General features: G+C 40.2%; 3 protein-coding genes across 3 annotated transcripts; 1 reads left to right on the top strand and 2 right to left on the bottom strand.

The window, feature by feature from the left end:
• Window positions 1-4,404: 4,404 nt before the first annotated feature.
• Window positions 4,405-5,100, bottom strand: LOC122655181. The gene is made up of 2 exons (XM_043849398.1): window positions 4,611-5,100; window positions 4,405-4,496 (listed from the first exon to the last, which is right to left on the bottom strand). Exons 1-2 carry the CDS (start codon window positions 5,098-5,100, stop codon window positions 4,405-4,407), a joined length of 582 nt encoding a protein of 193 aa, XP_043705333.1.
• An 11,559-nt stretch (window positions 5,101-16,659) lies between these two features.
• Window positions 16,660-75,990, top strand: LOC122653715 (mitochondrial import inner membrane translocase subunit TIM22-4-like). Its single transcript, XM_043847649.1, has 4 exons — window positions 16,660-16,911; window positions 25,454-25,644; window positions 25,770-25,842; window positions 75,721-75,990. Exons 1-4 carry the CDS (start codon window positions 16,746-16,748, stop codon window positions 75,804-75,806), a joined length of 516 nt encoding a protein of 171 aa, XP_043703584.1. The 5' UTR covers window positions 16,660-16,745; the 3' UTR covers window positions 75,807-75,990.
• Window positions 75,991-119,606: 43,616 nt separating this feature from the next.
• On the bottom strand, window positions 119,607-120,206 carry LOC122655180. The gene has a single exon (XM_043849397.1). It carries the CDS (start codon window positions 120,204-120,206, stop codon window positions 119,607-119,609), a length of 600 nt encoding a protein of 199 aa, XP_043705332.1.
• Window positions 120,207-129,869: the final 9,663 nt, after the last annotated feature.

Raw genomic sequence — 129,869 nt, 5'->3', positions numbered from 1 at the left:
CCCAATAACATTTATAGCATTGCCACATCACTGTATTAGTACACTGTGTCATGCCCCCATTCCAATAGGAATAAATACAATCAATAAGGGTGACTAGGATAACACGCGTCACCCTTTAAAGCTACCAGGATCACTGACACAGTGTGCCAATCCACAATCCTATACTAACATCAATATCACATTAATATCAAAGTGCAAAAGAAGGTAAATATTACATTACGATAAGTAAACAATTATGCGGAAGTGTTTAAGAGAATAGTTACATCAATCACTGCATGATACAGTAGGTTAAAACCATGTTTGAACTGACCATAACATAACTATACAAAATATACGTATAACAAGAATTTTATACATGGCCCAAGGCCCAAAAGTAAACAAAAAGGTAGGAACAATCTCAAGTGCCAATACGGTCCATAAGAATAGTCGTAACAAGGACAACCCTCGCTGTGTTCCTCAAACACAGCCTCAGTTCTTCGGTGCCTATCTCATCATACTCAAAAGGCTGGGCTTCAAGTCCAGCAAGATAACCCCCAACTGCATCAAAATCTAAAAAGAGGTGTACATAAGGGGTTTGCTCCACTGAGCCAGTGAGGGGATGGGGAATGCACAAACAAACAGCTCACAAATATTCCATGATGTATGCAATGTTAATAGATTTTACACCTAACAAACAGACTAAGTCAAAGGTAGATGCAATTGTGATAACTTGCGTAGAAAACATGGGTCACTCAACTTATCGCCACAGTTAAACCTCTACTATCACAAGGGAGCCTACGCTGATCGAAGCATCGATACCACCCAGTGGCAGACCCCGATAACCATTACTACCCTTGGACTAGCCTCTCCCACCTCCACAGGCAGTAGGTGCTCTGGTTATCCAACACCTAAACCCCTGTTGATAAGGGTTGTAGTATGAGGGTACAGAGATCCTAGCCACAGTTATACTACATGCAGGATCCTATCGTCCTGAGAGGTATTCCAAGTGCATCAACGTCTCATACCATCTAGCACCTGGGTACCAGCATGGCACGGTGCATATAGACCAATATGGCAAGCAAGTAAAAGATCATAATCATTTCTAAGGTTCCGGCACTGGTATATCCCCGGCACCGCAACCCGATACAAGATAAGCCAACATCTCATCGCAATTACATCAATCATATCTAATAAATAATATGCAACATGCTTGATAATGATACATTAACACGTATAACATGCTTAATAAATATACAAACCCCAAAACCCACTCATAAGGATTCACATAAAGTTTGGGTGTCGAATGAGATTGCCAGACACACGCCTCCGAATAAGTTAGCCTGCCTAGGGATGCGTGAGACAAGAGTTAGAAGAGTATAGGTGGGCCCCTTGATGAGTCCCAAGAGTAAAAGTCAAGTTTAATAAGAGACAGCACGGACGGACTCAGGGACAGAGGCAGCTGTGTGAGTCCATTCTTGGCTTCGTCCAGGCTAAGGAGTCAAAAGACAAGGGACGGATCCACGGATGAAACCTACCTGTGGATCCGTTCGTGCATCCGTCCGATGTCTGAGACATTCCTGAGGGGGAAAGGATCCACGGACGGAGGCACAAGGTGAATCTATCCCTGGCACCGTTCGAGGCAGACACCAGAATTCACTGGACAAAACTACGGACAGAAGCACGATGCTGGATCCGTTCATGGATCCGTCTGAGTTCTTATCCGAGTTTTTGAATTTAAACGCTTGCATCTTCAATCCTTGATATCCCATGGTTCCAAGAGCTAGGGAGGGGTGATCTAATCCTTCCTAGGGTCACAAAACACATAGCATTTATGGTATTGGGGATTCAAAGACTTAAAATCACATTAGGGTTTTCTTACCTTGGTTAAGATCATATGTTCCTTAGAACAGCAACTTAGGTTGCAAGAGGGAATTCCTAAGGCTGTAGAAGGGAAAGGTAGGTCTATTGGTGAGTCCTTATGCTCCCATAGTTAGTCCTTGGGCCCAAGTAGAGCCCTAAACTCCAACCGATCCAAAGAGGGTCCTTAATTGGCTTAGGAAGAGAAGTGGGTGGAGAGAGAATGGTTTACTTATTAGGTTCAAGGCCTTCCAATGGATGAGCTCCACCTCAAGCCTTCCACTTCTTCCTTCTCCTCCTCTTCTTCTCTCACTCCCTTCAATGCCCAAAGACTGGTAGTTATGAAGAGTAATGGCAATTGAAGGCCTAGGTTCCCTTATCTAATAAGTTTATGGCCTTAAGGCCTGTTTGGCTTGGCCTTTAAGTCATGAAGTCCTTTTAAATGAGTTACGAGGCTTATGGGCCCAACTACAAAGCACACACAATATAAGGTAGTCAAGAGTGGGGACCACCATACTCAGGGCATAGTCACGATGTCTAGGACACGGGGACATGGGCCCCACATAAGAAAACATACAAAGCACGAAATCCAATACGAACGGAACATCGGACAAATTCAGTCTTGTGAATTCGTTCATGGTTCCGTCCCTACTATCAAGGCAGGAAACACTATAAAATTCATCGGGTCTTGGGCCACACTTCAAGGCCATAGAGGGAAGGATAAACAAGTACACTTGAGGTCAGTAACTTGCCCCTCATCGTCACGGCATGTCCCCTATGATTCTGAAAAGCTTCACCACAACGATGCTGAGTTCATCTCCGAGCGAAGTGTCCAAATGGGGCGACACTGGGTGCATCCTCCGATTCTCCTAGCGTTTAGGGTTGGTACTAGCAGGGTAGTCGACGAAGTCGCCATCGATGAATTTTCCCCACTGTCGATTGAGGAACCTTTCTTCAATGGGTAAGCCTGTGTGGTGGTCAATGATCTTATGGTTGGGCTTGACCACCAAGGAGAATAGCTCACCGGCATACGTGACAGTACCATCTACATGTCACAAGGATAATAATAAAATATTAAGGCTTGGGGTGCGGGTATAATAGTCCCCCCACCTTACAATAAATTTTTGATCGTGTCATTAAGAGATAAAAAATAAACCCTAATTAAACTAATTAGAACAGTGGTAAATACAGTGGGGAACTAAGAGGTTAAATTTACTAAAATGATGTGAAAATGGTTTTGAAAAGCAATTTGCAAAATTTAAAACTAAATTAACGACTAATTAACAAAAGTGAAAAGTCATGAGAAAAACAGCCTTTAAGTTTCAAATCCCCTTTGACATGACTACTTAACTCTAGCACATATTTCGGTTCATTATAGCTACAAGCCTAATGCAACCACACAATGATAATTTGAGTTCATCCTAGTTATAACCTATCTTGCTGATCACTATCGTCTTTCGCATATGCTTAGCACGCTTAGTTCGATCAGTTATAAGCTATCATCGGTGCAACCAAAATTTCGATAAAAACTATTGTTTGAATAGAAAATATGAATCACAAAAGCACATTCTCTAAACTAAATAATTCAATTAAAATCACCCATAAAGGGATGGATTCTCAACATCAAACAATCAAGTATGTTTAAACCAGAAATTAAATAACAATTATTAAAGGTTCTTCTTCACCTAAAGGCAAAGGACACTTAGCCACTCATGGTGCTAATTGATAGGGGGCAACAACAGTTACCTTTCATGGAACACAATACGCAGGTGAAGAGTTTGAGCAATGTTGATGGAAGAAGCGGCTGTAGAGATGATAGTGTGGCAACTAACGATGGTGTTGATCTCTGCACGATGCTATCCAAAAAAACCTGTAGAGAAGAAAGAGATTGGAAAAAGAAAAGGAAAACGAGAGAGGAAAGGAGAGACGGAGGAAAGAAATAAATAAAATCCCCAAAAGAGAAATCCTGGAGAGCCTTTTGGAGAGAAAAATAAATAAATCAATATTAGCGAAGAGAGAGAATAGTGAGAATTTGGGAAGAGAGGGATTTTAGGAAAGATGCGATTTAGGAGAATTGGGAGACGGTGGGCAGCATGTGATTGAGAGAAAACGTGAGAGAGAGGAATTTAGGTGAAGATGCAAGAGAGAATTCGTGTAAGAGTTTTTGGGGAGAGAGGAGGAGAGAGAGACTATAGGGAGATGGGAAACCGTAGTGGGATGAGAGATTTGGGAAAAAGGGAGAGAAAATAGGAAAAGATTTTGGAAAAAGGGAAGAGAGAAGAAAGAGAAGAAAAAAGAAAGGAAAGAGAGGGAGAAGGAAACGTGAGGGAGAGAAGAGAAGGGGGGAGAGTTTAACCTAAATTCTAAATTTGATCAATATCCTCTTTTTGAAAATATCTCTCCATTCTGGTTCCGGATGGATCCAATCCAAGAATTAAAGTTGCTCCAATTAATGTTCCGGACGATGTGAGCCCAATATCGGATATCTTCTAAAAATTTTCCAATTTTTTGAAATTATGGTTATGCCCTTTGGGTCTTCAGTGAAACTTCTTCCCATCTCGTCCTTGATCACATGTGAGTCGATCTATGGGTAAACTGGTGCCTAGATTGCATTAAATCCTTCCATTCAGCTTCTTTTATGCGCATGACCCTGTAACACCCTGCAATCATAATTAAATAGCAAAATGAAATTAGTTAAATTAAAACCAACAATTAAATAGAAATTCAATGCATAATTACAGCCCGATCAATTTTGTCCCCGAAATTTGTCGTACCTTGTAAGTAACCCAGAGAAGGGTACTTCACCCGCATCTCCACTTTCGCTTTCCAAAATGCTTCTTCCTCCGGATGATTGCACCACTTCACCTTTACATAGTGGATAGGTCGGTTGCGAAGGTGAACAATCTTACTATCCAGAATCTTCTCGGGCTGTTCCTTGTAGGACATATCAGCTGCGAGCTCCGACGGCTCCTGAGATAAAACATGGCTCAAGTTGTGAACGTACTTCCGCAATATGGAAACATAGAAGACGTCATGCACACAGTCCAAGGATGGTTGGTGTGCCAACCGATAAACCACCGACCCAATCTTTGCAAGGATCTTGTATTGTCCAATGAATCTCAGACTCAACTTGCCCTTCTTACTGAACCTCATCACTCCTTTAGTAGGTGACACCTTAAGAAACACCTTGTCCCCGATAGCAAATTCCAGATCCCTTCGACGCTTATCCGCATAACCCTTTTGTCTAGATTGGGCTGCCTTCATTCGCACACGAATCAAATCCACCTTTTTACTTATTGCCTGGATCAACTCGGAACCAAGGATATGATGATTACCCACCTCATCCCAGTATAGAGGTGTTCGGCACTTCTTACCATACTAGGCTTCGAACGGTATCATTCCGATGGTAGCTTGGTAATTGTTGTCGTAAGCGAACTCAATGAGTGAGACATGCTCATCCCAGCTGCCTTGCATATCAATAGCCCAAGCTCGGAGCATATCCTCCAATGTCTGGATGGTCCTCTCTGACTGTCCGTCTATCTGAGGATGAAAAATAGTACTAAAACTCAGTAATGTACCCATTTCCTTTTGAAATCCACCCTAGAACTTAGATGTAAACCTGGAGTCACGGTCAGTTATGATGCTAACAGGGACTCCATGCAAGCGAACCACATTATCAATATACAAGCGAGCCAACCTGTCATCGAGTAGGTGACCTTCATCTGGATGAAGTGAGCTGTCTTCGTCAATCTGTCCACGAAAACCCATATGGCATCGACACCTCTAGGTGTATGGGGTAACCCAGCGACGAAGTCCATAGTAACATGCTCCCACTTTCACTCCGGGATGGGCAACGACTACAAAAGGCAATGAGGTTGCTGCCTACCTGCTTTCACCTGCTGACAAGTGAGATATCTTGCCACAAACTCAGCTACATCCCTCTTCATTCCACTCCACCAGTAGTGACCCTTCAAGTCTCTGTACATTTTTGGGCTACCTGGATGGATTGAATACGAAGAGTCATGAGCTTCGGATAACACTTACTTCCTCAACTATGTATCACTAGGAATGCATAGCCGGTCTCTAAACGTGAGGACTTCACCCTCAGATAAGGTAAAGTCTAGTTCTCGCTGCGTGTCCTCTTTGATTGCTTCAATGATTCCTTGACACTCTTCATCGGAGGCTTGGGCTGACTTGATCTTTTCCACCAAGGTTGACTATACTGATAAGACTGCCATAGATAAGGTAACACCCTCTACCAGTAGCTCTAGGTCCATCCTCGTAGCTTCTTCAATAAGCTCTTCACTGACCGCGAAAAACGCTAAAGAAAAGGTCTGTGATTTTTGGCTTAGCGCATCAGCTACTACATTTGTCTTACCGGGGTGGTAATGGATGGTATAGTCATAGTCTTTCATCAACTCCAACCACTGTTGTTGCCTGATATTGAGTTCCTTCTGTGTGAAGAAGTACTTGAGACTCTTATGGTCACAGTAAATCTCGCTTTTCTCGTCGTACAAATAATGTCTCTAGATTTTCAGAGAAAAAACCACAACTGCAAGCTCTAGATCATGGATAGGGTAGTTCTTCTCATAATCCTTCAACTGTCGAGAAGCATAGGCCACTATCTTCCCATCTTGCATCAGAACACAACCCAAACCCATTTTGGATGCGTCACTGTAGACTATCATCCCTCCAATACCATTTGGAATAGTAAGTACCGGAGCAGTAATCAGCTTCTGCTTTAGCTCCTGAAAGCTATTCTCACAGTTCTCAGACCACTCAAACTTCATTCCCTTTCGGGTCAGTCGAGTCATAGGAGTGGAAATCTTTGAGAAGTTCTCTATGAATCTTCTGTAATAGCCCGCCAGACCCAAGAAACTGTGAATGTCTGTCACCTTCTTAGGTGTCTCCTAGTCGACTACTGACTTCACCTTGCCAGGGTCAACTTCAATACCCATGATGGAAATAAGATGTCCCAGAAATACCACTTGTTGTAGCCAAAACTCACACTTACTGAATTTGGTGTACAACTGTTTCTCTCTCAAGCGCTGCAGTACCAGGAGGAGGTGATCTGCATGCTCTTCTTTGCTCTTGGAATAGATCAAGATGTCATCTATAAAAATGATAACATACTTATCCAGGACATCATGGAACACCCGGTTCATTAACTCCATGAAGGCGGCTGGGGCATTGGATAGTCCGAAGGACATGTTCAAGAACTCATAATGGCCATAGCGAGATCTAAATATTGTCTTGCTGATGTCACCTTCCCTAATCTTCAGCTGATGGTACCCCGATCGAAGATCAATATTTGAGAAAACCTTGGCACTCTGTAATTGGTCGAATAAGTCATCGATCCTGGGCAAAGGATACCGATTCTTGAGCGTCAATTTGTTGAGCTCACGGTAGTCGATGCACATCCGCATGCTACTATCCTTCTTTTTCATAAATAGCACAGGCGCTCCCCAAGGAGACACACTAGGTCTAATAAAACCATTCTTTAACAAGTCATTTAGTTGCTCCTGTAACTCCTTTAACTCGGATGGGGCCATTCTATAGGGAGCCTTGGACACTGGAGCTGCACCAGGTACCAGGTCGATCATGAACTCTGTCTCACGGATTGGTGGTAACCGTGTTAGATCTTCTAGGAAAACATCCAGAAAGTCTCTTGCCACCCTTATCTCTTCTAGAGGCTCGACTTTCATCTCTGTGTCTACCACAGATGCCAGGTAACACTGACATCCCTCGTCCAATAGTTTCTGAACTTGGAGAGCCGAATTTATAGCTTTCTTGGGTTTCTCCCGCCTAATACCCTTGAACATAAACTCTACACCGCTCTCTGGTTTGAGCAAGACTTTCCTTTCGGTACAGATTAGGCTAGTTCCATTAGTGGATAGCCAATCTATTCCTAAGATGACGTCAAAGTCCTTCATATCAAGGCCTATCAAACTTGCCACAAATCCGTGATCACAAACATATACGGGACAAGGATTATAATTCATGTCGAGTTCAACCTTGCTGCCCGTTGGTGTGCTAACCACTAGGTTTTAAGCCATCTTCTTTGGTTTGATAAGTAACTTTTTCGTAAAAGAAGGGGATACGAAGGAGTGTGACGCACCCGAGTCAAACAAGGTATAAGCAGGTAGGGAGAAAACATAAACTATACTTGACAGATAACAAACAATCCATCATAGAAACAAAACCTACATGAATGCACATCTCAAGGGTTGGAGTGCATTACCTGTGATAACACTGGGGTCAGCCCAGGCCTCTTCGTTGGTGAGAGAGTACACTCTTCCTTGAGTTCTACTGGCTGGGGCAAGGAGAAGAGAGCGAACAACCACCTTAGTTTGAGGTGCCTTTGGGGACACAGTAGGCCATGAACTTCCCTAGCGGGGCTTCGGTCAATCTCTACTCATGTGCCCGGCTTCTTTGTAGTTATAGCATGTGATAGTCTGAGTCCCATAGTGAGGGTTTGATGGGGGCTTGGGCGCACTGGGCTTGCGAGACTGGATCAGGGGCGCAGCAGTGTAGGGTCCCCTTCTCTGAAACTTGCTGGATCCTCTGGAATCATAAGAGGTCATAGGCCTCTCGCCGGCTTGGATGGCCCTATAATTCTGTCTTTACTCATCCTCAATAATCTTAGCTGCCTGCACTACCTCAGCGTAGGTGGAGTAGTTGTCCAGCACTACAAATGTGCTGATGCTAGCTCTTAGTCCTTTTTCACACTTTCTTGCCTTGACACCGTCAGGCTTCTGATGGGCAGGGGCAAAGTGGAACAAATCCTCGAACTACTGTTGATAGTCGAGGACTGACTTAGAGCCTTGGTACAAGTTCATGAGCTCTAGCTCCCTTCTGTCTTAAAAGTTTCGAGGAAAGAAGTTCTGTAGGAAGACCTTTATGAACTGAGCCACATAGCATTAGGGTGTGTGGCCCTGAAGTTTTCCTTAGTGGAAAGCCACCAAGAATCGGCATCGCCCCAGAATTGGTATACTGCACACCTAATCTTCTCAGCATCAGTGCACTGAAGCACTTCGAAAATCCTCTCAAGGTTTCAAATCCAATGGGCTGGTAGCAAAGAGTCACCAGCCGGCTTCTCGAACATAGGAGGCCAGTATTTATAAAATTTCTTCGAAAGCTTGGAGGGATCCGCATAAGCTGGTGTCACCGTTGTAACCTGTTGAGTCTCAGGATTAGGAGGGAGAGGTGGTACTGGCACTGCTTATGCCAAGGGAGTCCCAGTAGCAATGGGTGCCGGAGGGGTGTTAGGCCCAGCAGCAGTTGTAGGAATTGGAGGGGGAGGAACTGCATGTACTGGAGGGGGTGCCTGTCGCCGTTCCCTATCGATCTCTCGGAGTTGATTAGTCATGTTCTACATGAAAGTGCACTGCTCTTGTTTCGCCTCTCGATGCTCACGTTGCATGGCTTGCAACATGTTGCTCATCAATGCGGCCACATCCGCACTATTGTTGATAGGTGGAGGTACCGATAAGGCCGTGTTAGAGGCATCGTCAGCCTCGTCCCTAGGAGGGGAACGGTTCCGATTTTGAGTATTAACCATGTCTTAACACCTGTTCATGTTTTAAGATGCTTGACAGGGTTAGTACACGGAGACCAAAAAGGAACAACAAGTTATGGCACTTCAAAGGCAAAGCATAAAGGAGAGCGTACAAGATAAGAAGTAACACACAAGGGCCAACAAGGAACATGGGAGAAATGTCGGTCCAAAAAACCAGGTCAAAAGCCCTTTAAAACATGGACTGATTCACGGATGGAACCAGTCATGTGAGTCTGTTCATGACTCCGTCCCAAAATAAGCAGGACGGATTAACGGACGGATTTTACATCGTGAGTCTGTTCGTTGATCCGTCCTCAGGTTCTTAAGTTTTGAACAAGCACAGAGTCCAATGAAACTACGGACGGATTTAGTACTGGGGTTCCGTCCTTAGAGTTGGGTTAAAAATCAAAATAAAAAATCATACAGAATATCGGACGGATCCTTGGTCGTGGTTCCATTCGATGTTCCGTGCAATTAAAAACACGAAAAGTCACAATTTTACGCTGGATGGATTTACAGACGGAACCACGATAGTGGATTCGTTTGTGCGTCCATCCGAGGAATTTTCATAAAAAATAGGACTGTGAGTTTCAAACTCATTCAGCCTTTTAAGAAGACGAAGCTACAGAGCATGGGAGCTCCAGGCAGCGTCCGTTCGAGGACCCATTGCCATCTTCTCTTGGCTTTGAAGATAAAACACTCCAAAACCAATCTCCTAGCACTCCAAGGTAAAACCCTTCTCTTCTCCATTCCCAGTTTCCCGAATTTCTTCCTTGTTTCCTAGGGTTTTTATTCATTTTCCTTCCTTGCTGTACAATAAGCATGAACTTATAATTTAGGTTGTAGTTCCATGATACCATTGATGTCTTGGAGTATGTAGCACCCTCATCGTTGACACCACCCCAGATTTTTGCAATAGTTGGGAAAAACCTTGCAAAATCGAAAATGGTTCCCTGTTTTGGGCATAACCTTCTCATAGTTTGAATGTGCTTAAGATTTCTTTCTAAGCTTCACATCTACATGCCAATTGAATGTGGTTAGGCTTAGTTGGACCATTTGATTACTTCCTTGGTGAGGCTTGGGAGGAAATTCCCCAAATTTTGCTGTTTTAGGGAATATTTTCAAGGTATAAGTGCCTTCATTGCTTCCTTCCCAAATATATAAGTTTAGTTTGTTAAGTTACCTTTCAAACATGTATAAGGTCATCTATCTAGCTATAAACTAGAGTTTGAAAATAATTTCCTTATACTTGCATTGATTCTTTTCTAACTCCATTCTAGTTGAATGTAGGAACTTCACAACATACTTTTGCATTTAATGTTCTCTTATCCCTTTGTACATTGTTATATTTGCATTTGAGTTAATCAGTGCATTCCTTGTATTTCATTGTTTGTGTGTAGGTAAGCAATCACAATGGCTCCTAGGCAAAGAGGGAATAGGGCTCTCGTAATGGCACCATTTAATGCCAGCCTATTTGTGTCCGCTGAGGCAGAGGGATTGTTTAACGAGCACTTCCATAACCAGAAGATCCTCGTGGGAAGAGATGCTATTGTCGAGGAATTGGTTGCCTTCAAGGTGGGGCAAAGATTCGATAGATTGGGATTGGTTCAACATGCTGACGCTCCCCAAGTTCTATTACCCCAAGCTGATTAGACATTTCTACTCAAATCTAATCATTGTTTATGAGGATGCGGTGAGGCACCTGGTCACCTCCTTTGTGAAGGGGGTACCCATCTCCTTCGATGAGGTGGAGTTGGGGGCGATCCTAGGGGTGTCTTCTGGAGGGGATTGTATCTATCACCTGCCTAGGAGGGATCTGCATTCTTGCCTCCAAAAGGAAGAGTACAAACACTTGTATGCGATGCTCATAGATGACAAGTTCCAACATCGGGTAAACTTGACTGAGTTTGGTAGTTCTCAAAGGATCTTGACCTACTTGGCTAAGACCAATCTAGTCTCAGTCAAGGGCGCCAGTACTGAGCCTTCTCTGATGGCCGCCTCCCTAGGTTACTCTCTTTGAGGGGATACAAGTGTGTCTACCCTCGCTATCATTTGACATATAGGGCACGCCATGTCCAAGACCCGACGCAAGAACACCTTGCCTTATGGGAGGCTTCTCACCTGTGTCTTTCTACACTTCGGGGTGAACCTTGATAGTGAGGTTGCAGTAGAGAGCTTTGAGGAGCCACTTGGGCACAATGCCCTAGCCCGAATGCACATTCAGTACAATACCTTCAGTGATGGCGAGCCTGTCAACCCAGATGAGGATGAGGGAGATGGAGAGAGTGAAGAGGACAAGGAAAATGAGGCACCAATGCAGCATTCTACAAGAGCCTCCAGTTCAGGGACTACTAATATGGGTGTTGTCCTGGCTGCCATTGGACAGCTAAACTCCAACATGGCCAAGCTCAAAACGGACATAGTATAGGCATACAAGGACAATTTACCGCATATGATCGCCGATTCGAGAGGATGGAGAAGGACATCCATGACATCAACACCTACTTGTACTATGAAGGTAATGATGAGGAGGATGAGGATAATGATGATGAGATGGAGGACTAGGATCCATAGCTGTAGCAGTTTTTTTTTTTGCACTATTTTATTTAATGTTTTATATCCATGTAAGGACTTTGTGTATCCAGTTGTAATTTTGGTGGTTTCTTTTTGGGTTGTCAGTACTATACTCACCTCCAAAGGAGGTTAAGGATGTAAGAAACAGCTGGAATCGAATGTGTGTGTATATATATATCTGCTCTTTAATTCTACTATTGTCTCTATTATCTTGGTATTGTTCTCGAATTTAACCCTAGCTAGTCCTCTTCTTAAGCCTCACACACATTCCACTTATTCTTGTTGGAAGCTTTTAACTTAGACCCTATTGTGTAGAGTAGATCAGGAGTCTTTGCTAGATTGTGGTTGGTGCAGAGCATCGCGCTCTGATACCATGCCGACACGCCCCCATTCCAAGATGAATAAATACAATAAATAGGGGTGACTAGGATGACACATGTCACCCTATAAAGCTACCAGGATCACTGACACAGTGTGTCAATCCACAGTCCTGTACTAACATCAATATCACATTAATATCAGAGTGTAAAAGAAGGTAAATATTACATTACCATAAGTAAACATTACATCAATCATTACGTGATACAATAGGTTAACACCATGTTCGGAGTGACCATAACATAACTATACTAAATATACGTATAGTAAGAATGTTTATACATGGCCCAAGGCCCAAAAGTAAATAAAAAGGTAGGAACAATCCCAAGTGTCAGTACGGTCCATAAGAATAGTCATCACAAGGACAACCCTCGCCGTGTTCCTCAAACACAGCCTCAAGTTCCTTGACGCTTATCTCATCGTACTCAGAAGGCTGGGCTTCAAGTCCAGCAAGATAACCAACATTTGCATCAAAATCTAAAAAGAGATGTATACAGGGGGTTAGCTCCACTGAGCCAGTGAGGGGATGGGGAATGCACAAACACACATCTCACAAATAGTCCATAATGTATGCAATGCTAATAGATTTTACACCTAATAAACAAACTAAGTCAAAGGTAGATGTTACTGTGATAACTTGGGTAGACACCGTGGGTCACTTAACTTATCGCCATAGTGAAACCTTCGCTATCACAAGGGAGCCTACATCGGTCGAAGCCTCGATACCACCCAGTGGTAGACCCCGATAACCATTACTACCCCTGGCCTAGCCTCTCCCACCTCCACAGGTAGCAGGTGCTCTGGTTATCCAACACCTAAACCCCTGTTGGTAAGGGTCGTACCATAAGGGTACAGAGATCCTAGCCATAGTTATACTACATGTAGGAGCCTGTCGTCCTGAGAGGTATTACAGGTGCATCAATGCCCCATACCATTTAGCACCAGGATACCAACATGGCACGGTTCATACAGACCAATATGGCAAGCAAGTAAAAGATCATAATCATTTCTAGGGTTCCGGCACTGGTATATCCCTGGCACCGCAACCTGATACAAGATAAGCCAACATCTCATCGCACTTACATCAATCATATCAAATAAATAATATGCAATATGTAACATGCTTGATAATGATGCATTAACACATATAACATGCGTAATAGGTATACAAACTCAAACAAAGCCCAAAACCCACTCACAATGATTCGCGTAAAGTACGATTATCGAAAAAGATTGTCAGACACACGCCTTCGAAGAAGTTAGACTGCCTAGGGATGCGCGAGACAAGAGTTAGAAGAGTGTAGGTGGGCCCCTTGATGAGTCCCAAGAGTCAAAGTCAAGTTTAACAAGAGACAACACGGACCGACTCAGGGATGGAGGCAGCTATGTGAGTCCATTCCTGACTCCGTCTAGGCTAAGGAGTCAAAACACAAGGAACGGATGCACAGACCGAAACTACCCGTGGATCCTTTTGTGCATCGGTCCGATGTCTGAGACATTCCTGAGGGGGAAAGGATCCACGGAAGGAGGCACATGGTGAATTTGTCCCTGGCTCCATTCAAGGCAGACACCAGAATATACTGGATGGAAGCACGATGCTGGATCCATTCGTGGATCCGTCCGAGTTCCTGTCTAAGTTTTTGAATTTAAACACTGCCATCTTTAATCCTTGAGATCCCATGGTTCCAAGAGCTAGGGAGGGGTGATCTAAACCTTCCTAGGGTCACAAAACACATAGCATTTATGGTCTTGGGGATTCAAAGACTTAAATCATATTAGGGTTTCCCTACCTAGGTTAAGATCATATGTTCCTTAGAATAACAACTTAGGTTGCAAGAAGGAATTCCTAAGGCCGTAGAAGGGAAAGGTAGGTCCATTGGTGAGTCCTTATGCTCCCATGGTTAGTGCTTGGGCTCAAGTAGAGCCCTAAACTCCAACCGATCCAAAGAGGGTCCTTAATTGGCTTAGGAAGAGAAGTAGGTGGAGGGAGAATGGTTTACTTATTAGGTTAAAGGCCTTCCAATGAATAAGCTCCACCTCAAACCTTCCACTTCTTCCTTCTCCTCCTGCTTCTCTTCTTCTCTCACTCCCTTCAATGCCCAAAGACTGGTAGTTGTGAAGAGTAATGGCGATTGAAGGCCTAGGTTCCCTTATCTAATAAATTTATGGCCTTAGGGCTTGTTTGGCTTGGCCTTTAAGTCATGAAGTCCTTTTAAATGAGTTACAAGGCTTGTGGGCCCAACTACAAGGCACACACAATACAAGGTAGTCAAGAGTGAGGACCACCATGCCCGGGGCATAGTCACGATATTCGAGACACGGGGACATAGGCCCCACACAAGAAAACATACAAAGCACGAAAGCCAGTACGAATGGAACATCGAACGGATTCAGTCCTTTTAATCCGTTCTTGGTTCCGTCCCTACTGTCAAGAAAGGAAACACTATAAAAGTCATTAGGCCTTGGCCCACACTTCAAGGGGGGGGGAGGATAAACAAGTACACTTGAGGTTAGTAACTTACCCCTCATCGTCACGGTGTGTCCCCCATGATTCCGAGAAGCTTCCCCACAGCGATGCTGAGTTCATCTCCGAGCGAAGTGTTCAAATGGGGCGACATTGGGTGCATCCTCCAATATGCTTTTAGGGCTGGTACTAGGAGGGTAGTCGATGAAGTCGCCATCGATGAATTTTCCCCACTGCCGGTTGAGAAACCTTTCTTTAACGGGCAAACCTGTGTAGTGAATGATCTTATGATTGGGCTTGACCACCAAGGAGAACAACTCACTGGCATACGTGACAGCACCATCTACACCTCACTAGGATAACAATAAAATATTAGGGCCTCAGGTGCGGGTTTAACACACTATCCTCTCACATTGCCACTGCCATTGCTACTGTATTGCCAATGCACACATCTGTACAAATGCCATTGCACCAATCATCTCACTATGCCTCTTAGTCAATCCACTGACACTGTATCCTCACTAACATTGACGTATCATCTGTTATGACATATGCCATGCCCATATTACTGTGTGAGTGTGTTGCTCAACTGACTGTGTTGACAACAACGACAACGACACTAGTCATAGTCCCAACATGCAGATTCTATAACATTGGGATCTCTCTCTTCTTTGATTGCTTTTCATAATTAGCTTTGTTTCATCGAGATTTGCAGCCCCTTTTAGATTTCTTCTTACTAGTTTAATCATTCAACCATGGCCACCACTTTGGATTCAAAATCCTCAACGTATTCTTCTTCGAGTGCAAAAGAAGTACAAAAGCCCTTGATTACTTAAGGCTGCCAACGGTCAATGGGATCTTTATCCCCTATGATTCTCTACCCGGTACAGTTCCTACAATTCCTCTCATAGGGGGCGGAAGTGATCACCCTACCCCCTGCCCGGGTGGGATCCACCCACCCTCTTATTAAAGGCATTAAGGAACTGTACCGAGCAGAGAATCGCATGAGTTATTTTTTCCGATCGAAGAGATCTGTGGCCAAGACATCACATCTCATTGGTGTGCTCCTTTATGTCGTTTGCTTATAGAAACCCCCTCTTTTTAAAATTATATTTTGGGTAAATGACACCTAAGGTACCTGATGTTTTAAGAAATTGGAGAAATGTTCTTTGTGTGGGGCAGGGGCCACGTCTAAACACATGGGGATGGAAATGACTGGTGCGCCCCCATGAATGGCAGAAATTCCACCCCCAATGTATGGATGCGTGGACTCTCATTGGCCGCTGTGTACAATGTGGCCCTTACATCCAATGCAAAGAACACTCCCCCTAAGAAATTATAGCTAAGATTCCTAATATTTCATATATTATGTTTGGGATACCTTAACCAAGATACACTGACTTTGTTAAATAAATTTTTTTTTATTTTCATTTTTACCCTTATATATCAAATCAAACCTATCTTCTCTTTTAACCTCTCATAGCTAAGATTCCTAACGTTGCATGGGACTAAAAGTCAATTCATGTAGAAAATGCATTGAAGCTAAGGTTCTCTTGAAAGAGAAGGGAGGTTTAATTTGATATATAAAGATAAAAATGGAAATTAAAAAAAACTTGATTAAACCAAGACTAGCTTGGTTTAGGTATCCCAAATATAATATTCGAAACGTTAGGAACCTTAACTGTAATTTCTTAAAATGTCATTTACCCTTTTTGGCAACCAAGTTTGCCGGTTAAATTGGACTAGCAAGAACCGGACCCGTTTAGATTCGATTCCCGGTTGGGTTTAAAAAAGAATCTTTAGGAGTTGCAGAACATCTCTTACTCTGTGAGAAAGAAGGATTTCTTTCTCCGACTGCTGTTCTTAGTTAGCTTCTTTTCATCGAGATTTGCAGCCCCCTTTCAGGCTTAGTATTTGCAGTTGAACCATTCAATCATGGCCACCACTTCGGATTCAGAATCCTCAACTTCTTCTTCTTCGAGCTCAAACGAAGCACAGAAGCCCCAGATAGAGCCGTTAAGGCTGCCAACGATCGAGGAGATCCGTGGCCAAGACATATGGAACAACTGCGCTGTTCGAAGTGTTGTTAGCGGAGTAATGGGTAATTAATTGAAACGAATAAAAATCTTTCTTTGATAGGACTCCTGGGTTTTGACAATGCTTGGAATTATATGCTTCTTATTTCTCTTTGCTTGTATCATACTTGTTTATTTGCTCATGAACGATATATATATATATATATTTTTGTCTTTTCGATCACAAATTGGAAATTTGGGTCTCTTAGGGTCAGGGTTTGACTTTATTTAATATTGGTTTTGCTATTTAATGGAAATTGTACTAGGTGATGGGCTTGGGTGTTTCATGTGTTTGCTTCTCGGGTTTTATTTGCTTATGAAAGATTGTTTCTTGTCCTTTCATTGGAAGTTTGAGAATTGGTCTCTTAGTTCAGGATTGGAATTCCTTTAAAATGGGTTTGGTGCTTAATGGAATTTTTTACTGGTGGTGTGCTTGGGGTTTTCATGGGTTTGTATGATGTATATATTTTTTTGATAGTTTAATTTAGAAACTTTTTTACTCATAAAGACAAAGAATTACAATCTATAATTAATGAAGTGATCAGCATATTTTTATCATTACATAAAATAACCAGCTCCTCCCTTCCGGATGGAACAGAGTCAATAGACGCAATGTAATCCACAGGCTGATTCGATTATCTCCAAACATGCTCAAGCGTAGTAATTTCCAAAGCATCTTGCACCTGAAAGATTGTACTTCTCAAATGCAACACAGTCCATGGACAATTGACACTACCTTGTAAGATATCTTCCGCAGACTTTGAGTCAGAACAGACTGAAATCCTTGTAAAATTCCGCTCTACACACTATATCAGACCCCAATGAATAGCGCTAAGCTCCATGGCAAAGACAAATCTGTCCCCTCCTTTACCCATATAGGCAAAGATAGGTAAACCGTCATTACTTCTCACAAGGCCACCGTAGGAAGCTATATCTTGACCAAAAGAGCCATCACAGTGTAGAGCTACTCTATCCTACTCCGGATTCTCCCACAATCAAGTACGTGGCACTTGCATAATCCATTTGACTTGAATTCCCCACTTCTCCACCAAAAACTTATTTCTTCTATTCTCCATTCCTGAGATAAAATTAGAAAATGGCAGCGATCCAAGACTTTTTTTTTGCTAGAGATTAGCAAAATATATATTATAAAAAAATATCTGATATACAATAAAAAAGTCTAGGCATACCCAGACCATAAGTACAAGAAAGACCATGATTTGAGCTACCACCTACAACTTGGCCATCAGCAGCTTACTCAAATCCACAATTGACTTCTTACCTCACCTTTGGCATTTCCATAGCAAGGAAAAAGACAATTTACAATTAAATAAATCGATACCTAGGTCTTTCTTGACTATCCCATTCAACATCTGCAAGGATAAAGTGAGGACATTCCTCCTAATATTTATTCCATGTTGACGAGGCAGCTTTCTTTGCCAAGATATCAGCAACACAGTTTGCTTCTCTGTAAGTGTGCGTTATTTTCCAAGATGTAGATATCAAATAACACTTCATTGATCTCCATTGTTGTTCAACAATCAGCAGGATTGTTTGATGGGAAACACACTGAATCACTGCTTCTGAATTGCATTCAATCCAGAGTAGTCCCATCTCTTTACTGCTTGTAAGGTGAAGGCCAATACACAGCTGAAAAGTCTGCATACAAATTTGTTCTATTCCCCAAAAATTGCGAATAGCATCCTTGGTGAGTGGTGACGACCTTCATGATCTCTAAAAATACCACCTGCACCTGCTTCCATGTCTTTCTTGTTCAGTAGCTAGGACCCCTGGATTTTCAGAAGGATAACCATCAATTTAGTCTATCAAAGATCCGGGAGTTTCCAAACTATTTCAAAAGAACTGGAGGACGAAAGGGAGGGAAGATGATCTCAAGCTTCTTTGAAATATCAAGATCACCTGCTGATTTAATATTACATGATAAGGTCACTGAAATCTCTTTGACATCCTTTTTGATTTTTTCAATGATCAGTGCAACTGGAGTACTGGACTTCTAATGCACTCAAAACACCTCTGGTTTCGTTCTCTCCATATATGGCCCAGTATAATCACAAAAAAACGCATTCCAAATCCGATGAAGAGGTACCACATTAGCTTTGTTATGCCACCAATTGAATAACTCCATCACCGAATTACATGATTGCCATCTCACAGAAATTATATTCATAAAAAAGTGCCAAATCTCCATAGAAAACGGACAATGCAAGAAGAGGTGCTGAAAGCCTTCACTTGCATTCAAACGTAGCTCACATCTGAACACCATCGGGATCATCTTCTTTGTCATCATTTCATCTACCGGTATCTTCATATTGATCCATCTCCAGGCAAAAATCGATTGCCTTGGGAGCAGCCCTTTATTCCACACCATAACTGCCCAAGGGACTTTCGGGTAGTGATCTCTAATATCATCCCAAGCCGATTTGACATCAAACTCACCCGATTTGGATAAGTTCCACTTGCAAGAATCACGTTCCACTTGACTTGGCAGCTTTATGGAACTCACCACCTGAAATATATGCTGCAAAACAGAAGATTGCACATTAGGTGAAACCCATCTCCGTTGCGAGATAAAATCCGATACCTTGGCTATTAAAGGAAGAAAAATCTCTATGTCAAGACCAGATAATTCCGCAATGGAGACGTCTCCGAACCATTTATCATTCCAGAAATTTATGTCTCCCATCGCCAATAATCCATTTTTCCTTATTTGATACATAATGCCAAACTTTTCTGATTCCTTGCCAAATCGACGAAGCTTGAACCTCCAATTTTAGAGATCCATCAACATTGAGATATTTCTCTCTCATGTAGTTGCTCATACATGATGACCCATGTAATAGACCAACATAACTACATAACAACACCCTTATTCACATCCCTCAACCGACGAACACCAATGCCTCCTTCCTTCTTTGGCATGCACAAAGAGCTCCATTTTACAGTCATCGCTTTTGATTTCATCGAATCCCTTGTCTAGATGAACTTCCTCATCCTCCTTTCCATTAGACTAACAAGATAGGACGGTCACCAATAAATGGAGAAATTGTGGATTGGGATACTTGACAAAACCGGTTTAACCAATTGCGCTCTACCCACCATTGATAGCAGCTTGCCTTTCCAACCCACCATCCTGGCTTTACATTTGTCTACCATAAGCATCATGACTTCCTTTTTCACACGACCCCTAAATATTTCAACACCCAAATAGTGAGTGGGTAGATTGCATTCCGAAAACCCAAGAATTTGTTTAATTCTTATCTTCCAAACAGCAGACAACTACCCAAAAAATAATTTACTTTTTGGGGGTGAATCTTTTGACCTGAAAAGCTCTGATATTGGTCCAAAAAAATCTTGATATTCTTCACAAATCTTAGATATGCATTCATAAACAAAAAGATATCATCCCTAGACATCAGATACTTTGCAATGTTGACATTTCTTGGCCCCTGAATGGCTTTAATCTTGCCTTTCTGGCAAAGGTCCGTTATCCCCTTACAAAGAACTTCCCTGGCTAAAATGAATAATAAAGGTGACAACGGGTCCACCTGACGTAGACCTCTTTGGACCCCAATTAACCAACTGGCCTTCCATTAACCAGCACAGAAATTTTAGTGGACGAGAGAATTTGATGAAATCCATCTAATCCAACCCTCCGAGAAGCCAATTCTCTCCAGAACATCAAATATAAAATCCCACTCAAGGGTGTCATATACAACAACGACAACAACTCAGCCTTATCCCAACTGAATGGGATCGGCTATATGAATCCTTATGAAGGCAAGATATAAAAATTAAAAGTAAAGAAAATGAACACAACAATATCAACTACAGATCAGTCTTATACAAACTAATTGGGGTCAGCTACACAAATCCTTGCCATCCAGTTAGCTCTATTCGACGTCATACTGGAAAAAAGACCTAAACTATGCATGTCTTTCCTCACCACTTTTCCAAGGGTCATTTTAGGCCTGCCTCTAGCTCTTATAGAGCCTTCAATCTGAATCAAGTCACTCCTCCGAACTGGTGCATCAGAAGGACTCCTTTGAACAAGGCCATTCCACTTCAGACGACTTTCTGTAGCTTATCTTGGATCCGGGCTACTCCCAAACCAGCTCTAATACAATCATTCCTTATTTTATCCTTTCCGGTTTTGCTACTCATCCATCTCAACATCATATCTCCGCTACTCTTAGCTTATCTATATGACGCTTCTTAACTGCCCAACACTCTGCGCCATATATCATAGCCGGTCTTATGGCTGTCCTGTAAAATTTTGCATCAAGTTTTAAAGGGATCCGTTGATCACATAGCACTCCAAATGCACCTCTCCACTTCAACCACCCTACTTTAATCCTTTGTGAGACATCATCTTCTATATCACCTTCCTTACTGATGATTGATCCTAGATACCAATGGTCACTTTTGCGGAATCTCCACCTCATCAACTTTCACCCCCTCATTATCCATCCCAGAGTTGCTAAAGTTACATAACATATACTCTGTCTTCGTGCTACTTATCGTAAAACATTTTGATTCCAAGGTTGATCTCCATAACTCTAGTTTGGCATTATTTCCAGCCTTTGTCTCATCTACCAGAATAATGTCATCAGTAAAAGCATGAACCAAGAACCTCTCCTTCGATGTCTCTGGTTAACTCATCCATAATAAGCGCAAACAAATAAGGGCTTAAAGCTGATCCTTGATGTAACTCAATAGTAATTGGGAATTCACTACCTTGACCCTCCACGGGTCTTACACTAGTCACCACCATGGTTCTAAATCACGAAACCAATACGAGATAAGGTGCAACTTTAAAAAATCCCTTTACTCAACAAGTTTCGATCGAGATGTTGGTAATTTCGTAAGTTTTGACACTTATGCCCATCGAAACTTGAGGAAACCTAGCTCGAAACCAGGACAAACACTTTTTTATGCCAGAAACCAATACACTTATTTATGCCAAATATCATTTAAGTAATACATTTACTTAAGATATTGTTCATTAATAAGCTAATGCCCCCTATTTGAATCCAATAAAAATAGTTAAAAAAATAAAATTCCAAAAGGATAAAAAGTCAACACCTCAGTTCAAGAAAAAAAATTGGATTTTCGGCTGCAGATGCAATTTTCAACTTTTAAATATTGGGGTGTTTCTCAAATCTATAAATTTCATAAATCTTAATATGATAAAACATTGCTAAAAACCAAAAGTGCGGTAAATTATTCATTTGTTTTGATGTCTAAAAAAATATATATTCATTCAGAGCGATTTTGACAACTCTATGTTAGAACACGGGGCTTAGTCAAGTCAAGTCGGAGTGTGCTAGCGAGTTGGGGCGGAGCAACAAAAGTGAAGCGAGCTACGCTAGTAGCGCGCGCCTTTTTCCCCTGGCTTCTATGTTAGTTGTAGCGCTAAGGAAGCTTTCCAACAAATCCAAGATTGCTTAAATCTGATTTATATTGAGGGAGATATGTTTCGGTCAAACTTAATTTGGTGTGTGCGAATACTGTCAAAATCGCTCTGAATGAAAATATTTTTTTAGACACCAAAACAAATGAATATTTTCCGCACTTTTGGTTTTTAGCAATGTTTTACCATATTAAGATTTATGGAATTTATAGATTTGAGAAAAACCCCCAACATTTAAAAGTTGAAAATTGCATTTGCATATTTATGAATAATATCTTAAGTAAATGAAATAACAAATATAAAACATGTACTTAACTTATGTTTAGCATGAATAAGTGCCAAAACTATGATTCTTAGTACACTGTGCGTACACTCGAAAACTTGGGTAAAAAACCACAAGTACCTTTTTGAATTTTTTTTGGCTGAAAATAGAACGTAAAAAATAGGCTGTATGCAAAAAATCAGATAAAAAAATCCATTCTTGGGCCTCAAAACCACCACCTCGAGTTGGCTGGGAAAAATCCTTGGTTTTGACCATATCTCGGTTTCTGGCTTGTCAAAACTGAGTTTTAGAACCTTGGTCACCACACACAAGGTACTAAAACTCGGGTCTCGGTACCAACTCGGCCCTTGGAAAAACCGAGTCGAGTTGAAATCTCGCTGAGATCTTGTCGAGTTGGTGCATTTTTTTTCCGACTTGAAGCCTCAAATTGGTGGGTTTTAAACCTAGTTTGGGTCTGAAACTCGGTATTCAGCCTATTTTAGGCCATTTAAACAGAATGGAACTATCAAATTTTGCAAAAACCAAGTCAACATATGAGTTTCAATTCGGACCATAGGTTAGTAGGCGATGACGTACTAAAATACCCTACTCTACACAGAATTTAGTAATAGAAAGCAAGCAAAACATTCAATTAATAGCTAAAAAAACTTAAATAAGAATTAGAAATGTTAAAGTGATACATCAAACTGTTTAACAGTGTTACAACTATCATCACATAAAATGACTTTGAATCAAGTATTCAGTCTCCGCTAGTGTCACATAGTCTTCCCATGACATAGTGTTGCTGTAATGTTGCATATAGTGCTCCACAGTAAGCATATAAGAGTTCTGTCGAGTTAGGTAAGTAAATACATAGTAGATGGGTCATTTCCATGGGTTAATTCGAGATCTCGCCGAGATATGTCGAGTTAGGTAAGTAAATACATAGTAGATGGGTCATATCCATTGGTCAACCTGAGATCTCAACTCGAGATCCGAGATCTTGCCGAGATATTGCACTTTTATGTACTATATGCCATCTTGTCTCGGTTTCTCAGAAAACCAAGACGAGAGCCGAGATCTCACCGAGTCGAGATGAGTTTTAGAACTATTACCACACCGTCATACATGTCTTTAATTATGTCCACATATTTACTTGAAACATTTCTCCTTCGTAGCACATGCCAAATTAAATCTCTAGGAACTCTGTCATAAGCTTTCTCTAGGTCAATAAAGACCATATGGAGATCTTTCTTGCCCTTTCTAAATCTTTCCACGAGTCTCCTAAGTAGGTAGATAGCTTCTGTTGTGGGTCTTCCTAGCATAAAACCAAATTGGTTCTCCGAAATAGTGGTCTCTTTTCTCAGGTGGGTTTCAATAACTGTCTCCCATTATTTCATAGCATGATTCATTAGTTTTATGCCTTTATAGTTGTTGCAACTTTGGATATCGGCCTTATTTTTGTAAATCGGGACCACAATTCTTCTCCTCCATTCATCTGGCATTCTCTCAGTGCACATAATCTTATTAAACAACTTAATTATCCAAGATAGGCCATAGATTCCTAAGCTCTTCCAGAGTTAAAATTAAAATCTAATTTAATCCAATACTTCCTCCAAAGGATTTTTCTGCATAATATTACCAAGCTCTGAAGCCATGCTAAACAGCGATCCAAGACATTCACCTTTATAAAAAGGGCATACCCAGTGCATGAGGCTCCCGCCAGTGTGGGGTTTGGGGAGGATCATAATGTACGATTGTACGCAGCCTTACCCGTGCTTTCACAGAGAGGTTGTTTGTTTTCAGACTCGAACCCGTGACCTCATGGTCACAATGGAGCAAACCTTTACCGTTGCACCAAGGCTGCCCTCTAAGCCGTTCACCTTTATGTCTTGGACAATTAATGGCCATGTTCTTATGCTATTGCAGAATAGCTTGAAATTCATTTATTTTCATAAGAGAAAAATAGTTGCTCAGAATGCAAGCTTACCAATCAATCCATTAGAGAGTCCATTCCACCAAACTCTTGCACTGCCCTTGTAGCTTCCCTTGTAAGATTATGTCCTTGGTGCCATGAACTTGAGCATATTTGTAAGACATCCCCCCAGACTTGAGAAGTAATACTGTAGCCAAAGAAGAGGTGGCCTTTGTTTTCCATTCCTGCCCAACAAAAACTGCAAAAGGGGGGGGGGGTGGGGGAACTTGGATATTTCTCCTTCTTAATTGGTCTGTAATGGGTAGTGCCACCAAGTTGTAAAAGACTGTCTAGGAATATTATTTACAAATCAAACTGCATCTGCCCTAAAGAGTTTAATCGCTGTTGATCTAATCATCTCCCAAGCTGACTTGTTTGTGGAGAGTCCTGAAGGTGTAGCCTTCCATATAACCAAATCAGATTCTGATGCATGCAATTCTTGATATCTGGTAGCTGTTTCCACACTTCCATAAGTTCGAGGGAGACAGGAGGGCCTCGAGACCATTTACCTTCTCAAAGAGTAGATTGCATAAATGCTGTCGTGGAGGAGCCTGCATCATAATGGATTCTATAACCAAATCTGTTAAGCAAGACATCCTTTGGATGCCATCAATCAAGCCAAAGCCGAGTATGTTGCCCATTAACCACCAGATGCTGCACCATCAGTTGAACTTGCGTTCTGTACTTCGGAATTTTCCGCCAAACCCATGATTACCTCTGCAAAGGCTTCACATATGGATTCGTTCTTTAAGTATTTATGTTGGACCATGATACTTGTTTATTTTCTTTTGGAAGATTGTTTCTAGTCTTTTCAATCGAAAATTTGACAATTGGGTCTCTCAGGTCAGGGATGAAATTTTTTTAAACTGGGTTATGCTCTTCAATGGAAATTTTATGTAGGTGGTGGGCTTGGGTTTTTCATGGGTATGTTTCTTGGGGCATTGGATAATCCTCTAATGCAAGAGGAAATGACTGCAAGGCAACAATTCGTTTATACTGCAAAGCAGATGGGAAGGAGGAGTTTAAATTCGGCCAAGACATTTGCAGTGATGGGATTTGTTTTCTCAGCTGCAGAATGCGTTGTTGAGAAGGTGAGATTAAGCTAACTTGTTAGAAAGGAAGCTAAAAGTTTTTTTGCTATTAGATAGGGCTTCGCTGGATATATATTTGCTTTTATTTTTTGTGAGTAAACTGATTAAGGACTATTTGTGTCCAGGCACGGGCTAAGCATGACATGACGAATACTGTTGTTGCTGGATGTGTAACTGGAGGAGCGATATCTGCTAGGGGTAACCCTTCTCCCTCTATCATACTGTGTAGAAGATTTTGATTGAATAAATTAAAATGCACCAGGATTGTAGTTAATATTAATCGAGGGTGAGTGTTTTTCATATTTACACCCACATCTCCAACAACAAAAAGTATTCTCTGGAAAAGCTTTAGCAAATGGACTGCTAATCCGTAGTTTGAAAACTCCTAACATCTGCTATTTTCTTTATGCATATTAGCAATTGGATAGACTGTTTCTTTATGCTTTGCAGTACAGAGGGAATTTTTGTAGCCCTTCTAATATTAGTATATTACAGTCTTGTACGTTGCAAATGCATTCTAAATCTTCTAATTACATTAAGGTAGTGTTTGACATGTATCCTGACTCCTGAGAATGTATTCGAGATCTGGCCATGCATTTGAAAAACAGGCAATCATTCAGCATTGCTACTAGAAATAAGTTCAGTCACTTTGCTGGTTTGTGTAATAAACTTTTGATAACTTTAATAATTAGGTAAAATAAAATCAGGAGTTAGTAAAAAAAATACTTTATCTCTAGTGTTGCCTTTCCGTAAGACCGTAAACAAAGAATCCATTTGGAAAATGTTAATAAGGTGTACCACAGATTGTTGAGTCATCATTGTACCCCTATGCGTGACTCGATTTGTAAAAGACTCCAGCTCTGGAAGGGCAAGCTCCTCTCCTATGCGGGCCGTCTTGAACTGATCAGCTCAATCCTCCAATCGCCCTATATTTACTGGTGTGGTGTCTTTGGTCTTCTCAAATCTACCATCAAGGCTTTAGAATCTATCATGTGTGCTTTCCTCTGGGAAAGGAACAGACACCTCCAGATTCCTCCACCCCCTCAGATGGGCTTCCATTTGCCTTCCAAAAAATGAGGCTGGCCGTGGTTTGAGGTGAATCAAAGATTCCAACTCTGTGGGATTATTAAGCTTATCTGGAAAATCGTTTCTAAGCAAGACAGTATTTGGGTCAAGTGGATCTACTCATGTTCCCTTAAGCATGACTCCCTTTGGTCCGTCTCCCCGACCTCTGATGCTTCTTGGGTGTTTGGTTTTGCAAAATCCTCTCCCTCACTGCTCCAAAATTGGAGGTGGGGTTTCCACCTCTCTTTGGCTTGATAATTGGCCCCCAATGGGTGTTATCCTTTCTTTTGTGGGTGCGAGGACTATCTACTCCTCCGGCATCCCAAAATGCTCCTCTCTGCCCTCCATCATTTCTCATGGTGCCTGGTCCCAGCCTCCCCAGCCCCGCCCTCTCCCCTATTTGGTCTGCCCTCCCCCCCTCTCCCAGTCGGGTCCCTCTATCCTTCCGACTCAGTTTTCTAGCTCCCTTCCCCTAACGGCCTGTTCAATGCCTACTCTGCTTGGAACTTCCTGAGACCTAGAGCCCCAACCGTCCCTTGGTGCAAGCTTGTTTGGTTCGAAGGCCACATTCCCCACCACAGTTTTACAGTTTGGAGAACCCTCTCCCTTTGCCTCCCAATCCATGCCTTCCTCATCCATAGACATATCCCGACGACCCCCTCTTGTGTCCTCTGCTGGAACGGCCTTGAAGACTTAGACCACCTATTTTTTTCCTGCCCCTTCTCGACCTCTATTTTGGAAAAGGTTTTAGGCAATTGCTGGCCCTGCCGTAGAAGAATCCTCCCCTTTTCTAGGGAATGGCTTTGGGTTGACATGACCTTCTTAGGATCGTCGATTTGTGACACTGCAGGAAAGCTTGCTTTCGGTGCCACTATATCTCACATTTGGATGGAGCGCAATCTTCATAGATGGACTTCCAACTCATTCCTTTGACAAGATTTGGAAAACCATCTACTTTGGCATTAGCTCCAAGCTTTCTGTTTTACCTCATTGTAATGTTCTTGATACCCCAAGGAACAGGCTCATTGTTGTCTCCTGGGGTTTACCTGAGTCCTTGATTCAGCCTCTCCCCTTTCCTATGGGAGGCTCTTTCTCTTCTCCGACCCTTGTATATTCCCCCACCCCGCTTTGGGGCTTTTGGTAATGAATTATTGATTCAACCAAAAAAAAAAAGGTGTACCACAGGCTAAGGGGTGTTTTTGTCACATATTTCTTATTGGTAGGCTTATGTGTAATTTATACATGCATAATTCTGTCCTTATTCTGTCCTTAATTGTAATAGCATGCATAAGATCTTATCAGTAAGAAGTGGGGGGGGGGGGGTGTCATGGTTTGGGTATTCTGATTCCAACCTTGTGTTCCTTTGTTCTCTCTTCACTTCCCTTCTCATCTTCTTCTCCTTCTCCACACTTGCACAGATACTGATTTCTTATTCTTGATATTGCTACATGGTCACTAGAACAATAAGTAACCAGTACTGTGATCCTTCTTCTCTATTTTGGAGACTCTTCTAGGGTTTCCTCCTTGTGGTTCGCAGAAACCAATGCTGCCTGGTTTGCAATGAAACTGTAGTAAACCTAGGACCTGTAACCAGTAACTTTAGAGAGGAGAAAAGAGAGAAGAGAAGATGGAAGAAGAACAGATTGTAATGCTTGAGTGATCTCTATAGATCAGACAAGACCTCTATTTATAATGAAGGGAAATATTACAATAGGACAGAATTGCCCCTAACCTAGTCTAGCCGACTCTATTAGAAGAGTAGGCAGTACATAATGAAATAATAAGTAAACAACCTAAAGCACCGGAATACCCCCACGGCATTCTGGTGTACATTATTCAACAGTCCCCCTCAAGCTGGAGTATACATATATCAAAAGGAAGCTCCAGCTTGGACTAATAAGAAAAAAAATAAATGCTACACCAGTCTTGAATAGTAGTTGTAGACTTCAGTGAACCAATAGAAATATCAGCCCAAGCACAGCAACATCAGCAGCATCAGTAGATAAAACGCTGTGTCGAACCATCAGCAATGAACAAAAGTGGATGATAGATAACATCAACAACAATCCAAATATAGCAGATAGGTGACGATGACAGATGTTCTCCAATAATTGTGGAAACTCGATCTTCAAACAAAGGAAGAATCAATTCAATCGCACAAAGTGAAATTTTCTTGTCGATCTTCAAAAACACCATGCTTAAAAGACGGAGGGCAGCGAACTTCGAACGTTACTAAAGACACGAACTGATAATAAATCTTCACCGAAATAATCTTGAGAAAGGTAAGACTCTCCAATTGATGACTTTTGCAGAGCAGATATGCAAATAGTAATATCCAATTCCAATCTCCCCCTCACGTGTAGCACTACACGTGAACAAATAACGGCCAATAACCAACATCTCAAAGCATGAGCATCATAATAAATCACATAAACAAGAGCATTGCAAATAATAGCCGGAGATAAAAGAATCCCAATATCAGTATCTCACCTCTCCTCGCTGGAGCCAACAACCACCATGCAAGGTCCAACCTTCAAAGAAGTACAAATCCCACATGTGTTCGGGGCCCACCTGGGCAACTATACTTCAAGAATTTTGAAGAAATGTCGTAATTAAAAGGGCAATGGCTTTGGTATATAACCAGCATCAAAGGACCAGCATCTCAATATTTTCCAATCTCCCCCTCAAAGAACAAACTACAACCTCAATGTCTGGGCCCCACCAAAGCAGTAATCAACAATAGCAAACCGAAGAAGGATGGATCTTTCTTTCTTGTTCGAATCAGTAGCAAAATCAGTGGCCAGCGATGACATTAGCAGAGGCAAAAAGAAGCTTGCGACACTTAACCAAGAGAGTGCATAACAGGTGCAATTGACACTCAGATTAGCAGTAGTAATATTTGTCGAAGAACCCCAACCATAGAAGTGGAGCTTCTTCAACCATTGACGGTAGCAGGGGTATCGTAGTAGCGACAGAGTATCACGTACCCAGCAAGGAATAAACTCCTCGAATAAAAGCAGCGGCAAACAAGAACCAGATCTGAAACTGGCCAGAAAAAAAGAGCTGTTCCCAATAGTAACCTTGATCGATCTCCAAGGAATCTTCAAACAGAACAGCAATCGATTCTGAAAAACACACTGCAGAAAATAGATCTCCAAAAAATCAGATCAGAACCTGAGCAAATCAAATCACCAACTCAATGTACGAAACCCTACTTCTTCTTCTTCTTCTTCTTCGATGAACTAGTGTTTCTTCAAGTAGAAAACCTAAACGACTCTCAAAACTGCAATCTTGGAGAGAATCAGTCACTGGTTGCCTAGCTTTGATACCATGTAGTAAACCTGGGACCTGTAACCAGTAACTTTAGAGTGGAGAAAAGAGAGAAGAGAAGATGGAAGAAGAATAGATTGTAATGCTTGAGTGATCTCTATAGATCAGACAAGATCTCTATTTATAATGAAGGGAAATATTACAATAGGACAGAATTGCCCCTAACCTAGTCTAGCCGACTCTATCAGAAGAGTAAACAACCTAAAGGACCAGAATACCCCCACAGTATTCTGGTGTACATTATTCAACAGAAACCCTAGTTTCTAGAATATGAAACTAGGGTTTCGTATGATAATGCTGATTAATATATACATGCTATGCAGTGGATTGAAGTTTGGGGTTTATTCAACCAGAATTTTCTACCTGCAAAAGCTTTTTCCTGGTTTATCTGTGCAACCAGAATTCTCTCCTGCGGTACAAGCTATTGATGATGATGTGATCTGCTTCTCTGCCCTATGTATGGTGCTGTAATCCTATATGGAAGACTGTTTTGTAGTTCCTTGATTCTTACATCCAGTTTTCTGCAGTTTCTTGAGAAACTTAGTTCTAGAGGGAGTTTTTCAAGAAGCTACCTTTCCCTTGTGCTGACATATTCTCTCTATAGTGCCGAAGAAGTGCTTCAAATTTCAGATCTATCAGACTCCTGCTCCCTATGATTTCAAGGGAGATTCTTCACTGTGCATTGAGTGGTTTTCACACACTGCAGATTGCATTTTTCTAGCTCTTTATATTCTGATTTGATTCTCAAGTAGATTTAATTTTTTTTTTGGTATTGTTTGACTACTGTGACCTTTGGTTCTATCTTTCATCTACTTTGTAGATTGTAGTTGGGTTTTTATCGTATTATTTTTTTGTTGCTTGAATTTTATCTCTTGTGTTCTAATGGGTGACTCAAAGCCTTCTGTGGACTCATTCAATTTCCAAATCACTGCATTTAAGCTCAATGGAGCATCTAATTATGTTTTGTGGGCACAAGCTATTAAAGTATATCTCAATGCAAAAGGGAAATTGAGTATCTTTTTTCAGAACCTCCCTCTGCAGATTCTAAAGACTATGAGGAGAAGATGTGTGAGAATGACATTCTGTTTGTGTGGCTGTGAAACAACATGGATTCTTCTATTGCAGATTTGCAGCTAATGTTATGTATCACTTTAGGCTAAAGGTGTTTGGGGTGACCTGAAAGAGTTTTTCCCAAGACAAATATATTTCTTGACTACATGATCTATATAAGAAAATCGTCTCCTTTAATCAAGGTGATAAATTTGTCGGTGAATACTACAGTGCTCTCAAAAACTTACTGTATATTGGCCCCACACTTGTGATTTAGAATTATTGAAGACTCAACGTACAAAATTTCAGGTGGCTAAATTTCTATTTGGTTTGAATGCTGATCTGCAGTCCGTTAAAAGCCAACTGCTTGCTATTGATAGGGTCCCTTTCATGAATGAGGCCTTTTGTCACATCCAGAGTATCGTGTCACCCTCTCTCGCTAAAACTGATATATTGTGTCCTCTAAGGAAAAGTCTGCCTTTATTGCTGGAAGTGGTGATCATGGCCATGGTGTTGCACTTAACAGAAGAAGTTGTGACTCAAGGGGACGATGAGGATGTGGTAATTATGGTGGTCGTGGACAACAACCTAATGAACAACAAACTGACCATGCCTTACGACAGTGTTTGCACTGTGGCAAGGTTAATCAGACTGTTGATAAATGCTAGATTAAGTATGGAAAACCTCAATGGGCACAATTTACTAATACTTCAGTGACCGAAGGGAATTCTGACAGAGTGTCACCTATTGACACTAATCTTCTTCTTCATCTGGAGGTAATCACTCAGTTTCTTCGACTCACGATGAACTAGTTAATCAATTATTGCAACATGTCCAACAACTTGAATCATCCACTGCCTCTTCATCCATTGCAACATTCTCCTATTCAAGAATTGCTGCGCTTCTTGCTTCCTCCTCACCTAACTCTTAGGTTATTGATTCCGGTACCTTATCTTATATGATCAAATGTATTCTTTTCTTTCTAGAAAACTTATCGTCCATCTCGAGTCATTCTCGCGGATGGCTCTTCTATAGGTTTTTGGTCATGGTGTTGTTTCACTTGCTTCTTCCTTACCTTTAACTTTTGTACTTCATGTACCCCGATTATCTCAAGTCTTCTTTCAGTTAGTTTGACTAACTAAAACACTAAACTGTTTTGTCACTTTCTATTTTTCCTGTTGCATCTTTTAGGATCTCAAGGCCAGGGAGATGATTGGTGGAGAGTGTGAGAAGGATGGGTTGTACTATCTTGATGTTGCTTCTGTCACGATTGAGAACCCAAAAACAGTACCTGTGATAGAATGGAGAAGAAGAAGAAAAGACGAAAAAGGAAAGCAATCGATGAAGAAAGGAATTATAGAGCCACGATAGGAACTAGAATTTTACCTATCATGGTCTAGTCGCACAATATATATTAAATTAGGAAACCTACTTAGAGTTTAATTACAAATAAAGACAGAGACAACTTAAAGTAACTAACAATGACTGACTCTGATTTAAAGCATGACTAAAACTCAACATCAAACATTCTCCCTCACGGTACAGCTAAAACTTCCTCTCAAGCTAGGGCATATATATCCTAGGCTCCAGCTTGGAACAACAAAGATGGACATAATCAGCAGAGCCCAACTTGAATAGATAACTATATGTAGAAGCTTGTAGTCAGCAACATCACCTTTAAATCACAAAACAGTCATAAGTACATTAGCCATCAGCGGAAAAATCTTCGTGTCGAATAAATTCAGACAACAACGAGTAAAATAAGCGGTAGATGTAAAAACCGCAACAAATTTAAATTTTTGGAACTTGTGTGATTTCAGGTTTCAGCTCTGAGTCTATGGTGGCTTCGATGCTATGGGCTGCATCGGTCGAGGATACAGATGAATCACTCGACACACCTATGGAGGATTCCAGGGATTCTTCCCAACTTGCCCTTCTGGAGTCAGAGGACACCCATGGAACCCCGCACCTGAGTTACCTGTGTCGGATCTGCTACCTGGATGCCATGCAGAACCTTTCCATTAATTAAAACCATTGTAAGTGTAATTTATTTGTATTTTATAGTGTATCGTACTGACCGATTAGAGTTATAGGGGTATTTTAGTCAATTTACCTCTGTGGGACCCACATCCCTAGTGGGGAATCCTATTTCCAATAGTTACCCGAACCTGGATTACCCCTAATGTCATATGACATCATTATATAATTAGAATAAGCTATTAGGTACGAAATTCTATTAAAAATCATATTTAGGAATTAATTTACAAAAAACAGATTTTTACTTTTTAAAACAAACAACCCCTAAATTAACCACTACCTACATATATACCATAATTAGTTTTAAGAATCCAATTTACAAAACAGATTTTACTTTGTAAAAACAAACAGCACTTTACTTTAACACTGTCTATATAAACCAACCTGCTTCACTATTCCCTTAGCTAAAGGAGTCAAAAACTGATTCTGCTAGGAAGGCTTAGAGAAGAGATAGAAAAGAACGAGAAAGGAGAAGAAGAAGAAGGGAAAAGAAGGCTGAAACTTGGGGCTGGTTCTCTCAACCGGAAATTGAAGCTTGGGAGTCCAATTGGTAATCTGGCTGCTTGATTCAAGGCTGCAGTCTACTGATTTCAGGTAAGCCATAAAAACCCTTGCTGTTCCCATCTTCTCTTTCTCTAATTTCAGCTTAGACTATGCCCAAATATGAAATTCTGCTGTTAAAGCTTATGAGTAAAGCTTTAATAACATAAATTTTGCAATTATAACCTGTCCTATGTCAATATGGTTTAGGTATACCTGAAACACCATTGTTGTTGTATTATTAGACTCTGATTCAGACTCTAATAAACAAGTAATGAACCCTAAAACAGTAAAATTAGGGTCTAATTGCTAAAAATCCCAAATTGGAACTTAGATTGTGAAATTGGACCCCTAATTGACATGACCCACCTTAGAATAGGCTGGAATCAGGAAATTGGATCTATGCATGTGAAGATCCATGCATTAGGAACAAAACCCCCAAATCTGCATTTTGAATCGGATGTAGAACCAGGGTTTGAACTGGTCGACCGGTTCACCTACCCTCTGAATCCGCTTCAGTGATTTTGGACATAAATACCCCTGAACCCTTGGTTAGACCTCAGATTGCCTCCTGACCCTAATACTTAATGTTTTCTATTGTTTTAGGAATCTGTTTGATCTGTCCTTGCCTGTTTCTGCCTGATTTCTGGAGTTATAACGTCCTAGGCTAGTTTATCATCGCCAGGTAAGGGGATTTTGACCTTAATTTCAGTGTGTTTGTTCTATTAATCTCTATTTGTTAAATCTTGCCATACCATGCATCATAATAATACTCTGAACATGTAGTTTTATAGCTTTCTCCTTCTTTGCATTAGATGTGCATGTTATTAGGCTGCATTTCCATAATGCATTTGCACTTTATTACTTGATTTCCTTGAAATTATTACGATGATGGTGTTGTTGGACAGAATTACTGTATTATTTTATGTTGATTCATATGCCATCATGTTAGTATGCATATGGTTAGGACTATCATGAACTCAGTGCTACGACTCTTACCAACAGGGGTTGTGGTAGGTCCGAAGGGTAATACCGGGATGCCATTCACTGTCCCCATGTTAGCGATCCGCTCCACTATGGGAACAACAGTAGGGTTAGTCTTTGTGGGTCTGCTAGGGTCCGATGGTTCATGCCGGAACTGGCGGGTCTTCACCGTAGTAGAATTCTTTCGCTCGGGTGACCGATGGCTGGTTTTGATATTCTGGGACCGAGGCTAGTATGCTGCTACAGTAGCACTTATACCTCATGAGACTTAGTATTGCTGTTAGGTGCATTATTAGATCTAGGTCATTCATTATGGATTATTTGCACTTGCTTGTGTGTTTCCCTTACTGGGCTCGGTGGAGCTCACCCCCGTGGTTAACCTTATTTTTCAGATGATATGTCTACTTCTGCTTCTGGTGCTTCTGTGGGAGTCTCCTCTACTCAGGACGCTCCTTCAGCTCTCGGGGTTGATACTCCTCTCTTGGTGGAGCACGATGCTTCGTGTTTTTGCGACGACTCTGCCTTCTCCTGAGCCACCTGGCTGACAGACTACCTCTTTCCTTTCTCTTTTTGTATAAACACTTTTGTATATAAGTCTTTTTGGGTTTTTGGGTTCCCTTAGTGAACTTACCATGTATCTCAGTTTCACTTAATATATATACTGCTGTTATCACTAGATCTTCTTTATTTACTACCTTATTCTTATATTTAATTGCTTCCGCTGCATTTAAATTCTGTATTTGTGAATGAGATTGCGAATAGAGTACAACACTTGCGATCCTGGTGGGTTGGTTGGATGTGAGACATATCCAGTCACACTTGGCCCTTATAAACTGGGCCGGGGTGTGACAGTAGAGAATACCAGTTGCAAGCCAAAATATTACAGCAGCAATAACAACATCATAAGCCCTTCTCAAGGAAGGCAAGTAGTAATAATCTTTACAAAGAAGACAGATAAAAGTGCAGCATAGGTCGCTGCGAACCACTGATAAAAGTGTGGTAACGCGGTCCGGAAAGTGGAGGCCTTCTAGGTAATTATTCAAAACCTTGATTACTGATGAGGAGACCCCTGGTATTCGGGGTCGAAACAGTTAGCGTCGACCTCAGGTAAGTTGTGCTTGAGGGTCAGTGGTTTGGTTGACCATCGACACCATTTGTTGATGATTAAAATGATCCATCGGATACAAGTGGCCTCATCGCTTAACGGGCAGGCTCTTTGCCTAACATCCGAATATCCTACCATTAACCATTCATGTGTAAGGATGGTCCGGCCACGGTTCAATCTCTCGTAAGATCCATACGCTGATTGTTCCAATGACGCTTGATGCTGTATATAAGAAGGGTCTATGTTCTTTTAATACGACATTGGTTGCCCCATCCTCCCACTTGCCTAAACTGATGGTAATGTCTAATCGAGGATCACTAGGGGGGATCCCCCTATTAGGTTGTTTGCCAGCATAGGTTGCTGTGAACGATTGATAAAGAGAAACATAGGTAGACGTGAACCACAAATACAGCATAAGGTAGCTCTGAACCACAAGTAACTACTTAAGGTTGTTGGGGACTACAATAACACATGTTGCTGAGAGAGAATAATACAACATAAGGTTGCTGGGACCACAAATAAGAATCTTGTTGCTGAATACCACAAGTAACCATCTCCATAAGAAAATATGTTGCTAATGACTAGAGCAGATGACACGAACGAATAATGATAATCTTCAAATAAGTATATGACACTATGCTGATGACACAAGTTGTTGATGTATACATTTACGCGGCCCTTCCCTAACAGTTTGAGCTTTTAGGTGAAACGGTAGCGAACATGGTATCAGAGCAAGGAGGTCATGTGTTTGACCCATGGGAAGTGCATTAGAAGGTTTTTTCCCGACATTTGTTCTCCCTAGGTGCCATGTAATCTTGGCCACTTGCAAGGACCATGTGATCTTGACCATGTAACTATATTACATTTACGGCCCTTCCTAACAGTTTGAGCTTTTAAGTGAAACGGTAGCGAACACAAGTAGATAATGGTCTTCAGATAATAATAATCTCCAATCTGCCCCTCTCGTGTAGCACTACATGTGAACAAATAATGCATGGGAGAAACTAAGAATAATTCATCATAATATGACAACAATAACCAACATCACAAAGGATGAGAAATACATAAATCCCATAATCAAGAGCAGCCGCAATAGCATCAATAGCAGCAACGGATCAGATTAAAGCATATATAGAAGTTCAATCACAAGGCAAATTTCATAATAAAACCAGAGAGCCTGATGTCTCCCAAATTTTTGTCAAATGCTCCTTGCAGACGTTAATAATAATTTCCAAAATATTACGTTGATCCAACGGCTGGTTTGCAATATATATATATATATATATATAGCATGCTCACCAAATTATCAGGTTACCAAGAAACCAGAGAAAAACAATTCTGACCTGGCAGATCTTCTGAGCAAGTGCAGTATCCAGGCAAACAAACTCTATTGCAAAAATTGGCAATGGGCCAACGGCTAGATATTCATATATAGCACAAGCACATAAATAGTTGGTAGCAGGGTTCTAAAACTCGGTTTCGACCAGCCAGAAACCGAGATATGATCGAAACCTGTGATTTTTCCCCAGCCAACTCGAGGTGGTGGTTTCGAGGCCCAAAAATGGTTTTTTTTATCTGATTTTTTGTATAAAACCTATTTTTGACATTCTAATGGTACTTATGGTCAAGACAGACACTTATTTATGCCAAATATCATTTTAGTAAATGTTTTTTGTATTTGTATTTCATTTACTTAAGATATTATTCATAAATAAGCAAATACCCCCTATTTGAATCCAATAAAAATAGTTAAAAATTCAAATTCCAGAAGGATAAAAAATAAACCCCCCAGTTCAAGAACAAAAACTAGATTTCTGACGGTAGGCGAAATTTTCAACTTTCTAATGTTGGGGTTTTTCTCAAATCTATAAAATCCATAAATCTTAATATGGTAAAACATTGCTAAAAACTAAAAGTGCGGTAAAGCATTCATTTGTTTTGATGTCTAAAAAATTATTTTCATTCAATCATTTTGACAGCATTCATGCACACCAAATTAACTTTGACCGGAACACAACTCCATCAATATAAATCAGATTTAAGCGATCTTGGATTTGTTAGTGTTAACAAAACAGGTTTTAGTGAATGGCTTGAATGATCTATGTGATCACCAAGCATCTTTATTTATTACTTTCAATGAGTGGCAAGATTACAAGTAACTCCCTACATAACCGACTATACTAGCTATGGGGAAAAAACAAAAAAGTAACCAAAATACCCTTATCGGGTTACATAACTCACCACTCCCCCTCAAGTTGGTGCATAGATATCACACATGCCCAACTTGACTAAACTAGGATGAAACAACTTGCCACTCAACCCTTTAGTGAAGACATCAACAAGCTGTTCACCGGACTTCACAAAAGGTATACAAATCTACCCACTCTCTAACTTGTCCTTGATGACGTGTCTGTCAATCTCCACATGCTTGGTTCGGTCATGTTGCACTGGATTGTGGGCAATGCTGATTGTTACTTTGTTGTCACAGTACAACATCGTTGGACAATGGACAAAACCACTAAGATCTTAGAGTAAACTCTGAAGCCACAATAATTCACAGACGCAGTGGGCCATAACACGGAATTCTGCTTTAGCACTGGTCCTCGCCACAACATTTTGCTTTTTACTACGCCATGTGACAAGATTACCTTCGACGAACGTACAATAACCTGAAGTAGATTTCTTGTCAGGATTACCACCCCAGTCAGCATTAGTGTACGCCCATGGTACTAAATCTCGTTTCGTTTCGGTGTTTCGGTCTGACCGAAATTTCCGAGATACCGAAATTTCGTCGAAATCTCGGTCGAAATATGGTATTTTCTGTGGGTGTAAAATGCCAAAAATGTCCGAGATTTCCAAAATTTTCGAAACGAGATGACCGAAATTACCGAGATTTCCGAAATTTCCGAAACGAGATGACCGAAATTCCATCGAAATTTCCGAAATATTCGAAATATTGCATTTTTTCATTTCGGACTTGCGTTTCGTTTCGGACAGGTCGAGATACTCGAAATATTCGATATCTCGACCAAAATTTCGCTAGTTTTAGTACTATGTGTACGCCTCGATATGAAATTGATCATGTGGGGACAAGAGAATCCCTTTTCCTGGAGCTGACTTCAAGTAATGGAGAATACGAAGAACAACAACCATATGACTAGAGTAGGGATCATGCATGAACTGACTGACCAAACTCACTGCAAATGCAATGTCCAGTCTGGTGTGGGAGAGATACATCATCCTAATAAACCAGTCTCTAAGAGTAGTAGCTTCCAAAGGAGTGTCATAGGGATGACATCCTAACAAACCAGTCTCTGAGAGTAAGTCTAGAACATACTTCCTTTGGGAGAGAAAAATGCCTTTTGGAGAACGGGCAACTTCAATCCCAAGGAAGTACCTTAGCTGTCCTAGATCTTTTATTTCAAATTCTCATCCCAAGAAAGTCTTCAGGTGAGAAACTTCATTTGCATCATTCCCAGTCACAACTATGTCGTCGACATAGACTATAAGAAGGGTAACGCTATCTCCATTTCGCTTGATGAACAAGGTGTGATCAGCATTACTCTGTTTGTATCCTACAAAGATCATTTCTTTATGGAACCTGCCAAACCAAGTCCGGGGAGACTGCTTCAGCCCATATAAAGCCCGCTTCAGTTTGCAAACCTTCCCATGAGTCTTATCACAAGAAAAACCTGGAGGAATTTCCATATAAACTTCTTCTTCTAGCTCTCCATGAAGAAAGGCATTTTTTACATCCAATTGTTGCAAATCCCAGCCTAGATTGACAATATATGACAGTAAACCCGAACAATATTCAATTTTGCAACTTGGGCAAACGTCTCCTGATAGTCAATCCTATAGGTTTGAGTAAAACCCTTGGCCACAAGTCTGGACTTGTATCTATCTACTGTCCCGTCTACCTTCTGCTTGACAACAAAGACCCATTTACAGTCGACTGGTTTCTTGCCCGGAGGAAGAACCACTAGCTCCCACGTCTCATTTTTGGATAGGTGGTCATCTCTTCTATCATGGCTGCTTTCCACTTTGGATCTGCAATCGCCTCCTGCCACTTCTGAGGATTAGAAATAGAGGAGAGAGAAGACACAAATGCACGATAGGAAAAAGACAAAGAATCATAGGAAACAACATTGGAGATGGGATGTTGGGTACAGGACCTAATGCCTTTTTTTTTGGGTGAATAAGAAATTCATTACCAAGAAGGAAAAAAGAAAAACAGTGCCCTCAAAGGGGAGCAACAAAACAAAAAATAAGAAAGGCCCCAAGCCTCAGCTTTGCGGGCTGGGGGAAACAAGAGAGACAGAAGAGAGACCCCAGGAATCAACAATAAGCCTGTTCCTTGGGGTGTCAGTACAGAAAGAAGGAGGAGCAGACAATAACTTCGCCATAATTTCAAAAGAAATGGAATCCCAAATCTGCCGGTAAGATCTAGAGTTGGAGGTCCATTTCCTTATATTACGCTCCATCCAAATGTGGTTCAAGGTAGCACAAAAAGCAAGCTTCCCAACTGTATCACATAAAGAGCGACCAGAAAAAGTCATGTCAATCCAAATCCATTCCTTGGAGAAGGGAAGGATTCTTCTGGGAGTAGGCCAACATTTAAGCAAGATTCCTTTCCATATCGCTGCTGCAGTAGGGCACTCAAAGAAGAGGTGATCCGTGTCTTCTATGTTGCTCCAGCATAGGCAATAAGAGGGGGAGACGGGGGTGTGGCGATGCCGGAGAAAAGCTTGAGTTGGGAGACAATTGTTGAAGATCCTCCAAACAGTGAAGCAGTGCCTAGGGATATGGTGCTTGAACCAAAGCAACTTTCTCCAAGAGACTAGAGGACCTAATGCCTTTACGAACAACAATAGGTAATTCAAGAGAAAAGTCCTCACCAGATGTTGTAACAGGCTTTGGATCAAGTTCTGACGATTGGAGAAGAGGTACCGTAGCGGTAGTCTCAACTTGCTCCTTGTGCTTCTGGGTATAGACTTTATCAATAGGTTTCTGACTCACAAGTCTACGCTCCCCCTGAACAGGAACCAAACTAGGGGCTGCAGTTGGAGGATCTGGAGGAGAAGGCTCCCCTTGAATAGGAGCCGGTAGCATAGCAGGCACATCTTCAAAACCTGGATCATGCTCCCCCTGAAGAGGTGGCTGAGAATAATTTGCCAGGGACTCATAAAAGACAATATCAATAGTAACCAGAGTACGCCGAGTCGGTAGGTGATAACATTTGTAGCCTTTCTGGGTAGTGGAGCAGCCCAAAAAAATACACCGAATGCTACGAGGATCGAGCTTTCCATGAGGATGATGGTTGTGAGCATATCAAATGCAGCCAAATATTTTTGGGGAACCATAAAAGAGGAACCACCCTAGAGAAGGTCAATAGGGGCTCAACCATCAAGAACACGGGGAGGCATACGGTTGATGAGGTAGGCAGCGCTAAGGTAGCATCACTCCAGTACTGAGAAGGGACCTGCCGTGCAAACATAATGGCCCGAGCCATGTCCAGAAGATGTCTATTTTTTCTTTCAATTACGCAATTCTGGGCCAGAGTGTCCACACAGTTGGTTTGATGAAGAATCCCATTTTGCAGCCAAATAAGTCTGGAACTGATCCTCCATGTATTCTCTACCATTATCACTCCGCAGAATTTTTAAGTTGGCATTGAATTGGGTCTGAGCCATACGATGAAATAGCCGAAAATAGCGAAAAACCTCACTTTTGTGCTGCATCATGTATACCCAAGTGGTGCAAGTAAAGCAGTTGATAAATGAAACAAACCATCGATGGCCAGAAATGGAAGTACAACGGGCAGAGCCCCACACATCAGTATGAACTAAAGTAAAGGAAGAATCACTTCTTTTATTTAAAGGAGAATAACTGGAATGAGTCTGTCAGGCCTCACATAAAAACTCTTCGGTTTTACATTTTTTGACTAACTGAGGAAATAAAAAAGCTAAAGTCCTAAGTGGAGGATGGCCAAGCCGACAATGCCATAGATGGAGATCAGGAGAAGTGATTGAAAGTAATTGATGAGCTGAAGAAGAGGCTGGCGGAGGAGAAGTCTGACCCGTATTGGATAAGTAGAGACCACCATGTACCTTACCACCCCCAATTGTGTTCCCTTTCTCTAGCTCGTCGAGTCTTCTCTGTATGAACCAATGCAAAGGACTCCTCTAGAGTAGGAAATGGAGATCTGCTAAGCACTTGCACTCGAATAGGATCATACTCAAGGTTCAGACCTACCAAAAAGTCATACACACTGATCTTGTCAACATGTTTGCGATAGGCAGCAATATCAGTAGCAGTAGAGGACTGAAAGTCGGAGTAATGATCCAATTGCTGCCATAAAATTTTGAGGGCAGCATAATATTTGGAAATGGACTGCTCCTTCTGAGTGGTGTCATGAACCTTCTTGCGAATCTCATACACCTGAGCATCATTCTCGACCTGCCCATAAATTTCCTTGGTAGCACTCCAGATTTGATGGGCTGTTTCCAGTAATAAATAGTTGCTGGAGATGTCAGGCTGCATAGAGTGGATCAAATAGGACATCACCATAGCATCATGGGAGACCCATCGGTCTTGTAGAGAACCAGGTTCAGTTGGCATGGGGTTACTCCCAACAATGTGGCCAGTAAGGCCTTGACCAGCAATGGTCAAATAGGCAGACCGAGACCACATGAGGTAATTGGTGCCATCGAGCTTAATGGGAGCAGCAAAAGGGAGAAAGTCAGTCTGGGTCTGTCCATCAATCCCAAAAGTTGCAGAAGAAGAATCTGAACCTGTCATGAACCAGCAAGGAGTCGATGCAGCCAGCCAAGAAGAAGCAGAATAGGGGAGTCGATATTGGAAGAAATCGATCCAAAAAAAAGGAAAATTTGAATGTTGCAAAAAACTCAGAAATGTTGGCTGGAAGCAAGGTTGAGTGGTCCTCTTGGATGATGAAAACTCCTCTGAAAAATCAGCAACAATGAAGAACCCTAACCCAAATATTGATAGGTGTCAGGGTTTTGTAAAACCCTGAAAGTTGAGATCGATTTTGGTAAGGGGCTCCAAAAAACTTGTGGTAGAGCTTGAATAGGTGCTGGCCAGGAACCGCAGATGAATCTCCAACCAAGGAGGAGCAACCTTCAGGGGTTTACAGAGGCTTGATCTTCAAAAACAAGGAGAACTCCGAAATCGCAGAGAAGGGCTGCAGCAACTATCAAGCAGAATTAAGTTTAGATCATAAAAAAAAGAGGTAGGTTTGAGGGCAGCAGCTAGATCATATGATCATCTCATTAGTGCGGCCCTAAGGTGAAGGATGAGAACCAAGAAGAAAAAGGAGAGAAGGATTGAGGGAAAGAGAGAGGGAAGAAAAAACGATGGGAAGGTGGGGGGTTTTGAAAACTTAGATCAGAGGGAATTTGGCTCTGATACCATGTTAACAAAACAGGTTTTATAGTGAATGGCTTGAATGATCTATGTGATCACCAAACATCTTTATTTATAACTTTCAATGAGTGGCAAAATTACAAGTAACTCCCTATATAGCCGACTATACTAGCTATGGGGAAAAAACAAAAAAATACCCAAAATACCCTTATCGGATTATATAACTCAACTTTGACCAAAACATGACTCCTTCAATATAAATCAGATTTAAGCAATTTTGGATTTGTTGGAAAACTGTGCGCGAATGCTGTCAAAATGGCTCTGATTGAAAATAATTTTTTAGACATCAAAACAAATGAATATTTTACCGCACTTGTGGTTTTTAGCAATGTTTTACCATATTAAGATTTATGGAATTTTTAGATTTGAAAAAACCCCAGCATTAAGTTGAAAATTGTACCTACCACCGAAAATCCAATTTTGTTCTTGGATTGGGGGGTTGACTTTTTATCCTTTTGGAATTTGATTTTTTTAACTATTTTTATTGGATTCAAATAGGGGGTATTTGTTTATTTATGAATAATATCTTAAGTAAATGAAATACAAATACAAAAACATTTACTTAAATGGTATTAGGCATAAATAAGTGTCTGTCCTAAATAACTATCTGGCATAAATGTCTGTCTTGGTTTCTGGCCTAAATAACTGTCTGTCCTGGTTTCGAGCCAGGTTTCCTCAAGTTTCGAAGGGCATGAGTGTCGAAACTTGCAAAATATGGGTTGTTTCGATCGAAACAGGTCGAAACCAGTGACTTTTTTAACTCCACCCACATCTTGTCTTGGTTTCTTGCGAAACCAAGATATCTCAGTGGTTTCGATAGGTTTTGACTGAGTTCTATTTCCATGGTTGGTAGCCAAGAGAATAAATGTAATGGAAAATTTGTGATTATATCAAAAGTAGCAAAACTTGCTAACAAATGCAATCCGAGGTTCCAAAACCGGTTCGGATTGCTTTGGACCCACCCACCACCAAAAGTATCATGAATAATGGCAAATCTGTAAATGAATGGCAGTTCAAGGGTACAAGAAGAAGGGAAGAAATAAGTAGAAGGAAAGTCATAAGTGGAGCAGGGTAGCCTTGGAACTAAAAATAAAATAAGGGTAAGAAGTAAATAAAGGAGAGAGGGAGGGGTAATAAGGAAAGTGGGAGTAAGGGAATTAATAAAATCGAATGGAGGGGGTAAACAGCATCGTCTTCAGCCTCCAGCCAACACAGGAGATGGAAGTCTGAACCAGTTCGGAGGATGGTTCTCTCTTGATAGACTTTTGATAGAACTGGGATTTAGAACTGGGATTTTGGGACAAGTTTGATATACCCCAGCCCTTCAAAAAGCACTAAGAATCTCTTCGAAAGAGTCTGCAACAAGAGAGATCGAAGGACCTGCAACAGACTATGGCGGAACTTGTTGGTTCAGATGTGATTAGAGGTGAGTATCCCACGGTAGACAAGTTTAAAGGGGAAGATGACCTAGAGTTTAAATCGCCATAAAGGGTAGAGCCACAATACCAAATCTCAAGGGAAAAAGACCATGGACAAATGAGATCAAAATGGAAAAGTTGGGTCTGCAGAGGGTCAATAACTCAACATCAAATACTCCCCCTCACGATACAAATATTTAACTGCTTCCTCTACAGTTGCTTTTACTAACTTTCGTGGTGCTTCTCAAGTTTTCCCTCTTTAATGGCATTATGGATTAGGTCATTTGTTGCTCCCCAAGCTTCAATGCATGGTTCCCAATTGCAAGTCTATTTTTCGGGTCGAGTGTGTGAATTTGGAAAGCAGCATCACAGTTCTTTTCTTCTCGTGGTGAATTTAGAATCAATCTATAATTTTTTTTGTCTATTCTGATGTTTGGGGCCCATGTCACCTTCAAAGTCGGTCTGGTTTTTCCTATTTTGTCACCTTTGTCAACGATCCTTCTTGGGTGACATGGATATATTTATTGAAGGATTGTTTTGAATTTTATCTATTTATGTCTACTTGTTTAAAATTTTTTTCGCTCTGATAATGCTCTAGATTACACTTAACAAGAAATTTCTTCCTTTTGTTTTGTGCACGGTATAATACACCAAACTAGTTGTACACATACTCCACAACATTCCAATTTTGTCATCTTCGTAAATGATCATTCTCGGATGGCATGGATATATTTATTAATGGATCATTTTGAAATTTTGTTTACTTTAAACAATTTCATACTGAAATAAAGACATAGTTTGACACTTGTTTAAAATTTTTTCATTTTGATAATGCCATAGTTGGCAAGGCAGCAAGGCAACCCAAGACAGTGGAGGGGTGCCTAAGCGCTTAGGCGACAAGGCGCCGCCTAGGCGTTGCCTAAGCCACCAAGGCACCCAAGTTTTTTGTTTGGGATGAATAAAAATTTCATTACCAGAGAAAGGGACTAAGAAGCCCCCAGAAGGAGGAAAGAAAAAACAAATACACAAATACACAAGAGGCTTCAAGAAGAAGCCTGGAGAGAGGAGGGTGGGAGACCCCAGGAGACAACAATATGCCTATTCCTTGGGGAATCAATACAAGAACTGGAGACAGCAGAGAGCTTTGCTTTGATGTCGAAGGAAATGGAATCCCAAATCTGGTGAAGAGACCTGGAGTTGGAGGTTAATTTCCTGATGTTTCGCTCCATTTAAATTTGGTTGATGACAGCACAAAAAACTAATTTTCCCACAGAGTCGCAAAGAGAAGATCCCACAAAAGACATGTCCACCCAAATCCATTCTCTAGGCCGAGGCAAAATTCTGTGGCATCTGGGCCAGCACTTAGCAAGCACTCCTTTCCAAACAGAGGATGAGAAGGGGCACTCGAAAAATAGATGATTTACATCTTCATCCGCGTTCCAGCAAAGGCAACAAGAGGAGGAAACTGCCAAGTGCCAGTGAAGCAAGGAGGACTGCGATGGAAGATAGTTTGTGAAGACTTGCCAGGCTGTGAAGCAGTGCCTAGGGATGTGATGCTTGAACCAAAGGAGCTTCCACCATGGAGCTAAGGAGCCTCAGGAGTGGTGAAGATCCCAAGCTGCCTTAGAACGGAAGGAGCCAGACAAGGAAGGGGACCAGACAACTCAATCACCCCTCCCAGGGGGTCTTCTATGAATAGAGGGCAATGCATTCCACACATCATTTAGGGCCGGGAGGTCTGAAGTTGGGGGAGCCCAATCATCAAACTGAATAATACCAGCAACCAAGGCTTGTTTGGGAAGACTCGAGTTGTATATGGCTCTTGGGGTAATAAGATAGAGGAGAATTTCCATGGGGTGCCAGTTATTCAGCCAAAGCTTGGTGGAGGTCCCGTCGTCAATATGAGTTTGAATGACTCTGATGACGAAGGGGTGAAGAGACAGGATCTTGCGCCAAACCCAAGAAGCATCAACTGATAGAGAAGCCGTTTAGATAGAGTCAGACCGTAGGCCCGAATAGACCCAATCCACCCAGATACTCTTCTCCTTATTAACAAGTTCCAAATCAGCTTGGTGATCCCAGTTGAGTTGACATCTTTGATTCTTCTTAAGTCAAGACCTCCCTCCTCCTTAGGGAGGCAAACAGAAGCCCATTTGAGGTGGTAGAGAAATCTCGAGGAGTCATTTTCTTTCCAGAGAGAGGCAGCCATAAGAGTTTCAAGAGACTTGGTGGTTGCATGCGGAAGACCAAAGATGCTAGACCAATAAATATAGGAGGATTGCATGATTGACTTGATGAGAACAAACCAACCTGCATAAGATAAGAGCTTGCCTTTCCAAAGTTGAAGCCTCTTGCGGATAACATTGAGCATAGGGGAGCAATGATGTGCGGAGAGCCTTGCTGGAATCAAAGGAAGGCCCAGATATTTGACTGGTAGATGACCAATAGAGAATCCTGTCTTCTCTTCCAAGGCAGATTTTTCAGTCTCAGAGATACCAGCTAGGAACAAATGAGATTTCCTAGTGTTGATGCGAAGGCCCGAAAGAGAAGCGAATTGATGAAGGCAACCCATAATAGTCTCGATAGAAGACAAGGAGGCCTTGGAGAAAATCATGAGATCATCTGCAAACGCCAAGTGGGAGAGCTTGATGACCTTACATTTGGGAATGGGTTGGATGAGCTGCTGATCTGTGCAACATTGGAGGCTTTTGGAAAGAACTTCAAGAGCCAAAGTGAAGATGTAGGGGGAGAGCAGGCACCCTTGGTGAATACCTGTCTTGGAGGAGAAGTAGCCAGCTGGGCTGCCATTAACCAAAACCGAGAAGCAAGGGGTGGCAATGCATTGGTAGATCCAATGGACAAAAGGAGCAGGGAACCCCATCTTGTTCGTCTCCTTCACAATGAAATCCCAACTCAAAGAGTCGAAAGCCTTGTGAATATCAATTTTCATGAGAGCTGCAGGAGGCTGGGATTTTCTTTCAAAACCTTTAACGATTTCATTGCATAGGATAATATTGTTTGAGATGCTCCTCCTAAGGATAAAAGCCAATTGATTAATACCGACCAGCGAATCCACCACCTTTTTGAGTCCGATTGCTAGGATTTTAGTAATGAATTTATATAAGAGATTGCACAGCGAGATTTGCCTGAAGTTTGACATAGAATAGGCACCCTCCTTTTTGGGAATGAGGCAAAGGAAAGTATGGTTGACACCCTTGATTTGACCAGGATTAAAGAAGAAACTCCTAATGGCTTTGATGAGATCCTCTTTGATAATATCCCAAGAAGCAGTGAAGAAACCCAAGCTGAAACCATCTGGACCAGGGGCTTTGTTAGCCTTTAGGGAACGAATGGTAGCCACAATTTCCTCCTCCAAAGGAATGGCCTGAAGAGAGCTAAGGAGCTCCAGGGGGATGATTTTGATGAGCAAATTATCCAGGATTTGATCCAAGGAGGCAGCACTAGAACTATTAAAGATGTCCTTGAAGTAGCTAACCACAAGATCTTTAATGTCTTTTACTTGGCGAACAACAGTGCCATCAGGAGCCACAAGCTGAAGAATAGAATTGTAGTTTGTTCTAGCTTTCAAAGATCGATGGAAGTAGGCAGAATTTGTGTCCTCTAGCTCCAACCATTTAATTCTAGACTTTTGTGTTAGGAAGCTTTCCTCTTGAGCTAAGAGAGAGGAGAGCTCTAAGGAGGCAGCCTTTTCTCCTTCCACAAGCAGCCCATTATGCAAATCAGATTGAAGCCTAAATTGGATGCTAGATAATCTGTCCTTGCATTCCAAGACTTGAGAGCTGATGTCTCCAAACATATCTTTGTTCCAAGCTTTGAGGGCATATTTAACATTCTTCAATTTCCTGGCAAAGGAGATGAGAGGGGAAGCAAAGGCTTGAACTGGTTTGTCCCAGGTTTTCTTGATAGTGGCAAGAAAGGAGAAATGGGAGGACCACATGTTAAAGTATTTGAACGGTTTTGGGCCAAACGAAATGTAAGGTTGGATAAAAAAAGAGATGGGGCTATGATCTGATATACCTGGTAAGTCAAAAATGGCATGGGAAGAAGGGAAAGATGATAGTCAGGCCTTGTTCACCATTACTTTGTCCAGGTTGCAGACAATGCGAGAATCCCCTTCCAAGTGAAGGTAGGACCTGACCACTTGAGGTCATTTACTCCAATATCCTCAATACAAACATTAAAGGCATCCACTGAATCCATATCCAACTGGGGTCACCTCCAAGTTTCTCATGGCCATACTGGACTACATTGAAATCACCCCCTAGGGGAAGCTCCAACCTGACTAGAGAATAGTTGAAGCTCGTCCCAAAGAGATGCTCGCGCAGTAGGACAATTCAAGGCATAAATAGTAGAGAAAAGGAAGCTAGAGTTTTGGAGAGGGTCAGAGATATTTAAATGGTTTGCCTGGGAGGAGGAAAGGAGGGAGATGCTGAGCTTGGAGGAATCCCAAAGAATCAAAATACTCCCATTTGAATGATGGGAATAGTTGGCAAGAAGGGACCAACCGGAGGCAATGGAGGAAGAAACACAAGTAGCATTGGATTCTTTTATATGCGTCTCAATGAGGCAGTAGAAACTAGGACGAATGAGCTTAATTCGAGGGTGAACAACAACCTGAGTGTTCCAAAGAACTCCTTGATTCATTTAAGAGGGTGGGGAAGGTGCAACACAGTTCTTTGGGAGGAGGAGCCCCGGGGAATATACCTCGATTGGGACGAGTTATGATGATGCTGTAAGTAAGAGTGTAAGATATAATGGGTTGAAGGAGCCATGGGAGAAACCATAACAGTGGCAGAAGTGAGGGAGTTCTTGGAAGGGGTAGCAAGGATGGCATGTGGAGGGGAGGGAGAGGTATTCGGGTTAAAAGAGGAGACTCGACCTGAAGAGGATGGCCCATTTGAGGGGGATGGGCCAAACTCTAGATGGGGAGGGTTAGAGGAAGAGGGGGCTAAGTGGTTTAGAAGGGCTAGGTCAACAGTAGTCAAGCTAGCCAAGGGAGGTGAGTGGTTAGAGGAGGGGTCCACAAGGGGAGTGGGGGCCACAAGGTTGGTGGGGTTTGAAATAGGAAAAGACAAAAATGGGGGAGAAGGGTTATTTGAGAGGAAATCTCTGTCAGATAGAGATCGAGAAATATGGAAAGGAGACAGAGGGGGGTCAGGCGAAAGGGAGTTGCGCAGAGGTAGGTTCGATACCTGAGCTGAAGGGGAATGGGGATCAAAACTGTTGCAGACAGAAGCCAAGGGAACTTTTGGGGGACAACGGGTCAAAACATCAGCAGCAGGGCAAGTATCGGTAGCAATGCTAGGATCTGCAGATTCGTCAGAAGCCAGGACTGCAAAACGATTGTGACCAACAGTCGCAACAGGGCGTTGGACCATCGGTTGCTCCCGACGACTATCGAATGGACTTCTGGTCTGGGGTTCCTTCCGGCAGTAGTCGCTTGACGAAGGATGCTGAGTGTCCATAGATTCAACATCAGGGGCTGGAATTTTTGTCGGAGTTACAGAGGGATCCTTTGGAGACCAGAGATGAGAGTCATGCAGTGAGGTGGAAGCCAATCACAGTGGATTTCTTAGTCGAAAGAGAAGCCATTTTCGTTAACCTTGATGAACGTAGGTAGAGGATCTTTTGCAGAGACGTCAACACAAATCCTGGCAAAGTTTTATTTTTTATTTCCCCTCTTTTCTAACATTATTTAGTATGTTACAATATATACCTTATATCATAAAAAAATTAACATTAAGCCACATCAAGTCATCAAAAATCAACATTAAGTCAAATCAAGTCATCAAAAATCAATATTAAGGCACATCAAGTCATAAAAAATCAACATAGAAGTAGAAGACGGCAGAACTGAAGAGGCAAGCTATTGGAAGTTTGAAACAATCAAGACATACAATTAGCTTACACTGTTCTTGGAATTGGTCATTGTCATGGTATGCCTAGTCTCACATTTGGTTTATACTGTTCTTTGAAACTATGATATTATCCATAAGTAATTAAACTGCTCTCAATTTAGAGAAATGTTCTTGTTCTTTAAGAAGTTTGACTGGTCAAATGATTTTATTTTACATGGGACTTTTTGTATTAAGTAGACCACAAAACCATCTTTCTAACTAATCCAAGATTGCTTAAATCTGAATTATATTAAAGGAGTTATGTTCCGGTCAAACCTTATTTGGTGTGCGCGGGAATGCTGTCAAAATCGCTCTAAATGATTTTTTTTTATATCAAAACAAATGAATATTTTACCGCACTTTTGGTTTTTAGTAATGTTTTACCATATTAAGATTTATGGAATTTTTAAATCTGAGAAAAAACCCAGCATTAGAAAGTTGAAAATTTCACCTACAGTCAAAAATCCAGTTTTTGTTCTTCAACTGGGAGGTTGACTTTTTATCCTTTTGGAATTTAGTCTTTTTATAATTTTGTTGGATTCAAATAGGGGGTATGTGCTTATTTATGAATAATATCTCAAGTAAATGAAATAACAAATAAATGATATTTGGCATAAATAACTAAATGAAATAACAAATATAAAATCATTTACTTAAATGATATTTGACATTAATAAGGGCCAATGCGTTCGATACCACTAAGGCGACGACCGTCTAGACCCCGAACAATTTGTCCGGAAGCCTAGGCGGCGTAAGCGATGCCTTGACAACTATGGATAATGCTCTAGAGTACACTTAACGAGAAATTTCTTCCTTTTGTTTTGAGCATGGTATAATACACTAGACTAGTTGTACATATACTTCACAACAGAATGGTGTTGCTGAGAGAAAAAATCGTCATATGCTGAAATTGCTTGATCATTAATTTTTTTATGTGTGTTTTTGGCAGACAACTTGTCATCTTATCAATTGTATGGCTTCTTCAATTCTTCGCAATTATCCCCCCTCCTTTTTTTATTTATTTCCTGAGTCCTCCTTGTTTAGGTTACCACCTCGGGTGTTTGGTTGCACTTGTTTTGTTTATAATTTTTTACCTGACCTTGATAAATTATCCCTTTGTGCTATAAAATGTATTTTTTCTTGGCTATTCTCGTACCCAAAAAGGTTATCACTGTTATGATCCTCTTACTCGTCAACATTTTACTAGTGCCGATGTCATATATTTTGAAAATACCCCAAAATTTTCTATTGAGGAACGTGACTTGTAATCTGAATTCATTACTGCTCCTCATGTACCTACCTTTCTTCCTTTGGATTATTTACCTGCTCCATCACGATCAATGCCATTATAAGTATACAAGCTCCATCCAAAGCAGTCTTTCACAGTTACAGCCTCTCCTCTCCCACTCTCTACACAGTTGGATTCTTTGTTTGAAGGCCCTCTGCCTCTCTCTATTGATCTTCCTATTTCCCTTCTCAAAGGTATTCGTTCATGCACTTAAAGTCTTCTATTACTTATCCTATTGCTCAGTATGTTTCTGTTTCACATCTTGCTTTGTCTTTGTCTGTCCACTCATTGGCCTAAAAATTATCATGGTTGGAAATTAGCTACGAACATGGGAATGATTGCATTGTTCGGTCGCCAGATCTGGAATTTGATTGATTTTGCCTTCTGATAAGGATCTTGTGAAGTGTCCTAGGGTGCATACCATTAAGTATAACTCTGATGACTTGGTTGAATGTTTGAAAGCTTTCTTGGTTGTTAAAGGTTACATTCAAACATATGCCATTGATTATTTTCAGACTTTTTCTCCTGTTGCCCTCCTTGACTCTATTTGTGTTCTTCTCTTTGGCTGTTAATCATGATTGGCTTTACTTTCTTTTATTTTTTTGGTAGAAAATTGGCTTCACTTTCAACTTGATATAAAAAATGCTTTTCTATATAGTGACTTATCAGAGGAAGTATATATGGAGCAACCTTTAGTTGGAAGTTGAAGAATGTAAAATAACAAGGAGAAAGATGAAAGTAGAAGGTTAGAGAAGAAGAAGAGGAAGAGGGAGAAGAGAAGAAGCAAAGAGAAGATGGTGGAATGTTGTGTGTTAGAGAATTCTCTCTACTTCACCTATATTACTTCACTAATAAGATGTAAGGAATTACATACACCTCTCTAGGGAGGTACAAGCAAAAAAAGAGAATACAAAACAACAAACTAGAACAAACTAGTTCCTAAAGTACCTGTTAACGAATGACGTAGTGATCCATGACCCGAACCCAGATACCCAGATACACTAGAGTGTCTAGGTTCATTATTCACATATTGCACATGTTGATTATGTTAGGATTTATTTCCAGATTTGTAATGATCTATGATTATAAATAAAGTGGTGGCCTCTGTCTATTTGATAAGCCAAGTTATTCTTTTCTCTCGTTTTTCTGAACTTGGTATCAGAGCTCAATCCCCTTAGGGATTTTTTAGAATCTGTCGCAGCCGCCGAGGCTTCGGCCTCTTGGTTCAGCATGGTTGATTGAACATGTGCTAATGCATGTCGTACCACGCTAACCATTTCTGACCACTAACCACCACCATGCTACCTACTGCTGCCGCCAGTACCGCCGCTGTCACCGCCACCCCCGTGGCCCTTTTTGCCCTCCTTTAGGTCTTCTTTTTTCTGCCCGATCACATCGGCCTCCCACTGATGCTGCTTGCCTGTGCTAGCTCTGCCTGTTTGCGCCATGCCTTCCAGCCCCTGCCGGTGCCTCCGCCTGGATCTGCCCTGGCCTGTCGATCTATCTTCCGCCTCTTCGATCTCTTTAGGCCCTGCTGGCCCTTCTGCCAACCTGCCCAAGTGTCGCCAGCCTTTTGCTGCCTTGTGCTGACTTCCCTAGCAATTTTCTATGGTCCGTATCCTTGCTGCCTTGTGACTGGGAACTCATGTCTGTAAGGGTCTTCAAGAATAAGAGCAACTAGGATGATGTTGTGTATTGACCGAACATAAGCACAATACTGTTTCTTAAGGAAGCCATTTTTGGTTTTGGGTGGCGGTTGGGGGCTATGTCCCCGAATTTTTTTTTGGGGGTTCTGGTTCGTACTTGGTGTAAAATATGAAAAAAGGCATGTGTATCGATACGTATCGATATGTATCGACCGATACATATCGATACGTACCGACTGATACATATCGATATGTACCGATACATTTTAAAAAATAATAAAAAATTGAAAACAGTACTTATCGGCTGTATTGATATGTATCGACCGTATCGTAGCGTATCGACATGTATTGGTCAAGACATATCGATACAGTCGATACATTATTTTTTTTTTTTAAAGTAGATAGGTATCGGTATGTATCGTATCGACACTGACTGATACCGAGACGTATCGGCCGATACGGTAAGATACGCACCGATACTTTAAACTCTGTGCACAGGTACTGATTTCTTATTTTTTGATATTGTTAAGGAAAATAATTCTGCAACCACAAAAAGAAGTAACAAAGAGTGATATTTACAGAAGTCCAAGTGAATTGCAATGTAAAGAACCAGAACATTATTAGGTAGCAATATTTATATTTGCTGCTTATAAAAAAAAAATGAAAAATGAAAAAAAAAAAAAGAAGAAGAAAGAATAAGAAGATAAGGAACTACAACTACAACTGTGAACTAGAAAATCCATAATGCTCTAACTAAAGCCAAACGATAAGAAGAGTGCAATCTTCATATCAATTGATCTCAAATTACCAATAACAACTGCTGGTCATCCTCCATCCATTGATGTGATCTTATGTAGTTCCTTCTTGTTTTTTAACCCTACTAGAGCTCTTACCATAACTAGGACATAACAAAAATAGGAAATCCTCTATACATCTGATCATCCAAATCTCATTAATCACAAAATAACTTAAAAGTACCCCCTAGTTAAGAACCCCTATTGAAAATAAAAGGTATGTGTTTACTGCTTGGGAAAATATAAAGAGAATTTTACACTAATATTACAGCGCAACATAATCTCAATATTACAGCTAACACCATCAGCCTCTGCTCATCCTCGTCATTTCTTCCTTCCTCTTCCACTCTTCATCATTTCAGACTTTGGCTCTGCCGCTCTGCTATCCTCTTCCTGATGCAGCAACCTCTGCTTATCTCCCGCCTCATTGGATAGTGCTCAGAACAAGTTTTTTGGTGATACATCACATGCCAAAATTGGACAACTGGACCAAAAGTTATGCCCCACGGAAGTTAGATTCCATTTCGGATTCAGTGGGACCTCTGCAGGCTTATATATATGGGAGAGGATTCCCCATGCTGCTAGTGTGGGTAGGAATCTGCATGCTACACCAATGGGTTTCCTGAAAAAGATATCATCCATATGGGCCCACATTTTCAGAGCAGTTGAGAGAAAATAATGAAAAAATTCATGTGAGAGGGAAACAGCTACTTCATTACTAGAAAGAGGAAAGAATGCTAAAGGTACAAGAAGAAGATTGATTCCTGCCTGATGCAAGAGCAATCCCTTAGATCAGTCCAAACCCTTTGGGGGATCCATATGAAGACAAACCGGATCCAATTGGGTTTTTTGGTTTAGTAGGATTTTTAGTTATTTATTTATTTAGATTTATTATTGGGATCTATCTTGTAATTTTCCAAGTGTTGGAGTCCAAGTTCTATTCAGTTTAGATTCCAAGTTAGAGTCTCGCTTTAGTTTTAATTAGGGATTAGGATTATTTGGTCTAGTTAGGAGTCTTAAGTCTTTTAATTTCTTCTTTAAATACTAGTTGGTAACCATGCAATATTCAGATTTGAGAATGAAATTTATTTGAGTTGTGCTGGGTTGGTACGATAACAAGGTCGTGTGACCTTCCCCTTGCCCTCCTCCTCCCATCTCTCTCTCTCGTTTCAGTTTCCTTCCATCTATATTCCCACCTTCCGTCATCCTCTCATCTTCTATTCTCCTTTTGTTTCAGTTTCCTTGAAACTTATACAATTACTCTGTTTTCTGGGCTGCCGAACAATCCCATATATTGATTGAATTTCTTGGTAATCCAGCAATCTAACCTGAGGTATTGGGTGAAAGAAACTCGTACCTGGGAGACTCAAACACCCCAAACTCTGGCTCACTCCCTCCTATCAGGTGACTAAACCAGTTGCAGGTCTGAACATAACGTCACCGTAGGGCTCAGTTGTCTGACCTCTAAAACTCTGGTTTTGCTTGCTGCTTTGGAAAACCACTCATTGCCCTTAGAAGTACTGTTAGTTGCGATGTCTCTCCAAGAATTTCAGATAAAACCATGATCGTATAAGGGGAGTCGAAGTCTCGCAATCAATCTGGTTTTTCCGCCTTGCCACTGGATATTTCCTGATATCGTAGGTCGAAGAAGATGAGTTTCCCTCTTTCACGATATACTTAGGTTCTTTATTTATTACCCCACTTTCCCATATATATATGTTTTTTTTGGTGAATAAAATTCATTACCAAAACCTCAAAGGCAGGGGAGGAAGAAAAAAAGAGGGGGGGGGGGGAATACACAGGGAAAAGAGGAGGGAGGGGAGCTATACAAACACAAGCCACAGACTTAGGGAACCTAGCTAGAAGAATGAAAGAGAGAAGAATCTAAGCCCCAGGTAACAACAATGTGCCTGTTCCTTGGAGAGTCTATAAGGGATCTATGGGGAAACAAATGAAGTCTAGAGCTAACATAAAAAAAAAAGATGGCTTTCCAAATCATGTCAATAGACCGGGAATTGGAAGTCCATCTACGAAGATTCCGCTCCATCCAGATGTGAGAGATAGCAACCCTGAACACAAGCTTGCCAACTATATCACTAATAGAGCTACTAGAAAAGGACATATCAAGCCAAAGCTACTCCCGGGCGAAGGGAAGGGGCTGTCTACTACGGGGCCAAATGGATTGAATGGCTTTTTTCCAGATGGAGGAGGCTAGGGGGCAAGAAAAGAAAAGGTGGTCAACATCCTCAAGGCCGTTCCAGCAAAGGATACAGGAGGGGGAGACAGAGATGTGGCAGTGTATGAGGAAGGCTTGGGTGGGGAGGCAAAGGTTTAGGGTTCTCCAGACATTGAAAGAGTGTCTAGGTATGTGGGCTTTGAACCAAACAAGATTGTGCCAGGGGACATATGGGCCATGGGGTCTAACAAAATCCCAAGCAGAGCGGGAGCTAAAAATACCATTGTGGGAGGGTAGCCAGGTTACTTTGTCCGCGTGAGAGGGGTAGGGAGGGGGAGAGAGGCCCATACCTGAGTGAGACTGGGGGGGAAGGGGGAGGGGGGACAAGGAGCCATGAGAGATAATTAATGAGAGAGGGGCTGATTTGGGGATACCAGAAGAGTAGACTCGTCGGGCACCTAAGAGGTTGAAAAGGACTCTAGAAGGGTGCCAAGGATCAAGCCAGAGGGATATGGATGTACCATGAGCAATCACTGATGAAGTGGTACTAAGGGCAAGGGGACGAAGGGCTGAAGGAGAAGGATTTTCCGCCAGACCCAGGAGGGTTCGCAGGCTGGGGAACAATCTAGATGGAATCAGTTTTTAGGAGGTAAGAGTATACCCAATTGACCCAAATAGAATCCTGTTTGGAGGAGATTTTCCAGATCAGCTTGAGCAGGTCAGCAATACTGTAATCACGGATACCACGGATGCCAAAGCCTCCTTTAGATTTGGGCGGGCAGATTGATGCCCAGCTAATTGGGTGGAGGAATTTAGAGGACTCTTGGCCTTTCCAAAGGAAAGCACAAAAGAGAGCTTCCATAGCTTTGATTATGGATTGCGGAAGCCCATAGATACCACACCAATAGATGTAAGAGGATTGGAGAATGGATTTGATTAGGACAATCCTACCCGCATAGGAAAGGAGTTTGCCCTTCCAAAGCTGAAGCCTCTTGTGGATAAGATCTAACATAGTGTTCAGTGATGACTAGTCAGCCTGGCAGGAATAAGAGGGAGGCCAAGGTATTTCACGGGGAGGGACCCGAGGGAAAACCCAATCAAACTGAGGAGGGTAGCTTTGACATCCTCAGAGACCCTGGAAAGAAGGATTTGAGATTTTAAGAGGATGGTGTGCAACCTTGAGAGAGATTGAAAGAGTTGAAGAGAAGACATAATGGAAGAGATAGACTAGTCGCGGGAATAAGAGGAGGCAGGTATTTCACGGGAGGGACGAGAAACCAATCAACGAGGAGGGTAGCTGACATCCTCGAGACCCTGGAAAGAAGGATTTGAGATTTTAAGAGGATAGTGTGAACCTTGAGAGAGATTAAAGAGTTGAAGAAGACATGATGGAAGAGATAGAGGATGGGAGCCTTGGAGAAGATCATGAGATCATATGCTAAGGCAAGGTGGGTGAGATTGAGGCTTTTGCATTTGGGAATGGGGGAGATGAGATGTTGGTCCGTTTTAGCCTGGATACTTCTAAATAGGACCTCTAGAGCAAGGAGAAGAGGAAAGGAGAGAAGGGGCAGCCTTGGCAGATACCAACTTTCGAAGGGAAAAAACCGGTAGGGGAGCCATTAACAATGACCGAGAAGAAGGGGGAGGAGATACAAGAGTGAATCCAGCGGACAATGACAAGGGGAAAGGACATCTGAGTCATTACATCACAAATGAAGTCCCACCTTAAGGAGTCGAAGGCTATGTCAATTTTAAGGAGGGCAGTGGTGGAGTGGGATTTGCGGTCGAAGCCCGGACAGTCTCCGCACAAAGTAGAATATTGTCGGCAATGCTCCTTTCCGAGATGAAGGCCGATTGGTTCGGGCTAACTAAAGAAGGAATCACCAACTGAAGCCGGTTAGCCAGAATTTCGGCAATGAAATTGTAGAGGAGATTGCAAGGGAGATAGGCCTAAAGTCTGATAGGAAGAGGCTCCCTCTTTTTTGGGGATGAGCCAGAGGAAGGTTTGGTTATGTGATGGAGTTGGCCGGGATTATAGAATAAGCTGTGGATGGTTTTAATGAGATCATCTTTGATGATGTCCTAACAAGCCAAGAAGAAACCCATACTAAATCCATCAGGACTAGGAGCCCGATTGGATTTATGCGAGAGAACCGCTTGAAGGATTTCATCATCTGAGGGAATGGATTGGAGGACATCCAAAGAGGAGGGGAAGAATTTATTAATGAGGTTGGGGGGGGAGATGGGGGAGGGGGAAGGGAGGGGGCAGAAAAGAGAAGAGAAAAAGGAGATGGCTTTTTTTAATGCTAAGGGCATTGGTGATAAGGGTGCCATCCGAAGCCAGAAGCAAAGAAATGGAATTGGAGTTGGATCAGGCTTTCAGAGAACAATGGAAGTAAGCCGAGTTGGAGTCTCCAAGCTTGAGCCATTTAATGCGGGATTTTTGGCGGAGAAAGCTCTCTTCTTGGTAGGAGAGAGAGGATAGCTCAGAGCAGAGCCGTTTCTCTTCCTCAGCAAGCAAAGGGTTAAGCATGTCCAATTGGAGTTGGGATTGGATAAGGGAGAGGTTTGAGCGGTAGGAGGAAAGACGGGAGGAGATATTACCAAAGATGGTGGAATTCCAGACTTTGAGAGCAGCTTTAGTGTTACAGAGCTTTTTTGCAAAAGTAAAGAGAGGGAAAGAGAAACAATGAACAGGCTTGGACCAAGCCTCATGGACGGAGGGGTGGAAAATGGAATGGGAAGTCCACATGTCAAAGAATTTGAAAGGCTTAGGGCCAAAGGAGTAGGGTTGGATGAGAAGGTGGCAAGGGCTGTGATCAGACAAACAGAGGAGGAAGAAGGATGAGAATTAGGGAAAAGGGATAGCCAAGTATCATTCATGAGGAAACGGTCAATTTTACCAGCAATCCGGTCAGGCCCCACTCTCTTACTGTGCCAAGTAAAAGGATATCCCGACCATCTCAGATCATTGATCCCAATATCATCGATGCAATCATTGAAGGCATTGACCGAGGGGAGATCAATAGGGCGACCGTCAATTTTTTTAGAGCTGAAACGAACCACATTAAAGTCACCTCCAACACCCCAGGGAAGGGAGCCAACGGAGGACTGGAGGAGAGTGAGGTCATTCCATAAAGAAAGACGATCGACAACTCGGTTGTGTGCATAGACAATCGAAAGGAAAAGAGAGGACGAGGGGGTGAGGGATAGATGGAGGTGAAGAATTTGGGAGGAGAAGAAGAATGAGATATGAATTTTTGCGGTGTCCTAAAGGATCCAAATATGACCATTAGGGGAATGATCATACTTGGAAAGGAAGGACCAAGAGGGGGCAATAGAGGAGACAATGTGTAGGATCAAGCGCTTGCCAATCCCTCAAAAGATGTCTTGCAAGGGAAGGTGCAACTTTATTTCCTTATTGCAAACCAGCCAGCACGCATTGCTCCGCCCAAGCCGGGGTCTGGGCCGGCGTTAGATTCCCCAACAATCCCCCCAACGTACGCTCAGGGACCACTTGCAAGTACAGTTTGCTCCGCAATATGTCGCACGCGGGGAGACTTGGACTCGCGACCATCTGCTCTGATACCAATTGTAGGATCAAACGCTTGCCAATCCCCCAAAAGACGTCTTACGGGGGAAGGTACAACTTTATTTCCTTATTGCAAACCAGTCAGCGCGCATCGCTCCACCCAAGCCGGGGTTTGGGCGGGCGTTGAATTCCCCAACACAATGTGGGGGGCATTGTCCTTGTGAACTCTAGTTTCAAGAAGAGCACAGAAGGAAGCATTATCGGATTTGATGAGAGAGCGAATTTCAGCATGCTTGGCCAAGGAATTAAGACCCTTGACATTCCAAATTAATCTTACACACATGGAGAACTAAATGGGGGGGGGGGGGGGACCGGTGACACTTGAGGGGGAGGCTTCTATATCTCTTACGAGAATAGGTAATAAGATGGCGACGAGCCAAAGGGTTGGCTACAAGGTGAAGACCACAAGAGGACCGAATAAGGAGAGGGGGAGACACAGTAGAATCAGAAGAGGGGGGAAGAGACAAAGGGGAGGGGGGTCTCACAAGAGTGCGCCTCATAGCCAGAAGGGCAAAGAGGGGGGAGGGATTCAAACCGGACAAAGGAACCAGGGAGGGGGAAGGATTATGGGAGGTTTGGTTCAAAGGGTGAGGGTTAGAGGGAGGGCGGTTCAAGGAAGGGGTTAAAAAGCAGGTCAAAGGAGTTAGTGGGTGGTTCTGGGTTGGTTGGATAAGATCAGGGTTAGAAATAGTGCGTGGAAAAGGTGCACCAGGGGCCAGGTTTAGAAGAAGTGTTTGAAGCAGGACCACGTGGGGCCAAGAGAGGTTCTTTGTCGTTTTGGTTTAAGAGACGGGGGTTAAAAGGCTAATTGGGGTTAAGGGAATGGTTGGGGGGTTAAAAGGGAAAAAGGGGAAGAGGGGATAAGATGAGGGTGGGGGTTAGGAAGGAGGGGGGAAAGCTGGGGAGAGGACGAAACAGCGTTTTTAGCACAAAAGGGGTAAAGATTTGAAACTGGGGCAAAAGACGAGGGGACAGAAGATGGTTGCAGGTGTAAGGGTTCAGGGTGGGTAGCAAGGTTAGGGGTACCTTTGAGGGAGAGGGTGCAACGCTGAGTTCGAAGCCCATTCTGACAGTGGTTTGACGAACTGGAGACAGGGGTCTGGATCGGCAGACCAATTTGGAGCGTAGTGACCAGTGGGGCAGCTCCAATCGAAGATCCAACTTTACCAACCCCAGAACTGGCGACTGCAGCAGAGGGGCCATCAGAACTTGGAATCATCGGACCAAGGTTGCCAGTGAGGACCAATGGTGCAGGCAAGCTAGCAGCTCCGATGTTGGGAGCGAGCCAATCTCGGGAACCGAGATGGAGCAACGGCTCCTTCCAGGGGGAGAACCAGAGGCTGGTTGCTCACACAGACGGTGGAGGCGGCGGCGTGACCTTTTCTGGCCATGGCTGGGGTCACGAGAGGTGACAGGGTGAGGCGGAGGAGCTGGATATAATGCAGACCCAGGAACAGTAGGTGTGTCCTCTGAGTTGTGACAATCGACAGCTGCAGGAGCAGAGGAACCTTGGCGGTGGAAGATGGTGATGGTAGCCGGAGCAGGAGGCGAAGGCATGACGACGGTGGCTGCAGAATCGTGAGGGCCAGCGGTGGCGTCGAAGTTGTCTTCAGAAATTCCAGAGTCAGCAGGCAGAGCTGAAGAGATGAGCGTAGCTTTACCAGAGCAAGAAATGGATTGGTATCCAAAGGTCTTACAGTGGATGCAGTGAGGAGGGAGCCAATCATATCTAACAGGTTGTTCAAAACTGTAGTCGTCCTCTTCCACAATGGTGATAGAGGAAGGAGGGGGGGAGGCTTTCAGCAGGGATATCAACACAGATTCTAGCAAACGTGAGCCTGTCCATCTTCAAAGTGCGAGCATCAGAGTAAAGGGGGGAAGCCAATGACAGAACCGATTCTACTAATGCAGTCTTGTCTCCAGTAATGGAGAGGGAGACCTTGAGGAGAAGATCTTGATGAGATGATCCCACTTTCCCATATTACCCCTTCCTTTACCCCTAAGTCACTCATGTCCTTATTTTTATCTTGCTTCCAAGTTTACCCTTTTCCCGTCATACTTACTATTCCACTTTAGTTTGTTTTCTTGTTAGCTTGAGTTTCATTATTTACAATTCTGTCATACACTCTGACTATTTGAGTTGTGTATTGATCGGGTGGGTCCATAAGCGATCCAAAACAGGTTTTCGAATCCTGGATTTGCATCACTGCCGCTACCTTAACTAGCGAAAGGATCCGAAATAGAAGGGAAAAAAACCTAAAGACTTAAAAAAAAATGCAAAAATAGACTCTCAAAGTGGTAAGTTATCCCCAAATGTAATCTAGGTTGGAGCATGCCTTGCTTAGCCAAACCATCTGCTGCCTCATTGCATTCTCTTGGTTGACAGTTGAAGGAGATGTTTGCTTGGGAAGTCAACTGAATAATGTACACAGGTAGGTAAATCTCCACGGAATCTCACGTCTCTTCTACATCTATCTAATGGTGTTGGCTGTATCATATTCCACTATGATGTTTTAAAAGCATGTATCCCAAACAGATTCTAAACCTCATTCATGCAGGGTATCTGCCCCAGTAGAGTTGCTCTCTCCTATAGGATTGGAGTAGACTCCTCAAAACAAGAGCTGCTGCATCTCTAATCACCTCTCCAATTCCAGAATGACCTGGATTTCCTAAGAGCAACTATCAAAATTTAATTTAATTAAGCCCATCCGAGGACACCACTGGAGCATATTGGGTTGAAGAGAAGATCTTGATGAGATGATCTGAGACCAATCCGTTAACAAATAGGTGATGGGAACATCCTGAAAATTGGGATCCTACCACAGCACAATCCACTCCCACTAAAATCTTCTGCACCATAACCTGTTCTGTGGTGTATTCTTCTCTGAATAGTCTGGAGTTGCACTCTTCTCAAATGTATGATGGATAGCATTGGGAGTGGCCTGCCAAAGGAATTTGCCTCTCTACCCTTAGGAGGCGAAGGACTAAAACTAGATTGCCTGTAAAATGTCCTTAGGAAAGACCAGTTCACTTGAAAAAACATCAGAAAATGGCTCAATACTTTTAAGGCAAAAAAACAGAAGAGAAACAAATGGCCGTTGGATATATAGCAGGATGACAAGCTGAAACCCTTTTATCATTGATACATTATATAACTTAACTGATGGATATATTTAATACAGAAATTAGATGAACACTATAGAACTCAAAAAAATTTGAAATGGCACAAAAAGCAGTAACATGAAAAGATAATTATAAATCCTATTAACCATTTATAATTATCAATAGGAGAGTTTGTTTCAGTTCAGGAATCCTTGGTTGAGTCAATTTTATCATTGTAGAGTCTATTTATATGCTTGTAAACTACCAATCAGATTTCATAGTTACATCAAAGAAAAAAAATCTTGCTTTGTATGCTGTTGCATGCCAATTAATTGGTCGTGATTTCCTTCATTGTACTGCTCAACATTTCTATACTCTTCTATTCCAGGTCAGGTTCCATTATTATTCTTTGCTTAATCCATCTTCTTCTGATAATACCACCTCTAAACTTATAATTCTTTCAATTTTCCTCTTCATCATTACTATTACACTGTTTATTATTTATTTCCTGCTACTAACAACCTTACCAGGCTGAGAAGAAATTGATCAATCTCTCTCGTATTCAATTGGCTTGGCCTGAAACTTGGAGGGTTAGATCACTGTCCTAGGGCGATCCAAACACCCTCAAGTTCTATCTCCATTAAGCTGTCCTGATATGAGACATTGACCTGAACTCAAACCTGGTCTTGATGATTCCACCAGTTCTTATTTCAGTGTTTCTAATTCATTCCTGGTTGTTGATTTAAGTTATGTTTGGTTAGTCTTCAGAGAACTGTGAGTTGGCTACTTACTCCTAAAGTTTTGAATCGAATAGTGCTGATATGATAGAGGTCTATCAGTCGAAGTAGTTTCAGGTTATACTGCCCTATTCTTCCATTGTGAGGTTGAAAACAACCACTTTTCCATAATAGCAATTGAAGACTCCATTGTTGATATTTACAAGACCGACCCCATTGTTGATTCTATCTAATTCCCATACTTATTAATTCTAGATCTAGATTTATTTACCATTGAGTCCCTTGTTCTGTCATCTTGCCCAAAAGGGTCTGAAACTTATATTTTATTTACTGTTTTGCCTCTAAACTCTTAACTTGAGCTATTTATCATTCTTGTGGGCCCATAGCAAACTCATAATCAGGGTTAGTGAACCTGGGATCGCATCGAATTAACATCCCCATCTGATAGGTGGTAAGTGAAGGTGGGATTCGATCCCAGGTCTTGGTGGCAACATGCCAACATTCCACAGACTTTACCAGCTGAGCCAACTGGGACCGTCAAATAATTCATGAAGTGGTACTGCACATCATGGTTCGAGAACTCGTGAGATCTCGCCGAGTTTCTTGGTTTTGTGAGATAGCGAGTCGAAATGACCTACGGTTCCTAAAACTGCAATTTCTCGGCGAGATCTCGGCCATGTCTCGATGCCCATTTCTCTGTCTTTTTTTAGTTATAAAATTTCAATATCTCGCCGAGATCTCGGTATCGGGTTATATGGCTTTTTGACCCATTTTTCATGACTCATATGCCCATATGCCCATTTTTTTAAAAGAGAGCAATGGACAGAACTCGGAAATTTCGAGTTTTGTCCAAAGCTCTCTAAAGCTTAGAGAAAAACACTCCAAGAGCTCTCTCTCTCAAATTTCTTCCTATTTCTCTCAAATCTTTGGTGGATTATGATGTTTGAAGTGAGATTCAAGTGGTAAAGTGAAGATTCAACTCCAAATCATCACCTATTTGTAGGATTTCAAAGGTATTTTCTAATTTTTCCCAAATCTATTTTTTTCAAAAAAATTTGTGTAATACTTGTTAGATTCATGTGGTTTTGATATATGTTAAACATCTTTGCCCGATCTATCACTTGATGGAGTCGGATTTATTTTTCAGTTATTAAATTTTTTTATTATAATTTCTGGAAAAATAAATGATTTATTTGAAAAAAAAATGAAAAAAATAGGATGAATAGTGATTGTTTGAAAATGAATTTGATATATGTTAAATAACTTGGGATGCTCTACAGCCCCATGGATTAATTTTTTATTTTCACCCATTAAAAAAATTATTTTATTTTTCAGATTTAATAAATATATTATAAAAATTTTAAAAATATATATAATATTAAGGAAAAATACTTGTTGCTTGTGGAAAATTATGTACAACATATGTACATAATCTTCAACTTGAAATGGTGTCAAACACATCATTACATTATATTTTTCTTATACTTTAAGGTATAAATATTTTTAAAAAAAATTCAAAATATTGTTTTTAATTAAGAAATAAATACGAGGGTTAGGGGATAAATAAGAGATTGTTATTTCATAGTTCTAGTTGCTTGACATTACGTTTAAGAGTTATGAATAGCATACTTTTAATAAGTCTTGAATACCTTACTTTAAGTGATCCATGGTTATTAATACATGCTTTTTTATGTAACAGTGTAAAATATAAGACATTTTGTACACAATGTCTGATATAGCATGGCAACATGGAGTCCCCATGTCCGTAGACAAAAAGAAGTCCAAATGCAATTATTGTGGGAAGTTGCTATCTGAAGGAGCCACTAGGTTAAAGCAATACTTGTCTGGTACAGGCAAGGATGTTGCCTCATGCCCAAATGTTCCTATCCAAGTGAAAGTGGCAATGGCACAATACTTGAAAGGAGGAAGATTAAAGAAAGCTGAGAGGGAAAGAATGCAACAAGAGTTTGATGAGGCAGTACTAGAGAGGACTGCTGTAGAGGTCCGTGGCGGAGATGATACTGACATTGGGCCTCCACCTGGTGAGTTTCAATCAGAGGCTGAATGGAGAATTTACCAGCAGACTTTAACTGAGAGTAGACAAAGTTTTCATTTTGAGAATATAAGAAAATATGAGCAAGCAAGAAGAGCTGGTGGATTTGGCTCAACTGCACCAGTGCAAGAAGATGAGAGGAGGAAAAGCACTGGGACAAGAGATATACCACGACCCCAAACCCGGCCACGAGTACAAGCTCCAGAGCCCATTTTTTAGCGGGATCCCACAACTTTTAGGCAACAAGATGCCTACCAGCCAACCATCCCGCAAGTATTTGGTGGTAAACAAGAGGAAGCACGAAAAACCTTCAGCAAGTTCATGCTTTACCATGGCATTCCAGCCAATGTAGCACAAGGAACATAATATAATGCATTCCTTGATGCTGCAGGGAGGGCTGGTGCAGGATGGAAGGGACCTTCACCACATGAATTATACAATGTATATTTGCCTCAGGAGGTACAGGAGCTGAAAGATTACATTGATAGTTTGAAGCCATTGTGGGAGACATATGGGGTTACTCTTATGGCTGATGGATGGACTGGACCTACTAGACTATCCATCATAAATTTTATGGTGAGTTGCAATGGAAAGACTGTATTCTTGAAGTCCGTTGATGCATCAAATAATGTAAAAGATGCATCATACTTGTATAAGGAGTTGAAGCAAGTGGTGGAGGAGGTAGGACCAAGGAATGTTATCCAAATTGTGACGGATAATGGTTCCAACTTTAAAAAGGCTGGAGAGAAGTTGATGAATAAGAAGAATAAGAGGATCCGACTCTTTTGGACCCCATGTGCAGCCCATTCTATTGATTTAATGCTGAAGGATATGGGGAAAAAGACTTTGGTGGTGGGTGTGGTAAATAGGGCAAGACAAGTGATAACTTTTGTGTACAACCATTCTTATGCTTTAGCCTTGTTGAGGGAGAAATGCAATGAAGATTTAGTGAGGCCTGGTGTTACTCGATTTGCCATCAATTACATTGCATTGAAGAGCTTTCAGACTAAGGCGATAGGTCTGAGGTCTGAGGTCTGAGGTCTATGTTTGCAAGTGAAAAATGGTTTGATTGGCAAGGTTCTAAGTCAGAAGATGCAAAGGCAGTACAACAAACCATTGCAAGTGATGGATTTTGGAAAGACTTGGGGAAAGTGGTTGCCATATTAGAGCCAGTGGTGGCAGTACTGAGGATGGTTAATACGGAGAAGAAGCCTACCTTGGCCCACATTTATGCTGCCATCCAAAAAATGAAGGAAATAGTTAGAGCTGCTATACCTCGAAGTGCAAAGTCCTACACTAACATCATTGATGAGCGATGGGAGAAGCACTTGAGTCATCCATTGCATAAAGCTGGTGAGTTCAACATACTTTACACTTTAAATGTTATAACTTTTTTACATTTACAAATTCAAAACCCAAAGGCATTAAGTCACTAACAAATCATATTTGTGGTGTCTACTTTACCAGCATACTATTTGAATCCAAAGTATCGCTACTCCCATGATCTTGGGCTAGACATAGAATTGTTAGAGGCAGTTCAAGCTGTTACTGCAAAGTTAGAGCTCAATCCAAAGACACAATCTGCTTGCAATGATGAGGTGAGAGTATGGGACTTTGGTACTTTCTTAGTTAGTTTATGAATGTAATTACTAAATAGGAAATACTAATGCCTCATATTGAAAATGGATCAAATACTTCAGAGAGGCCTCAGCAAGTTTCGGTCGACAAGCTACAGTGGAGGGTAAACAAAAGTCAGACCCTGGTAGGTGGCAAGGTTTAATATTTCGCGATATCTCGGTATCTCGGGCCTACCGAGATATCCGAGATACCCGAAATATCGCGAAATATGATCGAAATATTGCATTTTTTCTACAATATTTCGGGGGTCCATCTCGGAGGGTATTTGGCCATATCTAGGCCTGAAACTTCATGGACAGCCTTATTTAAGCTTAATAAACACATTTAAACCATAAAATATGCAAAAATATGAATTCAAATTGGTGTTTTGGGCTTGCACCCTTGATTGACATACGGTCGCCGACCCTAATGTATAAATAGTTAAATACACAGAGTCATAGATTAGGCAGTTAATAACTTAATATTTAATAATAGTATTTAACTTCATCACATATCAAGTTAAAGCCAATATACATTGATGAGTACCATGATTCTCATAAACTCCATAATATTCAATAACTCAAAACTCAATAGCTCAAATGCTTAAAGCCTTAAAGGTAATACACTAAGTGTCAAAGTCACAAGACTCGCAAGTCATAACTCACAAGTTCATAGATCAATGAAATCACAGCTTAAGTTACAAATTACAAGTGCTAAACTACTAATAGTAGTTGTTGTGCCTCCCTGGATCAATCCCACTCATGCCTCGCTGGAGTCAACGTCAATTGCTCTCTGTTTGAAGGACATATGTGGACCACGGTATAGAATCGAAGAAGAAACGAGTGTAGTCATCCACAAGTGTCACGTAAATGGAATCATCAACATACTGTAGGTAACCTATCCTAGGATATAAGCTAGGGTTACCAATCGATCCAGTCCGTGAAGAAGATGAACCACTGTGATATGATGTTGGCGCGGCAAGAAGAGGCAATGGCATTGGCTGCATGTATGGCTGGTGAGGTTGGTAGCTAGGTCTGCTAGGGTATGCAAAGATGTTATCTACAAAAGATGATCCAGTATGTCCCTGGGACTGGGACTGGGACTGGTAGTCATAGTCCCCTACCCCACTAAACTGCCCATACGATGATCCATATCCATATCCACCGTAAGGTTGTGATGCACCATAATCCGATGCCAATGGAGTGGTATGTGCGTCAAAAGATGGGGCGCGCCAATGTCCAGTCGGTCCTCCCTCCCTATCACCCATACTCAAACCACCAACAGAGCTAGATAGGTTATCAATGTCCATGTGATCAGGTTGCAACTGTGTTTGTCGACCCCTACGCTTCCTGTTATATGTATGTAGGGGGCCTCTTGAGGGTGGGGGTGTGGGGGCACGTGCTCCGTGGTCCGTATCTTGTGTGGCATGATCAAACTGTGTCTCTCCAGTGAATTGGAGTGGCTCTACAGGTGCCGTATCCTGGGCCTCCTGACCTACCACATAACGCTCTTGCATGCCGTCAAATTCTTCACCAGCATCACCACCACCAACATTCTCAATACCCACATCTTTTTCCACTACTTCCTTTAACAATCTGTAAATATATTTTGCATCCTTTATCTCTTTGGATGCATCCACAGATTTGAGGAACACTGTCCTCCCATCACAATAAACCATGAAATTGATGATGGACTTTCTTTAGAGGCCCAGTCCATCCATCTGCCATTATAGTCACCCCATATGTCTCCCACATATTCCTCATCTCACTAATGTACTCATCAATCTCACTCTTTTGTTGAGGTAGATAAACATTCATTACCTCATATGGGATGGGACCCTTGAATCCTGGGCCAGCCTCTGCAATGATACCTATTATGGTATCATAATGGGGGCCTTGTGCAGTGTTTGCTGGGATGGTATGGTATGGTATGGTATAGCATCCACTTAGCTATTGATTCTTTAACCAATCCCTTCATCCCCTTCCATGGTCCTTTGATTCTGGGTTGACTGCTTCCTTTCTTCTTATGCAATTTAGGATCAGATGTTGATGGTGGTACTGGTACTGGTAAAGGTGTTGGGGCTGCCCTCACACTTTGTGATCTTTTAAAAGGATTCAAAGTTCTAGGACCTCCAGAACTGCCAACTCCTCCACTACCCCCTACTCTGTCTCTGCTGATCATCTTGAAAACTTACTCTACTCCTTGAAACAGTCCGCCTAAAATCCCTAGCCTCCTCTGCTGTTTGTATGTCATCAGGTACTGCAATGTCATCATCATCATCATCATTGTATCGTCTTCCTCCCCCCATCAAACTCCTCACTGTATCCTCAAGTTGTTCTCTTATCCTTTGCTTGTCAGCCTTCCTCTTCTTCTTTCCCCTCAAACTATCACCAATCTCCCTGGCTACTTTAGTAGGGACCATATGACAACCTACAACATCTTTAGATCCTCCAGTCAGATGTTGTTTAACTCTACTGGACCCACCTCCCATAAATTGCATGTGACAATAGTTACATATAGATTTTCTCTTATCCCCATCAATGGGAGTACCATGTAACCATGCAATGTCACCCCTATGCTGGCTGGCTGGTCTCTCTTGTTCCCTCTGTTCTCTTTGTTCCCTCCGCCCCCTTTGTTGACTACTTTCCCCTACCTTTTGCTTGCCCTTCGCACGTTGTCTATCACGATCCGCCATAATGATACTTGTTTACTGCAATGTAAGTAACACAAATAATTAAAAAACTTAATGTAGATGCACTTCAATTGACACTTTTAGATTACTAATACACTTGTATAGTTATTTAATATTTTTCCCCTAACCCTTATATTTTTCACATAATTAAAACCAATTTTTTATATATAATGTTAATATAAGTATTGACCTAGCACAACAAAACCAAAAATTAGTAAACATAATATACATGTAATGCATCCCAAAACATATAGAAATAACTTTCATATTTTTTCATTATTTTTTAAACTTAAAACTCATATTTTTCTTTATTTATTTCTGTTTTTTTAATTTTTTACATATTTGTCTTAATTTTCAAAAATTAAAATAATTATTTAAGAGCAGAAAAATAAATCCGACACTGTGAAGCCGTAGATCGGCCATTGGTGTTTAACATATATTTAATTCATTACCATCTAAGTCATATTACCCCTAATTATTTCCTATTTTAGTTGTAGGAAAATGAATTTTTAAAACAAGAAAAAAAAAAAAATACATATGGGAAAAAATTTCGACATCGTGAGGCTGTAGATCGGCCTCCGGTGTCTAACATATATTAATATCATCAACATCCAACAACATTTGTACAAAGTATTTTAAAAAAAAATAGTTTTAGAGAAATAGAATTTACCTTAAATAATGAAAATAGGCTTGGATGATGAGCTTAGATGACCTTCCGACGTCTTCCCGGCGACAAGGAGCTTCAACAATGCTTGGATGAGGCTTGGAAGGGAGGAAGAAGAGCAAAAAATGAGGAAGAAGAGAGAAAAATAGAGTTTCAGCAGCTCTCGGTCGAAATATCGACCAAGAGCTGCGAAATATGGTATAAAATGGCCCCTAGTGTCACACTATTTGTCACTTTTTCAATATCTCGCGATATATCGTGAGATCCACGATATTTCGTCGATATCTCACGATATATCGACGAAATATTGTATTTTTTGGTTTCGGATTGGTTTCGTATCTCAGACATGTTGACATATACGAAATTTGGCGATATATCGTCGAAATTTCGCGAGATTTTAAACCATGGTAGGTGGCATGATATTATATTTATGAATTATAATTTTATCTCTTTAGAATGTACATATTATTACTATTCTATATTTGTAATGCAGCCGACTGGTGGGTACTTTATGGTACAAGTTCACCCAACTTGAGGAAGGTAGCAGTGAGAGTGCTCTCACAAACTTGTTCATCCTCTGGATGTGAGCGCAATTGGAGTACATTCTCATTGATATATTCAAAGAGGCGGAACAGGTTGGGTAGCGAATGACTGGAGCAGCTTGTGTATGTGCACTACAATATGAGATTAAGGATGAGACACATACGTGAAGGAATCGAGGCCAATGATAAAGAACCCATTGAATTGTCCAACATTTTCCAAGAGGACTCTGATGACGATGAGGATCCCCTATTCCAGTGGGTGAGGGATCGTGGTGCACCTGATATGGATCAGCCTGGGGGTAGGCCCGACCCCACCATTGCGTCTGTAATCGGCACTGATGTTGAGGATTATATGTCGTCACAAGAGGGGCGTGCACATGCTAAGTCACCGAAACCTTTTGAGCCTGCTGTAGGAAGTCCTGCTGCTGATGATGATGGTGGTGGTGATGACAATGGTGATGGTGATGATGGTAATGATGGTAATGGTGATGGTGGTGATGGTGGTGGTGGTGGCATGCAAAGTGGCGGTTATTATGATGATCGTCATGAGGGGATGCGCGAGCAGTACCAATATGAGGTGGGAACGCAGGAGGACCCTGTGCGTTTCACCAGTGAGTTTCAGTTTACGCATGCCACTCAAGATCAAGACCATGGTGGCCAACCGGCCCACCCTAAAACATACAACAGGAAGAAGGGTCGCAAACACTCACATCAGTCAGATGCTCAGGATGATGACAGCAGTATGAACACCATGCTTGCAAGTTTTGGAAGCATGAGTATAGATACTACTAGCGAGCATCAGTCATGGCAATCATCTCAGCATCATCATGGCTATGACTATGGCCAGGAGAGCACCGGTTCTGATTATAGTGCCTATGGTCAGTATGGGCAGTCAGCAGTTGAGTATGACAGTCAAAGCTCTGGGTCAGGTTTTGGGTACACATTCCCAGTCCCAAACCAGCCATACATGCCTCAAACTCAATATGACAGTAGCGGTTCATCTTACACCTCATATCAACAACCTCCCATGTACCCTAAGATAGGGAGATTGGTATATGTTGATCAGAAGACTTATATGGTAGCTGTGTCACACTATGTGCAACACTGCAGCAGTTCCATGACATGGAAATTCTTTGTGGATCAATATGGGGATGAATTTATTACTCATTCATATTTTATGTAACAAATTCAGTGAACATTGATGTAATTATAACGTGTTGATTGCTATTTCATTTGAATGTTTTGATTAAACTGTACTAATTAGAATGTTTTGATTGCTAATTTGCTAAGTTTTACTAAATTATATGTAGAGTAGGTTGTTTTAGACTTTTAGTACGACTCGTCGCCTACCAACCTATGGTCCAAAGTAAAACTCATATTTGGACTTGTTTTTTGGCAAATCTAGGCATGTCATTGTGTTTAAATGGCCTGAAATAGGCTGGATACCAAGTTTCAGACCCAAAATATGTGTAAAACCCACCGAGTTGGGGGTCCGAGTCAAAAAAAAAAAAATTACACCAACTCGCCGAGATCTCGGTTCGACTCGGTTTCTGGCGTGGCCGAGATGCCACCGAGACCCGAGTCTTAGAACCTTGCTGCACATGAACAAATACGATTCATATAGCATTCTTAAGTACTTAATCCACTTCCAAGTAAAAACAGCTTATTGGATTCTAGTAATTACGCAACCAATGTACAGCATTGCTCCAGAATCATAGGGTAAGAACTAAGAAGTGGACTAAAGCAAGGCAGGGGAATCATGGACCATAATGGGTGCAGAACTCGGTAGTGAATGAACTCTTTGTTTTGAATGGGACATATGATACCAATGGAAATGTACGTAAAGAATGGGTGGATACGTTTACATAGCCATCTTGTTGCTAACCAGAAAACTAACTAACCAGCAGAAGAATGAAAACGAGAAAAGCGAGGGAGAAGCACATTGTCGAGGGAGGGAGAGAAAAGGCAGCCTGCAATAGGAAATTGATTTCTACCGCAGGACCTGGGTTCTATTAATAATAAAAGACAACTTAATATTGGGTAAGTTACTTAGGGGTTTATTATGAAATTACCCCTGAGCCCTTACCTATTACAATTTAACAAATAAGGCCAGAAAAGAAGATATGACAAATAGAACCCCAAAACCCAAGATAAAAAGACAAAAGTACCCCTAATTCTCAACCCTCCCCCTCATGCTGGAGCATATAGGTCTCCCATGCTCAGCTTGTTACAACAGGTGTGAGGGGCAAACAACGACTTGGTGAAGACATTAGCTAGCTGATTCGAAAATGAAACAAACGGGGTCTCAACAAGCTTTTTCAAGACGGCATCGTGAACAAAGTGACAGTCCACCTCAATATGTTTAGTCCGCTCATGGTAAACAGGGTTACTAACAATATATATAGCTGTCTGGTTAACACAATACATCTTCATCGGTGTAGGCACAAGAAACCCCATTTCAAGAAGAAGAGACCTGAGCTTTTTTGTCAATGTCGGTGGTAAGAGGCTGAAAGACATTTAATTCTTCGACAAGACCCTTAAAAGTGCTATAGTAGTCTTGGAGAGGCATGTTTGACTGTCGGAGCTGAAATAGTTTCTCATATAAATCATACACCTAATTCATGTTTTTCTCCTGTGAATAGGTATCCTTCAAATCCTCCCACACACCCTTAGCAGTGGTGTGAAACATCATATTTGTAGCAATATCGGGTTCCATGCTATTTCATAACCAAATCAAAATAACAGCATTCTCTTGCATCCAATCCTCATAATCTTTTGAATCGGAGGCAGGAGGATCAGAGGTAATGTACTTGAGTTTCTTCCTGGCCATAATATAAAGTTTCAAAGCTTGAGCCCATAATAAGTAATTTGAATTCCCTTTCAACTTGATAGAGGTAATAGTGACATTCACTGTTTCAGACTGGGATGTAACAACTGAAGTAGTTTTATTCTCTCCCATGGTACCAATAGAAAGGACAGACAAAACTCAACACAAAGGAATAACCAGAAACTTCCAGCCAATAAGGGCAGCAAGCACTGGAATTAACAGACCAAGGATAGAGCACCAACTGTAGCAGAATTGCAGAGTAATATGCAGCAGAAAGACAAAAGGAAGGCCCAACTTCAATCTTGGAACCAGTTGAAACAGCAAAAACTTGAAGAAGGCAGTCAATCTCCTAACAAAGGCCTTGAATCCTTCCCGATTTCAAAAAACAAAGGGAGAAATGAGGAAAACCTTCAAGTCATCAATCATCCATCACCAACTAGTCACAAACTAATAGAAAGGAGTACTGAAGAGATCCAGCAGCAATCAAGAAGGGAATTCAATTCTATCGAGTTCAGAAAATAGAAACTGAACACTATCGATTGCAGAAATTAGAAACTAACTAATCCTCCAATCGAATTTTCAAGGGAGGGTCTTCAAATCACCAAAAACTATCACAAATAAGTACTCCATTAGTGTATTTGGAGTCTTCAATCCATCAACCAAAAAGAGCAGCAACAGGTTGCTGCACACCAGAAATCGAAAAAACTGAAAGGAGAATCAGCAGAGGGAGATTTAGAGAGGAACCTTCTGCTGATTAGTTGTACTCTGATAATGTTGCTAACCAGAAAACTAACTAACCAGCAGAAGAATGAAGAAGAGGAAAGAGAGGGAGAAGCACACTGCTGAGAGAGGGAGAGAAAAGGCAGCCTGCGATAGGAAATTGATTGCAGGACCTGGGTTCTATTAATAATAAAAGACAACTAATATTGGGTAAGTTACTTAGGGGTTTATTATGAAATTACCCCTGAGCCCTTACCTATTACAATTTAACAAATAAGGCCAGAAAAGAAGATGCTGCTCAAGAAATTTGAAGGGGAAAGATGGATCAGAAGTGAAATTGCAGGTTTCTAAATCAAAGAAAACTTGAAAGAATGTGAAGCGTAGAAAACATGCTTTCACCATTGCTAGAGGGCTAAAAGTCATCATTTATTGGGAAGAGCGAAAAGGAAAAATATAGGAGGAGAATTTCCAGTTTTTCTATGTTGCATTCCATTTGTTCTACTTTTTGGCCTTTTGCTATTCTTTCTCTCTGCTTTCCCTGTAAAGTATTTCAACTAATTTTCATGGGCAGTATTACTTTTATAATGATTTCTTTCTAGGTTTGTGATGACCTGCCACTTTTTTTATTTATCAGATTTGTAAATCTGCCATTTAAGGCTCTTGATTTATAAATTTTTACTTATCAGGGGATAAAAGTTGTATTGCACTGACATCTTTAATATGTCATTTATAGGTGGTCCAAAGGCAGCATGTGTTGGATGTGCAGGTTTTGCCACGTTTTCGGTCCTGATTGAGAAATTTTTGGAAAGATATGAATGATAAATTGGGTAACCAGTCCAGTTTTGTACCGCTAGTCCACCCAAATTTGTTTGAATCTAGTTTTCTCAATCAAGGCATAATGTTTTTTCATTCTTAAACCCATTACGAGTCATTTCTTCCCTGTTTCGTATGGGATGTAGCCAGAAATTATTATGATCTCTTTGAAGTGTTGACATTTTCATGCTGGACTGCCCCCCCATTTCTTGTCTGTTCATGAATGTCTAAAGATCAGGCAAAGTGAATCAATTATGTAGAAGATTCACATATAGCATTCTTAAAATATCTTGGGGAACTTTTTTATATTTTTTCAATTGATTAGACACGACCTACAAACTTCCTGTATCATGATTTTAGATTATTTGAACACTAATTATTTTCTTACTGTGGGAAGTCTAAGATTATCCAGTTGAAGGAAAAATATGGTTGCTGAGATTCTCGATCTTAGCCAAGCTGAGAAAGCAATAAATTTCTTCGGTTGATCATTTTTCCTCATCACTTGTAATGGTTTGATCATTCATTTAACTGTGCCATTAGTTTTTACATGTATTGATAGGGTGACCATAATATTAGATTGCTTCAAATGGTAAAAGAACGGAAAATGAGACAAGCATAATAGTCTCACCTCAATGGGTGTGAGCTTAATAGGTTTATTATGTCTATTGGTAACTCTGGCCTCCAGAAATGTGGGGGGAACCTTGAACTGCTGCTGCTGTTGTATTGGCTGGACGGCGGACAACCCCTGTTCTATTATAAATTGATGGATGTGAGGCCAGAATTGGCCTTTTTCTCTCGCTTCTGCAACTGCCTCAGAGAACTACATTTTGCAAAAACTTGGGCAAATTCCTTGTTTCTCTTTACCACTCCCTTCGGTAATTTAGAACTTTGATCATATTATGTAGTCATTTTCTGCTTGAACTGGTTTCTGTCACAATGTAGTTTTTGATGCTGTGAATGGAGTTTCTTGTATTGTCTTGTGAATGCTGTAAATTTGTTATACTTTGTTATCGATGTAAAATTTGATTCTTGAATGGAATAATAAAAAACTGGAAAAAGAGGTAAACAACTGCAGCTCCATGCATCAAGCAGAAAAATTGTTTCCCAGGAAACTCCCCCCCCCCCCTCCAGATTTCATACCTGTTGCACTAGGATAAGTTGTCATTGCTCTATTTTTCTTCTTAAAGATGCTGATTCCTTCGTAAAATAACGGGAGAAGAAAAGCCAGTCAGGCCATCAGGTTATGGGAAATCCTAATGTTGCAGCTACAAATATTAAATTTTAGAAGAGAAATTCTTCATTGTATTTTCCCATTTGATTTGATTCTGCCTGACATTTTGTAAGGTATAATTCTGATAAAGCTCTCTCTCATTGGTTCCCTATAAAATCTTGCGAACATGTAAATTTCTAACAAGGGTAATTGCACAGCGTTTGAACAGACCTTCAGATGGATTAGATGAGGGAGGCAATTGCTAGTGGAATTGGATGGTTCTCCTACAGGTTGCTGGGGTCGCAGGAGGTCAAGAAAGTGACTTCCCTGCCTTCATTATGCATAAAAATGGAGTAGTCCATGGTGTAAACTAGTGTCGGACCTGTTTACATAGAAACCAAACCCCCCCTCCCCTCAGCCCAAATAAAAATATAAAAAAATCTAACATTACCTATGGCTGTGTTTGGTATGCAATCTTGGAACGTATTCTAGGTTGATTTTGCATTTTCGGATGATAAAAACAACTGTTCTCGTGCATAGAAACAGTTGTTTTTATCGTCCAAGAACAAGGTTTAAAGTATAGGTATTGGGTATCGTATCGGCCGGGAGATTTTAAGTATCGTATTGTATCGTTTCAGAGATACATATCGAATAATATAGATACACATAAAAATGATCAAAATACATATGGAAATATACTTTTGGAACAAAAAACAATATATAATAAGTGTCATGCATAAAACTTAAAATGGTGAATAATGTATAACCAAACAAGTGTATTAAATTGAAATTGTTATAAAAGATAAGGTTCCTTACATGTTGTAATCGTCTATAGCCATGAAGAATATTGGATGATGTCATACCACTCTTTGATTCATTTTTTTAGTTTAAAAGTGTGAAAAACCAAGATTAAATGCAAGATTTTAGACTCTTGGTTGAGAGTTTTTCTTTATTTTTTCGTTAGATTAAGAGTTGTATCGAGTCTGTGAGTGAAAATGGTTTTCTTATGGAATGTATCGATGGTATCGGTATGTATCGGTGTGTATCTGTATATATCAGTGTGTTTCAAGCCGTATAGACCGATACATATCGATACGTGTTAAATCATCCATAGAACCCTTTATTGGTCGTATCGGTCGTATCGTATCGTATCGGCCCATATCGATCGATACATTTCGATATAATTCGTGACAGTTCATTTAAAAAAAAAAAAAAAAGGGAGACGTATCGGTATCAACCGATAATGATACGTATCGGTCCGTATCGTATCATATCAGTCGATACTTTAAACCATGGACCAAGAATGCAAAATCGACCAAGAATGGATACCAACCACAGCCTATATGTCATTTGTTCAAATCGACTAGGACCGCAACTAAATGATGAGTTGGTACAATAGGCTATTGTACTAACACATATCTGGTGCGTATATAGGCCCCACCATCATCTATCCAATGTAAAGTTTAAATGCAATTTGAATATTACAGCTGGTGAAAAAAAAAAAAAATTTTACAAATGGTTAAAAAAGTCAGGAGGTAACTAATTTGAGTAACCATGAAAATGTAGGAATGAAAAGTCCAATTCAAGGTACATCATATTGAAGGTGGCAGTGGAATCGATTCGATACATTATCTATCTCAAAAATTTAATTGAATAAGGATTTCAATCAACAAATCAACATAATTTAACAGCGGGGATTCAAAATTATCTAAAACAAACAAGTGGTGTGCTCCTCCAAAGGAATGCAACACTCGATCATGATCTCTGTTGAATGCACCTTCTCCAATGGTTGAATCCCAAGCTTGAAGAAAAGAAAGACACTCTTTTTTCTCTTTAAATAATGAGTTTTGCAATGTACAATTAGGGTTTCAACCATAACACCTCTTTTATAGACAAGCTAAATTAGGAGATTACAATCTAACGAACTAGATCAAGCCACGTGGTGTAATCTTAAAAGGTAGTTTTTAAATAGTTCTTAATTGCATTAAAGGATGACATTACAAAAGGTATAACCTGAAAACCCCCTGTGGTAAAAGCTTTCATTACCCTTTCTCCTCTTCGTCCTCATACTATCAACATCCACAATTGACCTATCAAACATTGAATAAGATCACCACCATGAATTTAAAGTCCATTGGACATAAAAATGAGAATGCCAAGACCAATGACGGGACCAAAAACCATTTGAAAACACTTTTCCAATATAATTTATGGACAATAGATCGTTGCTTGGTCGTTGAGTCCCTGCACCAATGTGTGGGCCAATGAGAGCACATGTAGGAGCATCAACACGGATGAATTTTTTTATTTCAGGAGGGACTGGGTGGTAATTTTGCTCATTGATGTGTCTAGGTGCAGAAGCCACACAATTAAGCATTGTTCTTTTTCCCATAATTTATTTAATATAATAAAATAAAACACTTTACGAAACAATTACTAAGCCCTGGATTTCGACCAGTCATAGTCCGATAATTTTCTCACTTAGATGTTCTCCCTAAACGGACAATGGAAACCTTATTGAGTGTTACCCATCACCATTTACATTGTGTACACTGAGCGGCTGGTGTGTAATTAGTCCTAGCGGTAGAGATCAACCATTGGTACACTACAAACACATAAATACAAATGTAACGGTAAGTGCCTCTCAGATATGTGAAAAAAATACTACTAGAAACTCATGTTTTTTCTTCTTTTTTTTTTTTTGTGAAAAATAAAAACTTTATTGAAAGAAACTAAAAGAGAGAGTTCGCTACATCATACCAGAAATTTCTATTGCCAAACATAACTGGCAGTGAATCATTAAGGAATTTCAATGGATAAGTGTTCCACACACTAAAGTGCCTGTATTTATATTTCCAAACCAATCCTACTGGGAAAATATACTATGATACCTTGTCCCAGAAATGAATATAATATTGAGTTTTATGGTTTATCAGGCGTGAGCAGGTTCATTTTGATGGAATCTGGTATGGAATCTGGTACGAGTTAGCCCAACAGAGTGAATTTTGAAAGCAAAGATAAATGTGATTATTTTCACTATTTACAAGTATTTAGTAAAGTTAGAAAGACCCCATAATGAGTGCAGACCCTATGAGTGTCCCATAGCATAGACCAAAGAATAGAAATAATTACACTTCTAGTCAAAAGTTGACTAAGCATGAGTTTTAGAGGACCTTAGAGTCATATTTTGGAAAAGTCTAAAACATGAGAAACATAGGTAATTAAATTATCTACTTTACCATATTAAAAGAAAGTCAAACGGATATAGGTCGAAAAAGTTATGGCCAACATACTGGACAGAAACTGTGAATAACCTGCAATAGGTATCGGTGGTAGAGGCCTACCGGTTTATCTGCCGATTGATGGGATCATACACGTTGATTTGCTGCTTGACCGGGGATAGACCGACAAGAGCAAATAGGCGAGGCGGTGGCCTACCGGTCGACTAGGAGGTCGTGACGGACCGACGGTCAATTGGCAAGACTTGAACTAGTATTTTAAAGAGCGTTTTAGGGCTCATTTGGGTCTTCCAAAAAGCTAGAAAACCACAGGAAAGAGGGAAAACAAAGGGAAATTGAAGGAGAAGTGATTTTAGTATCATCTAGCCGCTGAATCACGTTACAAACAACGTAGGATCATCATTTGCATTGAGAGGATTGAGGATTAAAGATAAAGTTTTTGAGCCTAGAAAAGGTAAGCTCTAAGTGCTTTTTCAATTTATTCGTAGTTTTTGGATGTTTTGATCCGCTAAAAAAATGCATAGTACAACTGTTATGCTGTAGAAATGAATTTCATAGAAAGTGGAAAACTATCCACAAAAGTTGTGGGAAAATGTATAAAAACTCTAACTTTGGGTTTAGGAATTTATGGTTTTGGCCATTAGTTTGACTTTTGGGTTGTCCAGTGTTGCCTAGATGTCCGTGAAGGAACGTAGGGATAAATTTAGTTATGTTTGGGTGATGAGAGATCATTCCCACCATTCCAAGAGTGTAAAAGAGGAGATATTAATATTGAAATAGTTATGTAGGGATCCAGATTGATCCACCGGTGACAGAGGAGCACCAGTTACATTGCTGAAGTGTAGTAAAGGGATAGTACGATTGTTGTAAGTACAATATAGACACCTTACAAACAGATACACAGACAGGTGAGGGGAATCCTATTCATATATTACATGTTTTCCTAGTACTATTTACTTTATCATTGTCCCTATGATTCTACTGTTTTGTAGAAATGAAAATTTATGGTTTTATAATTGAAAGTTTAATGTGGCATGATAAGTAACAATAAAATATATAACAAAACTGAAATTGAAGATTACTAATGTCTGTTTCAATAACAGGGAAAGAGAGGGATAGTATAGGGTCCCTCAAATGTCCAATTAGGGATAGTAAGGATTCTATCAATGTCCCACCCATTCTAGAGTTGTTACAGGTATTGCGAACTTGAAGTAGAGGTTGTTACAGCCTATGCCAATCCACTGGTGCCCTCCTTTAATATGGTAACAGGAGGAAACCAGTAACAAACCCAGTTGCTGCCTTCTCCAATTTTTATGGTATGTGCTCCAATTTGGTGGCTAAGATGAGGGCTCTCCTTGATGGGTTGAGATTATATGCTGAAAGGGCTTCACAGGTTGTTATATCACTTTGGACTCGACGACTATTGTGCAATTTGTTTCCAAGTGAGATTGTCCTCTTTGGAGTTGCTGGTATTGGTTTCAAGAAGTGTTAGCTTTGTCTAATGCCATGGGAGTTAATCTCTCATTCTCATGCCATGAAACTAATCGTGCTGCAGATTTTTTGGCTGACCTTGCTTGTGATTCCTCTGTTAATTCTCTTTTCCACACTAATTAGCTTCTTCCTCAAGATTTTCTTTGAATTTTGAGGGAAGATAAAGTTGGTTTACCAATTTTTAGAATGTAAGCTTTGTTAGCATCATTTTAGCAAGGTGGCTTAATTTTAACTTTGAGTGAGTGAGTAATCTGTTTCCTTTGGGTAGGGGTAAGATTGGTTATGTCTCCCCTTTTGTCTTTCATTTATTTTATTGCATTTTAATAGAGGTTAGGGGCTTCCTTGGGTCCCAGATAATATTCGAGGTAAAAGAAAAGAAGTGGAGGTTGTTACAGAACTGTAAATGAGCATTAGTGCTTGAGTAAAGTACAGTAAAGAAAGTAAAGGAGCATCAATGCTCAAGTAAAGTAATGAACATCAAAGAGCCTTAGTGGTTCAAGCATAGAAAGCAAAGTAATGATAGGACAGTAAGATCCCGTGACTGCCAACCCTTTCCAGTAGGGTCTAAGTATTGGGTGAGGTATAGATAGGTCTCCCTTCCAGCTTATGACGGTGATACATAATGGTATGCTGGGGGCGTGCAACGATGCTACATAACGGCACGAGTGAGACAAGTCTTCAGTGTGCGACGGCGATACGTAACAGTACACTGGAGATGACTATCAAAGTATGACTGTCACACCCCAAACCACCCCCTGGGAGGATTGTGTAGGTGACCCGAATTGCACTGCAGCAATCCACCAAATCCCAAGGGTCTAGAGGATGTTAATCCATTCATAAACACACACATCCACAATAATACAAAATGTAAGACGTGCTACGGAAAACTATATTTACATTAAGCTGGAAAGAAACTTAAGAAGAAAAATATATACATCAGTATTGTTTTAGTTCACTCTCTCTCTCAGAACATCTGTAGCCCCCAACTCTATCCAATACAGCTTTACAAAAGAATATAAACAGGGCAAGACAACCCGAGCCCCAAAAAAACAAAGTTGTACAAAAGAGGGAAACTCCAACAAAACAAAAAGGAGTTCCACAGTCAAACAGAGTCAGCTGCACCCCTCATGGGTCTTCCTCAACTACCACTGAAAATACTCATACCAGCGGTACGACCTCTGTCCGGGTCCATACCAATATCGTCATAACAACCATAGCTCGGCTTCTAAAGATAAGCCTCCCCGCCACAATGACATCCACCTGCAGGATCATCTAACAAAAACATATATAACAGAGTGTGAGCTCCACCGAGCCCATGAATGAAATATCACCATGCATGCACATGCAAACACAACCATATGAGTCCTACATGAAGTGCAGTTCACTTTATTTATTAGCCACCTAGCATCACAACTAAGGCGGATTAGTGCTACTATAATCCCCAATACGTGTATCCCTGGTGCGGGCTTTTAACCCCTTCCCACGATACACCTATTGAGTTGTCGGAGAGGACCAATCAGCTCCCGCATCAGTCACAAAGGTTAGCCCGACCAGCCCTCTGGGATTAACCTGAGGCATCCATCCTCTTTTCACATATCATATTTCTTTTTCTGGCTTATAGCCCCATAACCACCTTTTTCGGTGCATCACAATTCTATTTCTTTTCTTTTTCTTTTTCTCTTTCATATGGTCACTCTCACAGGCATCCAACACCTTAACCCCCATTGGCTAGGGTGCGTAGCACAGGTGATGATACTCTAGCCCAATGCATCTATATGGCATAGTATGAGTCGGATGGTGTCAACCGCATCCCATTCTATGGGCTACCACATGCCTCATTTTCAAGCCGGCTACATCATCTAGTCTAGTAATTCACATACAACATTCATTGTCCATTCACAGTATTCACCAGTCAAACATTCCTTCATTAATAGAATTCATAGTGATTGAAATAAGTAAACAGTGTAATAGTATTATTATAACTTGTTTGACATACCAGCCATGTTGCATTTACACACACGGTGTAACTTCACTTACTTTGTTCTGGTCCTATTGGTTCAGCTGTCAGTTCAGTTCTGATTGATGTATGACTGTGCACCTCGAGTAAGGGATCAAAACCTAATTCAGTGGATCATAAATTTGTGTCAATTAATGTTTAAAGTTACATTAATATCCTAGTGTTGGTCTAGGCCTACTGGTTTGACTTGTATTTACACTGATGTTACATAGAATTTCTTTGGGTCTTGCACTGGGCTTTCGGGTCTATCTCCCGGTGCATCATCCAGAGATGTGGAATTTACAAGACTAGGTACACAACAGCATGATTTGCCAATACATGGTCGAAATAACCAAACAAACCAGTACCCAAGTCAGCAGTTCAGTTGAACCTAATCCTGGGCATGGTTACTTGGCCCTGTGGGGCCAACTTGAGTACCCAAGGTATGGGTGACAGCAAGGACAAGTGGAGGGGTATTTTGGTCATTTACCACCCCATCATACTGCCCATGGTCCACTGGTGAAGGTCCAAAAAGGCAGATCACAATTTGAGCCCAGTTTATATCTCTGGGCGTTTCACTGGGTGATTGAGCAATCACCCAGTGCATCGCCCAGAGCCTGTTTGACACGAGATCAGGCTCATTTTCTTAGATTTTGCAGCAGGGGCTGCCATGATTTCGATCTAGGAAGTAAAGGAGATGGTCAGGGACCATAACTAAAGTAAAATCTATAAGTCCAATTGGTTTTGGGTTTGGTTTTCTCATTTGGAAGCCAGGAGGTGCTCTGACAGCACAGTGAAGGCTGTCCAGGCTGAGCTTAGGCTCATGGATCCAGCTTGAGCTGCATGCAAGGCTTCTTTTACGTGTATCTACATGGTGTGATATTGATCCTATGCTAAGTTATGCAAGGATCCATGCCCAGGCTGCCTGTTCAGGGTGCAATTATGTAGTGCAGTCAAGCACAGAGACTGACTTCAGTCTCAGCTACAGAAATAATAGCATAATTAGATATATTATGATCAGACCTTACATCCAATGGCTTTGCATGTTAGATCCAATGCATCCCAAGACATCCCAGTGATGTTCTGGGCATAACAGGTCAGGGATACCATCATTAGAGAAGAGATCAGAGAACAACCATAGAGAATAGTAGCATACAGGGATTATGATCATTACCTAGAGGTTGTATGCAACTGGATCAGTGCTCAGTATGTAGCACAGGTCCCCCTTCCTTCTTCTCCCCTTCTCTTTCCTCTCTTTTTCTTCCTTCTCCTTCTCTTTCTCTCTTCCTATCTCAGCTATAGCAGCAAGGACGAAATGGCAGCTGCCCCCCTCTATTTATAGAGTTGGGCTGACTAAGGCCTGTTTGGCCTCAGGGTCCATTTCCCAAGAATGCACTGCACCAACATAGGTAGGGTTTCCTAGCCCTGCGGGGCCCACTTGGGTTCCCAAGGTGTACATATTTATGGATAGATGTGAGGAGGGGTATTTTGGTCATTTACCACCTCCTTACACTATTCATAGTCCATTGGTGGAAGCCCCCAAGATCAGATCTGTATATCAACCCTTTTTAATTCTCTGGGCGATTCACTGGGTGATGTGTGCATTGCCCAGTGCATCGCCCAAAGCCTGTTTAGAACGTGAACAGGCTCCAGATCTTGGGTTTTGCACCACAGGCAGTGCCATGGTCGATCCTTTATGCATGTTAGGTCATTGTAGACCCCATGTGGAGTGTTTTACAGTGGTCCACATGGATCATGCCCCGGGCCCACCACTTGGCAGCCAGGAGCTGTCCAGACAGCCCAGGGAATAGTAACCCAGCTGTGTTCCAGCATATGGCCATGGTTTGGGCTACATGCAAGGGTGATCCTACATAAAATAGGGTGGTCTGAGCCTGCTGCAACACAGGGTTAGGTTGAGAGCAACCTGTGTGCATAGATTCAAGCCCAGACTACCTGTTTTTGGTGCAATAGTGTAGTGCAGTTTGGCACAGAGATTGGTTTCAATCCCAAGAACAAAACAGCAGTAAAAATCATTGAAAAATCCTCAGATCTTCCATGCAATCTGTTTGCATGTTGGATCTGAGGCAGTACATGGCAGCCCCCAGGTGATCTGGGTTGCCCATGACTAGAAATGCTTCCAAACTGCAGAGATCTAAAGAAAAAGATAGAGAACCAATAGAGGCAGCATATAGGTATGAGTTTTGTACCTAAATTGAGCTGAGATCACTATAGGAATCAAGGTTGGACAGCAATTCCACCTTCTTCCCCTTTCTTCTCCTTCCTTTCTTCCTCTTTTCCTTCTCTTTTCTCTCTTCTTTCTCTCCCACGATTTGAACAGTAGCAAGGGTCCTAAAATGAGGTTGGGACCCTCCTATTTATAGACTTGCCAAAACTAAGGCTTGTTTGGCAGCCTGGGCCCACTTTCAAGAATGCATTTTTAGACTGATTATCGGCCACTCTAGCCACTTTGGTGGGGTCTATAGGGATCCAAGGGTATGTGGTGGTTCCCAAGACTCCCATCTACCTCTGGAAGGTGTCCATGGCCAGTATGGGTGGCCCCCACACTTCTGCTGATTAAAATACTCATTTTTACCAATCTGGGCGATTCACTGGGTGATGTGTGCATCGCCCAGTGCATCACCCAGAGAATACAGCAAAGCTGTTTCTCAATGGGGTTTGCACAAGGGCTTGGCCCAGGGCTTAGGCCTTACACCTACTCCTCACCCAGGGTCAAATGCACCCCATTTCAGGTGTGGGCCCCACATTTATATGGAGAAGAGAGATTGCCTGGAGTCCAGGCTGTACATTATGCAGTGAGCTATACAACTGCAAGGGTTTGCAATCCATCTTCTGACAGGTATGTGGGAGGTCATCCTCGGGGTTCTCCATTAAATTCAATCACTGGAGTGATACTCCACAGTGTGCTTGGATGCCATGTTAGGGGTTCCTGTCCTTCATTCAAATTCCCAACCAGTTAGGGGCAGGTTTGACATTCACGATCTTATCATCGTCACTATCACTATCATTATCCTCATGTTCACTATCAAACTCTCCCCTATCAGCTTTTTCAAAAAGCCAATCTGATGCTACTTGTTTACTAATAAAATTGTGTATAGCTACACACGCAAGTACAATCAAAACTTGTGTCTTGAAACTATATGGAGGCATCATTTTTAAAATGGAAAAAAGCTTCTTCAAGACCCCAAATGATTGCTGAATACCGGTCCTTAAAGACGAGAGCGTAAAATTAAATAGTTCCTCTATACCTTGTGGTTGTCTACGCTTAAAATCATGTTGACGATATCGAATATTTCTAAAAGTGGTCATATACCCAAGCATATGTGTGTATCCGAAATCAACAAGATAGTATTTTCCTACAAAATTAAAATTAGCAATTAAATTTTCAACCAGTTCAACTCGCATATAAAAAATTTAATAACAACTACAAAAATTAGAATATAAAAGTCACTTGATGACGGATGAGGGAATTTCAAACGAGGAGTGTTGATGGCTTCCCAAAATATTCGGTTGTCATGTGCCATACCTTCCCAAGCAGCCCAAAGGAAAGTGAAGCACATGACAAATGAACATGTAGCACATACATTTTGGGTAACTTCTTTATTTCTACCTGATCTATATGGTACTTGTTTTGTAAGTGGAATTGATGCATTTACGTGTGTTCCATCTATTGCACCAATGCAATTGGTGAAGAATGGATAATACTTCCAACTAGATTTGATCTGAGGTGGTGTCTCCTCAAACGAGGGCAGTTGTACCATACCTTTAGGAGAGGTTCGTAGTGCTTGCAATACATTGTGGAAGTGACGACTCACTGTTTCACCTGAATGCTGAAACGTTTCTTGGATGACATCATTTCTAACATTGTGAGCCATCACGAATATGGTCATTGACAACTGTTTCTCAACTGTTATGTTTTTTGTATTTCTAAGCAAACTTCTTTCTTTTAATGCAGCCACCAACCTAGTGAAATGCTCTCTAGACATACGGATTAACCGTCGAATCCTCTTTGGATGTTTATTGGGGCTTAACATTTTAAATATCCAAGCATGACATGTGAGTTGGTGTGTTTGCATCGGTTGTCTTATGATTTGGGTAGTGGTTTCATTGTTAGTGTCAGTCTCATCAACATTGACGTCATCAATATGCTTCAAATAATGATGTACACAGCCAATTAAAAAGGAACAACGATGAATCAGATGTGGAATCTCTATTGTGTTTCCTATCCATAGAAACTGTTCATACATAACAACTCATTAAACACATATAGGTTCAACTTAAAAGAATGATTCGAAGTGAAAAAGACCATCTACACATATTTGAAGTAAACAAAAAACAACAACAAAATGTTTTCAAAGCACACAAAGACATATAGGTTCTACTTGAAAAATCTGAAATGAAAAATATCATCCACACACATTATAAGTTTAACAAAAAACAACTGAAAATGTTTTGAGACCACACAAATAAATATAGGTCTAACTTAAAAAAAATCCAAATAAAAAAGACCATCCACACACATTATAAGTCTAACAAAATACAAAAAAAAACAATGTTTTCAAACAATAAAGAACACCACAAAAGTTGAATTTCCTATCAAGCACATCAAATAGAAGATCCGGCCTCCTCTCTTGCTTTCTTCTCAAATGCTTTAAGCACCCACAGTAAACAAGCTGATTTATGCATTGAAATGAATGCTTCTCTTTTGTTTCGTTCCTCAAGTACCTCCAAGGCCATCACATGGTGGTTCTTACCAATCTCAATCCACTCCAAAAAGTTAAGAATGTGATAAGCCTCGGTAAATGTAGAATCTATATTTGTCCCAATAGTTTCTGCTCTTTTCCCGTTTTTCTAAAAGAAGCATCTCCTTAAGCGTTTCACCCATCTCACAATTATAGAGGGCTCGACCTCTTGGATGATGCCCCCATAGATCGCTTTTTCTTCTGCTTCTTTTCCTTCTTCTTCATATCTGACATCTCAACTGGTAAGACATCATAATCATAATCATCACTTGAGTCATTAGCACCCAAGTTTATAGCACTATTCGAAGCAATTAACCCCTTCGGTGTTTTGCATGGGTTATCGTCATTGGCGCCAATTGTACCATCACCATCAACCACAAAACTATGGAATAATTCCGGTAGTTCATCTTCATTATGCAAGGGGGCATTCTTTAAGTGCTTCCCATGGATATGATTCTGCAATTTAATTATGACAAAATAATTATCCAAAATTATTAACATTTAACTAAAAAATTTAAGTTTGATAAGCTATGTGTTGAGTTAATACCTTTATGAAAGCGTTCCAATGTTCTTCACTAGGTGGATCCACTGTTCCTAAAGATGGGTTCCACCCCCAAGTGCTAGTCCTATATATTTTTCAAATACACACCCATGCAACCCACATAGCTTTCAGAAGGTTCCATTTATTCTTGAGTTGTTGCATGTTTAAATGCTTCTCACATATTTTATTATACTCTTTCATATACGAGCCCCCATCCTTTGTGAATGATGTATTCAGCTTGTATCCTTTTCGTGAATAATCGATTGCAATATCGATCAGTAACTTTATCTTTTCATCAGCCCAACAATATGACTCTTTCATACTCTTTGCATCACACTTCATATCTAATTCATTTCCATTCCTATTGTCCATCAGAAATTAATATCAGTTTTAATAGATGAAGATAGCAATGTAAGTATGCAACATATATACAATTCATGATATTTTCAGCAATAAAAAAAAAAATAAACTACTACCACCCCATGCTAAGGATTCGCCATGAAAAGATATATATGATGTATTTGACAATCTATGTACCCATGCGGACAACGGGCCGAGGAAAATAAAACCCTAGATAATCAAGATAGATTAATAGGTTCCACCAAAAAAAGATAGATTAATAGGGTTGAAGGGAGATGAATGGAACTGTAATAAAAACTACTTGTGAGATCTACAGTAGTAGGTGTCAGGATTGGAAGGAGGAATCAAATAACTTGAATAAATAGAGTGAGAACAAAGTGTTACCTCTTTAAGGACCACAAGAGCTAGCTTCTTTCGAGGCACAAGAAAAAAGAAACAGAATCAAACAATCTCAAAACATAAAAACTGGGTAATCTAAACAAAAGACGATCCCTAGTAAACCTTCCATATTGGGATATATTTGACAGAATCACCAATCTCTAATGATCACAATTATAGTCCCTAACTAAATAGTACAAATATATTGTTTGTAGTGAGAGGATTTATGAAAGATAAATGCATCCAAATTGCATAATTACATTTAACCCTCTAAGAAATAAGGTCGTGGGTATAGTTATTTTCAAATTTAAAAAAAAAAAATTCTTTCTGATTCATATTTCTTATAGTTAATACTTAGTTTATATTCTGTTGAAAATTGCCAGCGATTTTCAGTATCCTACCTATAGTCAAACACTTCTAACACTTGTAAAATCTTGGTTCTCTGCATTGCTATTTCATATTACTATTGGGGCTTCATACTGCTACTATTCATAAATATGATTCCTTCTTGTTTTTTCTGAATTCTCTAAACCCTGCCCATTGTTCTTATTAATTTTTTGGGTTTCAAGAATCCAACTCTCAATAGGACTCTTCAGTTCCTAATAATCTGACTATCAGAATTTAATCAAATTCTGCTGATATATTCTTACTGGAAGAATATACCACTTGACCAAGGAATTGGCCTAATCTGATACATTTTAGTTTGGTTATTAAATTTGGCATTATTGCTGGTTTGGTTCTATTCCTGCGATTCTTTGTTTTCTAGAGCTTGTGGTTTTGAATTTTTTTCAGATTTCCTTCTCTCATGCACAGTCCATTGTGGGGCTCTGTTTTGGTCCTGTTTTTCTTGTTTGATTTCTATTAAGTTGTTTTAGTTTCCACTGGAATAGGAACAGGTAATTCCAGTCCTACTTTGGTCTGTTTACTTTGTTTTCTCAAAATCCTAGTTATTTTAGGACTCTCCAACACAGCTGGTTAATTGGAGAAGTTTTCATAGTTAGCTTTGGTTTTATTTTTCCTTTCCTGTCTAGGATTGACCTAGTCTTTCCTATGTTGAGTGTGACTGGACATTACACAAAGTTATAAACATATGTAAGGAGCTAAGCCTTCCCAAGGATTTTCATGAATGAAGAAACTATCTTGCTACTCTGGTCCTGTGGATTTAATTCAGTAGTGAAGGACTGGTGGATTCCAAGAAAGCATCAGTTTTCAAGGCCAACATCAAATGTTCATTAAAAGCATTAACAATGGACTAGTAAGAACACAACACTGCCATTTACTGAAAGGAATATCATTCTCTTGATCCTTAAGATCCAAAATTAAATCAAGTGTTCAGTTTACTGTCATTTTGTTTTTTGGTAGGGAAGTACAAAATTAAATCAAGAGTTCAGGCTACAGTCACTATTTACTGTACACAACTCTGAAGGACAAGATATTATAACTGAAATTTCAAAGATAATATAAGCCAATATCAAATAATATCAACATTTTCTATCAGTAGTTTCCTATACAAAAAATATAAGAAGTAGACTACAACGCATGCAATTTGCTATACAATCATTTATGTAAGTACCCACAATGCAAACAATGATGAAGCATAGAAACAAAAATGTTTTAGACACTCCTAATGTTTAAAGATAAAACTATAGATGAGGGAAAAAAATTAAATATTGAATTTTCAGTTGCACAGATTTTTTTTAAGAGTTGTGCTATTTAAAGGGGGGCAGTCTGGTCATGAATCAAGCCACTCATAGCGATCATACATAGAAGTTAAAACACCACATTATGATGATTGTTCTTTTCACCAAGCCACTATGGCTTCTCTCCATTCTAGCTCTCCTTCCATTGATTCCTATTCTAAAGAGCAAACAAGTGAGGAGAATCAACCTTCCTCCTAGCCCTCCTAAACTTCCCATCATAGGCAACTTGCACCAACTTGGTGAGCTTCCTTTCCGCTCTCTATGGCAACTCTCTAAGGAATATGGTCCAATCATGCATTTGGAACTTGGAGGCATGCCTACCTACAGTAGTTGTCTCATCTGCTGAATTGCAAACGAGAACATGATCTTGATTGTTGCAGTAGGCCTGACTTGATGGGCCCTAGGAGGCTCACATACAACTTTTATGACATTGCTATTGGGTCGTATAATGAGTACTGGAGGGAGATGAGGAAGGTCTGTGTTCTAGAGCTCTTTAGTGTGAAGAGGATGCAATCTTATAATTTCATTAGAGAAGAGAGAGTTGGTTCAATGATCAGCTCAATTTCAAAAAATAGTAGAATACAAAATTAGGTAATAAAGTATAAAACGTTGTTAATCCAATACTGAATTATATTTATTCAGTAGTTTATAAATGGAATGGTGCTAAATAAATGATTGTACATCAATGCAATTGAAAGACGATAACTACATCCATATTCAATCTCAAGGGGGCTGCCATCAAAAGAGAATAAGCCCAATTAAGCTGAAAAATCTTGAGAAAAATAAATGGTATTCAAAATAGGAGAGTATTGGAAGTATAGACGCTAAAAACTGAAATTTGAAACTGGATCAAAATCCAAACTCAAAGGTCACTCAAGTCTAAGAAGAATACTTGGTCGAATTGAATTGCGACCACATATATTACAGCTAAACATTTATAGCATATGAGTCATAAGTATAATAAATTTATAAGAGAAAATTTCCTGCCAAAACTACTTGGAAATCGATAACCAATCGAGACTTGTAGCCTGGTTACTTGATGTAGGATAGCAAGGTTGGAATGCTTGATATCGTCCAAGCTAATGGAAGAATAACAGAATTTAAGGCAAAAAGATAATTCTCAAGTGCTCAAGCTCAATACTGAACTTCTCAAATCCAAGATGTCCCTACACCTCTCCTTTGGACCATATTTAAAAAATAATAATAATAATAATAATAATAGAAAAAGACTCATAATAGAAACTCCAGCCTATCACGTAAATCACTCCTTCCCCTTAGCTTGTAGTTGGCCTATGGGCCCTTGAGTAGGATAGTCCAAAAAAAAAAAAAACTCACCTTTACTAATAATAGAATATTAAATAGACTCACCCCCTCACCCTTTACTAACAATAAAATATCAAATAAACTCCAACTAAATAGAACAAATACAACACTCTTAACTACTATGGAAAGTAAAACTGGAAATTCTCGTTCTTCATTTAAGAAATTGGTTTCTTTCTTTGGCATGCTCTGCATCATTATTGCGAAGACTCTTGTGCTGCACCAGAAGAAAGAAAGAGGGGGGGGGGAGAGAGAGAGAGAGAGAGAGGAAAAAGAAAGCCTATTCAAATTTCAAACTGGGTTAATTGCTCTGTTACAATACAAAGTTTTTTATTTATTCAAAATCTGGAAAGGAGAAGTTGGTGGACGATAAAAAAAACATTTGTGAATTCTGAAATGAACCTTTTTTCAGTTGTTGAAATTGTTGTGATCCCAGTTTATTGTCATTGTGTTCTTACAATGACACACATATAGTGAGAACACAATCATTGTCATTGACCATAGAAAAAAGATACAGAGAAACTAGGAGAGAGATAACCATACTTCAAAATTTGAAGGCAAGATGATGTTTTCCCTTATTTTTGAAACATACCAACGCAATAACAACAACAACAACAACAACCCAGCCTTATCCCAACTAAATGGGGTCGGCTACATGGATCTTATAAAAAACAAAGTAGAAAAAATTGAGGTCCTCATAAAGGGAAAGGAAAGTAAGAGAAACTTAAAAGAAATTGAATAAGCAAGGTAAGTAATGGAATGTGAAAGATGTAAGTAAGAGGAAACAGGATAATCCAGTAATTCAGGAAAATCTAAACTACATGGTGTCGATAACGTGGATCCTTTCCCTCCAATAGGCTCTATTTAAGATCATACTCAGTACAAGGCCCAAACTATGCATGTCATTCTTCACAACCTCACCTATGGCCATTTTAGGCCTGCCCCTAGCTCTTTCAACTCCCTCAATTGGCATCAAATCACTTCTCCTTATTGGAGCATCCCCATGCCTCCATTGTACATGGCCAAACCACCTCAAGCGACATTCTTGGAGCTTGTCGCTGATCTGGGCGACTCCCACATCCGCTCTAATACATTCGTTCCTCACTTTATCCTTCCTAGTTTTGTCGCATATCCATCTTAATATTCTCATCTCTGCAATACATAGCTTCGCTATATGGCAATTGCCCAACATTTCGCCCCATACATCATAGCCGGGCGGACAATAGTCCTGTAGAACTTTTTTTTAAGCTTTAAAAGAATGTGTCGGTCATACAGGACTCCGGACGCCCCTCTCCACTTCATCCATTCTACTTTAATTTTTTGTGAAACATCATCATCTATGTCACCTTCTTTGTGTATGATAGACTCCAGATATCTAAAACAGTCACTTGGAGGTATCTGTCGCTCCCCAATTTTCACCATTTCATCATCCATCATAGTGTGACTAAAGTTACACATCACATACTCTATCTTTGATCTACTAATCTTAAAGCCTCTTGATTCCAAGGTCGATCTCCACAACTCTAACTTAGTGTTAATCCTTGCTTTGTCTCATCCACCAAAATGATATCATCGACGAAGAGTATACACCACGATACCTCATCTTGGATGCTCTTTGTTAATTCATCTATGATAAGCGCAAACAAATAAGGGCTTAGGGTTGATCCTTGATGTAACCCAATCGTAATTGGAAATTCCTTGCCCTGACCCCCAACAGATCTCACACTAGTCACCACACCGTCATACATATCTCTAATTACATCTATATGCTTACTCGACACCCCTCTCTTCACAAGAACATACAGGATTAATCCTCTAGGTACTCTATCATAAGCTTTCTCCAAGTCTATAAAGACCATATGGAGATTCTTCCTACTAGCTCTATATCGTTCCATGAGCCTACTTAATAGGTAGATAGCTTCTGTTGTGAATCTACTTGGCATAAAACCAAATTGATTCTTTGAGGTATGAATCTCTCTTCTTAGTCGGACTTCAATAACCTTCTCCCAAAGTTTCATTGTATGACTCATCAATTTTATGTTTCTATAGTTATTACAGCTTTGAACATCACCCTTATTTTTGTAGACTGGAACCACAATGCTTCTCCTCCAATCATCAGGCATTCTCTTTGTGATCAAAATCTTGTTAAATAACTTGGTTAACCAACCTACCCCACATACTCCTAGGGCCTTCCACACTTCTGTTGGGATCTCATCCGATCCTGGCATCTTGCCTACTTTCATCTTTCTTAAGGCTTCTTTAACTTCCACCACACCAATCTTTCAAACATATTTATGATGTATGGCATCTTGATGAATAATGTTGTTAATCTATTTGGTCAAAATCAAACTATCTCCATTTAGAAGTTTGCAAATATACTCCCATCTCCTCACAATGTCCTCATCTCTTGCTAAAAATCTTCCATCCTCCCCTTTATACATCTCACCTGGTCAAAATCTCTACTCTTCTTTTCTCTCATTTTAGTTATTTTATAAATAGCTTTTTCCCCTTTATTTGTGTTAAGACTAATATAGAGTTCCTCATATTTCCTTGCCCTAGCCATCCCCACCTTCTTCTTAGCCTCATTTCTGGCCTCAACATTTATTCTTTTATCTTCTAGTTCTTGAGTCTGTTGTCATGTCTTAAACCTCCCTTTCTTTGCATTGATGGCTGTTTGGACCTCCTCATCCCACCACCAAGTCTCCCTAAGAGCCTGACGCCTACCCTTTGCTTCTCCGAGCACATCTTTAGCAATCTTCTTAAGATAAAGTCATCAACTCATTCCACCTCACATTAGTGTCTCCCTTAAAGTCCCACTTTCCTTGTTTGACCATATTTTCAGTAAATGTGCCTAGGGACTCCCCTTTTAGTCTCCACCATCTTATCTTAGGGTCTATAGGCTTCCCCCTCTTATGCTTCTATGAACTGAGGTATATATCCAAGACCATCAGTCTATGTTGGGTGGCTAGATTCTCCCCAGGGATGACCTTGCAATCCTTACACAACATTTTATCTGCCCTTCTGGTTAGGAAGAAATCTATTGATCTGGTATGAATCCTTCTTTTGTAGGTAACTATGTGTTCCTTCCTTCTTTCAAAGAAAGTGTTCACAATGGATAATCAAAGGCTACCATAAAGTCTAGGATTGAGGCTCCCTCCTCAGTCCTCTCTACAATTGCTCCCAACACGGCCGTTCAAGTCACCTTCAATGATAGTCAATTCATCTTGACCAAAACCTTGCACCAACTCATCCAAGTAGTCCCAAAATTGGTGCTTGAAACTATCATCAAATCCTATCTGGGGTGCGTAAGTGCAAACGATATTGACAACATCTTTCTCCAACACTAGCTTATTGGATATAATCCTATCGCCCAATCTTCTGACCTCTACTTCATCTTTTTTTAGATCATTATCCACACTCGTTTCCATTACTTTGGTCTCCCGAATACCAAAGTTTGAAAATGTCCAACACTTTAGCTTTGTTACCCTTCCATCTAGTCTCTTGGATGCAAGCAATATTAATCCTTTGTCTCCTCATAACATCGATCAACTCCATGCTCTTACCCATTAAGGATCCAATGCTCTAGGTAGCCAATCTAATCCTCCGATTCTATGCTAGCAAAAATCCTGTCACTTGCTCTTGCCTACTTATCACCGCATCCGGGCATCGATGCGACGCATCGCTTATGGGGGATGCCCTAGCTAGATAAGGATGAGAAGACATGACAACAAGAAAAGAACAATAAGTCAGAAAACGATAGGATCCATGCAAAAAAGAATAATAAGTCAGAAAATAAACCAAGGCAATAATTTCCTTGAAATCAGAATGAAAAATTTGGGTTAGTGAGAATCAGAGAGGAATGGAGGGAGAGAACAGGTAGGGAAAATCAATATGGAAGGGAGAGAGGCGGGAGAGATAGAGAGATGAGATGAGAGAGATGAAAAAAAGAGAGTACTTGGCAACTCTAGATGTGTCTCTTTGAGATCTGGTGTATCGGTCTATTTGAGAGTTCAACAAAGGTAAGATGTGATATATCTACTTAAGAGTTCAGCAAAGGTAGGACTATATTTTTAGGAGAAAATAGCGTTGTAAATGGGAAGGTAGAGAGGATAGAGAGAGAGATGTTAGAGATAGACATGAGAGAGAGAGGGGAGAGTGAAACCTTGCAGCTCTTCTTTGAGAGTTCAGCAAAAGTAGGACTCTCTCTTACGGAGATAGATTGTCAATGAGAAGGTAGAGAGAGGAGATAAAAAGTGAGACGACAAAGATATAGAGAAAGAAGGGGGGGGGGGGGGGAGAGAGAGACATGGAAGAGACTACCTTGCACCGCATGTTTGTGAGTTCACCAAAGGTAGGACTCTATCTCTTACAAAGAAATAGAGCTGTAAATGAGGAGGAAACATGAAATGGTAACAGATTTTATAAAATTATGCGAAAGTACATATTTACCCTTAGTTTTGAGCCGTTACAACACATGGTCATTAAGTTGACCGAATAAATAACAATAAACTCTTTATCCCAATAAATCATAAACAGCTCTCCACCTCATTATGGATTTTGCTTTGTATTGATTTATTTTAAATAGAAATAAGGATCATAAATTAAACCAAACATCATTCTTTCTATTTATTTGACAAATAAACATAAATATAAACCGTAACAAAGAGAGCCTTTAAAAAAATTCCAAAAATAAAAACAAAACTATGGCATCATCGTCTGCACCTTAATTGTTGGGATAGAAAACAAAGGAAACGGATAAAAAAGGGAAGAAAAAAAAATCCAAACTGACCATCTAATCCTAATTTGCTTCAAGGCATTTGTCACTCATCCGTTCTCACCATTTAGTCTTAATTTGCTTCTTTCATTTGTTCGATTACAAATCAATTAAAGCTCCTATTATTACCCAAAAAAAACTCAAGCGGTAGAGTCTAAACCAGGGTTTTAGTAAGCGACATCGGTCTCTGCCAATTCCAATCCAGATAGGCCGTATCGCCGGTCTGGATCGGTCCTGTTTTCTTCCAAAAAAAAAAAAAAACTTTAGTTTCCCTCCTTAATTTCGAGCCAGGATCACATTCACGTACGTGAATGTACGAGAACGACTCCCAACCGTTTAGATGGAATCCACTTTGTGGGACACACATGGAGTGGATTCCATCTGAACGGCTGTGAGCCGTTCTCGTACTTTCACGTACGTGAACATGAGCCCAACTCCTTATTTTTTCCATTTCAGTTTTTATTTCTTGATGGCACGGTCTTCCCGCTTATTTTTCCCATTGTGAATTAAATTTGTTATTTTTTTAGAATGAAATGATCATAAAGGAGATTGAGGTATTGAAAGAAAAAAGAAAAAAAAAGGAGAAATGAGATTGGAGTGTTTTCGAAAGTACACTTCTATTTTTTTCTTAAGTTGCATGACCAATAACTAACTATGGGGGGATTAAGTAAATCTTTTTAAACTAGAAACTAGTGGGTGTAAAACAAATGTGAAACCTACCTATCTTGTAATTTCAGTTCTTATCTAGTGGATCTAAGAAATTATCCCTTTTATATATGGGGGAGTGTTCTCAATGGGGAGCATAGGGGCCACAGACGTGGCAGCCAATGAGAGCACACGTTGGCATCGGGGGTGGGATTTTCGCCTTTCATGGGAGTGGATGGTCATTTCGCTCCCCTATTGTGTCTGGGCCTGGCCCTTGTGTCCCCTACCTCGAACTCTCTTTTCTATATTTACTTAAATTCCCCAACCTCGAACTTCCTTTTTTCTTTGGTAGAGACATTCACACAACCTGGTGAAAGTACCTCACAACCCATTTAGAAATGGAATTAGATATGGCATTTGCCTATCAAGTAGACTAATAATTTCATTATATCTCTCTTGTTCTTTTTAATACTGATAGTGTTGACAACAAATACGATCACAGCATTGCTGATGTTGTTAATGAGGATTGCGGGGTGTGCCTGAGCCACTAAGACTGAAGATGAAATTAAAGGAATTGTTACCGACCTAGAAATGTGGGATACTCTTTTGTCTCAATTGCTCCAAGGACTTTTTAAATATGTTCCAATCCCAATGCCCAATGCATAAAAGAGATAACTTTGCAAAATGAAGAATAAAACTAAAAGAATGAAAATAAGGACTAATTGATTAAGAACGTGCCAGTGTCTGATGAAGAACATAGTGTTACACTATGATCTTGAACAAAGCGAAGCTATGATCTTGAACAAAGTTATTACCAAAAAAAAAAAGATCTTGAACAAAGCAAAAGCTAAAGTGTTAAACAATTCAAACAATAATGAAAAGGGACCCTAATGAAAAAGGAAGATAAATACAGATTTTGTGTGATTGTTGAAAAGTCCCTATTTCTTCACGAAGCTATTTATAATGTCTTGAAGATTCTGGTATTTGGCAGTTAGTCAACTATTTGGCCCACTTACCATGCCCTTTTGTCATGGAAGTCAGTTAAACTCCTCCTTTCCACGTCGGTTATAACCGCCATGGCCAATACATGGTAGACCGATCATCTTTGGTTTGATTGTATTTTGGATCGGTTCTTTCATGGCCTAATGATTTCCTGGATCTCTGGGTCATCAATTCCATTGATTGACCGAAATATGGTATAAATAATGCCCCTCACAATCCCTTTGAACGGAACCATGAAGTTCAAGAGGGACTGTGGAATCTTCAGAACATATTTGTTGAGTTGATTGGTCTATAAACTTTTAGCAAAAAAAACTCTTTTTTCAATTTTGAGTTCGTGTAATTGAACCGTCGTCTTTGACAGATGTTTTTTCAAGTGTCAATGCCACATGTAACTCTTTTCCTTATCAAGTACACCAAACGGTTTTGCTAATTCAATGATTCCCTTTAGAAATCTCAATCGTCAAGGTTTTAGGACTTCACCCTCCAAGACCCTATTTATTCCTCTTCTTTTTTCGAATTTCTTAAACCATTCTTCATCTTTCCAGTGAGAATTCAGACTTCTCAACTTGATCTTCTCCCCAAGAATTGTAGTTTCTTGTTCTTCTTCAAGCTGCTACTCTTGTCAAACCGCATTGAGTCAATAGCCTCGTTCTTCTGAAGATGATCGTTCACTCTGCTAGCAGGGCGAATTCGGAAAAAGAAGGAAAAAATGACTGCTGCCTCATTCAACGTTGAGGTACTCATCCCCCACTCTTCTCATTATACAGTAGACCCTAATCTTCAGTCCTCTTCCTTCTTGATTCCCAACTTCCTATGAATCGTGATGAACACCTTCTATTCCGTGATGGAATTCCTATTGCCCCCAAAGGGAAACCCAAAGTCTTCTCGCAGTTATGGCCCTCTAGAATTAAATAATAGAATGACCGGGTAGATTGACTTTCCCAGTCGAAATCACTCTTGGCACCAGATTGGCATTTCATGCCATTAATTTTTCTAAGTTTTCCATTCCCATCAATAATGACTTTTTACTAGCTACCCTATATTTTTTTTGGTCTCAATCCACTAACTCTTCTCACTTAGTTGTTGTATGATGAGTCCAACACTCTTGTATATGAGTGCTCTCTTGGGTCTTCGACCTGGGGGAGAAGAGGTTCACGATGCTTCTTTTGCCTCCTCTGAGGATTTTGGTCTTGACTTTTCGAAAAAGTCTAGTTACTCTTTATATTTATCCAAGTATAGGAAGACTAGTGATCCAATGTCCCATAAGGAGTAGGTGGCTTTCCTCATTTCTTGGATCTATCAATGTCTTATCTACACTCAAGTGGATAAAATTACCGAGGCGTACCTAAGGCTGGCTAATGCCTTGGCCAAGGATGTGAGGACAAATGACACGGCGGGGGATCGTCACGTGTCCTCCACCTCATTCCTCTTTTGGGGAGAAGAGAGAGGTCAATTGAATGTTGGAGTCGTCACCTAGAGGAAGGTTTAAGACCCAAGAATTGTATTGTAATGACTCTCATGCAATGCCCTTTGGGGGACAAATGGTCCATTGGTCTAGGTACGGGTCAAGTTATGGTCCGGGAAAGATATTAGGCACCCCACTCCTCCCCGGACTTGCCGGTCTTCTATTGCTAGGCAAAGTTGGGTCATAACATGCTTTTGGGAGGAAACGTAAAGTACAAGAAAATTATGAATAAATGGAATACAAGAGAAAGTGAAGGGGTACATACCAGGAGGTTCGGCTACATGACAAAGGTTAGTATACAGGAAAGTAAAGTAAAGGCTTAAAACCTAAGCAATCTAGGCATGATCGGCACTAGACTAGAATGGTAAACTAATGAGCAAATGGGAACGAAAACAGTGACTAACACATATGTGTGTGAGGTGCATGGAAAAAGAATAAGATAGGAAAACATATGATATATGAAAATCAATAATATGAATGCTGGCATGGGGGAGTCTTAGACTATAGGGGATGGGGATCATGGATATATGCATGCATGAGAGTGAGATACAACATAAGAGAAAAAAGAGGTGAGGAGTGCGTGTAATCACCATCTAGGGAGATGGGATCACACTCCTCCGGAGACGCAAAATGAAGTAAAATTGAAAATCACGTGACTTAAACAAAATACAAGAGTAAAGAGGAATCTACCTACATTGGAAGTGAAAAAAATGAAGGTGTGGAGGTTTTCCTTGTGTAACTCAAGAGGTTCGAATGTTGAGCAAGTATCGCTACTTGTGGTGGCTTCTCTTGTCTCTTCGTATGAGACACTTTATCGTTCAAGCACCAAATTCTCCAGATAGGGGACTCTTAGCTCTGATCTCGAAGTCTCAAGTGGGATTGTAACACTCAAGGAGGAAATAGGCTAAGGCAAGTTGAGGGCCAAAGGCAAAGGACTCAAGGCACAAGAGTGAGGGGTGGAATTGGGGCAAGCAAGCACCAAACCAACCAAGCAAACAATAAACCAACCAAGTAACCCCCCTCAATGTAAGAGGGGTGTATTTATAGATGTAGAGGGGTGTGTGTACTCCCAAATTCATGCAGGGATGCTAGGTGTGATCCAGATCGTAAAGTTGGGGTCTTTGCATCTACAGTGGGTGTTTGGTCAAGGTTATGGCCAATGGGGTGATAACAAGTGGTTAGTTGCCTTAAGGAACATTTCTTGGGGCCTAAGGAAGTCATTATACGTATCCAAGGTGCAAAAAATAGGTTTGATCGTGAAAGGAATCCAAATCAGAACTAAACATGGCAAGTTTTGGCTTTTCGGATTTCCACAAATTTGACATTAAACTGGGGTTGAGTCGATATTGAGTGGCTATCGATGAACAACACTCGATAATTAGGAAAAGTGCTCAGCTGCCGATGACTATTTTCTGAATGTCGAGGTAAGTTAGATAGTAGGGATGTTCTACCCAACAGTCAAATGGGATGGCTCGATGTCTATGGAAGGTGGGGTCGATGTCAACTTGGGGTCTTTGAGTGTCGATCTAGGTTTAGGTGTCAATAGTGAAGGAATGGATTATTTGGGCCAGGTTCTATGCTAGGCCAGGCTTGTTCCAAGGGGTCTGAATCAGGACGCCTTTCTAGAGAATCTTGGAGGGCCTGGAGGCTTTGGTTTGGGCTCTGGCAAGGGGAATCGATAATCGATAAACGGATTCGGGCAATGCACACTGACTCTACATCCACAGATGCATCAACTCTAGACCTTGGAGGGTGCTCATCATCGTTTTGGGAAACCTCTGGGGAAAAGACAAATTGAGGTGTCTACACAGCATCAATCTATCGACTTGGCTGCATTTATTTTGTCCACCTTGTATCGAGGCTACTATGAACTAGTGAAATCAAATTTTACCTTGGGAGGGGTCCTTTTTGAGTTCTCCAGTTATGGTTACATGCTTACTTTCTTTAGATAAGTCCTCCACCAAGCGAGAAGCAATATTCAGTCTCTGGCTTTAGGTTTGTCAAATTTTCAACCATTTGGTCTCTAGAGGATTGCTTCTACTTTTGTGAAACCCGCCTCTAATTCGAACTTTTTCGAACTTGTATGATGTCAGGTTCTGGGTCTGTGTCTACGCTAGCCTCTACGTTATGGGCTGCATCAATGGTAGATTCAGAGCAATCCTTTGACACACCTATGGAGGATTCCGAGGAGCCAGAACAGCTAGCTATCCTTGAGTCTGAAAATCCTGCCGGGTTTCAGCATATCAGTTTCTTATGCCAGACTTGCTGGGTTGAGCATATGCAGAACCTCACCATATCCTAGGCTAGTAAATAGGTAAAAATCCTACCGGGTTCCACTATTCTTGTTTAATTATTATATTAGGGGCAGAATAGTAATTTTTACCTAGTGGGACCCACATTCCCAGTGAAAAATCCTATTTCCAATAGTTACCCGTACTCGAACTACCCTTGATGTCATGTGACATCATTATATAGTTAGAATAAACTATTAGGTACGAAATTCTAATTGAAATCAGTTTTAAGAATTAATTTTAGAAAACAGATTTTATAAATAGTTAAGGCAAACAGCCCCTTAACTTAACCACTATAGATACAAGTCCTATTTACTATTTCCATATCCTAAAGACTTAGAACCAGAAACGATCTAGACTTGGGAGCTTTAGAGAAGAGACAAAAGAGAAGGAGAAAAGAAAGGAAGAAGAAGGGAAAGTAATGTCTACACTTGGGGCTTTGGATTGGAACTTGAAATTGGAGCTTGGAAGTACAATTTGAGACTTCCTTCACCTCTGTCTACTGTTGAATTAAGGTAAGTCATCAAGAACCTGTTGTACCCATCTTCTTCTCTTGTTTTTCCCATCTCTAATTAATCCTATAGTAAAATTTTGTCATTAAAGCTGAAACCTATTGGTTTAATAGGCCAAGACCCATCCTTAACCTTTTAATTAGACCCAATTGAGGTTCAGATCTTGAATTAAGTTATATAATTCCTGTTGTACTTCAAATTGCAGCAGAAACATGAAATCTATTGAACTCTGACATAGTGAATTAGGTTAATATGATCAATTTCTCAAATTGATTAATGGTTTTGAATTAAATCAACCAAATTCTGTTGACCCATCTTAAATACAGCCTAGAACATAAAATTAAACGTATGCATGCAAGGATCCATGCACCAGGATCAAAACCCCTAAATTGATATTAAATTTTTTAAATTAAATTATTAATTAGGCATGGCCCACCTTAGAATAGGTGGGAATCATGAAATTGGACCCCTAAATTGATCAGTGACCCATCTCTGATCTCTTTAATTGAACCTATTTATGGTTCAGACCTAAAATTGGCTGTTGATTTCTTGTTGTCCATCAAATTGCAGCTGAACCCAATTAAATTAAGGAACCCTAAGTTAGAAATTTGGGGTTAATCTCTTTAAACCCTCAAATTAATTGCAATTTTTATAATTAAATCACAATCCCAGGTTGACCCACCTTAGAACAGTGTGAAAATTGAAATTGAGTCATTGCATGTGAAGATCCATGCAATTAAAACAAAACCCTAATTCTGCCCTCTGAATCCGGTCCAATATTTTTGGATAGAAATGCCCCTGGACCTTTGGTTAGACTTTAGACTGCCTTCTGACCCAAACACTTGATCTTTTCTAATGTTTTAGGACTGTGTTTGAGCTGTATACTCTGTTCTTATCTGTATTGCTGAGATCTTTGGAGGGTAACTGACTTAGTCTAGTCTACAACTTCAGGTAAGGGAATTTTGACTTAATTTCAGTGTGTTTGTTATAATAATTTCTATTTGTTAATATTGTCATATCATGCATCATAATTATACTTTGATCATATAGTTTTATAGTTTTTTCCTTCTTTACATTAGATGATGCATGTTATTAGGACGCATTACATGATGCATATGCATGGAATTACTTATGTTCTTGAGTTGATGTTGTTATTACTATTGTTAGACATAATTACTTTATTAGCTTAAATTGATTCATATGCCATCATGTTAGTGCATATGGCTAGGATTATCATGAACCCAAATGCTACGACCCTTGCCAACAGGGGTCAAGGTGTTGGATAACCCGTGACAGGTCTGAAGGATTATTACCGGAATGTCATTCACTGTCCCAGGTCTGATGAGTACTTACCGGAATGGGAACAACAGTAGGATTATCACTAGGGGTTCGTCAAGGTCTGATGTGTATATCCTGGAACTGACGGGTCCCCACCGTAGTAAAGTGGTATTCTTGGAAAGACCAATGAGTTCATTTCGTGACTAGGAATATCATACCTACTACAGTAGCATTTATACCTCATGAGACCTAGACATTGATGTTAGTAGCATTCTTAGATGTAAGTCATGCATCATAGACTATGTGCTTGTGTTTGCATGTTTTCCTTACTGGGCTCGGTGGCGCTCACCCTTATAGTACCTCTTCTTTTTCAGATAGTGCTGCTGGTTTTGAGAAACCAGATGATGTTGATATTACTACTTCTGACTTCCACACCAAGGGAGACCGTACGGTGCAGAAGTTTGAAGTTCATGAAGCCTTCTGTGGATGCGATGTATGGGCGTTCACTTGATCTGGCCTGATGGAGCAGGCTAATCTTTTGTGTTTATAAACTTTTTATTAAATATAATATGTAGTTACTGTTATACTTTTGTACTTGTGGTGCCTTTTGAGAACTATACATTGTATCACTTGTATCACTTAATATTAATACTCAATTATCATCTAACTCCTTTATTATTATTATTATTGTTACTGTTTATTCTTTTTCGCTGCAATGATTTACTGTGTTTATGAACTATGATATGGAGTATTGCACTAATTGATCCTGGGGGATCGATCGAATGCCAGTTGGCATTCGGTCACACCTTGCCCTTACTAACCAGGTCGGGGTGTGACATTTTAGGGCCCGATTCATAAGAGCCAAATGTGACTGGATGTCTCTGACATCCAACCAATCCCCCGAGGATCGCAAATGCAGTATTCCATTTACAAACATGTCTCACAAATACAGTAATCAGACGCAGCGAAAACAATTTAAGTAATAAATGTAACATCAATAATAAGAGAAGTCTAAGTGATACTTCATTTATAATAAAGATAAAGCTTGTGATAGAACTATACATTTTCCAAAAGTACCACAAGGTAAACTATATAAGGAACTATACTATAACTATACAAAGTGTTTATAAGCATAAAAGACTGAGGAGATAGCCTGGACTGTCAGGCCAAGATCAAGAGAATGCACAATCATCACATGCGCATAAAGTATCATACACTTCACACTCCAGCGCCGCAATTCCACCACCAGAATTAACCAAGTCATCTAAAAAATAAGGATATCCACAGAGGTGAGCTCCACTGAGCCCAGCAAGGAAAACATACAAATACAAGCATATAGTCCATGATGCATGACCTATATCTAAGAATGCTACTAACATCAATGTTTAGGTCTCATGAGGTATAAATGCTACTGTAGTAGGTATGATATTCTCAATCACGGAATGAATTCATCGATCTTCCCAAGAATGCCACTCTACTACGGTGGGGACCCGCCAGTTCCAGAATAAACACATCAGACCTCGACGAACCCCCAGTGATAACCCTACTGTTGTTCCCATTCTGATATGTACTCATCAGACTTGGGACAGTGAATGACATTCCGGTATTAACCCTTCAGACCTACCACGGGTTATCCAACACCTTTACCCATGTTGGCAAGGGTCGTAGCATTTGGGTTCATGATAATCCTAGTCATATGCATACTAACATGATGGCATATGAATCAATATAAAATAGTAAGGTAATTCTATCCAGCAATAGTAATAACAACATCAATTCAAGAACATAAGTAATTTCATGTATATGCATCATGTAATGCATCCTAATAACATGCATCATCTAATGCAAAGAATAAAAAAATTATAAAACTATATGATCAAAGTATTATTATGATGCATGACATGGCAATATTAATAAATAGAAATTAATATAACAAACAAACTGAAATTAAGTCAAAATCCCTTTACTTGATATGATTGACTAGCCTAGGGCAGTAAAACTTCAGCAATCCAGTTAGAAACGGTCAAAGACATGCTAGAATAGTCCTAAAATAGAACAAAAAATCACATATTAGGGTCAGAAGTCAACTCAGGTCAATCCAAGCATTGAGGGGCATTTTGATCAAAAAATATTGGATCGGATTCAGAGGACAGAATTGGGGGTTTTGTTGTAGGCCCTGGATCTTGACATGCATGGGTCCAATTGCACTTTTTGGATAATTTCTAAGGTGGATCAATATAAATTGATGGTTAATTTCAAAAACATATTAAATTTGGGGATTAATTTCATAAATGATTTTCATTTTGGGGATTTTTGTTAATTGCTTTCAATTACCCATTTAGGGTTCATGAATTAGGCAATTCAGCATAGAATTGGATTCCTAAGATGGGGATTTCAAGTCACAGCCACATCTGAACCACTAATTGGTTCAAAACAGAATTTAATTGAGCATAATTTGGTTAATAAAGCTTGGTTCCTAAGCTTTAATGGCAGAAATGAATTTAGGCTGAAATTAGACTGAAATTAGAGAAGAAAGAGATGGGAGCATCAGGGATCTTCAAGGTTTACCTGAAATCAACAGTGAGAACAGTGTATAATCAGCTTTGGAATGTACAGCAGACTATGCAATTGAACTTCAAAGCTCCAATTTCAGGTAGAAGATCAAACCCCCATGGTATAGCCCTCTCGTCCCTTCTTCTTCTTCTCTTTTCTCCTTCTTTTTTAAGCTTCCCAAGGCTGGATCGATTTTGCCCAATTTGGTTTTATATTTTGTGATTTATGAATAGTGAAATGACTTATATATATATATAGTTGTTAACTAAAGACTGTTTGTCTTTAATAAGCCAAAAATCTGTTTTGTAAATTGATTTTTTAAAACTAATTATGGTATATTTGTAGGTAGTGGTTAAGTTAGGGGCTCTTTGTTTAAATAAGAAAAAATCTAATTTTCTAACTTAATTCTTAAAAATGATTCTAATTAGATATTCGTACTTAATTAGTTCTTTTAACTATAAAATGATGTCATATGATATCAGGGGTAGTTCGGGTACGAATAACTATTGAAAATAGGATTCTTTACTGGAGATGTGGGCCCCACTAAGTGAAAATTACTATTCTGCCCTATAAACTCTAATTGGTCGTACAATACATTATAAAATACAAACAAATCATACTTACAATAGGTTTAATTGATGGAGAGTTTCTGCACGCTGTCCAGCCAGCAGATCCAACATAGATAGCTTTGGTGCGGGGTACCAGCGGGGTCCTCTGACTCCAGAAGAGCAAGGTAGTTGACTGTTTGAAATGCCCATTATAGACGAGTCATGAGATTAGTCTAAATTTCTTAATCGAGACAGCCCACCACTTAGAGGCTAGCTTGGGCAATGAACCAGAACCTGAAACCACACAGGTTCCAAAAGTTCAAATTTATTGCGGGTTTCACATTCTCCCAACCTTATAAAAATTTCGTCCTCGAAATTGATGCACCTAGTAATCCGAACAGTTGAGGTTACTTCAACTGCATCATGACTTACATTCTTAAGTTGTCTCATGTTTGGGTATCGAACAATCTATTGGTCGATGGCTTTTGTTGACCGGTTTCGGGTTAGACAACATTTTAAACTAACCAAAGACACTACTCTCATTTCCAAACTCTCCTATTCTTTCTCTAAACATATAAGAATATTTAAGAGGGGGGTCCTAGAGTATTTAAGGTAACTTGGGAACAATCCATTACAAGGCTCACTCACCATATCGACAAACTAAGTACCTAAACCTAAAAATCCCAAGAAAATATTCTCATTATTATTATTAACATGTTATCATTATTTTTGTTCTTCTGATTCCTTAGTGTTCGTTTCTGTTCTTCTTTTATTTAAATTCCGTTCTATTCATGATATTTTCATATAATTCGATTAATATATTTTTATCTATATTCCGAGGTTTGGGTTGTAGTGTATAAGTCTATACAACTCTTGCTTATAGGGCTTTCCGTATGAAGACTTTCACCTCTGGTTTTACAATACTTAATCCAACTGTAGGATGAATTGGAATATTGATGGGATCCGTATTGCTCACTCTCAATAATGGAGGGGACATTCGGTGACCCATTACTCCATTCATACCTATTGTTGAGCAATGTTTTGCCAAATCTTTCAGTTCCAGCTTCTTTCTATTCTCAATTGTTCTTGGATTTATTGTATTATGTTTATAGTGAAGGACTTCAATAATTTTGGGAAGAGCTTGTTATTCTAATGCCTACAATGTGTTTGACTGGATGCCTAAACTAGCATTCCTAGGTCTTTCATTTTTATTTTTTTTGAAATCCTTATATTTTCTTATGCCTTTCAATACTTGGATTGTTCATAAGTTTTCTTATGTGAAATTTCTTATTATCTAGAAAGTTCTCCTTCTAATACTTTAGGTTACTTTAAATTTGATTGGGGTTTTAATGGATCCTAGGCCTTAGGTACGCCTAGCCTAATGATATGAATTATTAATTATTCGCTTCTACAAATCTCCTATGGCTTCTTGGTTACTTTTATAAGGGATTCAGTCACCTATTGTGTTGTACTTTCTTTAGTCTAATACCAATGCACTTTTTATGAAATTAGGTTAATTCCGTATGGTTTGTTTTAAAGATTTTTATTGTGCTTTATTTGGCAGTCCCATTTGATCTTTGTTAAAGTCTATATATGTTTTTATCTTCACTAAACCCCCTTGTATCAGTTGTGAGATGAGTTCCCATTTGTCTAGCTTTCTCTTATCCTTCTCCTTTTGTTTACTTACTATAAGCAATGTAGCATTATTCTTCCACTTTTCTTTCCTATTATTGCCCCTATCATTAACTTTCTTATACCTATTATTTCTTCTTCAAATGTGTAATAAGTTATGCATATCAAATGTTTGTATAAATGTTTGTATGGTTCTTCTTAGAAATTTTCCTACCAATTTTGAATTTCTTGGACTCCATTAGGTTTACTAAGACTCCTTAGTGTTTCATTATGTGTATTTATCCATTCTGTCCTTAGCCCTACAATCCCTAAGTTATCAACTGTCTTGTTTACTATGCAAGCAGGATGTCCTACACTACTTGTCTACATATAGGGTTTTTGTCTTATATGTATTCCAAGTCTCTTATTATTAAGTACTTATATTTATTTCCTTTTCCTATATACAGCATTTACTTATAAATGGCTACAGCCTGAGGTAAAGGTGGTCGAGGGAGAGGTGGTAGAGGAAGAGGGGCTATTAACATAGAAGCTGATTTTGAGCCACTATTCTTCCGAAATGTACAAGAGGAAATCAGATACGGAGAACATTTTATGGGCAGATCTGTAGAGGAAGAGCGTGGGGTGGTTTTTGCGAACTTGACTCCTTTCAAGGTCCAAGAAAGGTTCGAGAACCAAGGTTGGCTACCAATGATTCAGCCGGAGCGCCATTGTTATCCCCGCCTTGTTCGGTTCTTCTACAATATCCTTACTTATAGGCATGAGGAGGGGTGACTTCATTGTGAGCAGCTATGTGAAAGGCAGAGAAATTTCTTTCAGTATCAGGCAGCTAGCCCAACTATCAGAGATATCCAATGAAGGGGAATGGAGGTACTGCTCTTCAAGGTCTGAGACAATAGAGTTCCTCTCTCTTGTGGGGATACGGTGGTTGTTTTCCGTGCTCACCAACGGAACTTCTTAAGAGAGAGTCATGTCAGAGTTGGATTTCATCCCTTCTACTCGGGTGGTCTCGAGGATCTGTGGCCATATTGTCTCCCGAAATCAGGCAACCGCACCGAGCTCTTTTCTATGCAGGTTCTCACCACCTATTGCCTTTACACAAGATACCAGATCTGCTTGTCCTACGCCATCATACGTACTATGGCACACTTGCATGATAACCCAGGGCATGGGAACCTGTTGTTTAGAAGGCTGCTTTCGAGGATCTTTCCTAGGTTTGTGGTTAACCTAAGGAATGAAGAACCTCGACAGGGAAGACAGTGAGCATCAACCGGATTACTCTCGTGAAGATGAGCATAGAGCTTCCACCTTTTTCTCCAGAGCTTGGTCATCCCGACTGCACTGATATGGGACAGACTATTAATGCAGAGGAGGCTGTAGAGAGATACCATGTAGGGGTACACAGAGATATACCCATACCTCCTCGGTGTATAACATCATATGATCATGTGGGTGCTTCTTCCTCTATTGTCCTAGCTATTCCTGCAGACGGTACTCCCTGGGGACAGTTCTTTAGCCGGTTCGAGGGCTTAGAGAGATCCATGGCACAGGAATTTGAGTGCATGAGGAGAGACTTCACTCATGTTAGCAACCGTGTCCAGGCAATGGTGACTGAGTTGGGTCAGTGGAGATCCTTCTTCTCTGGGCAGGGACCACAACCACCACCACAGCAGTAGAGATGATATTCTTCTTAGTTTAGTCTTTAACTTTCAGTTGTTCATTGTAGGACCTTGAACTTTTTCTTTTAAGTCTGTAAGAAGTTGTAACCAATTCAGCACCGGGTACTGAAAACTTTTGTAACTAATAACTTGGTTATATATAAAGCTTTAGTGTTTTTTTTTAATTTCACATCATTTGTGTTTTACAATCAAATTTTTATCTCAGTTTGTAGCTTTAAATTGTAGCTTTTATTTCACCCTAAGCTGGACTCACCTTCAGATCAATGAGTCCGAAGAGCTGCTGTACTGTGATTTTTTATTGTAAATAGGAGTAGAGCACGATCGCTCTAATACCGCTTAAATGTCACACCCTGGCCCGGTTCATAAAAGCCAAGTGTGACTGGATGTCTCTAACATCCAACCAATCCCCCAAGGATCGCAAGTGCAGTACTCCATTTACAAACATGTCTCACAAATACAGTAATCAAAGGCAACGGAAACAATTTAAGTAATAGCGATAACATCAGTAATAAGAGAAGTCTAAGTGATATTTCATTTATAATTAAGATAAAGCTTGTGATACAACTATACATTTCCCAAAAATATCACAAGGTAAACTATACAAGGAACTATACTATAACTATACAAAGTGTTTATAAGCATAAAAGAGTGAGGAGATAGCCTGGACTGTCAGGCCAAGATCAAAAGAATGTGCAATCATCACATGCGCATGAAGTATCGTGCACTTCACACTCCAGCGCCGTAACTCCACCACCAGAAGTAACCAAGTCATCTGAAAAATAAGGATATCCACAGAGGTGAGCTCCACTGAGCCCAGCAAGGAAAATATACAAACACAAGCATATAGTCCATGATGACCTATATCTAAGAATGCTACTAATATCAATGTCTAGGTCTCATGAGATATAAATGCTACTGTAGTAGGTATGATATTCCTAGTCATGGAATGAACTCATCGATCTTCCCAAGAATACCACTCTATTACGGTGGGGACCCGTCAGTTCTGAAATATACACATCAAACCCCGACGAACCCCCAGTTATAACCCTATTGTTGTTCCCATTCCGGTATGTACTCCTTAGACCTGAGACAGTGAATGACATTCCAGTATTAACCCTTCAGACCTGCCACAGGTTATCCAACACCTTTACCCCTGTTGGCAAGGGTCGTAGCATTTGGGTTCATGATAATCCTAGTCATATGCATACTAACATGATGGCATATGAATCAATATAAAATAGTAAGGTAATTCTGTCCAGCAATAGTAATAACAACATCAATTCAAGAACATAAGTAATTTCATGCATATGCATCATGTAATGCATCCTAATAACATGCATCATCTAATGCAAAGAAGGAAAAAGTTATAAAACTATATGATCAAAGTATTATTATGATGCATTACATGGCAATATTAACAAATAGAAATTAATACAACAAACACACTAAAATTAAGTCAAAATCCCCTTACCTGATATGATTGATTAACCTAGGGCAGTAAAACTTTAGCAATCCAGTCAGAAACAGTTAAAGACAGGCTAGAATAGTCCTAAAATAGAATAAAATGCCACATATTAGGGTCAGAAGTAAGCTCAGGTCAAACCCAAGCATTGAGGGTCTACTGTTGTCACACCCCGGCCCGGTTAGTAAGGGCAAGGTGTGACCGAATGTCAACTGGCATTCGATCGATCCCCCTGGATCAATTAGTGCAGTACTCCATATCACAGTTCATAAACACAGTAAATCATTGCAGCGGAAGAGAATAAACAGTAATAATAACAATAATAACAAAGGAGTTAGATGATAATTGAGTATTAATATTAAGTGAAACCTGTGATACAATGTATAGTTCTCAAAAGGCACCACAAGTACAAAAGTAGAACAGTAACTACATATTATATTTAACAAAAAGTTTATAAACACAAAAGATTAGCCTGCTCCATCAGGCCAGATCAAGTGAATACGCATACATTGCATCCATAGAAGGCTTCATGAACTTCAAACTTCTGCACCACAGAGTCTCCCTCGATGTGGAAGTCAGAAGTAGTAATATCAACATCATCTAGTTTCTCAAAATCAGCAGTACTATCTGAAAAAGAAGAGGTACCAAAGGGGTGAGTTCCACCGAGCCCAACAAGGAAAACATGCAAATACAAGCACATAGTCCATGATGCATGACTTACATCTAAGAATGCTACTAACATCAATGTCTAGGTCTCATGTGGTATAAATGTTACTGTAGTAAGTATGATATTCATAGTTACAAAATGAACTCATCGGTTTTTCCAAGAATACCACTCTACTACGGTAGGGACCCGCTAGTTTCGGGATATACACATTAGACCCTGACGAACCCCCAATGATAACCCTACTGTTGTTCCCATTCCGGTAAGTACTCATCAGACTTGGGACAGTGAATGACATTCCGGTAATAACCCTTCAGACCTGCCATGGGTTATCCAACACCTTTACCCCTGTTGGCAAGGGTCGTAGCATTTGGGTTCATGATAATCCTAACTATATGCATACTAACATGATGGCATATGAATCAATTAAAGATAGTAAGGTAATTCTGTCCAGCAATAGTAATAACAACATCAACTCAAGAACATAAGTAATTTCATGCATATGCATCATGCAATGCGTCCTAATAACATGCATCATCTAATGCAAAGAAGGAAAAAACTATAAAACTATATGATCAAAGTATTATTATGATGCATGACATGGCAATATTAACAAATAAAAATTAATACAACAATCACATTAAAATTAAGTCGAAATCTCCTTACCTGAAGTTGTAGACTAGACTAAGTCAGTTACCCTCCAAAGATCCCAGCAATACAGACAAGAACAGAATATACAGCCCAAACACAGTTTAAAACATTAGAAAAGATCAAGTGTTAGGGTCAGAAGGTAGTCTAAGGTCTAACCAAAGGTCCAGGGGCATTTCTGTTCAAAAATATTGGACCAAATTCAGAGGGTAGAATTGGGATTTTGTTTCAATTGCATGGATCTTCACATGTAAGGACCCAATTTCAATTTTCACACCGTTCTAAGGTGGGTCAACCTGGGATTGTGATTTAATTATAAAAATTACAATTAATTTGAGGGTTTAAAGAGATTTAACCCAAATTTTTAATTTAGGGCTCCTTAATTTAATTGGGTTCAGCTGCAATTTGATGAACAACAAGAAATTAGCAGTCAATTTCAGGTCTGAACTATAAAAAGATTCAATTAAAGAGATCACAGATGGGTCACTGGTCAATTTAGGGGTCCAATTTCATGATTCCCACCTATTCTAAGGTGGGTCATGCCTAATTAATAGTTTAATTTTAAAATTTAATATCAATTTGGGGGTTTTGGTCCTGGTGCATGGATCATTGCATGCATAGGTTTAATTTTATGTTCTAGGCTGTATTTAAGATAGGCCAACATAATTTAGTTTATTTAATTCAAAACCATTAATCAATTTGAGAAATTGATCAAATTAACCTAATTCACTATGCCAGAGTTTAATAGGTTTCATGTTTCAGCTGTAATTTGAAGTACAACAGGAATTATATAACTTAATTTAAGATCTGAACCTCAATTGGGTCTAATTAAAAGGTTAAGGATGGATCTTAGCCTATTAAACCAATAGGTTTAAGCTTTAATGGCAGAATTTTACTATAGGATTAATTAGAGATGGAAAAAACAAGAGAAGAAGATGGGTACAACAAGTTTTTGATGACTTACCTTAATTCAGCAGTAGACAGAGGTGAAGGTAGTCTCAAATTGTACTTCCAAGCTCCAATTTCAAGTTCCAATCCAAAGCCCCAAGTGTAGACCTTACTTTCCCTTCTTTTTCCTTTCTTTTCTCCTTCTCTTTGTCTCTTCTCTAAGGTTCCCAAGTCTGAATCGTGTCTGGTTCTAAGTCTTTAGGATATGGGAATAGTAAATAGGACTTATATCTATAGTAGTTAAGTTAAGGGGTTGTTTGCCTTAACTGTTTATAAAATCTTTTTTCTAAAACTAATTCCTAAAACTGATTTCAATTAGAATTTTGTACCTAATAGCTTATTCTAACTATATAATGATGTCATATGACATCAGGGGGTAGTCCGAGTACAGGTAACTGTTGGAAATAGGATTCTCTACTAGGGATGTGGGTCCCACTAGGTAAAAATTACTATTCTACCCTTAGTACAGTAATTAAACAAGAATATTGTATATATATATATATATATATATATATCATAAATTGGGATTCTTACCTATTTACCAGCCTAGGTTATGGTGAGGTTCCGCATATGCTCAATCCAGCAAGTCTGGCATAAGAAACTGATATGCTGAAACCCGACAGGATTTTCAGATTCAAGGATAGCTAGCTGTCCTAGCTCCTCAGAATCCTCCGTAGGTGTGTCAAAGGATTGCTCTGAATCCTCCACTGATGCAGTCCATAACGTAGAGGCTAGCATAGACACAGACCCAGAACCTGGCATCATACAAGTTCGAAAAAGTTCGAATTAGAGATGGGTTTCACACTCCCCCAACCTTATAATAAATTTCGTCCTCAAAATTTGACGTGCCTGATAAGTCAAAAAGATAGGGACATCATTGTCGCATCACGTCTTCCTGTTCCCAATATGCCTCACTAGGAGAGTGATTACTCCATTTGACTTTAATAAAAGAGATGGTACAGTTCCTTAGATTATCTTCTTTCCTATCAAGGATTTCTTCTAGTACTTCCTCATATGTCAAATCAGCAACTAGCTCAGCAGGTTGCTGCGGTAAGAGATGCGTAGAATCCGATATATATTACCTCAACATAGAGACATGGAAGACATCATGCACACCTGCAAGTGATGGAGGTAATGCTAGCTTGTAGGCCACTGCTCCTACTTTGGCTAGGATCTCGAAAGGACCAATGTGCCTTGGATTGGGCTTCCCTCTTTTACTAAAGCGTACAACTCCTTAGTTGGAGATACTTTTAGGAAAGCCTTCTCTCCAACATTAAACTGTATGTGCTGTCTTCTCTTATCAGCATAGCTTTTCTGTCAAGACTGGGCAGCCCTGATCTTTTCTTTAATAAGATCAACTTTCTCACAAGTAGATTGAACTAGTTCTGGACTCAGAATGCGTCGCTCACCAACTTCATCCCAATACAATGGGGTACAACAAGGTCTTCCATACAATGCCTTGAAAGGAGTCATTTCAATAGATGCTTGGTAACTATTATTATAGGCAAACTCAACTAGGGATAGATGCTCATCCCAGCTGCCACTCATCTCTAGTGCACATGCCCTAAGCATGTCTTCCAAGGTCTGAATTGTTCTTTCTGATTGATCATCTATTTCAGGGTGATGTGCTGAGCTATGGTTCAACTTGGTATCCATTGCACTCTGCAGACTCTTCCAAAATCTTGATGTAAATCTGGAATCCCTATCTGACACAATATCTACTGACACTCCATGTAGTCGAACAATGTTATCAACATACAACTTTGCCAACTTATCCATGGAATAAGTGATCATCATAGGAATGAAGTGGGCTATTTTTGTTAGCCTGTCCACAACCACCCAAATGGTATCCATACCCTTCTTAGTGCGAGGGAGGCCTATAACAAAATCCATTGTAATCCGTTCCCATTTCCATTCCGGTATAGACAATGGCTGTAGCAATCCACCAGGTCAATGTCTAATAGCCTTTACTTGTTGGCAGGTTAAACATTTGAAAACAAAAGCTGCTACATCATTCTTCATTCCATACCACCACAAGTATTGCTTCAGGTCCTTGTATATTTTAGTACTCCTTGGATGTATAGACACCAAAGATTGGTATGCTTCTTTCAATATCAAATCTTTTAGGTCATCAACCGCAGGCACACACAATCTGCCTCTGAACATGAGGACACCACTTGGAGTTAAGGTAAAGTCCAAGTCTCTCTGTCTACCTTCCTTGATCTCTTTTATTATTCTTTGAAATTCTTTATCAGAAGATTGAGCTGAAATGATCCATGCTCTAAGTGAAGGCTCTACAGTTAATGCAGCTAGACCCTCAGTGGTACTTCCCCTCACAAAAGTCATGTCCAGATCCTTGAACTCTTTCACTAGATGCTTGTTCAAATGTATCATTTCTGTTGACCAGTCTGGTAACTTTCTGCTCAGAGCATTAGCCACTACATTGGCTTTGCCTAGGTGGTAGAGGATTTCACATTCATAGTCCTTTACAAGTTCTAGCCATCTTCTCTGTCTCATGTTCAATTCCTTTTAAGTGAAAAAATATTTAAGACTCTTATGATCTATGTAAATCTCTTTCTTCTCTCCATAGAGGTAATGCCTCCATATCTTCAAAGCAAAGACCACCACAGCCAATTCTAGATCATGTGTAGGATAATTCTTCTCGTACTCCTTCAATTGTCGAGAAGCTTATGCAACAACTTTCCCATGTTGCATCAATACACATCTAAGTCATACTTGGAAGCATCAGTGTACACAACCATTCCTTCAGTGCCATCTAGAACAATCAGAACAGGGGCTGTTATTAGCTTCTGTTTCAGCTCTTGAAAGCTTTTCTCACAAGCCTCAGACCACTCATACTTGGCACCTTTCTTTGTCAACTGTGTCATAGGCACTGTTATCTTAGAAAAATTTTCTATGAACTTTCTGTAATAGCCAGCTAATCCCAAGAAACTTCTTATTTCTACCACGGACTTGGGAGTCTCCCATTTCACAATTGCTTCAATCTTAGCAGGATGTACTTCAATTCCCTTTGCTGAAATAATATGGCCCAGAAACCCAACTTGTGATAGTCAAAATTCACATTTGCTGAATTTGACATACAATTGTTTCTTCCTTAGCCTTTGCATTACAAATCTCAAGTGTTCTGTATGTTCTTCTTCATTCTTGGAGTAAACCAAGATGTCATCTATGAATACAATTACAAATTTATCCAAGACATCATGGAAAACCCGATTCATTAGCTCCATAAAAGCTGTCGGTGCATTAGTAAGGCCAAAGGGCATCACTAAAAACTCATAATGCCCATATCGAGTTCGAAAGGTTGTTTTATTGATGTCGCCTTCCCTGACTCGAAGTTGATGGTATCCAGATCTGAGATCAATCTTTGAAAACACCCTTGCACCTTGTAGTTGATCGAAGAGGTCATCAATCCTTGGCAAAGGATATCTATTCTTAATTGTCAACTTGTTCAATTCCCGATAATCTATGCACATGCGCATACTCCCATCTTTCTTCTTCACAAATAATACCGGTGCACCCCAAGGTGAGACACTTGGCCTGATAAACCCCTTTCTTAGTAAGTCTTGCAGTTGAGCTTGCAATTCTTTCAACTCACTTGGCGCCATTCTATACGGTGCCTTGGACACTAGTGCTGCTCCAGGAAGTAAATCAACTATAAACTCAGTCTCCCTTGGAGGAGGTGGACTTGTCAAATCATCAGGGAACACATCAGAAAACTCCCTCACAATAAAAAATTTTGACATAGGTCTAACCTTAGTCTCTGTAACTATCACTGAGACAAGGTATCCCTGGCAACCTTTGCTAAGTAATTTCTTCATCTGAAGTGCTGAAATCACTGTCTTTACTGACTTTTTCTTCTTATCTCCCACAAATATAAACCCTTGTTCCCCCTTGGGCTGGAAAACAATCTTCCTATCCGCACAAAGCACATTTGCTTTGTATGCTGCCAACCAATCCATACCCAATATGACATCAAAGTCAGTCATATCAAGTTGGATTAGATGTGCTATCATTTCTCGGGCATCAATCCTTACAAGACATGGTTCATACACTGTGTCTAACTCTATTGTCAATCCTGTGGGTGTGCTAACCGCCAAACCACTTGTTAGACTCTTGGGTGAAATCCCCAGTCTCTTCGCAAAAGACGGAGACACAAGGGAATGCATGGCTCTGGTATCAAACAATGTATATGCTGACGATGCACAGACAAGAATGGTACCTATTCGATAAAATTGGATGAATGCATGTGTATGTCTCTAAACAATGAGCATAAGGAAAAGTATAGATAGGATTTATACCTGTAACTACAGTCTAACTTGCCTCAGCTTCCCCAGCGGAGATAGAATAAACTCGACCTTGAGGCTGGTTGCCTTGTTATCGATGGGGTAGTGGAGGCCTCCGATTGGTACAGGTCCTTGAATAGTGGCATGTTTGACCATAATTGTAGCACTTGGCTTCCTGGCTGGCTACACTTGTCGGAACTTCTATAGCCTTGATGTTGGGATTTGCATACACTGGCTTAGGAGCTGATGAATCTATAGCCCCCTTTTGTAGTTGAGAAGAGGCTGAGCTGTAGTAAACTGGCTTAGAAAATTTACTATATTCTCTGTCTATAAAAGGTGCTGATCTCTTGCCAGACCCCATATTAGTCAGATAGGTGTCTCTTTGTTTGTCTTCAATCCTCTTAGCTATTTATACAACTTCTGAGTAACCTTGAGTCTTATATGTAATCATTACTGTGGCAAGGGATGGCCTCAATCCATCTTCAAACTTTTGTGGTTTAGCCTCATTAGTGTTCAAGTGGGGAGGAGCGAAGAAAAAGAGTTCTTCGAACTTCTGTTGATATTCTAACACTGATCTGGGGCCTTGAACTAACTCCATGAGTTCCACTTCCTTCTTCTTTCTCACGCTAGTAGGGAAATAGTTGCCAAAGAAGGCTTCCTTGAAGATTTCCCAGGTTAGAACAGGTTGGGCAGCAGCCAAAATAGGCTTAGTGATCTGCCACCAAGCTTCTGCTTCTTGTTGTAGCTTATATCTTGCATAGGAAATTTTTTGTTCTTCATTGCAGCCTAAGAACTCAAAGGCTTTCTCCATTTCTTTAATCCACTTAACTGGTAGAAGGGAATCCCTAGAGATCCCAGTAAAAGTAAGGAGCTGGATCTTTAAGAATCTCTCCATTAAGCGGCCAGTAGCATCATTTGCAGGAGCATTTGGTGCAGCTGGGACAGCAGGAGGAACAGGGGTAGCAGGGGTAGTAGGAGGGATCTGCATGGACCACATAGTATCTTGCATCTATGTGGCCATAGTAGTCATAAACTGTTGCATTTGTTCTTGTTGCCGATCCATCATATAATCTATTATAGCAGTAACATCTCGGACCGTGAGATTTGGAGGATTTTCATGAACATCCTCCCTTTGGGACTGATCAACATTAGGGGGATTAAAAGTAGAGGCCGTATTAATACATCCTCGAGCATTCACCCGCTGATAAGTATTTGGATGTTGTCCAACCATGGTTGATCAGTTGAGGAAAGAATCAAACTATTAGCATTTACAACAATAGTTTGATATGCATTAACAACAATGTAACTATTAAGGTTAAACAAGGACATATATTTACAGTGCCTTATGTAAGGCATAACGTTATAACAATTTCTCATTATAATATGCATTTATAATTGTATAACTATAAAAATCAAACTTTAATACATAATATTTCACAAGATATAATTACATAACATAATATTTATGTATCTTAACATATTAAGTTTCTTTTAGTTTGAAGCTTTTAATTTAAGCTTTTAATTCGACATTAGATAGGCTCACCTTCGGGTTAATGAGTTTTAGATGCTGTTGTGTTATGGTTCAGGCTATAAACATGAGTAGAGCACCGTTTGCTCTGATACCACTAAACTGTCACACCTTGCCCTTACTAACCGGGCCGAGGTGTGATAACTTTTTCTTTAAACTTTTTGAAGACCGTCCTTCTGAATCGTTCATCCCTTTACATACATCTCTCAATATACCTGACTAGCTTTCTTCCGCTTTACAAACCCTCTGATCGATCGAGACTTATGGGCAAATGTCTTGGTATGTCGTGATCTTTATTTTGGTGTCACCTTTGAACGGTCACGAAATAATGTGTGTGGGGTTGAACCTTATAACCCTCAATTGGGCTTGCCAATTTGGACTCGGCCATGTCATTCCTCATCTATGTTATTATTCTCTTGCTAACGGTTTGATGGACCATTCGATCATCAAAGACTTAAATGAGATTCGTAAGATGGCCAACCTCAGAAAAATTGTACTTTTAGAATTTAACTCCTAGCATTTTTGGTCACATCCTTCGGTTACTAAAAATTTTTCAAAATGGTGGTCAAAATATTACTTTGCAAGACAAGTTGATACCCCTTCACCACTTGCTGATCGTCATTCTACCACATCAAAGAAAAATTATGCTTCCAATTCTGATATTGTTTTTTACTTGCCGCAGCTGCAGAGAAGGAGGCCGATGTCAAGTAAGAGTAAAGTTAATCCTTTTGCCAATCTGTGATTGCTTATGAGAAATTCTTTGGAGTAAAATACCATCCTAACCGATCTGTCATGGAGGAGAGTCTTCGGGCAACCATTGGTAAACTAAGTGAGTCTCGTTGTCTTGATTTTTTGGGCTTGGCCAGAAAATTCTAGTTGGAGTCTTAGGGCTTGCTAGTAAAGATGACACTTTTATAGATAATTCAACAGTCTTTTGGAGAAGCAACCTTTCAAGCCTGATGCTCCTATTGTTATTGTAGAAGTGGTTCGTCCTTAATCTTTTGAGGCGGCATAGGATGTAAAGTATCATGGGCTATATGCTTGTGATCACAAGTACCAATTGGAAAATGGCTCATTTCCATAATCAGATATCAGCCTAGTTTAGGTATTTCTTTGCTCTTTTGCTTTTGGTAAACATTTTAAGTCTAATTTTTATTGTCTCATTTATTATGCAAAAGCACTGTCTAGCCCTTTTACTGCTAAGAGAATGTGTTGATGGTTGAACTAAGTGAGGGGGTTTAATTCTCTTGTTTCAAAGAAATCTAAGAAACCTAAGATGTCAACTGTCTCACTGAACGAACCTAAAAAACTCAAGTTTGCTATCAATCATACCTGCTCAAAGTCTCATCGGGAGCTCCTATGGAGGCTGAAAAAGAGGATGAGACTACCCTTGAGGGCTCCCAATCTATAACCCAAAAAGGGCTACAACCGTGGCTTAGTCATCCTTGCAATCAAAGTCACCAGAAATCGGTCACCTTACTAGTGAGCATCTCAAACCTTTCTCTTTGTTTCCATTACTTGGTCTTGTCTCTAAATTTTGAAACATAGTTCTCAACACAGGTCCAGAGCTTAGATGAGATGCTGGTCACTCTTGACAAATTAATCGCTTTGCCCTCTCTTCCTTTGACTTCTCCTGTTACTTCTTAACTTCCCCTAAGTGCTTCTGAAGGGGCCACGGCTCAGCAGCTGTTAGAATCTGTCAAAGGCCTAACTATTAAAGAACTTCTGAAACAAGAAAAGCTGAAAAAGCTAAAAGAAAGCCCTTGACCTACTTCAAGCTAGCCTTAATATCTCCTGGGAAGCTAAAGATCCTTTGAAAGAACTGCAAGATATATTGTTGCAGATGGAAGACAAACTCCCTTCCAATCTTCAGACTATTGCACTGGTTATTGATAGGCACCTCTAAGCACAATTTTGAGTCAGGTGAAAGTCATATATACTCAACTTTGTAGTCATATCTTTGATTTTGTGTTCAGTTGCTCATTCAGTTTGCCGGGTGGAGAGAGAGAAAACCGTACCTTCATAGACTAAAGGAGTGCATCCTCTCTACATTTTTTTGGCTTTCTACCTATTCGAAAGGTGTTTGGAGGCTTTTAGGGGTGTAGGATTTTGGGGGAAAATTGGGTAGATCCTCCTCTAAACTCCCTTACTTCTCTCTCCTCTCTTCTCTCTCTTCCCCACTTTCCCTTTCTTTTTTTCTTTCCTCTCTCCCTTCTCTCTTTCTTTATCTTTTTTCCTAACCCTCCCTCACGCATGAGAGGGGTATTTAAATGGGTGTCAATTGGTCTAGTTCTGGGTTCTCAATCCGGTTCTTTAACGATTCTAGCCCCAAGGGGTCAGGACCAGAACCAGACCAATAAGCTAATCGTTTCCGAACTGGAGATCCAGGACCATTAACTAATGGGTGGGTCGGCTTTGGTTCCTAAACGGTTCCAAGGAGTCTAAAATTATAATAATAAAAAAAAAAACTATTCTCTGACACACGTTACTATTCAATAATATTACAATAAGATATTAATTTCATTCCTATCCATTTTTTTATATTTCTCAAATCACGGAACTAGTCCATATTTTACTTCTTGTTTGTATTCAATTAAGAAGTAGGAACACCATCACCCTCATAAATTAGGATTATTTTAAGGTATGTTCTTAAATAAGTTAATGTTTCCAAACAAACCCTTAAATAACAGCCAAATCTTTAGTAAAATAGCATATGAGGCAAGTGGTACCAATCAAAATGAAAGACTACAAAAGAATCAGGGTTTGACCTTAGCTCTCATGACCTTAAGACTAAGAATTATATAATATATAGAGTTAGGATGTGAATTTGTTCTAGTTCCAACGGTTCCTAATTGTTCTATTGGTTCTAGAACCGTTGGGAGACCAATAAATTAATTGGAAGATTCGGAACCGGACCAATAAGCTATTGGATGGATTGGTTCCGATTCCTAGAAGGTCGATTCCAGTTCGATTCCTGGTTCTAGCAAAAAAATTGACATCCTTAGTATATATAGCCCTCAAAAGTCCCCTATGATACCATAGGGTTAGCCCTTGAGGTACCTCAAATGGTGCCACGTGGTACCTCCACATTGGCTGAATTTACGATATGCGCACCAAACTTCTGACGAAGATTTTGGGAGATCCAATGGTCTGGTTCTCACGATCCAGGTATCACTAGAAAAGGTCTCAAGATATATTATTCAATGTTATAAGACTAATCAGATATTTGGGTACAAAATTGGGCCTAAAGTTCGAGGTACTTTCTCAGGGGCAATTTTGGTAAAACAATGGCTAAATCAAATCAATTTTATACCATCTTTTAGGAAAATGGTATAAAATGATAATATACACTGGAACACAAAATTTGAAACCATTTTGTAAAGCTTGAGGTAGTTAATTAATACTACGGCTTTTTGGTCATTTCACCTAGCAAAATCCTAATTTTCTTGGATTTAGAGTAAATATGATAAATTGTATCTATCAGGGTTTTGGTTGATTCTAAAAATGTTTGAGTAGAATAGTGGCATCAGAGGTAAATTGGTAATTTTTTATCCAACAAAACCCTAATTTTTTCGATATTACCAATGACTGAGATTTTCGATGAGACTCCAGAGTACTTCAATTACTGCAGTCACATTTCCCGAGATAACAAAATTTGATGTCTACACTCATCCCTATAACGGACTTAGTCACAAGTCACAACACCCTTCTTTTTCTCCCTAGAGTATATATAGTTTGCCGCTAGAACCCTTTACTGACCGAACAATGCATCATGTGAGACTAGATCCGGACTATTTAATGTTTGGTCTGGTTTCGGGCTTTAAGTGGTTGGTTCCGGTTTCAAGGCTTTAAGCGCTCGGTTCCAATTGGGCAAGATTTTGGCACCCCAATCTCTTTTTGGGGTGTTAAGACACCCCTATCTGATTATTAGAAATGTAAACAGATAGAATAGGATTCGAACACATTCACATCCAATTACCTTCTGAACCCATTCAAATAGTTTTTAGAAACTAGTTTTCGAATATAGATTCCCTTAAACGGATACGGATTTTTAACTATCTATTTATATCCTTAACTATCTATATTGAGCAGAAGAAAATTGGAGAAAACGAAATCTCGACTAGGGTTAATGTTGAAGTAATGAAGCCCCTATACATTGAAGGGTCATAATTGAAATTATATAGATGTCCTTATGAATCTTTTTCTGTCGTTTAATTTCTTATTTAATTAAATGTAATATGTCGTGAACTAATACTGATATTATAGTATAATAAAATATTATTTGTAAAACTATTATTAAATAATATTTTTATGAAGTGAATCAGATATCTTAGCTTCAAATGGATTCAAGAGTTTAGGAAGCCAATTTTTGGAATGCAGATTCCCGAATCGGATACAAAATTTTGACTAATTATATATATCCTTAACCAAGAATTTGACTAATTATGTGCATCCTTAATTGAGAATATATCTAACAAAATTCACACCATCAATGCATTGCCATAAATGCCCCTATATACTCTTTCCCTCATTTGATATGGGTGGGATGTAGGGGTATCAATTCCAGGCCCAACCCGATTATGAACCATGATGTGGAGTCTTAGCCTGTCGAGCGCCCGACTGGAGCGATCGATTCCAGGCCTGACCTAGTTCGCCCGATTATAGCCCAATCCTTTAACTTATACACTTCCCGACCTCTTACCTCTCCCACTCGTATATAGCCTGACTAGGTTATGTTTGGTTGCAAGGGGAATTGGATGCAAAGTAAAGTGAAATTTAATAAACAAATATAGAATGATTTGGAGCAAATGATATAGTCACGTGGGGGGGGGGTAATGATTATAAAAGTTTCCTATTTAAGTTAAAAAATTTCACTTCCCTTCCCTTCAATTCATCTTAAAACCAAACAGAGCCCGATACCAAATTTTAATCCCATTTAGTTGTGAGACCTATAGTAGTTTTCGTCCAATTTAAGAGGTGGACCCATACTGACTGGATGGAAGACGGGAAGCCCAGCAGAAGCCAAGGATTTGAAGATATATTTATTCATGTACAATGAGTGGTGTGGTGGTGTAACCTATAATTCATCATTTTATACCTTTATTTAATTTTTTTTTGATAAAGTGAAATAATATATTACTAAAGCAAAGTAATGTCCGAAATACAACTAGAAGATCTGGTACATCTTGCAATGTTAGCAAGAGTGTGAGTTGGAGAAATTAAACATCTATCCTGTTTACAAATAGCAAAATGATTAAACTTTCCCAAAATGTGCTTAATGTCCCAAAATAAAGTAAATAGTTCCCATGGCCATTGTTTTGATTCCTGCGTCAACCATTGAGCCATTTGTTGGCAGTCAGTCCAGATGGTAATTTGCCCTTCTTGTCCTTCTGCTAGTTGCCAAAGTTCGAGCAGTAATCCTTGAGCTTCTACCTCTTGTGTTGATCCTGTATGACCAAATTGAGAGTAAGCACAAACAAGTTTATTATTGTGAAAAATAATAGCCACCCCCATCCAGCCTCCCCTGTCTCAGGTAGAAAACTACCATCAATCACATTTGTAATGGAATCAGTTGGTAAGAGGGGAAGTAACTCTTGGGTTGTGAGTATTGAGGTTGGATGGGGAGTTGCGATGGGATTAAGGTTGAGAGGTGTACTGGAGATAAGTTGAAGATCTATGACCCACCGATTGATTTTATGGATAATAGCCATGGGGTTTGGGGTAGAATGGTTAAACCAACACGTAATCCGCTCAGACCAGATGCAGTATGCTATTATAGAAAAAATAGACAATAACAATTTGGCATCAAAGGATGGACAAGGAGGATCAGAGATAAAGGAATGACATAGATGGAAGATGGAATTTGCTTGAAGGAATTCAGGTCTCAAACCTAGGGGGTTTGCCACCCAAATGTGTTTTGTAAAATTACAAGAGAGTAGAAGATGCCATAGGGTTTCAGTTGAATTGTTGCAAAGCAAACAGACATCATTAACAATTGGGATGAGTTTTGAGATGGCAGATCGGGTTGGGAGACCATTGTGAAAAACTTTCCAGCTAAAAACTTTGAATTTTGGATGGATTTTGAGGGACCATAAGGATTTCCAAAGTTTTGTTGAGGGAAAAGGAGGTGGATGGTATGTAGTGCTGGAAGAGTGATTTGGAGGGTTTGAAAGATTGATGGAAGGATCATCAATGAGGCGGGCAGCCATTTTTGTGGAGATATTCTCATTTCTAGAATAGGGACAAAAGGGAAAATCCTCATGTAGGTGAGAAGAGAGAGGGATTGTGAGAAAATGTGAGGCCACATTAGGTGGGAAGATGGAAAGGATGAGGGATGTGCTCCAATTATGCCTGCAGAGTAACTCAGAGACAAGATTGTACGGAGGTCTAGAAGAGGTGGGCCAATTGGATAAAGGTGGATTGAGACCAGGTATACAATTAAAATCCCAAATTGAAATCATTGAACCAACGCCAATCTTCCATTTGGTCAAGTTCTGGATTTGAGGTATAGAATGTGAGATGCTCTTCCAGATCCAAGAACCACTTTTTGGTTTGAAATTAAATTAAGGGGGAAGGACCGGGGAAGTATTTAGCTTTGAGAAGTTTACACCATAAGGGGTAGGGTTAGAGATCAGTTGCCAATCTAGGCGAATAAGGAGAGCCACATTGTGGTTAGAGGAAGAGTGTAATCCTAGCCCACCTAATGATTTATGCTTGCAAATGGATTTCAAGGAAATGAGGGATAACTTCCTATCTTTATTTTGCACTCCTCTCCAAAATCTGGAATTAATTGAGTCAAGAGTTGTATGAGCAGATTTTGGGAGAAGAAAACAATACATCATATAAGTTGGCATGGAGCTGATAACGGATTTAAGAAGAATGGTGCGCCCGACTTCAGATAGAAGGCCAGCCTTCCAAGAAGAGAGTTTCTGTTGTATTTTGGAAATGAGAGAATTGCAATGGGAACTCCTTTTATGTGAAGGTGACAGTGGGGTACCAAGATAAATTGATGAGGAAGTCATTTCAAGTAGGTGAAGACGATTGCAAATTTGAGATCTTGTTTCCATAGAAGTGTTTTTGCTGAAGAGGTTTTCACTTTTGGACCAATTTATACAGAGGTTAGAGAGATCCTCAAAAAGTTGAAGAATAGCTTGGATGGTGTCAATGTCCTCGAGCGAAGCTCTGTAGAAGATCATGGCATCATCAGCAAAGAGTAGGTGGGAGATTTCTGGAGCTCTTCTTGCAATTCAGATACCTTTGAAGAGATTTAAATCTTGATAGGTAGCCAGTAAATGAGAAAGCCCTGCCATAGCAAGGATTTAGAGGTAAGGACTTAATGGGCAGCCCTCTCTAATACCTTGGGATGGTTCAAAGAAATCAAATGCACCACCTCTAAGTTTTATAGAATATGAGACAGCGTACATGAGGTTGTTAATCAAATGACACCATTTTTTTTGGGGGGGGGGGGGGGAATCCCAAGAAAGAGAACAAACTAGTGATAAAACTCCATTCCACTCTATCATAGGCTTTCGATATGTCCAATTTAATGGCTACCCATCCTTGCTTTCCTTTACAATTTTTCATATAGTGGATGATTTCCTGGGCAATGATGATATTGTCAGTGATTTTGTTGGCCTTTGATAAAAGCAGATTGGAAAGGGGAAATGAAAGAGTCAAGATGATCCCGGAGCCTGAAAGCAAGAATTTTTGCAATGATTTGTAAGAGACTGTTCAAAAAGCTGATACGCCTAAAATCCACAGGTTGAACGACATTTTCTTTCTTGGGGATTAAGGTGATCAAAGTATGATTAGTTTTCTTCGGGAGAAATCCCCGTCGAAAAAAGGAGGTGACAAAGTGAACGATATTATGTTGAAGTAACTCCCAATTCCTATGGTAGAAGATGACAGAGAAACCATCATGTCCAGGAGCTTTGTACTGGCCAATGCTGAAAATAGCATCCTTTATTTCCTTGATGGAAGGAATTGAGATGAGGTTGGAACTCAAAAGATCAGAGATAATGGGAGAGAAAAGAGGTTCGATAAAGGATGGGTCAAGGGATGAGGTAAGAATATTGGAGAAGTGGGTTGCAAACACTGAAGCAATAGCATTAATTTCAGTGATTAGGACACCCTCAAGGTTCTTGATGAATTCAATCCGATGGATTTTATTGTTAATTTTGGTGATTGAATGATAAAATCAAGTGTTTCGATCCCCTTGGGTAACATAGAGATGTCGAGACCTTTGAAACCAAAAGATTTCCTCAGCTTCAAGAATCCAGCTGATATTGGAGGTAATCTCTTTTATTTTGGATTCAGTTTCAGGGAAGGGTCTTGGCTTTCCAAAAGAGTCAGTTGGTTAAAAAAAGAATCACGAAGAGATTGGATATTGCCAAACACTTCATGGTTCCAAGTCCTGAGATGATTCCGAAACAATGATAATTTATCCATATGATTATGGGATTCCAGAGATTTCCAAGTGGTGTTGCAATACTCAAGAAACCCCGGATGACAAAGGCAAGCAGCTTGAAAATAGAAGATTTTATGATGCTTATAGAGGGAGAGATCAGCTTTGAGTAAGAGAGAGGATTATGATCCGATCCAAAAGAGGGTAGGGTAGAGAGGGAGATTTGATGCCACCAAGACATCCAAATTGACCATGTAAAACGAGTGCCTTGTAGAGGGATGTTGAATATTTTTATTTAATGGGATTTTGATGAAACATAATTGGCATATCCATTATTATGAATTTTGAGTGGTGCACTGATTTTTTTTTTGGAGACAGGAGGGGTATCCGACTTTAGGCCGACTAAATCCCCTGGGCTCGTACATGACCCCCGTGCCATGCATGAACCGGGAGCTTCTGGGCCCTAGTGCTTCTGGACCCTAGTGAGCCTCAGGCGGGTGGTCCCAAGAAATTATGCAGTGGCGAAGGTTTGATCACGAGACCTCGCTTCCTGAGGCGGAGTCTCATGTCCCCTCCAAGCCAGCTGCGCTAACCCCTTGGGGTTTGGTGTACTGATTTCCATCAATTAAGTGTAAGATGGCAAATCGTTGATATTGATTTTCATCTTAATTTTTTTTTAGGGCTGCACCCATTTGAGTTTGTTTTGATTTAAGCATGTCCATGGTCCGATTAAGATCTGG

Source organism: Telopea speciosissima, chromosome 3 (assembly GCF_018873765.1).
Source record: "Telopea speciosissima isolate NSW1024214 ecotype Mountain lineage chromosome 3, Tspe_v1, whole genome shotgun sequence".
Taxonomy (NCBI): Eukaryota; Viridiplantae; Streptophyta; class Magnoliopsida; order Proteales; family Proteaceae; genus Telopea; species Telopea speciosissima.
This window is presented reverse-complemented; position numbering and strand designations above follow the sequence as displayed.

Bases quoted from the DNA above. Each gene is read 5' to 3' on its own strand.
- LOC122655181 (XM_043849398.1), bottom strand. From the start codon at position 5,100: ATGAAGGCAGCCCAATCTAGACAAAAGGGTTATGCGGATAAGCGTCGA. The intron at 4,497-4,610 runs GTACGACAAATT...TTATGATTGCAG, and splicing joins TTCTCTGGGTTACTTACAAG to GGTGTTACAGGGTCATGCGC.
- LOC122653715 (XM_043847649.1), top strand. From the start codon at position 16,746: ATGGCCACCACTTCGGATTCAGAATCCTCAACTTCTTCTTCTTCGAGC. The intron at 25,645-25,769 runs GTGAGATTAAGC...ATTTGTGTCCAG, and splicing joins CAGAATGCGTTGTTGAGAAG to GCACGGGCTAAGCATGACAT. The intron at 25,843-75,720 runs GTAACCCTTCTC...TGTCATTTATAG, and splicing joins AGGAGCGATATCTGCTAGGG to GTGGTCCAAAGGCAGCATGT.
- LOC122655180 (XM_043849397.1), bottom strand. From the start codon at position 120,206: ATGCAAGATACTATGTGGTCCATGCAGATCCCTCCTACTACCCCTGCT.